Source organism: Melanotaenia boesemani, chromosome 3 (assembly GCF_017639745.1).
Source record: "Melanotaenia boesemani isolate fMelBoe1 chromosome 3, fMelBoe1.pri, whole genome shotgun sequence".
NCBI classification, from domain to species: Eukaryota; Metazoa; Chordata; class Actinopteri; order Atheriniformes; family Melanotaeniidae; genus Melanotaenia; species Melanotaenia boesemani.
This window is the reverse complement of record NC_055684.1, coordinates 9462257-9606435: the sequence shown is the minus strand read 5'-3', so window position 1 is coordinate 9606435 and position 144179 is coordinate 9462257. Positions and strand designations below refer to the sequence as shown.

At 40.0% G+C, this 144179-nt stretch overlaps 5 protein-coding genes and 1 long non-coding RNA gene across 6 annotated transcripts; 3 read left to right on the top strand and 3 right to left on the bottom strand.

Annotated features, from left to right (window-relative positions):
* Positions 1 to 14191: 14191 nt before the first annotated feature.
* On the top strand, positions 14192 to 34177 carry LOC121636483 (ubiquinol-cytochrome-c reductase complex assembly factor 1-like). The gene is made up of 9 exons (XM_041980020.1): positions 14192 to 14415; positions 15664 to 15768; positions 18536 to 18643; positions 22784 to 22856; positions 25834 to 25891; positions 26005 to 26113; positions 31168 to 31245; positions 31332 to 31445; positions 33632 to 34177. The coding sequence occupies exons 1-9, from the start codon at positions 14341 to 14343 to the stop codon at positions 33764 to 33766; spliced, it is 855 nt and encodes a 284-aa protein (XP_041835954.1). The 5' UTR covers positions 14192 to 14340; the 3' UTR covers positions 33767 to 34177.
* A 35444-nt stretch (positions 34178 to 69621) lies between these two features.
* LOC121636466 (nuclear factor 7, ovary-like) lies at positions 69622 to 71593 on the bottom strand. Its single transcript, XM_041979997.1, has 2 exons — positions 71577 to 71593; positions 69622 to 71474 (listed from the first exon to the last, which is right to left on the bottom strand). The coding sequence occupies exon 2, from the start codon at positions 71455 to 71457 to the stop codon at positions 70048 to 70050; it is 1410 nt and encodes a 469-aa protein (XP_041835931.1). The 5' UTR covers positions 71458 to 71474; positions 71577 to 71593; the 3' UTR covers positions 69622 to 70047.
* A 28285-nt stretch (positions 71594 to 99878) lies between these two features.
* LOC121636505 lies at positions 99879 to 101469 on the top strand. Its single transcript, XR_006009732.1, has 2 exons — positions 99879 to 99918; positions 100786 to 101469. It is a non-coding gene; the product is annotated as an uncharacterized LOC121636505 (long non-coding RNA).
* Positions 101470 to 106936: 5467 nt separating this feature from the next.
* Positions 106937 to 115150, bottom strand: LOC121636413. The gene is made up of 3 exons (XM_041979911.1): positions 115043 to 115150; positions 113709 to 114889; positions 106937 to 106969 (listed from the first exon to the last, which is right to left on the bottom strand). Exons 1-3 carry the CDS (start codon positions 115125 to 115127, stop codon positions 106937 to 106939), a joined length of 1299 nt encoding a protein of 432 aa, XP_041835845.1. The 5' UTR covers positions 115128 to 115150.
* A 2931-nt stretch (positions 115151 to 118081) lies between these two features.
* Positions 118082 to 121120, top strand: LOC121636412. The gene is made up of 6 exons (XM_041979910.1): positions 118082 to 118123; positions 118752 to 118880; positions 119228 to 119289; positions 119556 to 119644; positions 119745 to 119854; positions 120842 to 121120. The coding sequence occupies exons 1-6, from the start codon at positions 118082 to 118084 to the stop codon at positions 121118 to 121120; spliced, it is 711 nt and encodes a 236-aa protein (XP_041835844.1).
* A 5060-nt stretch (positions 121121 to 126180) lies between these two features.
* On the bottom strand, positions 126181 to 128979 carry LOC121636472 (E3 ubiquitin-protein ligase TRIM35-like). Its single transcript, XM_041980001.1, has one exon. It carries the CDS (start codon positions 128977 to 128979, stop codon positions 127600 to 127602), a length of 1380 nt encoding a protein of 459 aa, XP_041835935.1. The 3' UTR covers positions 126181 to 127599.
* Positions 128980 to 144179: the final 15200 nt, after the last annotated feature.

Genomic DNA, 144179 nt, shown 5'->3' with positions numbered 1-144179 from the left:
AGATCACAGCTTGTTTGATGACTATACTAACAATCCTAATGAAACAGACACACCCAGTGTTGAAATATAGATTTATTATTCCAAATTTATTTTAGAATTATTCCAAAATGTTCTTTATAAACTTTTCTATCAGTTAGTTTGAATATTGTGGAAAAATAGAGAGAACAAAACTTAAACTATGCAAGGCGAATGAATCACTCTCATGCCAGGGTCAAACTGTAAACAACTCTAAGGAATTTGTCCCACCTTTAGTCAAAAGCTGTTTTCTTTTAAGGAAATGTTTTGTTTTGTTTTAATGTCCCTCAGCATTTTTCCATCCTCTTACTGTTATGTAAATGTGTGTTTCACGGTCGATTGGGTCAATAAAGTTTTTGTTTTATAGCTGTTTTAAACACACTGCAGCCCTGAAATATAGAGATGTTCTGAAGGAGTGTCATATGAGAACAGAAATGTCAATTCTCTTTGGATTTCTTCCAAAAACTTTTCCAGCCAGCTGCCAAGAAAACACTCTGTTAGATTACAGTGTTACTCATGTGTGAATGTTGCAGTTAATCTTCTGGAGCTTTTACTGCAAGCATGTGTGCATGGTGAGAGTTGCTGCTTCAAACTCTGTGGAGGCTTTCAAAAACTCGTCATTAAGCTCAACACAAAAACAGTTATTAAAGGGCTTCACTGACCCTTCTCAAAACCTCTGAATAAAACATTATACAATATACATCAGTGTGTGTGGTGAACATGTTTTTGATCTCAGTAAAAAATTCCTCACCTTTGTGTTGTTTTTGGTTGTTGCAATTGCTCAAACAGTGAAACTGATCGAGTGTTCCTCATGAAGTCATAAAAAAGGTAGTGAGACAAGCATTTTATGAAAAGATGTAGAGAAAGTGATGCTTTCATTGGGATCAAAATGAGCTAAAGCAAATCATGTGAGAGTTTGCAGTGATCGTTTGGTTAAATGTTTGTAAATCACTTTACTTCAGTCAGTTAGGGTCATTCTTTTTTAGCTTCTGATATTAGCCCTAGTGGCTTTCTTGTCTTCCTTTTAGTTATTCTGCTATAGACCAAGACAGCTGAGAAACGTCCCATGATAAACCAGGTACCTCCCTGCGATTATTTTCTCTCTGCTCTCTTTGCTCTCCATGTATACATATGTGATATTGTTGTTGTCATTAGGGAGCACTGTCATTTGTTTGTCATTTGTGATTTTCTTTCTCAGCAGGTATGGCTTAAGCCTCATTTCTGCTCCCTTTACATACGTAATAGTGGTGTGCGTTATTTTAAAAATGTGGTATCGATCTACCAAGTAAATACATGGCCATTGTCGTCAACATCTGTAGCCTTAGTTTTTGATAATTAAGTTGGATACATCATCAGATTGCTAAATCTGAATGAATTTTCTGATATTTTGACTGGCAGATATCGAAGTATCAACTCCAGAGTATCGATATGCCCATCCCTACATGAACCTACATGCACGCGAGGCCGGACTGCTTGGTAAACACAGAGCTGGAGATCAACACAGGGAGACGGTGTGTGATGTCATGCTATACTCTAGATCAGGAATGTCCAAAGTCGGTCCTTGAGAGCCGCTGTCCTACAGGTTTTCAGTGCTTCCCTGCTTTAACACAGGATGTAAGAATGTCATAAGAAAATACAACGTCACATAAATCCAATTTTTTACGATATCTAGTGCTGCTGGTAAGCCCGCACATCAAACAATTTGTCCACATGTTTTCTGTGAAGGCTTTCTTCTATAAACATTTTATTTTGTAAAAACAGATAATGTGCCATGAACCCTTACAACTCTACTAGATCCATTAGTGCCCCCAAGCACTATCACTTAAACTGTCAACCAATTCTCAGGAACAACTCTGTGGGGTAAATTGTTATCGATAGCTTACCCTTTAGTTTATTTACAGAGGTTTTCCAGGCATTTAAATCCCGACCAGGTTTACAATCCATCTGTAAAGCTTAGTGTTTATTGTTAGACTCTTTGAGTGAATCCACAATGAGTGATCCTTAATACCACCATTATTTATCACATTTTCAGAATTAAAAAAAAGATCACTATCACTATCTATTGTGTTTCTAAAAGACCTCTGTTTAGACCAATTGGCAACCTCCCATGGTAAAATGTGAAGCCTATGCGGGAGAGCAAAAAATTGCAGTTCATCCCTCATTCGATAGGGGGTGGCTCCTAAACAGAGTCAAACATCATAGAGTCCCTTGTTAAAAAGACCAACTTCACAGCAGAAATAAACGTGTTTAAAGCCTGGTACAAAAATCCATTTTAGGATGAATAGATCAAGTTTACCCTTATGACAACTGTGAGGGGGGTGAATTTTTTTCTAACTCATCCATTTGGCTGTTATTTAATCTTGAAATTTGGCATAATTAGGGGTGTGTCCTTTAGATTGACAGGTATCCAATAGCCACGCAAGAAGGGAGAGTGCAGCACAACCTCGGTTTTTAGCCGGCCAACAGCGCGCCTTAGCCCACCTACTGTTAGCTAGGTTAGCTCTTGGCTACAGGCAGCTCAGAGGTTGATGGGTGTCAATCATCCACCCCCACCTTCACAATCCCCCTCTCAACTCAACCTCTTTGCCCACTTTTGGATTTTCCGGGAATTATGACACGTGTGACGCTGCCAAGATGGCAACTGTGGGAACCGCCTAATGACCTTCAAATTAGCTCTTCAGAAACCTACGGGTAACATCACGGAAGCTCCGTCCATTTTTATATACAGTCTGTGACACAGAAATTCTGTGATTTGTCAAACTTGTCAATTGTCAAACTTTTGGCAATGAAATAGCTTAAATATATGAGCAGAAAGTTACAGCTAAATTAGTGCTTGTTTTGTGAGGATAGTAGGTAAATAGTAGCATAAATAACTGTAAATAGAAAAAGCACCTCAAGAATAATTTGTATGTAAATGTGTAAATAGTTTTTGTTGTGTGTTTGTTTCAATGCCAATATTTTTTTTCTCCTGAAAGCCAAGACTTCAGAGAATAATATGCTAATGAGACAAGGCCTGGTAACTGTTGTTCTGTGTATTTCTACAGAGTACTGTTAGTAATAAATTCTGTTTTGTTGTTCTGGTTGGTCTTTATGGTGCTATATCTATTGATACATTCATTTTACATAATTTTAGCCTCATAATCTGACAGCCGAGGCTTTATATTGACTGTGCTTAAAAGGTTTAAGCTTCTACATGTGTTTTTACATAATATAAAACAAAAACAGATGGACCAACGATAGCGAAAAAATTGTGGTTTTGAGTTTTAAGAGTTAAATCACTGCAGAAGAGGCAGATGAAGCAAGATGACATCAATAAAACAGCTCTGGTCCTTAAAGTAGAAAAATTAAATGACTGAGCATTGTGAATTAATGTAATGAAAGTAACTGTTTCTAATGTTTTACTCCATTTTTGACTATTTTCAAGCTGTTGAAGTCACATTCATCAGCAATCATTCAATAAAAGAAAAAACATTCAACAAAACATCAACTTTTCCAGCTCAGTATAACAAACAGGTTTTTTCCCACTTCATCACATACTGCTGTTTGGTCCAGAGCGCTTAGTGCTACTTTTCATCACATATGAACTGTAATACATCTGCATAGTGCCAGTCATCCTTCAGCTGTGGTAAATAGCACATTAGCAGCACCAACAGGAAACACTAACAGGAAAACAACATTTTATAATGATCTAATATCAACAGAAAACACCAACAAGGAGGGAGGAGCTCCAGCTTATTCCCATGCTTGGCACATGTATTTATTGACATTTTTACTTCCTTTTGTTCTGTTTTCTATTTATCACCCGACTTTCTTTTACTAATGCACTACTTTCCTAAGGCAATATAGATTTATTTATATAGCACATTTCATACATGCATGAGGAAAAGAAGTCAGAGTGGAAAGACCATTTACCACATATAGTCCATGCGTACAACTGTACCAGAAATGAGGTTGCTCACCGCCATTTCCCAACTGACCTGCTTTTTGACCTGAAACCTGAACAGAAACCACAGACGAGATCAGAGTATGCACAAAAATGTGTTTCACGGAGGCAGAAGGCATATAAAATCACCTCAGAGAACAGTGCAAAGTGTTCTGCAAAAGGAATATTGTAACCAACATATCAGAGGTCTTGCACTATAACCAGATTAGTTGCTTGTAAGAAACCTGTCTGAGCGAGGTGGTCAGGGCAAACTTTGTGCTTATTGAGAGAAGAGCACCCTAAAACCAATCTCCTCTCCATGATTCACAGTGTCCTGGCAACACAGTGCTCCCTAGCCTATGTGTCGCTTGCTGCCGATCCAGATTTCCCCTAGGTATGTTGCCGATAACACATGCGTAGAATCCACAATGCACTTTGCTTTGGAGTCTGCTTCCTGTTTTTGGTGCACTTGAAATGGGCCGAGATTCGCCTTTGTAGGCTGACTGAGTCCAATTCTTTGATTTTGAGTGTCTTTCATGCATTCTCAATTTCCCAATCAAAGCGGATTTTAGCAGCAATTGGACTGGGGTTCCAGAGAGGCTGGTGTGAATGCAGCCTTGGTTCAACAAGTTTAGTTTCCAGTTAGCTATAACACCACCTGCTGACCACATCAAACACACTAGTTATCAATATATATCAGGTGAAGTAAATTAGAATGATTGGTTTATTTGTTTGTTTAAACCATCATTTCATAGGTTTCCTGAAATTTGTTTGACCGTTGGATGGAAATTAGCTTGTATCGTTGTTGTCTGTTAGCATAAACAGACGTTTGCTCTTTTCTGAATGTTGCAGAAGAAATTCCATGAAGGTAAAAAATCTGGTGGAAACTGTAAGAGTGTGTTTTCCTCCCAGTTTTTTTGTGTTTCAGTTGGTTGTCACATACGTCCCAAGATTTAGTTTTAATTCATGTTTGGTAAAAATCAGACTTCAAATACACCAGAGCACATTTAAAGTCTCCCGTTCAGTCCTGCATGTTGAACGCCACTGCCTCACTGAATAGCAGGAGGCATATTATGTTTCACAAACGTATGCACAAGCATGTGCACACACAGACACACATCATACAGAGTTGGACTGAAAACACACAGCTGGAGCAGCTGTGAAGGTTAGATCATCAGTTTGTACAGCAGGCTGGTACCCTGTCCTGCGTCAGGAGGTGTTAGCGGTAACATTAGCCAGGGGGGTGGAGGAGGGAAGAGCCAGGATGCAGAGAGAGCAAAAGAGTGAGGTGGAGTGTTAGCATAACCTAAAGCTTAAACGTGTCATTTGTGTTGTTGATTTAGCCCCACCACTTAAATGCTCAGGAAATCAGGCCATCTCAGCAGGAGAGCGATCACACACTCACTTTCCTCTCCTCACATCTTCTGCAGCATCTTACACACTTTTTAATATATGACCAACCAGCATGTTTCTAATGACCATAGTGCCTCCTCCCTTCTGTTCTATGGCTCATGCCAAGAAAATGAACTAGAAGTTATTTACAGATTTAAACCAGATGACAGTAAATCACACAGTTTGAGTAAAGGTCCTTCTACGTTTCTGATGAATAATCACAGGTCTGCACCTCCACACATCTCTTTGATCCATAGCTGTTTCCACAACGGATATGATGGGCATGCCTGGAACATTAATGTGCATTTGGTGCTTGCACATTATTGCAGTGAGACTTACAGAATTACATGTTTACATCATATTTTGGTCCAAAAGAAGTAAACCCACTCCCCTAGGAAATCCGCCAGCCCCCCTCTTTTCCTTCATAACTGCCTTAATGCTTGATGGCATAGATTATCCAAGATGTTTAAAACAATCCTCATGTAAATTTGTGTATTTTTAATATACATTTGTACAATATACATTTTTAATATACATTAAATAATTAATATACAGACCCCTCTAGTGACTGTATTTCAAATAAACGACACATCTAGAGACTTTTTCTGGCGTTATTGGAGACTTTTAGAGACTGACATGAAAGCACGTATAATAGTCTTACAAGAGAACACAGTCTTAGTGCTGCCGCAGCCCACTCCCTCACACAAGAGCTCCCAACCGTAGTCAAAGCAGGAGATGATCATCACTGCTCCATGACCAGACTGAAAGTTAAACGTGCAACGTTTCCACTGGCTGATTCCATCCTGGCTTACCATCATATATTAATGCCTATTAATGAAGAGTGAGGATGAAAACGCTTAAAAAGTTAAATTACTGTAATGTTGTAGACTCTTAATCAATGAACGGTTAAAGTACGTAAAATGGCACTTTAACTTCAGCTCTGTTCAATTTATGCCAGCTAAGATGAGCCCTCGAGCTCTCATGCCTCTAGTAAAGGATCAGATGGTTGTCTGTCAGTAGTTTCTGAAATAATCAGACCAGCCTGTCTGGCACCAGCAACCATGCTAACCATCTAAATTACTAAATGCATTTAGTTGCTGCCAATTGTTTGGCTGAGTAGATATTTGTGTTAACAAGCAGTTGAGCAGATGGATTTGATAAAGTGGATGGTGAGTGTATATCTACTTTAGTTTTGTCCACCAAAAGAAGTCTCCACAATGCAACTATGTAAAGAAATTTATTCTACCACAATAGGAGTAATACAAGAATGCATTATACACACACACACACATAGTGTAGTATTGTGGCAGGATGACGACAAGGAGCATTTATTTATGTCAGCTTTCTTTACTGTGGTTTCTCACAGGAGTGGGAGTCCAGCAAGAATCCAACACTTCCTCCAACTCAGCACCATTCATACCCCTTTATTATATAAACACAGACACACACACACACAGCCAGATGCTCCGATCCACTAATACATATCAGCCTCACACTCTAACCCTAACCCTAGCAGATGATAATTCATTTAGCATCATGTCCTTAAAAAGATCTTCAAAAACCAATCTTTAAAAAGCCTAAAATAAATGACACATTTCTGTGTATATGTTGGTACGTTTTTTTATGATTTAACCTCAACAATAAAGACGCATCTGCTTTTAATCATTTTTAGACCTAATTGTGCTGCTAATTTACATATAACTCCCATAATACATATTTACTGTCTTGTATATATAAGATCAAGGTCTCCCAGGTTCCTTACAGTGGTACTTGGGGCCAGGGCAATGTCATCTAGGACAACTATATTATTAGATGTGGTGTGAGGTGTCCAGGGTCAAACACAATTATTTAAGTTTTTTCTGTGTTTAATACTAGAAAGCTGCAGGTCATTCAGGTCGATTGGTTTTATCTGGTTTCATTAAAAAATAAACCTGTGTGTCATCAGCATAAAAGTGAAAGTTGATGGAGTGTTTCCTAATCACATTGTCTAACGTATATACAAGGCAAAAATAAGTGGCCCAAGCACAGAACCTTGTGGAACTCCGTGTCTAAATTTTCACGCAAAGGGGGTTCCTTATTAACATGTACAAATTGAAATCTGTCAGATAAATAGGATTTAAACCAACTTAATGTGCTTCCTTTAATGCCTATTAAGTGTTCAAATCTCTGGAACAGAATCTGATGGTCGACAGTGTCAAAGGCAGTGCTAAGGTCTAACAAGACTAGAACAGAGAGGAGACCTTTGTCTGACTCTATTAAGAGGTTAGTCAGCTAGTAGAGACTGATTTATCATATCAAGTAGAGAAGGGCTGATTAAGGATGAAACTTCTTTCAGCAGTTTGGTTGGTTTGGGATCCAAGAGACAAGTTGATTATTTAGATGATTAAATCATTGAAGTTAATTCAGGAAGGTTGATTGGAGAGAAAAGGAACCTAGGATTGTTTTTAATTTTCCTCACTTAATGTTGAAGAGTAGGTATCTCTGACTTTCTGTAATATTTAAGTCTGCCTTGCCAGACAAAGCAGGATTCTTCTACTGTAGTTTACTGGAACTCCATGTACCATTGAACTAACCTATTTTGTTTAATTCTCCTCTTTTTGAGGAGAACAAGAGAATCGAGAGTCATTCACAAAGAGCCTGTAGTGCTATCAACAAGGTTATCAATATGAGTGGGATTTAAGTTAGTATTGGGGTCCTCTGCTGTGTTATGATGTTGCATTCGAAATACATTTGCAAAATAAAAACATACAATCTGTAGCAGAATTTACATATCTTGAGTTTGGTATTTGGTAAACACATTTTAAAAAGCCTCAAAAAATACAAAGAAATCTAAATTGTTTTAAACTAATCAGGCACTATATTTCAGACCAAGCCGTCCTCCTATACATGCATGTGTGACCGATGTGTGATGTCTTCTCTGATTATGTGATTAACTCTCTTGGAGCTGGTCAGGTCTGGGTAACATCAGGTTTATTCTGCATCAGTAAAAGACAGAGAGGAATGTCACCTCGCGCAGACAACAGCACATGCTCACTCTCATGGGAATCCTCCGCTACTTTTAGGGTTACCCATTTTTCACAAACAAAACATTTACAGTACTTAACTGTACAATACACAGAGTGATTGTATAGTGGATCTGAGGTCATATAAATGAAATAAAATACAATTAAATTAATTACCCTGTTTCTTTCAGCTTACCAGAATTACTAGAATTATAAGCAAAAAATATTATAAAATCTCTATCAATTTTATCACTGAACTGTTACCCTTTTTCCCAACATTTTTCATTTTAAAACTTTTATCAACTTCAAAATACAAGACAAATAAATAACTACAGGAACATTTCATCTTAAAACAATCAAACTTCATACTGTAACATACCTGCATCAGTAACAGACAGACAGGAATGTCACCTCGTGCAGACAACAGCGCATGCTCACTCTGGAAACGTGGCACAAGTTAATGTTAGCTAGCCTAACCCAAATTTTTCACCTGCAATAAAACATACAAAACTCAAGTCATTACTTAACAAAACCATGACTGTTGTGATTCCGGCTCTGGTGTGAGGCAGTGGTGGGCGTGCCTGTTTCCTTGGCTACCAGATCTTCACCTGCATTGCATTCTGCAATCAAGCAGCTTGTATTTAAGGACTGCTCAGCCATCAACTCATCGCCAGATTGTTACCTAACCAGTGGTACAGGTCTCGGCCCTTTGTAAGTTATATCTCCTCATTTTGCCAGTCACCTAAGCTGATCTTCTCTGCTCTGTTTAGAGATCCTGCCATCCGCCTACCTGTCTGCCAGCCTGCCTGTGAGCCTGCCGGAACATCTCCTCCATCTATTGGTTTCCTGATGAATAAATCCTTCGTTCCATACTCTTCAGTGTCCGCGCTTGGATTCCCATTCTCCACCCAAGATCCATAACAATGGCGAAACCACTCAGAAACACACAATACAAAATCAAAAGGAAGCCAACTTCATTTCAGTGCACTTTTCAGTGAGTTTATATTAATATTGTCCACGGACATTCATCTGCACCTTACCACATGGGAATCCTTCCCTACTTTGATGATTACCCATAATTCCTTGCTGTCACTATTACGCTAAGGGATGCTGGTACATTTTACAACAGCAGGTGGCATTGTTTTCCCCATTTAGCAGGATTTAACCTGAACCTACTTAACTATGTTACACATGCTCTGATATTTTCACAAATATCATATTGCATGACAGCATGGGGCCAGGCCACTCCCTCAGCCACAAAGTACATTGGGTCATTGTACAATAAGACAATTAAATTCATGAATAAAAAAGTCAATTTGTTACCAGCACTGCAAAATTACTGAGAAGCATCAATGCTAAGCAAGTTTCAGTGACTTGTGCTTTCTCAAATTATTATTCAAATGTATCAATAATTTAGCACCAGAGCAACTTAGTGCAGAATAGCATTAGAGTCACCAGAGGTTGATCAACCAGAACTGTAAGCTTCCACACTGCAGAACTTTGTTTAGTCAGTCTGCCTTGTCTTGGCTGAAAACAAACCAAAACTGTACTCATTTTTAAATAGCACTGTGTGTGTGAATGAATGGATGATTTATATATTTTGTATTGTGTGTAGGGGTAAGTTTTATATAAGCTTTGTAACAGTGGAATGCACAAACATTTTGAGGGGCAGGTGCTCAGTATTTTTTTTTTAAAAAAAGGGCACTTTGCAGAGCGCGTGGAAACGCCACTTTTGTTTAATTATAGTGTGGAAGAAAAAAAAAACATTGCAAGCTTTTATTTTCTTATTGAATTATGTTACTGTACATGAACCTGGTACTGATCTGACTGCTCTCCCTATCTTCCTCATCTTCCATGCTTGTTCTAATTGTTCAAATTCTAATTGGGTATTTATGATGGTCAACATTTCATTATTAGCCTACAATGGTAAATACAAGATAACTGTAAATTCTGTAAGGCCTAACATAGAAATAACTTATATTTGTGGGGCTACAGAATAATGTGATGGGCTAATATAGCGAGTACCAGATGTGGCACTGCAAAACCACGTTGTGGACACTTTTACATGCTTCAATAAAATTTGTGGAAGAGTTCATTTTTAAAAACCTGAGGTCCCCCAATCATTGTAAAGCGCTTTGAATGTCTAGAAAAACACTATAGAAATGTAAGGAATTATTATTTATTAATATTTATTAAAATGACCTTTCTCCTTCATCATCTTCTTCCTCATCCTTGCCAGCAGAGAGCTGCTTCCCTGAGCTGCCTGGTGTAGCTCTGTTTAATTTCTGTGTTCTTAATCTTTCTTTTCTAGGCATACTGCAAGTGATAAAAGCTGAGGCCAACAGTGTTATAGACTGCTTAGAAAAATGCTGCTTGGAATAAAGAAAAAAAATAAGATTTGTCAAATTATTACAATTTGCGACAAAAGAGATGGTTAACTGGAGAAGGCTGTGTGATGTGGTTTATGAATACGTAGTAGAAACTTCATGGAAGAAAAAGCCAAACGTACCCACGTTTATAGTGACCACTTAGCCTAACATTTGGCAAGGTACCACTGATTATGGCTATGCCAAGCTCGTTAAGTGGGAATTTGGCTAATTTAGACTCAGTCGGTCATGCTGTAATGAGACAGACAACAACAGTTTGGTATCAGGCTTAGTTTAGGAGCAAAAGGTCCCCTTGAAATAGTTCAGCGTTACCTGAGTAGTGGCATGTGAAGCTGTGGGAGGTAACTTTGCGGACGGTCAAGCTGCTGCAATGCACATGCTTACAATGTGCCTCGTTGGCGCCCGCTTTGCATGATCACGTTGCCAAAGAAACGACGGGAACAAAACGGGCATGCGCGTCTGTGCACTTGTGTGTAAGGGGTGTGTGATGACATCAACATAGTGGGCCACATACAGTATATAAAAAATAATTCTGATAAAAAGGGTACTTTTTCAGCCCCGACGGCAAGGGCAGGTGCTTCAGCACCACCAAGGCTCTATCTGTGCACACCAGCGCTTTGTAATGTATTATTGTATATTAATGTAGGAAAGCCCAACCAGGGATAGAAGTTGAGAATTAGCTCTTATATGAATTATAAAACATTATAAATTTCTAACCATTGTTTCTGGCGTCACAGGCTACCTGTCCAGGGTGTACCCTGCCTCTCGTCTACTAATTGCTGGGATAGGCTCCAGCTCCCCAGCAACCCTGAACTGGACTAACCACTTTAGATAATGGATGGTTGGATGGATGTTTCTGGCACTAATGTCACACTACTGAACTTTGGCAGATTTTTACACTTTGGCAACCCATAATGACTTCTAATTTAGCACTGTCATCCTGTCTCTTCTCTGAGTTCTCTCCAGCCAGTAAAAGTTGGTCCAGTGTTGAGTCTTGTCTTATCTCATGCTATGTGACTCTCTTTTCTCTCTTTTTTCCTTACTTCATCCAATATTCTACTTGTGTTTGTTAGCCGAATCAGCCACAGTGCTTGTTCAAAGTGGTAAGTGTGTTGATACGCCATTGCGAGCATGTGATGCAGCACCATGAAGTGAAACAATGCTGTAACACGATGCTCCGGGCTGGGAAATAAAGTTGTGAAATCTGGTTTCTCAGCCTTGTGATGCTGTAGGGCAGCGACTTTTCCAGGAATGTATATGATGAATGTCAGTGTAGCATCAAAATGAATCAAAAGCGCAAGAGTTTCAAGGTCGGGAAAGTTACATGGTATTGCTTTAATTAGTTAGATAGAAGAGATATGACAGATTTCTGACTGAAATTAGAATATTAATGGTTAAAGATGGAATGTGGCAGGCTGTTTTGGTACATTATTGGCCTGTTGGTCAGATCAATAGCTGGTTTCATTAAGAATAAAACCTTCTCTAAGTCCTCTGTCATCTGAACTTTTCTTGTCTGGCAGGGGGTTTTGAATGTGTTGAGTGACTTTATTTATGAATTCCCTTGGTTTATTAATCTATTGGCACAGATTTGAACTTAGATGTGTTTTTCCACCACATGGCACCAACTAAATACTTAAACAAATGTAAGTGACTCTAGTTGGCAAATTTAATGTCTGAAACAGAGGCAGACTGCTGGCTTTTGTGCTTCCTGGGAGGGTTATTTATTACGATATCAAGGTCACTGATGAGAAATGGTGTGTGTGTATGTTGTGGGTGAGGTCACTGCAGGGAGTGCAGTGTTTGACTGACTGCAGAGGAAACAACAGCCCCACTCAGTCGCGTCTCATAACTCACCGCTGCAGTATTATTGTAAGAGTTCACTACAACATAGATCTGACGCCACTGATTTCATTTCCTCCGATCTAAATGTTCAGACTTTTGGTCTAGAAAACTCCTGTTGACCTTCCAGTTTTCCTTTTCTCATGCTCATTCTACTCTTCTCTGTTCTTTCTAAATAATCCAGTTTCCTTTAAACCTCAGTTTCTTCTCAGCCAGTGTTTATTCATAAGCATGTCATTCTGCCGACATGTTGACAGTGTAAAACTCTGGTGAGGGTTAAAGATACGACTGTCTTAACTTCAACATGCTTTGCACACACAGGCACAGTCACTTTCAAATGGAACAGATGGCAAGGCAAGTTTATTTGTATAGCACATTTCATTTACAAGACAATTCAAATTGCTTTACATAAAACATTAAAAGCATTAAAGATTATGCAAAGAAAGCATTAAAAATGAGCAAAAGGCAGCAACAAATAGCAGAAAATCCCAATAAAATCATAATAAAATGATCAACTATATTAAAATGATACAAACTAGATAGGTTAAAAGTTACTATACAGATTTCATGCATAGGTGCATTTAACCTGAATTTAAAAGTGTCAACATATGGTGACATTTTAATCTCCACTGGCTGTCTGTTCCACTTGTTTGCAGCATGCAAACAACTAAATGCTGCGTCTCCATGTTTAGTCTGGACTCTGGTCTGGACTAGTTGACCAGAGTCTTTGGATCTAAGAGCTCTGCTAGGTTTATGTTCTCTGAACATATCACAGATGTATTCTGGGCCTAAATCATTATTGGGATTTGCAAACGATCAGAAGGGTTTAAAATCTATTCTGTGACTGACTGGAAACCAGTGTAAAGATTTTAGTAGCAACATCCTGGACGAACTGCCATATTTAATTTTTTTTTAGAGAGTCCTGTTAAAAGACACACAATCCAGTAAGTATAGGTAGTGTACTGGAGATTAATGCAGATAAAGAACATTTTTCCCATTTCCTTAAGTGCATCTCTGAAAAACAGCAAAGATAACACAGTTTGACAGAGAGAAAATGGTAACTTGCAGCAATAAGGTGATTGCCAATGAGCTGTTAGGTGAAAATCTCAGCATGGTGTGCAGTGTGTCCTTAAAACATTTGAGGAAAATAGACAAGTGTAGGATAAAACAGCAACAAAAACCAGCAAAGACCAGACGCAGAGATCCCCAGAGCCTGGATATCAACATTATTGAAGCAGTGTGGGATCATCTTGACAGAGAATGGAACAAAAGGCAACCAAGATCCAAAAACAGAAAGCTTGTCTAAGAAGGTTCAGTCTGTGTTAAAGGATAAAGCTGCTGAGACCAAATATTCCTTTTCAAGATGCTTAGAATTGGACAAACTCTGTTTTTGCATCTTAAACTGTATGTTGGCAGATTTTTCCCTGACAATTTTTTTTTCCCTTCTTTTTTTTTATCAGGTCAATACAATTATCAGATTTAAAACAACAAAGTGTATCCATATTATTATTATTATTATTATTATTATTATTATTATTATTATTATTATTATTATTATTATTATTATTATTATTATTATTATTATAAAACCAGATGGAACCTTTCTTCGCTCCGCGGTTTTCTGGTCAGACAGATTTCGCTGTCGGACAGATTCCGTTGACATTGCTAAGGAGGAGGAGCAGCGGGCACAGGTGTTACCAAACCTGAAGCTTTTATAGCAGGGAGCTGCAAAGAAGTGGCAGCCCGCTCCTCCTCGTCTGTAACACCAGGACTTGGTGGAGTCATGTACCGGCGGACGCTGCAGGTCGCCGCCAGGAGCGTCGTTAATGCGGCCGCGTGCAGAGCCGCCTGCGGAAAGGTAACTGCTAACGGCTAGCTAACTTTTGGCATTGCTGGTTAACTTGAACTCAGCTAACTTCATGACTTTTGTAATAATGTAGAGAATTCTAACAGCGCGTGGTAAATACACAACACTCAGACGAGAGAAATCAGAAAGTGCGAGTCAATGGAGTAAACAAGGTTGTGTGTGTGTTGTGGTGAAACTGCAGTAACTCAAGTCACACAGCTAACGGGTTAACAGGATTAGTTACCTGTGAGACTATCAGCTCGTTTATGGAGGTGAACTTGAACAATCTTGTATTTATTAATCTTTTTCTGCTTTGCCTGAAGGTTTCATTCAACATTTATCATTATGAATTCAGTGAATTCAGCCACCAGATGAAGTCATCACAACAAACTGTTGACATTTACATAAACAGAGCCATAGGTCTGTCCAGTGTGACGACCCTGTAACGCATCAACATTTTTATTATTGTGTTGTCGAAACTCCTGCAGGTTACTCTTCAAGTCTTTCAGGGTTGATTGTTTAGTCGGATCTCTGCAGGCTTATTTAAGATCAACATGTCTTACTCAGAAGAGGCTCGCGGTTCTGTCCAGAGATGTTTGAGGATGCTGTTTCTACGTGTCTATGGGTGTTTGAGCCTTGGTTAAAGTGGCTATTTTTTAGTTGTTGGATGTCCACCTAGCCCTTTATTTGTAGTTTGTGCCACATTTTTAATCTAATATTCTTAATCAGAAGCATCTGCTTTTGTAGAAGTTGAAATCACAGTTTTGAAAGATTATTCGTTTTAACCTTTATTTTAACAGGCAAAACATTAAGAACAAATTCTTATTTACAGTGTTGGCCTGGCAAGTGCCAGAAAGCCAGAAAGGATATAGTATGTTTAGTAAAGATGGAAAACGTTCTGCTATTGGTTTAGTCTGATTATGTCTGATTGTGACTTGGATGGTAATCAGACTTGTTATTAGTGGAGAAATCCTGGTGATGATCTCTGTTTTGAATTATTTCGATTTAATGAATGTCATTTTTCTGTATTTTACTGAAGCTTCAGCTAAAGAAAGTTTCAGCTGCTCAGTCAGTTTTGGGTTTGTTCTAGTTAAGTAAAATACAGTCAGTGGTTGTTTATGTCTAAAGATGTTTGTTCATCTGACTTCAAATGTTCAGAAATTATAGATAATTCATAAAGATGTGTTTGTATACATGTTCTGCTTTTCTTCGAACGTTTTTAACTTCACATCTCATTTCTTTTTCTGCCTTTCCTTCCAGACATTGGAACCAGAGACGTGTTCTCGAGCTTTAGCTGCCTGTCAGCTGGCCAAAGTCAGTGCTCCATGTTCAACACCATGTCGGACGCTTCACATCACCACGCAGGTAACAACACACAGTCACCTGATTTTCACTAATATTTTCCATCCTTCAGTGAACAGCGACGTACCTGAGATGCTAACTTATTTGCGAGGCATCGCCACAGTTCTGTTTTCATGCATGTAAACATGAAGACAGCCGGCTTCATCTGTGGGGTTTTCATTTCTCAACCGTTCAGTTTCACATGTTTAGTGTAGTTAGTTTTTTTTTGCTTCTAATCAGTTCGGCTGCTCACGTTTAAGTTCTGGTATGATGAACTGTACTGTTGGCTGAAATATCTGTATGAGTCAGAGATCAGAAGGAGGTGGCTCAACATGAACAATGACGTCTGTTCAGAGTGTGTGTTTTAAGATGTAGTGACAATACCACCCATCAGTTTCAGTTCATTTTAATTCAACTTTATTCATACAGCATCAGTTCATGACAAAATTATCTAAAGGCACATTTGCAGACAAGGGATAGATAGATAGATAGATAGATAGATAGATAGATAGATAGATAGATAGATAGATAGATAGATAGATAGATATTTAAAAAAAAAACTTGAGTAGGGAATTTAAAAACACAAGAAAACATCCAGCTAGCTTTAGACTTCCAGCTGTCTTTTAGCAAAATAGCTGCTTTTTAAAACATAAATAATAGCGGAACAGTGAAAATAAAAAATACCAAATATCTCAAATTAAACAGTTTCTCCAACAGACACTGATGACTAAAAAAATTGTGTTGACCTCAAGCTGTGTCGATTATGTTTGAACATTAAAACGATCTATCAAAAAAGCCTTTTTTTTTTTTTTTTATCTTTCATCCGTATAATGCAATGTTCAGTGAATGTTGCCTAACTTGTCACGTTGAGCTGTAAGCCCAACCCAAGCTATATCAGGTAAACATTAACATCATTTCCTCAAACTACTGAGCATTTAAATTTACTTTAGCATACAAAACCAGTGGTTATCCTGCAGGAGGTGAAACATATTCAGTGTATTTCCTCCTTTCACGTCAACTTTTTAATAACATACTTTACAGCAGGGTTCAGCAACTCCGGTCCTTAAGGGCCAGTGTCCTGCAGGTACTGGATTTTTCCCTATTACAACGAGTTCTGCACAAGTTTGTTAATGACACATTCATTTGAATCAGGTGTGTTGCTGCAGGGAAACATCCAAAATCTGCAGGACACCAGCCCTCGAGGACCGGAGTTGCTGGTGAGCCGTCCTCCACCATGATGCCTTGGTCTTTTTTTTTTTCTTTTTTTTTTTAATACCCACAGAAATCCAACAAGGATGATTAAATCGATTTGAGGGAATAACTTTTTGCCTGAGAGCAGTGAAAATAAACTTTATATAGAAGCCAAATTCAAGTCTTTGTGCCCGTTGAACCTGATTACAGAGCAGTAGTTGTTTCTGTTGTCGTCCACATGGAAGGTTGCTTTTCAGCAGATCTGAGTACTTAAGAGTGCAAAGGATCACGTCGTCGTCTGCAGAAAGTCTGCAGCTCTTCTTGAGGATTTAGACTAAGATATCTTGAAGTTTACTTCCTGTAAGTTGAGAAACAGACTTGTGCTTGATGTTTTCTCCTTCAACATGAACATTAACAGTCAAAATGCACGTAAGACTTCATATTTAACACTAAAATTGCTGATAGCTGTTATGTCTTCCTTGGATTTGAGTCAGATCAGTAAAATGATGCAGGCTCAGAAGGGTCGTTATAACCCAGATCGTTTTACACACCTGCAGTCAGGCTGGTGTTTGAAAGAGATTTCTAGACTGATTTGATTAATAATCTAATCTATAACAGCCCGAACTGACTGCATTGAAGCAAAACAACTGCTGGTCCTGATGAAGAGTAAGACTAAAAAAACTGTAGAGTATGAAGACTACATGCATGGAGTAGGTCAGTGTATTCATTTACTGAGCAGCTGCTCGCACTCCATAAAGACCACGTTCGGCAGGTGTGTGTCATCACTAAAACTGTGTGTGCTGCTTTAATGAGGGATCTACCAGGAACATCCAACATGTGCACGGATCAGTTTCTGTTTTTATTTGTTCCACCAACTTTTCAGGATGTTAATGTCTCCGAAACGTCAAGAGAGAATGTCCTGGACTCCAGGATGAATTGATTAGATTTTTTTTATCATGATATTGTAATAAACAATGAAGTGTCGACATTATATATCCAGAAGGTTAAAGGAAATTCCACTGTAACTTCATCATGTTTGGGCCTTTATTCAGAACACACTGAGGAACATGTTTTTATCTCCTGCTGCTATTTAGAATGGGTAGGCCATTTTCCAAGAGAACTGATTTGTCAGGAGGTGGTGCTTTTATACTCGATCTCTTATCCAGAACAGCTAACCTGCTCTGGGGCAGGTTAGCTGTTCAGCGTAAGTTGCCATGGTGATTTAACCTGGTAAGAAGTGAACCAGCATTGTAGGACTGAAAACATGGGGTTAACCCTGAAGTTGCCTCAATAAGACTAAATCCTATTTGGTAGTACAGGCCTCTGGTGTGTCCATGAGCTCATTACTGAAATACCACACGGGAGTGTGAGCCACAGCAAACAGTGGTCCTGATTTCAAACTGGCTGAAATGTACACTACTAGTCAAATGTTTGGACACATTAACCATTAGATTTGATCAAACAGTGTGTCCAAAAATTGTGTCTGGTACTGTAAATGTCCGTTTTTAAGTTTTCATGTTAAATGAAGATATGTAAGAAATTCAAAATAAATATATAAACCAATAAGTTCCTTCATCTCATTGTGTTTCTTGTCCTTCAGCTCCGTAATGTGAAGGAGACGCCTCAGCACTCAGAGGAGGAGGTCGGGGCCTTCACCAAGCTCATCGAGGCCATGGGCTTCACAGCTCCACTCAAATACAACAAATGGGTGAGTGATGAAAAGACAAAGAGGCTGAAGAGGCTGGGCACTGAGTTACTTTCTGATGTCTATTTAAAAAAGACAACTTTGTACTTACTGGTTCAGTTCAGACCTGGAACAAATGAGAATCAAAACAGCAGGAAATGATACAGAAACAGATGCATCTTTAAGCCCTGTTCCCACCACAATGTTGAGACAGTAAAACGCCAACGTTTTGTTGTGTTTTGGCCCCTCGTTTACTGTCTGGGCCTTCATTAAATTATTAAATATTTCTTCAAAATTTACAAAATAGGCCTATTTGTGGAAAAATATGTAATAATAAAGCTTTTTATTTGTTTTCTTCCTAATTGTCCTTGAAATAGTGTTTAAGAACAGTGTTGGGTAAACAAGGCTTTAGTCTGCTGAGTGCAAACATGTCTGAGAAAAAAATCAAAGGGAGGGAGGACGAGGAAGAGCGACAACGGCCACCCCTGCTCTAGATGTCTGTAGGAGGTATTATACAGGATCAAGTCTTATGTCGTCTTATTCTGGCCTTAGAAGGCATTTTGTTGCTTTTCCTCAAACATTCCTCTCTCTCACCCTTATCACTTAACATTTTTATTTTTTGAAACAGTTGTATATCAAAGTTTAAGAGGTGTACTTCAATGTACAAAATGTATGGATGTACATTGAATGTACAAAAAAAATGGAGATTTCCATATTAATAAATGGTACCTTAAATGCGCTGTCTAAAATGATACCTCCAGATTTTTAATTTTTATGTGATGACAGAATAACCGTCACAGCTGTGTTTAGATGTACAGTGACTCAGCAGTTTAGCTTAAATGCTGACATCTCGTCCTCCACCTCATCTTTCCTCACCTTCATATGTTCAACATATCAGAGCTACTGAAGCTGACGGTGAGCAGCCCACTGCTCTCTACTGGGATGTGTGTTCCTGGTATTGGAACTGCTGAGTCTTAGCCACTTTTCACCGATGCTACAGCTGTGGACACACACACACACACACTTAACGATACCTTCAAGTGATTCGACCAGTTCGTGTAAATGTTGCAGGGATGTAGCAGCAGGAAGTTGAAGCCCTGCAGAAGAAATGCTACCTGTTTCCATCCATCCATCCATCCATCCCTTCTGCTTATCTGAGCTCCGGTACAGAGGCAACAGGACATGTCCAAAAACTTCCAAATGGAGGCAACCAGGAACCATCTTAGTCGGACATCCAAACCACCGCAGCTGACTCCTTTTGATACTGATGACCAGCAGCTCCACCTGAAGCTCTTTGTGGATGTGTGAGCTCCTCACCCAATCTGTCAGACTGAGCCTGGCCACTTTAAAAAAGGAAGCTCATTTCAGCTACTTGTATCTGTGATCTCATTCTTTCAGTCACGACTCAGATCTGGTGCCCATAGATGAGGGTTGGAACGTAAACAGACCAGTAAATTGAAAGCTTTGTCTTTCAGCCCCAATTACTGCTGATGAAGATCCAATCCATCCTTCTAATGGTGGACAATATGTTGAATATGCTCGATGTGCCTTGAGTTGTTGTACAAGCGATATATGAAATGACTAAATTGCAATCATCATGTGATTTTCTTCTTAGTCTGGCTTTTCTGATTTAAAGACCCACTCCAATGCTTATTTGGAACTATTTAAAATGTTCTTGGTGGTCTTTAAATTGTGATTATGAAATTTTTGGCAAAAATCACAAAACCTGCCCTTTTCCAGGACTCCTCTGCAGAGGACCAGTAGCCCATTAGCAGTTTGCCTCTGAGTTGTGGGTGGAATCACTCCCTAGTGCACCAACCAATCATTAGCAGTGCAAAAGAAAGGCATGTAACATAAGAGCTATGCTGACCCTTTTCTTCCTTCAAGTGATGACTGCAAACTGTATGGTTTGTTATATTGTGAGACTGAGAAGTTTTTTGCTAAATAATGAAAGCTAATGTGATTAGCAACCTGCTACTGCACATACCGCCTGGTGTGCAAATGCTGGTCTGTCTCTCCTTTTGATTGATTTAAATTTAAATGCAGAAATACTCAGAAAATCCATTTTAATACAATTTTTCACAAGATATGTCCTCTAGCGTCCGGTAAATGCCACATGGACATGTGAACAACATGAAAACATGATTTTCACCCGAGTTGGTCTTTAAGAAAATCTCCTGCATCCATGAGTTTTGGTAATTCTAGAGGTCAGACAATGACATCTTTTTTTTTTTTTTTTTAATTAATTCATTTTAATTATGACTGAAAAAAAACAGGGCCGCATGATTTCTAGAAAAAGTTATTCATTGCGGTCTATATTTCGATAAAGTAAATAGATGGTATCATGATTCACTGTCCTTGGTTATCAAGAAAAATGGACACAATACTGATTATTTTGAATTATTCAGATATAATTAATCCAATATTAATTCATGAAACTCAAATATAATTTTTTGTTTGTTTGTTTTTTATTAATTATTATTTTTTTAATACGTTTCCTTTTCCGGTGACAACAGTGACCTACTACTACCTACCTACTCTTGCATGACTCATATCAGCGATATACAGAAGTGAAAGGTTGCTTCTGTCCAAGATAATTTCCCCTTTTAGATTTTAGAAATAGCACGCGTAATAACTTTGTTTCTGGACACCTGACAATGAAAATTCAAAATGTAAAGCGGGAAAACTATCGGAAACTTTGTTAAGAAAAGGAGGCTAAATGGTTTTTGGTGGATTATGTTCACAGCTGTAACAAGGTATCTGTATGCCCAAAATCAGCTTCTCTCGACAAGATAATACCAAATTTGGATTTTTTTCATTCACCGTTGGATTACATTCCCTTCTTCCGATCGGACCTGGTTCCGGTAACGCTGGACTTACACCAAACGATTTTCCCAGTCGCAGACTAAAAACGGAAGTCTTCAGGAATAAAACAGAGGAATAAGAAAAAAAAAAAGAAAATAGACGAACAAGAAGCGGTGATGAAACGTTGTAGGTGGACCATCCAGAAAGCGGAGCAGGCGGTTATTGCGAAGTAAAACTCTGCTATGGATCATTTATGTGTTGCAGTATGATGATCTAACAAATGAGAGAAGAATAGAAAACTCATTCATGCCTCCAGATTCTGATGAGTCGGTGTAACACCTGGTTGAGATGCAAAGGCACACAGTCTTTGTCAAATCTCAGTCTGAGACTAGGCTAAGACCTAAAACTCTAAACATTTCTCTTTAGATGTGAGCAGGTGTGAGCTGGTAGTTTTCTAGAGTCTTTCGCAAATCTTTTCAGTCTTCAAGAGGGATGCAGGCCAAGAATGTATTTATAGATAAAGTAGTGCCAATGGGAAAGTCTGTGTGTGGAGGAAAGGCCACTGATCTCTGGCGTAAAGGGCACAGTGGTGAGTGAGAGCTTTGCAGCTTGTCACAAACCTTAAGGCCCTGTGGTGCACACTGTCCAGAGAATGCAAGGACTGCACAGAGGCATGCATACAGCAGGTCTCCATAGTCTATCAAGGGAAGGAAAGTAGCTTCGACCAGATTTCTTCTGGAAAGATAGGAGTGACAGCATTTATTCCTACAATAAAAATCCAACTTAAGCATAAGTTCCCTATCAAGGTTTTCATTATGTAATCTAAAAGTTAAATGTTGATCAATTAAAATACCTAAATACTTACACTGAGCCACAAACTCAATATGACCACTGTGCAATGTTTTAATGTTGGTAGGAAAGTCAACCGTCTTCCTAACTTTATACAACAACATAGCTTTAGATATCTTTAATAGTCCTCTGCCTGTGTTTCTGCAACCACAAGGTTTATTTGAATATTTTAGGAAGCAAAGTAAATAGAGCATTTGTTAGATTTAAGATGTTGGAATAGTATATATGTGTTAGTGGTAAAGAATAAAAGAAGATGTTACAAAGCACAAATGAAATAAGTTTCTGTCTCGCCAAAAAGAAAAAAAAACAAAACTTTCAGGATGAATTGGAATATCCCTTTTGAATAAATGCATGGCAGCTTCTTCCCTATAACCTGGGAGGTTTAGAGCTGCAGCTGCATCAAACATCATTTCTGCTCCTTTAACATGTAAATGATGCTTGAGTATCTGCTGTGTGTTTCTGTGAATCTGTAAAAATGTTCATGTCCTTTTTTTTCTTTTGCTGTCACAGAAAATCAAGATTGCTGCCTTGCGCATGTACACATGTTGTGTAGAGAGAATCAACTACGACGACTTCTTTGAGAGTAAGTCTGCTAGTTCCTCATAGCTACACTACATTTCCCACAATGCAACTTAGCTGCATGCTTCCCTTTGTTTAGATCCAGCAGCTACTTTTTTCCTGGGGTCCACATTTAACAAACATAACATATTTCATAGAGAATATAAAGAAAACATACAAACCACACTTAACATAATCATAATCCATGCCTATGAACTACACACTACTTACTTGCTGCACGTACTTATTGCAGCACATCACCATAATTCCGTAATAGTCATGAGTTAATATTAAATTGTGTTTTCAGTAATCTTTAAAAACTGGGAGCTTCAACTATAATAGCTGGTAAAATATTCCACCTTATGATAGCTTTAAATTACAGATCTACATACTGCTTGGGTTTTAGTGAGCAATAATCAAGAAGAGATAAAAGAAGTTCATGTGTCACCACCTCTGTAGTGGCAGGGGTAAGAATAAGGCAACATCTTTTTTTAAAGATATCCCATAACATCATAGTTGTCAAACTGTGGCATGCGGTATCTGATCATGGAAGCTGCTCTTCAATCTGGCCAATTTGCAAGAACTTTATTTAGTTTAAAGATCCTACAAACGGGACTGTGCTAGTTGCGTATGTGTAAAATGCACCACAGTTTTATGTGCATTAGTGAAAGCGTTGCTAACGACGCAATAAACGAGGGACCACTGTAATTATATATATGTACAAGTTCCAATAGAAAATATTCATAAACTGATTCTGCGTCAACACATATTTTTAGGCTAAAACCCGTCATTTGTAAACTCATGACCACAAAAGGTCCCTCTGGATGAGTGAGGTGGATCGGGGTAATTACGATCTGTGAATTACGTCAATATTGGAGCTTGATGCTGTTATTGGATCGGATCGGTCCCAACTCTATTTTTATTTATTTATTTATTATAATTGTTGTAATAGAATAGATCTTTATTGTCCACCAAAGTGGACAGTTGTCTTTGGGTAACAACAAGCACATCTAAGATACAATGGTGTTCTGGTGCAATAAAAGCACAAATGCAAATGCAGCAAAAATAAATCTAAAACACCAAAAAGGTAAACATTAAGAACTAAAAAGGAAAAGTGCAGCAGTTCAAATCAGCCTCTGTAGATTGGTCACTTTGTTGATTTAAGAATGTCGATGGCTTTTTGGATTAAAAGACGCTCTGAAGGGACCTTTAGCCAGAAAAACTCTAAATATAAATCTTGATTTCAGAAGCTCAGCCTGACAGGACAGAGGGTGATGGCTCTTTGCCAGGATTCCTTTAGCTTTTCTCTTTGTCGGTTCAGTAGAAATATTAACAAGAAGCAGTCGGGGTTTTCCCAAAACCTTTCCCGCGATCGTCACAATCCTGTTTTATTTGGTTTTACATTTGCAGCTTACCAAACCAAGCAGGTAGACGAAGGGTAAAAAACTCTGGACATGTCAAACATACACGTTCTAAAATTTCAGGACTTGACACCAAGACAGCTGAAACTCCTGAGAGGATCCCAGTCTCTGTGAAAAGTTCTTGAAAATGCTCTGCATGTTCAGCTGGTGGTCAAGAACCGTTCCAAGATATGTGAAATATTTGAGTTTAAATCCTTAAAAATGATTCCCTGAAATGTTTGATTCGTCTTTAGTCATTTTTATGCCTGCATAGTTTTGAGTGCTTTGTGGATGAAAGTGTAACATCATTCTGTGTTGGCTTCAGAGCAGATTTATTGTGGTATCATTTTTCTCCTCCTGGAAAGCCTGAGTACGTTTTCAACACCGTCACCACCTGCCTGATAAATTTCTATCACATTTTATTATCTGGCACAAACCATCCACGGCGCCACACCGGGGCTAGGGGGTGCTACAGCCCCGTGATAAATCTGTGTAGCCCCATTAAGCCCCCCCAAGAAATTAGATTATAAAAAATATAATTATGAACCAAGGCCCTTGATGTCCAGAAGATTATAGACTCGTTTGCACTTAACCATAACAATAGACGCATCGTCCTCCTGTAAAACAACTCTGGTGAGTTTTTTTCCTGACGTTGCGATCATAGACTGATTGTGACAGATTTGATGTGATGACGTGACATTGTTACATTGTAACGAATGCGCAGAACGTGGCATGTATTTTTGTTTGCAGTATTGTTCTATAATCATCCATACTGTGATGAGCCAGTTCATTTTACGCTCTTCTTCGTGTGTGCCTAATTAACAGGTACGGAGTGTTGCACTTCTCGCTGTGGCTTTGGTATTATTATCTCCATTTTTTACCATGTTGTGGTCCGAATCATTAGATACAAATTGTTTGCACTTCTCGTTGCGCCTGCACTGTGTAGTATGTTAAATTTATCTCGCAATCAGTTTAATTTCTTAAGTTATGTTGTGATCCGAGGCAATAAAAGCAATGCATAGTTGATTTCATTAATTATGCATGTAGAATAAATGCGTTTGTTGCATTCTGTATGTGTTGCTTGTTTATCACATGGTCGCTGTCTGGTGCTGAATCTTGCACCTTTCCACGTGAAAACATTTTTGCCGTTGCTTTGTGGCTCGTTGTAGGCCTGGTTATTTTGCTGAATGTTCTTTGGCTAATTCAGTTAAATTGCTGTGTATCTTAGCCACTTTTATTGAAAAAATCGATAACCTATGTATAAAGTTACCTAAGTCATGAAAATCTGTTATTTTCTTAGCACCCCCACGTATTGGTCAAGTCCCTCATTAGCACCAGGAGAAAAAAAATCCTGGCGCCGTGCCTGGCACAAACTCAGTAACTCGGAAATGCTGAACGGAGGCCAAGGCCACCTCCTGCATGCTTGGTTCTTTTTACACATCTGACTTTGGTAAACTGTCATCTCAGAGGCCTCTGTTCAGATTAAAGAACTTGCAAAGAGTCTGAGAAAATGCCAGAAAAGACCACCAGCAGGAATCTGGTTAGAAGCTAACGTTGATGAAACAATCGGACTTTCTGGTTAAAAATGTTTGTTTGTTTCAGAATGCTCCCTGCCTGACACTCTCAACTCCTGGTTCCTGATTGCACAGCTGCATGTATGGTGAGTTACGTAAATACCCATCACCTCGTTAGCACCACCTGTGAAGATACAGATTCATCACGATGATGATGCTCACGATTACATCTTCTCGCTGTTTGTTCTCGGCCTTCTAGGATGTGTTTGGTGCGGATGCGTCAGGAGGGCAGAGAGGGGAAGTACATGTGCCGTTACATCGTCCACTCCATGTGGGAGGACGTAGAGCAGAGGAGCAAAATCATGGGGGTTAGTTGGGTCTATATTTGTGTTTGTTTGCAGCTTCCTGGTCAGTGGGATTAAAAACAGGATCGTATAACTACATTTCCACCATCAAAGCATCCTGAACATGCATAACGCTGCACGTATATCCAGTGCACGCCATGCCTACAGTGACACATGTGGTTAGTACTTCCTAAATATAGCACCTTTAACCTGCTGCCTACAGACCGCTCATATCATGTGACAGTAATTCCACCTTACAGAGACACAGTTCACCATCGCTGCTGGAGGCATCACTCGGTGTCTGCAGGACAACAGATTGTCCAGGAATCTGTCTTCTTTTAGTTTACTGTCAATAATAATCAAATTCTCACAATTAAGATCTTTAAACTTTAAATATTGGATGCAGTTATTGAAAAAATGAAGATAACTACTGATATAAATCCAGTTTAAATCAATTTTATGATCAAATTGTGCTATTTGTTTTTCTTTAAGTTAATGTTTCAGGAATGTTATTTACACTGCAAGATCACTACATGGTCTCCTCAACCATAACACACAGCATCATGTTCACCTTTTCAAAAAGTCTCTCAGGAATCTGTAGATTTATGGGAACATCATCTAGAAACAGCACAATGAACTGTGTTATTATTACCACTAGGTGGCGGTATACAGCAAGCTGTTTGCAGGCTGCTGTGAAACAGCAGAACATGACGTCAGTATTTTCAGGCTCCGGTACGCCGAGTCGCTGTGAGCTTCGGTGTTAAAGGTGTAGAAATACATGAAGCCAATGATCACAGCCATCATAAAGTTTAGCCTCCTCCTACTTCTTTTCTCCTACTTATTCTACTTCTTCTAACTCTTCCACCACTAACTCCTACTTCCCCCTCCTCTACTTCTAGTTCTTCAACTACTTCTTCCGTCTCTTCTTTATTTTGCTTCTTCCCCTTATTCTACCCTTTCTTCTACTTCTTCATGTACTACCTCTACCTCTTCTGCTTCGACCTTTTCAATCTTTCCTTTTACTTCTTCTGCTACTACTACTACTCCTTCTTATACTTCTTTTTCTACTATTTGTTTTACTTCTATCTCTTCTGACTCTTATTCTTCATTCTTCTACTTCTTCCTTTTACTTCAACAACTTCTACCTCTTATTTATTCCACCCTTCCTTCTACTTCTTCTTCTCCTAATTCTTCCTTAATAAACTATCTCCAGTGTGAACTCTGCCGAGTGAAGCCAGATTCCATAAATCACGTCTTAGGAGTGATTCATGTCGTCCTTGCTGCGCAGCTGGAATTGTTTGGAAATACTGGAGTCAGCTAGGTCCCAGTCAAGTATTTTGACGTGTGTAGATTTTTCTTTCGTCCACATGCAAACGCAGGTTTTAGATACCAAAAAAAAAAAAAAAAACTTTAGGAAAACAACTTCAAGGATGAAGATTTTCAGGAAATTTGGCTTTGTCTGTGTGGAGAAGATGACCGATGTTTTTTTACTCATAGCATCAGATTAGGAAACTCATCTGTTTCCATGGCAACTGCTTATTTTAGGCACAATTGTGCTGTTAATCTCATTAACAGGACTTTTTACATGTGTAAATATAAATGTATTGGTAGTCACCAACTGTACTGAGGAACAAAGGCATCACAGCAAGGACATGGAAAACATGGAGGGGTGGGGGCTAGATCGCCACCCTCTGGTGTGGCTTCAGACAGCGTTTCTTTATTTATTTTTATTATTTATTTCTGAGTGTTTTTACGTATGTTCTTCTGGGGAAGTAAAACTCCTACGAAACAAGTGTTCATGTGAATGGAGGTTTATGTGCTGCTAATAGAAGATTTGGAAGAGATTTAACAACTCAAAACATTACTGTCAGCAAAAATGTCCCAAAAAATATAGATTTTGTGAGTCTGAACAGGCATGGCAAGCAGTCACAGAGAGAGGTGGCGCTGCTGAAGTTAGAGGAGATTTTTTAGGACTTAAATTAATGACTGGAGAAAAGACACATCTTCTCTTTAACGTGATGCTCCTGAATGCATCATCCTCCATGTTTCCTGGCGTCATGGAGTGTTTCAGATTCAGTCAGGTGACTTCATCCTGCAGACTCACCTGCAAATCCTCCACATCCACCTTGGTGGGCCCAGACGTCTCTTCCTGCAGCTTCATCAGTCTCATCCTCTCTGGTTCCGGTCCATTTAGGATGTTTCTGTGCTGAGCTCCTCGGGGACGCTCTGTCAGACGTAAAACAAAAATTACTTTTTAGGATTTCTTCTTTAAAAGGCCAATTGAAAAATAAATTAAAATAATAAAAAAAAATAGAAAAATAAATAAAAATGTGGGAAAAAAATTTATATTTCAATTCTTCAGACATTTTGTAATTTTTCTTTCAACCAAAAGTCAAAAAACCAAACAACTAGTCTCAGTTTCATGTGAAATGAATTTGCCTCCCTGATTGTGTTCCTGCTTTAAACTGAATTAATGTAATTATTTAGGCGTTGGAGTGAAGCATAAAAAGCTGTGACAGTGTTGCTACAGACTCACCGCCATGTTGGACAGCAGCTTGTTTTCCTCATCAGTGTCTCCATGACCTTAAAGCGCCACTAATGTTAGACGGCAACTTTCAGGCCAAATGTCGTCCCTTAAATAAATATTCAGTATTTTAGGAACAGTGTATTTAGTTTAAGGCATCAGTTTCTATGTGCGGTGTATGTTTTGTTTATATGAAGTTTACATCAGAATAATTTTGCCAACAAGCAGGAAGTGCAGCCAGATCCCCAGAGAGTTGGGCTGGCTGCCGTCGCCGTGGCTACAGAGTCGGTCCTCTATTCTCTGTCAGTGGAGCAGCTCCAGGAAGTGTTGCTCATTGACATCACACTCTGATGTTTGGCCTCCGCTCACGTCCAGCTTTCAAAAAGACTTTGTCCTCCTGCAGCACAGATTAGTTTGGATCCGACTCCCACGGCTCCCGCACCGGAAAACCCTCCTTCATTATGTTTGTTGTCTTTTTAAGTTTTACTTCATGAGATGTGACAGTTTTTGATGCTTTAGAGTCACTTTAAAAAAAGAGGAATGAAGTTGAAAACACGTCTCTGTGGTCAGGCGTTTCGCTCATGTTCTGGTTTGTGAGGTCATCCTGGTGTGTGCGCACGCTTGCATGCAGCATGTGACGGTTTTGCAGGTGTTTTCACAGCTGCATGTGTGAACTCCTGAATCATACATGATCTCACACGCGCTGCCACACGTGACAAGTTTCAAAATGTTGTCAAACTCTTTTAATCCAAGTTCAGGTTCTCAAACAGTTTCCCTTCAGCTCGTTCTCTGACCTCTGACCATGACATCATTCACTCTGAAGGTTACGACTGCCTTAAATTTCAGTCTGACGACTCGTCGACGAATCTGGATTTAGTCTGAGCCAATTTTAGCCATCAAATACTTTTGATTGTTGCCTTTTATACGCCCAGTTGAGCCTTCTCATGTTTGGTATCATTTTCTTCAGCACAAGCTCACGTCTATGCTAATTATTTCTTTCATTTTAGTCTTTTATTTTTACATATTGGGCCCTAAACCTAGAAAAAAAACATCCACAAATCTGAATTACAGAAATTCGTAGTCAAATATCAGCTGATTTGACAACTTTTTTCTGTTACCAAATGATGAATATGTCCATGAATAAATGCAGTGTCTTCCCATCCCACCTATATGCTCGCATACAGTAAATATTTTTGTACTATGTCATTTAAACCATCGTATCTCCAGTTTTTCATGGTTTATCAATGACAAAGAAAAACCCTGGAAAGAGTTTAAAATCTTTTCTTTGGACAGCTGGGCTCCAGGTTATCCAGTTTTTGTTGTGTCACTTTGAAAAGCAAAATAAGCAGATGTACAGTTTTCATTTTATCACCCTCAGACCACACAGAAACTGAAGCAAAGAGAAAATTAATTTGACCAATCTGCAGATAATTTGATGATCAACTAGAAGCACTCAGAGAGCGCAGACCTCCGCCAAGCCATTGTCTTTTTTTTTTTCCAATGATTACATTACTTTGAAGTTAGAAGCTCTAATGGCAAAAATATCTTTATTACATTATAGTAAAGAATGCTTTACAAAATTCCTAGATCCGGGCAGTGATCCGGATCACCACCAAAATCTAATCACTTGTTCCTTATTCCATTTCTGAGCTTTCCTGAAAATCAAAATTCACCATAACTTTTTGAGTTATGTTGCTAACAGACAGACAGACAAAGCAGTGCCGCTGAGTACATGACCTCCACCTTGGCTGAGGAAATATTACCTGCTGTTACTCAGCTAACAATAACAAACAAAATAAACTGTAAATCCAGCTTTGCACATCGCTGCTCTCATCTTCACATGTCAAGTAAAGAGAGAGAAAGTCAGAAGTTTGGACACACATTAAATGTAGTGGGAACGTGTGTCCCAACGTTTGGATGGTCCTGTAGATGATGTCGTTTACTTCAATACGGAGAAATCTAGTTCTCCAAAACCTGAAATGCATGATGCTGCGCTGGGAAGGGAGTTATGGGTAGAGTTGTACCGATTCGTCGGAGCGATGGATGTGGATGGTGTGGTGGGACCATCGGTGATCACCAGCTGGCTGATGTGCAGACTGGACAGCAGCATCCAGCATATTCAGACTTTTCTGATCCGTTTCAGAGGGAATAAAAACACCTGAAACAGATGTTTGTTCAGATTCACTCATTCATCAACTGGTTTAGTTCCTGTGAACACGAGCGTCAGGAACTGCAGCTCTTCATCTTCTCTCTGACTTCAGTCGTTCAGAAAATATTTCATGATTTTTGAATGAATTGTCCAAAACTCATTAAGACAGACACTTCAGCCACCATTAAAGGCTTAATATTTTCATTCTCCACCTGTTTGTTAGGTTGTTTTAACCTGACGTCAACAAACTTTTAAGGTGTTAAGGTCTGAAATCATCTGCATCCTGCCTTAGTTCAAGCTTCAAATACAGATTTTGTTTGTACATGTTCATTTACACAGGTTGTGTTTTTGTAAATAACTTGTTGATGTTTCATGAGTTTTACTGAACTTCTGGTTCTGATGCAGATCGATGCCATCCACCGAAAGGAGGCCATGAAAGCCATGACCGAAACCTTCTATGCAGCCATATTTGGATACGATGAGGTGACGCTTTAAAATCAGTTGACATGTTTGGCTTCTCAGAGCAGCGGGGGATAAAATGTCTTCATGGCTGAATGTCTGGTCTGCAGGGAATCCTGTCTGATGACTGCGTGCTGGCTGCAGCTCTTTGGAGGAACCTGTTCAACCGACAGTGTGAAGACCCCAAACAGCTGGAGCTCATGGTGGAATATGTTCGCAAACAGGTTGGTTGGTTTGTTGTTCTTCAGTGATTTACACAAACGAACGGCAGCTTATTCTATCCTACGGAACCCTGGGTTGACTTACCCAGATTGCAATCCTAATGAGCGATATGATGAAGCTGGTTATTAACTCGGTAATTGAAGCCAGGGTTTTCTCATCTCGATCATTGTGCGATTACATAAAAGGGGTGGAGTTTGTAGCGTCTGACCAATTGCAGAGAAACCCTTCAGAGCAGCCTGCTTCGCATGGAGGAACAGACAATTCCTCACAAGTATGAAGAATTTAAACGCATCATCCAGGCCAAAAGCAACACTGTTGCCACAGCAGAAAATTGTCGACTCTGTTAAGACATAAATTTTGAGATTATACAATATTAATTCAGACGAAAATGTAAATGGACAGCATTCTGATCACTCAGTTTCACTTTATTACGACACAGAGGTTTCGGTCAGAGAGCTTCCTCAGTTCCCTTCATGTCCTTTATATTTTCCATTCAGCTCTTTAGAGGTTCAGCTTCCCTTGTGAGCGCATTTTGGTTGGAATATTCATTCTTCACCATGGCGACATGAGTAGTCGTGGTTCCATAAATTCATGGTTCTGCAGTGCTGCCCTGCGTGACCATTATTATTAACCTCATTATTTCAGATGTAACCCTAGTGGAGCTAAAGGGAACAAGTGAAGAACAAGTAGAAAAACAAACTTCAAAGCAGTCAGTCATAAGGCTTTATTTCTTCATTAAAAGGATGCATCTATCCCTAAAAACTCTTTCTGTCCTAAGCGCGCCTCCACGATCCGCACACCAACATGGACAGCATGTTCTCAGAATGGGCAGGCACTTTTATTTGTATACGTACAAATCAGAAAGGATCTATAAAATGCCTAAACATTTAATCACAGATGTCTGGAATTGAAAAATATAGCAGATAAAACATCCCCCTGCTTCAGACATGTTTTATTTTTAAAGGTGTCATCACCTGGTCTTTTCATGTATGTACTGTCCTCTAAGTGTCTTTAAATATTTTTTTGTAAACTTATTAAACGGAAAAAAAAAAATCAAACATAGAGCTTGTTTTCACCCTTTGCTGATACCACAACTTTGTCTCGTGAGAGTTCATGCAAGCTTTTGACTAATGTTAATAAGGTGCGCGCTGATTGGCTGCAGGGAGGTCAGAGTCGGAACGGGGGCTGGCCCAGCACATGCACAGTGCGTCTGACTCCAAAACATCCACAGCTTTGTGATGGCGAGCGAACCTGATCGAACAGCAGCTTACAGAATTCAGCCATTTATGTTTGAATCTGACTCCGAGCCGGAGAGTGAAGATACCGAGATGGTGGAAGAAGCACGTTTACAATAAAATGTTTACAAAAATTTACGTAGCAGAGCACTTCGACCTACTTACAAAAAAAAAGAAAACACAGGGCTCATTTGTACGTTGCAGGGGGTTAAACTTTTAGGTTCGTCCCTTAGCATTAGCATTAGCTGCGTCACGAGTAAAGCAAGACTTTATTATTATATCATTCCACATCTAAAGCATGACTAGGCGTGGAAGAGGGGCTGGCTTATTCAAATAGCCTCCTTTGATTACAAATTCACAGGAGCAAATTAAAATCACGCGTTTGCAAGAATTTACCCTTGTTGTTGATTATGCTGTGAACAAAGGGCTCAGACAGAAAAACTCAACCATCTTCAAAAGAAAGGCTTTCAGGGAAGTTAACACTTTGGTCCAACACCAACACACATGTTTTAACTTCCGGGTGATGACTCCTTTAAACATAACAGATGCAACCTCGTGTGGATAAACTAGGAAGTACACTTACTCTCATTTAAAGATTGCATTTAATGTTTTCGAAGTCATTTTCACATTTACCAACATCATCCTTCTGGCCAGATTTGACTCACAGCGGACCAGTTTGGGCCCCTGGGCCATACCTTTGGCACCTCTGCTCTCAGGAGTTGTTGGTGCTGGTCACAGTTTGGAGTCTTTGAATACTCGACTAATGAGAGATCGGCTTCTGATTTGTCTTCGTCCTCATGATTTACGAGTCTGGATCCATGAGAAGATCTACAGAGTTTTCATTTACAGGAAAACACTGAGCTCTGTTTCTGATGGAAGCTGAATTCCTCCAGCTGTTTCTGAGCTTGTTGTTGTTGTTGTGAGCGTAAACATGACTGTCCTGTTGTGTGCAGATGCAGTTCATCGATGCTCTGGATGGGGAGGACCTGCTGCTCACAGGTGAGGTGAAGTGGCGCCCTCTGGTGGAGGAGAACGCTCAAAGCATCCTGAAGGTGGTCACACCCACGTACAACGACACGGGGCTGTGAGACGACGTCCACATCCTCTTCTTCTCTTCATGTCATGTTTTTCTTCTTCTTTGTAACATTTCGGCTCCTCATTGTATAAGATTTGAGGTCTGTTGCTGTAGCTTCTCTTTTCTGCTCCTGTTCTTCTTCTCCTTCTCCCCCACATGAGTGTGTGTGTGGAGGTTCACTATAAGCAGCTTAGGCAGTCAAAGATTATGAATCGGGCCTCCATCTTCATTCGCCATCGTCATCCTGTCAGGTTTGAGAGCCTCTGCAGAAACTCAGACTGTATTTATATTTATATTTTTGACACGAATGCCGCTCTGTATTTGTAAAAATGTTGAATACCTCCATGTTTACACTCTCCCCTGCAGACCAGAGACTTGTCACTGCTCTTTCACTGTGTTTAAATAAAGTTTCACCTGGATGGCTGCTGGACTCTTGGCATTTCCAGTTCCCTCGATGCTCTCAGACCTGAGCAGGACTCGGACAACATCACTGTTTTTAAAAAGCGAGATAATAAAGTTCTCTGTAAGAATCAAAATGAGGTATTTTCTTATTTTTTAGCATCTCATGGAGCCCAATTTATTATAGTCCAAATATTCTGATTTAAACAAACCCCTTATGTGATCCACATTAGTCCAATTTATAATAACTGTGTTCATATAAATCAACTTTTAGATGCAGCCCTTCTCCAACACACAAATCAAATGTCTTTCAGCTCTGCAGAGGCCTGGCAACGACACATTCGTTTGATTAGGTGTGTTGGAGAAGGATGCATCTACAAGTTGCAGGATAGTCTTGGTTTCTTACCATGGTATCCGACTTGTAGTAAACCACTGACTGGCAGGTTCACCATAAAGAAACTTTGTTTCTACCACCTGGAGCAAGTTGACAGACGTAGCTTTTCACACCTGTAATAGATATGCTATCACTTCCTGATCAATATCTCCTTAAACGGTATCGTTTTGCAGTCACTCAAACTTTCCCTCCGTACATATCCAACATCACACGGTTGATGACCATAGCTGATGTCAGAATGATGTCACATTTCTGTGTTGAGCTGCAGTATATTTTATTTATTTTAACTTTAGAATTGGGACCTTTCTTTATAACACTGGCAAAGCCAAACATGGAAAACAAGGATGTGTGAGTCATCAGGAAAGTCTTCATGTCTGAAATAATAACTGGTGATCTACTGTGAGGGCGGTTTCGCTCACTGGGTAGAGTGGTCGATTTGAAGCCTGAGGGTTGCAGTTCGATCCCCGGCCTGTCGAGTTCATGTCTAGGTGCCCCTGAGCAAGACACCGAACCCTAAATTGCTCCTGATTAGGTCTTGGTTGTGCGCCTTGCATGGCAGATTATGCCATCGGTGTGTGAATGTGTGTGTGAATGGGTGAATGTGACGTATGATGTAAAGCACTTTGGGTAAAAGAGCTATATAAATACACAACATTTACCATTTACTGTTAGTTTCTCTGTCGGCCTCTGGTTTCCAGAAGGTGGTGTCTCCTCACCATCCTCTTCCTCCTGTGATGAAGAAGATCATTCTGCTTCAGTATAATTTAACATCAATTTTTTATATTCAGGATGAGAAGTCCCCATGTGGTGTAACTTGTTTGGATTCATACTGTCAGATGCTAATTTCCTTAGACATAGGACACGCCGTGGTCTCTCTTCATTACCAACCATTACCATTACTTGACCAGTACCTGCTCAAGCTTAAGGCAAGACACGCCTTGACGTATTGTCTTGTCTTTTTTCCTTTTGGTAGTTCAAATCTCCTGTTGATCGTTATTGTTTGACTATGGGTATTTTCACTAATTTGTCCATGTTTAGCTAGCAGTACAAAATCTATTAAGATTTATTTAACCTTGCTGCGCTCCACTTGTCATAACTGGTTCACAAACCCCTGGTTTTAGAACAATCTGCCTTACCTTTGTGAGATATGTTAATGCTTCATTTTCAGTTTTCTCCGTGTGTGTTTTTTCTAGTGGTCCTGAACTTAACTAAAATTCTGATTTTATTCTGTTCCCCAGTGTGTTTATATGTTACAGTTTTAGTAAAGTTAAATATTCACACAGTGGACTAGTAGCTTCAAACTTCCACATGGACTCAGCAGTTTTCTCCTCTGATGCTTTTCTCTCCATAGCAGCAAATATATATCACTATATGAAAGGAAATATATCAAATAAAAATATCAAATTTACAGCCATTTACAGCTTCTTTGTTTTTATCATCATTAAACTGAGTTTATGGTTAATTAAATAAAATCCCCCTACAGATTACAATAAATTTATCTCACAATGAAATATAAATATATAAATACATGTTAAATATATGTTTGACTGTTTTGTAAAAATAAGAAAAAAAAAACATTTCAAGTTGTGATTCTGTCATTTCTGATGAGTTGAAGACTTCTGTTCACGTGTGGTCAGAAAATACATTCACAAAATAACCGATTCACGTTTTCCCTACTAATAAATGATAAAAGCTGCTCGTTCATTGTGTAGCCTGCAGAGGGCGCCACACTCCATGATTTAATCTGAAGCTTAAAACTGATCCTGAGCCAGTTTCTCTGTTGGAAGTGTTTCTAACGAGGTGATGTGTGCCACATATTCATTCTTCACCATTAACACATACACTGATATTTACAAATCTCACAAGCGTTCCCCTTATTATGAGTCTAAAAAATTCAAATTAACTTAACATATGTGTAGGTTTAAGTTTCACTGGAGAAGATTTAATGAAGATGAGAAAAGTTTCATGCTTGCATACAAAACAACATATTCTGTATAAATATTAATATCTTATGATACAGCTGTAGCTTTAAACCTCACATCATAGTACAACATGTGGCCATTATCTCTCCAAAGGCCAACTCTGATCAAGTGAAACGACAAAATTAAATAAGTTTTAGTACAGATAGTTCAGATAAAAAGATTAAAAGGTTAAGTCTTGTTTTTTCGACTCTTGGTATGTTCAGAGGTGTTCTAGTGGCTTCATCAAACAGGAGAAAAGATGCTTAGCTGATGACAGCAGGGGCAGAGCTACAGGGGTGTTCAGGGTGGCACTGACCACCTCTGATATCTGAACGGACACCCCAGGTGCCACCTCAGGTGATTGACAGATCCCTGCAGGAGAACAGACGTCTTTCCAGACATGCCTTGATCACCAGATTCCCTACACTAGTTTGAAGTAAACATAATGCAGGGCTTTGCTTTAATTGTAAGAGCAAAAAGCTTACAAAAATATCAAAGTCAATCTCCAGAGTGGTTTGAAATGTATTAAATGCCTAAAAAGATTTTATTTTATATTTTTTAAGAAAAGAGCAAAACGTTACGATTAAGTCTGCAGGGTCAGTGTCTGCTGTGGCTGATACACTTGTGTTAAATCTCATTAATGAAATAACCCGTACCCATGTGCTCGCTTCCAGTTGTGAAGCAATTCCAAGAACCTAAGAGTTGATGATGTCATTATAAGGTAGTTGGGGTTCCCACTGCACCAACTCGGGAAAAAAATAGATGCCTCCAAAATGGCCAGTTTCTCAGCATCTATTATTAGCATAAAACTAATAAATCCCAACTAATTCCGAAGACAACTGGAACGCATGATAAACATCAAGTCAGTGTGAGTGGTTAGTTGTGTTAGTCCTGCTGTAGACGATGGACCTGTCCTGGTGTACCCTGGCTCTCACCTGCTAAGTGCTGGGATAGGCTCCAGCTTCTCCATGACCCTGAACACACACACACACACACACACACACACACACACACACACATGTATATATATATATATATATATATATATATATATATATATATATATATATATATATACAGACGTGGACAAAATTGTTGGTACCATTCGATTAATGAAAGAAAAACTCAGTGGTCACAGAAATAACTGGCTGAAATTAAGCACCAAGGCCGAGTTTGGGGTAATACACTCTGAAAACAATTATGTTGGACCTCTGAAACCCAAATGAAGTTGCTGAAAAAATGTTTAATTTAGAACCTTTAAATGTACTTTGATTTTATTTTAAATGGTAAATGGTTTGTATTTATAGCGCTTTACTGTACCCGGAATAATTCCTTTGTATTTTACATCATATTCACTCATTCACACACTGATGGAGGAAGCTGCCATGCAAGGCACTCAACCACCACCCATCGGGAGCAATTAGGAGTTTGGTGTCTTGCCCAAGGACACCTCAACATGAACTCGACTTGGCCGAGAATTAAACCAGCAACCCAAGACGACACTCTACCTTGCTGAGCCACACTGCCCCATTTTAACTTAAAATCAGTTTCTAGCATTATTTGTTTCAGGACAATGAACATAAAAAAGATATTCTAAAAAAATCATTTCTAAGTCTCACACCTGTGGTTAGAAATCTCAGATCAGCAGGTTGTGATTTCAGCACACTGATCTGGGATCAGCAGGACAAACTGCATCTGACAGATCTGCATTTTATCCCAGAGCAAACAGATGCTGCTTCATGATCCAGAGATTCCTTCACAAAGCTGTTATTATTATTTCTATTATTGAAATTCTCCAAATTCTGTCAGGATGTTGCCTAGCAACAGTGGGACCTGCAGTCGTTGTTATAGTGATTAGATCTTTTCTGAAATCTAGAAAATGAAAGAAAATTATAATTTCCCAGTCTCAGTGTCACAGATTGTTAACATTTATAGGAATATTTTGATTGTTGTAAAGACAAAAAAAAAAAAAAAATACAGTATTGGTTTGATGAGACCTAAAAATAGAAATTTCATTCAAAATGAATGTTTTAAAGAAATTATCATTTAAAATTTGGTATAGAGGTTCATTAAAACATTTAAAGTCAAAAGAGTTCATAAAACATTTAAAAAAGTGTGATTAGGATGAAGATTTTCAATTTACCATCAAAGCACAAGACTTGTGACATCAGTCTGCAGAGATCAAAGGAACTGATTACATCATCCCACATGACCTCACACCACAGTATAGGTCCGCCCAGTTCCGTTCCCTTCAGTTCTGTTGAGTTTTCACAAGAGAGCACAACCGGATCGGTAAGCAGTGTCAAGATTAGTTTCAATCTTTCAACACGTCTTACCAGCAAACCGTTTGCAAACAGCGACTAGATTTATTCTACGTCTACACATCGTGATTTGAGAAAGTCGTCTGACTCCAACAAGCAGCAGCAATGGAGGAGAACAGAGACCAGAGTCCATCTGAAAGTTCAGAAAAACTCAGCTGGGGTGATTTGATGGAGGAGGAAATTGACTCCGAAAATGAGGTGGGAGGGATTGTTTTATATCCTTACACCGGTGGTGAGGAAGGAGAAGGCGATGAACCGATCACCCAGCCTGAGGCACCAAGTTGTGGCCCTAAAAATGGTGCTTTTAAAGACCAGCAGTCCGAGGACTTGCCTGAAACTCCTTTCTTTAAGGACAACCAGGTTAAGAAAAGCTTCTCAGAGGCATCGGCTGCTCAAAGGCCTCAAAGAGTTCAGCGTAGCCAGAATCGCTCCCTGCATGGTACGAAACGAGAGCAGACACAGGACTATTCTGAACGAGAAACATCTCGTTTTAGAAATGTCCAAAAGCTTGGTACGAAACCAGAGCAGACACAGGACTATTCTGAACGAGAAACACCTCGTTCTAGAAATGTCCAAAAGCTTGGTACGAAACCAGAGCAGACACAGGACTATTCTGAACGAGAAACACCTCGTTCTAGAAATGTCCAAAAGCTTGGTACGAAACCAGAGCAGACACAGGACTATTCTGAACGAGAAACATCTCGTTTTAGAAATGTCCAAAAGCTTGCTACGAAACCAGAGCAGACACAGGACTATTCTGAACGAGAAACATCTCGTTCTAGAAATGTCCAAAAGCTTGGTACGAAACCAGAGCAGACACAGGACTATTCTGAACGAGAAACACCTCGTTCTAGAAATGTCCAAAAGCTTGGTAAGAAACCAGAGCAGACACAGGACTTTTCTGAACGAGAAACATCTCGTTCTAGAAATGTCCAAAAGCTTGGTACGAAACCAGAGCAGACACAGGACTATTCTGAACGAGAAACACCTCGTTCTAGAAATGTCCAAAAGCTTGGTACGAAACCAGAGCAGACACAGGACTTTTCTGAACGAGAAACATCTCGTTTTAGAAATGTCCGAAAGGAGTGGCCTCACAAACAGGCTCCTGAAGCCCAAACGTATTCCCGTCCACACCCCACGAGGAGGGACCAAAGATACGTTAAGACACCTGCTTCCTCCCACAACCAACAGAGAGAAGCAAGGTACCAAAGCTCGGGCACCAGCGTTCAGGAAGAACCTCCATCACAATTTGACCAGCAGCTGAACTGCCTAAAAAATCAGGTGGATGATCTAAAGACCAGGCTGCAGAAGAAAAACCAGTTTCTCAGTCTGGAGAAGGAGAAAAGGGCAGCAGCAGAAAATAATTACAACAGCTGCTGGGATTTGGTCACGCAGCTCAAACAGAAGCTGGAGGATGAACGCCGCCTCAGAAAGCACGCTGAACAGGAGCTGAAAGAATCCAAGAACATCATCCAGGAACTGCGTCAGGCCGCCAAAGAAATCAAAGACGCAAACCAAAGTGACCATGGAGCGGTAAAACCCTCGGTGGAGAACATGGAGGAGGTGGAAAGCCTAAAGAAACAGCTGCAACAGAAGACTGCAGCTAACTACAACCTGGACTGGAAGGTGGCTGAACTGACTGTACAGCTCAAAAAAGCTACTTCAAGGAAAATTCCTGAGAGCTCTGATCCAACACCAGAACCAGGTCCTCCATGTGTTGAAACCAAGACCAAGCCAGAGCAGGTCTTAGAACATCCAGAAAACTCTAGATTTCAGGTCCCAGAATCACCAACGGAATCAGAATCTTTAAAGAAGAAACAAGTCTCTGAACCTAAAACCAGTTTGGAATCTCGTGTCCAGGAACCTCAAGGGGATTCAGATTCTAATTCTCAGACAGAGGACCCCACATTGGCTGAAGATCTAAGACCTCAGTTCCCCAAAGAGACTTGGTTTCAAAAGAAGGCACATCAGAAACAGAAGAGGTTCATAAATCAGATTTGGGTCAAGAAAAACCTTCGTTGTGGAGACACCTCAGAAAACCTGTGGCACCAGAACATCTACGCCACCGTGCGAGGAAAAGGAACGTCCCTGAAAACTCCTAAAGTCTTTCAGCAGACGTCAAAATTATCTTGAGAGAGGCGTCCCCAGAGTTACAGATCCAAAGACCCAAGAAGATCAGACCAGAGACCTCTTTAAAGCAGACATGACTATAGCATGTCTTATTTATTTATTTATTTATTTATTTATATAATTTATTTTTTAATATAATTTATTTTTTAATATAATTTATTTTTTACAATAATTTATCTTTTTTTACAGAATTTATTTATATATATATATATATATATTTAATATTGACTCTCAGAGGCATTGGCTGCTCAAAGGCATCAAAGCGTTCAGCGTAGCCAGAATCGCTCCCTGCGTGGTACGAAACCAGAGCAGACACAGGACTATTCTGAACGAGAAACATCTCGTTTTAGAAATGTCCGAAAGCTTGGTACGAAACCAGAGCAGACACAGGACTATTCTGAACGAGAAACACCTCGTTCTAGAAATGTCCAAAAGCTTGGTACGAAACCAGAGCAGACACAGGACTTTTCTGAACGAGAAACATCTCGTTTTAGAAATGTCCGAAAGGAGTGGCCTCACAAACAGGCTCCTGAAGCCCAAACGTATTCCCGTCCACACCCCACGAGGAGGGACCAAAGATACGTTAAGACACCTGCTTCCTCCCACAACCAACAGAGAGAAGCAAGGTACCAAAGCTCGGGCACCAGCGTTCAGGAAGAACCTCCATCACAATTTGACCAGCAGCTGAACTGCCTAAAAAATCAGGTGGATGATCTAAAGACCAGGCTGCAGAAGAAAAACCAGTTTCTCAGTCTGGAGAAGGAGAAAAGGGCAGCAGCAGAAAATAATTACAACAGCTGCTGGGATTTGGTCACGCAGCTCAAACAGAAGCTGGAGGACGAACGCCGCCTCAGAAAGCACGCTGAACAGGAGCTGAAAGAATCCAAGAACATCATCCAGGAACTGCGTCAGGCCGCCAAAGAAATCAAAGACGCAAACCAAAGTGACCATGGAGCGGTAAAACCCTCGGTGGAGAACATGGAGGAGGTGGAAAGCCTAAAGAAACAGCTGCAACAGAAGACTGCAGCTAACTACAACCTGGACTGGAAGGTGGCTGAACTGACTGTACAGCTCCAAAAAGCTACTTCAAGGAAAATTCCTGAGAGCTCTGATCCAACACCAGAACCAGGTCCTCCATGTGTTGAAACCAAGACCAAGCCAGAGCAGGTCTTAGAACATCCAGAAAACTCTAGATTTCAGGTCCCAGAATCACCAACGGAATCAGAGTCTTTAAAGAAGAAACAAGTCTCTGAACCTAAAACCAGTTTGGAATCTCGTGTCCAGGAACCTCAAGGGGATTCAGATTCTAATTCTCAGACAGAGGACCCCACATTGGCTGAAGATCTAAGACCTCAGTTCCCCAAAGAGACTTGGTTTCAAAAGAAGGCACATCAGAAACAGAAGAGGTTCATAAATCAGATTTGGGTCAAGAAAAACCTTCGTTGTGGAGACACCTCAGAAAACCTGTGGCACCAGAACATCTACGCCACCGTGCGAGGAAAAGGAACGTCCCTGAAAACTCCCAAAGTCTTTCAGCAGACGTCAAAATTATCTTGAGAGAGGCGTCCCCAGAGTTACAGATCCAAAGGCCCAAGAAGATCAGACCAGAGACCTCTTTAAAGCAGATATGACTATAGCATGTCTTATTTATTTATTTATTTATATAATTTATTTTTTAATATAATCTATTTTTTAATATAATTAATTTTTTACAATAATTTATCTTTTTTACAGAATTTATTTATATATATATATATTTAATCTTGACAAATAACAAATAAAATCTTATAAATTCATATTTCTGTACAGTTGTATTTCTGAAGAATGAAATGTTTTTCATGCTGCAGCTCTGCAGTAACTTAATTTTTAAAAGGTTTGTCTGTCATTTACTCAGTCAAAGTGTCTCTACAGTCATAAACTGTTTAGAGGATTAAAGTGTAATTCAAATATATTCAGAAATTTAAATGAACAAATGAAACAAAACAAACAAAAAAATTTACTTTTTAACTGTAGATTTATCAAATTGTAGCATTAATGACAAAAACAATCATCTTAAGCATTTAACTTTATCAATACTTCATCACTGAGGAGTAAAGTCAAGGTTTTGAGCTCATTTTTTAAAAAAAGTGTATGGAATCATTTTTATTGAAGTGTTTTTGGGGATTTAAGCTTCAGAAATCCACAATTATGTTCTCAACATCCAAATAGAAAGATCAGGAAATGTGCTGAAGTGTTCCTACAAAGAAAGATAGTTTTAACCAATGAAAATAACAGCTCAATATTTACTTAACTTTATTGTAATTATAATACCAAACATAAAGGTGAAAGAGACAGATACACACACACACACACACACACACACACATATATAAATGTAGATATATATATATGTATATATATATATATATATATATATATATATATATACACACACACACACACACATATAAATGTATATATATATATATATATATATATATATATATTTAATATTGACAAATAACAAATAAAATCTTATAAATTCATATTTCTGTACAGTTGTATTTCTGAAGAATGAAATGTTTTTCATGCTGCAGCTCTGCAGTAACTTAATTTTTAAAAGGTTTGTCTGTCATTTACTAAGTGAAAGTGTCTACAGTCATAGACTGTTTAGAGGATTAAAGTGTAATTCAAATATATTCAGAAATTTAAATGAACAAATGAAACAAAACAAACAAAAAAATTTACTTTTTAACTGTAGATTTATCAAATTGTAGCATTAATGACAAAAACAATCATCTTAAGCATTTAACTTTATCAATACTTCATCACTGAGGAGTAAAGTCAAGGTTTTGAGCTCATTTTTTAAAAAAAAGTGTATGGAATCATTTTTATTGAAGTGTTTTTGGGGATTTAAGCTTCAGAAATCCACAATTATGTTCTCAACATCCAAATAGAAAGATCAGGAAATGTGCTGAAGTGTTCCTACAAAGAAAGATAGTTTTAACCAATGAAAATAACAGCTCAATATTTACTTAACTTTATTGTAATTATAATAACAAACATAAAGGTGAAAGAGACAGATATACACACACACACACACACACACACACACACACACATATATAAATGTGTATATATATATATATATATATATACACACACACACACACATATAAATGTGTATATATATATATATATATATACACACACACACAACCAAAACTGAAGGATTTGAGTTTGTTTCTCCGTCCTAACGTGTGTGACGTGTGTGAAGTGTGAATTGACGTATTGTTATAAAAGCTTTAATCCTCATTTTGAAATTCAACCATGTTTGTTTCAAGGAGAGATTTTGTGAACAATAGTTTCCTGTTAGCAGTCAGTCTGAGTTCAGAGTTTCCTGAAAGCAGCTGCTTGTTCGCTCTGTTTCAACAAGAGCTGCTTCATTATGTAACGCTGGTTTAACCATGACATGGTCAGGTGTGCACAGATCAGACACACCGCTACCACAACAGCACTTCAATTCAACTCATTTTTTCAACTCAGTGTCCTCATTAACAGCAGTGGAGTTACAGACTGCAGGACGCTGTGAGTGTGTGTTTGAGCGTGTGCGTTACTCATACACTGAGAAAACAAATCTGTTTATACAACAAACATTGTTGTGTTTATTGTAATTGGAAGGTTTGGGTTTTGGTCAGTGTCAGTGTCAGACCATTGGTCATGTGACCTAACAGTGAGGAGAGGCTTTAGGTTATTGGTTATTTTGTCTTTGCATTTATCCCAAATTAATAGCAGCCACATCCCTTCGTTGCCAGCCAGGTGACTTGACACCAGTGTTGTGCATGAACAAGTTTAAATGAGCACGTTCATTGAAAACACTAATTTTTATTAATTAACTATTAATTAACTAATTTACGGTACTGTACCATACACCAGCAACTGGATATAAACACACTGACCATTTTGGATGTGCACCATGGCTGATTTAACAAAGAAACACAAGAGGACATTTTTGAAGGAAGCTTGGAAAGTGTGAAAGTGGCAAAACGAGAGAAAAGACAAGAGTCAACATCAGACTGGCTCCTACTGATGGAGAGAGCTCAGAGAAGAGACAGGATGCAGACAGAATTAGCTGAATAAACCTTCGTTAGGGGGGCGCCAGAGTGAGAAAATCCTCCAAAGTTCTGTAGTGTTGTTTTAATTTCTCCTTGTTTTTTTTTTTCTCCTGGCAAGATCCTCTTCACAAATAGCCTTTAGCTGCTCCATTAGTCAGATTTTTTCTTTTATTTTTTGTTAAGTACTCTGAGGATCCCTTCTTTGCAGCATATTTTGCTGTATGTAAACGTAGTCAGATGTTAAATCATTCATACCGTTTCCCACATAGGTCCTGTATCCTTATGGCAGCGCTGTATCCATAAATCCTCATTCTGCTAACATTCCAACAGATGCTTCTTGGCCTTTCTTCTGTTGACCTTCGTACATGGTTGGAGGTACGTGGGTGATGGTGTTGTGAAACTGTTTGCTAGATGTAATAGCACAAGTATGTGATGTGTTGGCTAGAGGCTGCCATTTCTCCTCATGTATAGCAAGAAACTATGTGATGTCTAGTGTCCAATATGAAGTGTAATAAACTGCTGTGAAATGTCTAAACAATGCACACAATATTTCCAAGTGCTTATTGTGCATTCCAGTTGTCCTCTAAACTCATTTTCTGAAGGACATTTTGCCAGAAAATGACAAAATGCTCTAGTTTATTCGAATGGTAAACACCTAAGTAGCAGACATTATAACTGACTTGATATTTATAAATTTTGTTTCCCAAATGGCTCAAAATTAAATACAAAAACAAAGAAACTCAGCTAAATGACAGAAAACATTTTCTCACAACAAATATAAAAAATAACCGGAACTGAATTATCCAACAAAGGTGAATTTTTACTATCAGAGATAAAAAGTTCCTACAGATATACTCTTAATACAAACTTTTTTTTAAAATAAGAACTATAATATTGAGACAATTAAACTCTTTACCAAAGGCAAATTTATTTGTATAGCACATTTCATGTACAAGACAATTCAAAGTGCTTTACATAAAACATTACAGCAGGGTGCAGAAAGCAATACAAGTGCATTAAAAAACAAAAAACTACTAGACTGTTTTACTCTGCAGGTGTGAAGTAACATCTCCTGCTTTACACACTTGTTTCCACCCAAAAGTAAAAACAATTCATCACTTTCAGATTTCACACCACAGAGAAAACGTTATTCATATTTAAAAAACATTAAAATCCCACAAACTGATGAAAATCTAAGTTTTTCAGGTTTCTCTTTCATGGTAATACTTGTGGAATGAACACAAAATCTTGAACAATTCAAAGTCAGGAAGTTTTTGTTTTTGTAGAAGTTGTAGGAAATTTTCTGGTGTGTTCATGTACAGGTGTAACAGTTTGTTGTCTGGTGATGGTGTGGATTGAAGGGTCGTTTCCTTTTGTCTGGGATGTTTCTGTCTCCTTTCTTCTTTCCCTTTTGCATCTTTTTGCTATTTTCCATCTTTTTCTGTCCCCTCCGGTCACGTCCAGCAAGATTACATAGATTCTGTGATTCAAAGTAAATAAATAAATAAATGAATCAGATTATCAAGAGGAGTCTTACCCATAGGCCTCCCCTTGGCAGAGCAAATTTGTTCAGCACGATGCAGCAAACAGATTATCATTTTGCTTGCTATGATGCTGGACAGGACAAGTTAAAAAAATAAATAAATAAAAAAATGAATAAAAAAATAAAAAGCCTAATTAATGGCAACAGGTGATTAAGGTACATGTGCATGTATGTATATGGAATTTGACTCTGGTCTCTCATTTTGTTTTACAAAAACAACTGAACAATAACGATTATATATATATATATATATATATATATATATATATATATATATATATATATTTGTGTGTACTCTGCACTGTAACCATCAGTAACATCAGAAAACTTGGTCTACAAGCCAAAACAGACTTGTAAGGATGAATTTTCATGCAGTATAAAGCAATAAAAGACACTAACACCGGACATGATAAACGTCTTAGGCTGAGTACTTTTAAATTCACATAAACATGGACCAATTAAATGATTTCAGTGAGCAAATAAAAACAGGTAATATTACAGGAAGTAAAATCCAACATTTACAGCAGAACTCTGTGGGTTAAAAAGGTTTACAAGCTTCTTAAATGCACTTAGAAAATTAACTTCAGGACAACAGGTCTTGTAGGACTGTGTGAGATTCCCATGTGTCACATTTACAGTTTGTCTCTTACATGTGTGTTTAACTGCAGAACGCTTGGTGTCTCTGTGTGTTTGACAGTGGGAGCGGCTGTCCACGCTGCAGGGAAATCCAGGTAATTCATAAAATTCTCACATTTAAATGAATCATTTTATTGTCATAATGTGGCCAATAATGAGAGAATCTGACATTTTTCTAAAATAAAACACGTTCCTGAGATGAACAGGAATGTTTTAGTTGACAGTTTACTGTCCAAGCCTGCTGCACAGCTTGGAATATAAAGGTTTGACATGTAAAAGGACAGAATGAGTGGAGTGATGTGGTCACAGTGCAGCATTTGTACATTTTGCTCTGTGTGAATGTAAAAGTTAAATCAGGAGGTTCCTCTGCTCTGAACTTCTTTTCTGTGGAAGTGACCTTGTCCAGGTGGTTGATGTGGTTTTTAAAGAAGTGAGTCCTTAAATGCATCAGCTGTGTTGTATCTCCGTCTGCGGAGTCAGTCTTGGTGTCATAAATGTGCAGTGAGAGTCTGAGAGGCTTTACTTTTCTGCTCTGTGATTTCTGGGAGATGTTTCATCTCTGCTTCCTCCTTCCTCTCCTCCTGTTCTCCTTTCTGATAATCTTATCCCTCCCCTCCCTCCTACTGCTCCTTTTTTCTCCGCATCTCCTCCTCCTCCCACATATCCTCTTCCTTCTCCCCCTCATTCTCCTTTTCTGCCTTCTTCTCCTCCACCCCTTTTCTCTTTTAACCCTCTTCTTCCTCCTCCTACTCTTCTCTTTATTACCACTCCTCTTCCTCCTCTTTATCCTCCTCCCCCTTCCCTTCCTTTTCCTCTTCTCTGTTGCCCTCTCCTCTTCACCCTCTTCCCCCTTCTTGCCCCTCTGTCTCTTCTTCTCTCTTGTGCCTCTCCTCTTCCTCCTCCTCCATCTTCTCCCCCCTCTTCTCCTCCTCTCATCTGTCTTCCTTCTCCCCTTCCACCTCCCCCCTCTTCCCCTCCTTCTCCTCTTTCCTCTTTTATCTCTCTCCTTCCTTATCTTCCTCCTCCTCCTCCTGGTCTCCCTGCAGTTTTGGGTCCAGCTTACCCTGCTCCCATCATCCTGCATCCAGCTCACCTGACCAGCCAGGTAGGTTTTAACAGGAACAGGTGAGAGTGGAGGGAACGGACAGATGTTCATTCTGCTTCATTCATAAAGATGCTGATCAGTGATGAAGATTTCAGAGCAATTCAGGATGAATTCATAGAAATAAATCATCAAACACAATTTGATTAGGTGTAATTGATCAAAGTCAACAGGTGAACATGTCTCCGTTCCCCAACTCTTTACTATGATGGAAGAATGTGTTTTTGTATGTGTGAGCTGGTGGGCAGATGTCACCACAGCAGCTTGTTGTTTCACATCTGTTCTGTGTGTGTTTGTGTCTGCAGATCAGCTCTCAGCCGGTTCTTCTGCTCCTGGATGGTCAGCTCCTGGTCCCTTTTGAATTCCAGTAAGTAAGAGATGAATCCTGGTCAATGTTTAGCATCAGCAGCTGAGCTGCTGTTTGTATGTCCACACTGTCTTCCTGCTGTAAAATGTGTGTGTGTGTGTGTGTCTGCAGGATACCGGTGCACGACGCCCGCCCCGCTGCAGCCACCCCCGAGTCCAAGCTGCTCACAGTAAGTTTACTCTGGATGTTTTACTCCAAATCTTCTCTTAACTCCTGATCTGTATCAGTGGATCAGGTTCCTGCCTTTTTGTCACAATATTTCTTTTTTCTTTTTTTCTTTAAAATAAGTCGTCATGGAAACACCTGAGCTCTGCTCTGACTGTTTTTTCTTCTGTTTTGTGGCTGCAGGAAGAGGAATGTCAAGAGGCCACCCAACGCCATCATGCTCTTCTTGAAGGAGCAGAGGGCGGCTGTGATAGCTGAGTTTGGCGTCACCAGGAGCGTGGCTGTGGACGCCATCTTCGGGGAGAGAGTAAGTAGATGTGATCCACTAAGAATCCCGTCTTGATAGTGATTTCTGTTCTGAGAGACTGACCGTGTTTTGTGGTGTGTCCACAGTGGATGTCCTTGTCTCCTGAGCAGCAGGTGAGGTATTTCCTGGAGGCTGATGCAGCGAGGCGCCAGCACGAGGAGCACCGCCCCCAGTGGTCCAGCAGGGACAACTATACGTACGCTGTGCTCAGACATGATAACCTCACTGCACTGATGCAGATGAAACAGTGACAGCAAAAATTTCCTACAATCTAGTATTAGAGGAAAAATCTAATGTGTCTTTTTCTGTGTTTTTAGGGCCAGAAGAGGAAGAGGAGGCACCAGAGGAGCACAGCTCCCAGCTGCTCTGGAGGTAACACAAGACTTGTGTGGACCACAGTGTATGATCATGTGATGAAAACAAGGTGACATGTGACCACACTGAGTCATATTTGACTGGATTAGATCCCAGATTGTTAGAACATTGTTTCTGAACCACAGAGACAGGCTGGACTACTGCAACCTCCATCTTAACTGGATCCCCAAACATCTCCCTTAAAATCCTTCAGGTGGTCCAAAATGTTGCTGCCAGATTAATGACAAGAAAGCACATTTCTCCTGAGTTAGCCTCTGTACACTGGCTCGCTGAAACATTTATCTGAAACATGTGATTGTTTATTATTTCCCATCATTCCCAAAACATCGGCAGACTTGTGGTACCAAGAATTTCTGAAACTAGAACGGGTGGCAGGACTTTTAGTTTTCACTTCGCTCTCTGTCTGTCTGGGGATGAAAGGCTGACACACTTTATGTTTTTAAGACAAAACTAAAGTTTGACCTCTTTGAAAAAAGCTAATGAGTTGTTTATTTATTATCATGATGTCATTCATGTTTCTTCTCTCTTGTAGGCGTATTAGTGGCCGTCGTCCAGAGGGTTAACCAGATGTTCTGAGACACCGACTGAGAAAACATCTAAGTTTTACATTTCAATGAAATGTTTAACTTTTGTATAAAGTTCATTTTCGTTGTTTGATGTTGTGTTGTTTTCTTTTTATATGTAAATAGTTCTGAAGTTTAAAATTTGAATTTTTTTTCTGTATATATCGTCCGTCTGCAGTGTCCACTATCCACCTGCAGAGCAGCCACCTCCTGTCTCCACCTGCAGCCACCACCATTGGCTTTACACCAGTCTTCAGTCTCCACCTGCAGCAACCACTATTGGCTTACAACATCATCAAACTCCCGTCTCCACCTGCAGGCACCACCATCAGCAAACAAAACATCTGGAAGAAGATCACCTGGAGGAACCACCACCTTCTTCTTCCAACACAATACTGTACAAAAGTCTTGAGCCACTCCTTTTTCTTTCCTTTCCATCTCCAACGTTGACCTTGTCTTGAGCAGGAGTTTCTGTTGCTTAAGACAAGTTCAACTTTTCCTGAAACATTTAAAGCTGTCACTTTTCTACTTTCCTCTATCATCAGGTGTCCAGGCTTTCTGAAGGTCTGGAGCTTTTCTTTAGACGTTGGCTGCTTTTTAACTTATTTTCAGTCCAGTTCTTGGGCCTGGCTGATTTCAGAGGAATGTGTGTTTGTTTTATTTATGTGGTTGTTCATATTTATGTGTGTTTGCCTCTTAACACTGACCTCTGAATCATTCAGGTGTATAAAGGCTCCTAACTCAAAGGATGAACCAGTGTCGTGTTGACACAACCAGAAAACTTAAAACTCATTTTAAATTGGATCTTAGGCTCTTTGTTAACCGTCTGCCACAAACATATTATTATTATTCGTTTAGATTTCTTTTTTATTTATGTTTGACAGACATGAAAAGTAGTATTTTGACCCAACAATTTGATTCCCAAAGAGTTATCAGCTGAAAACCTGGCATATCTCAGTATGGTATCCACCAAGTCACTGGGTCAGATGGTGTGAACGTCTCCTCTTCTTTCATTCTCAGTTTGTCCAGTTTAGTTGAGGACACACTGTCCACCATGCTGAGACGTGGTTTTCTCGCTGTAGATTCTCGGCTGTTTGGCTGTTTTGTCCTTCGGGTGAAGCAGTCTCTGTCTGAGAGTGATGATGAGGGTCTGAAATGAACCAGGATGTGGTGTTCGCAGGAGATCCTGAGTTTCTCAGACACTCCTGACACATATGGCATGACAGCTTTCTTCCTCCTGTTCTGTCTTCTCTGTTCATGATGATTTTCCAGAATTTTTGGCCGATTCCATTTAAGTCTAGTTTGGATAAACAGGTTTGACGTGCTTCCTTAATGTGGTTTTGTTCCTGAAGTTTTCCTCCGTCCTCGTACGAACATTTCCAGCCTGGTGGAGTGAGGTTTGTGATGAGTCAAAACCTGAGTCCTGGTCTGTCTGGGTTGCTGGTAAACATCAGTGTTTTGGACTGTGCGGTCACATTGAGGAGGATGGAAACCACAACACTGAAGTTTACAAGACACCCCCACACACCAGGATCTAGTTTTTAACTCACACCACCTACTGGAACACAAACTGTCTGTTGAGGATGGAGGGAAAACCTGACAAAACCACATCAAGGAAGCCATTTAAACCTGTTTTGTTTTGAAAGAACAGGAGGAAGAATATTGTTTCATATCTGACACGAGGGACCAAACATCACTTTTAGCAGAGGCTGCTTCACCCCAAGGACAAACCATCCAAACACAAGCTGAGTGGTGTCATGTTGCAGCGCAGCGAGGAGTGACCACCATGTCCCAGCAGGGTGGACAGTGTGTCCTCTACTAAACTGGATAAACTGGACAAGTTGAGAATAAAGTGGAGAAGTTAACACATCTGAACCTGTGGTCAGTTCAAAAACTATAGACAGCATCTGAAATCCAGCAAACAGCTGATAGTGGAGCTGAAACGGTGGTAAAAGGCTGAGGTGTGCCAGATGACGGCAGAACTGGACTGAAAATCAGTGCTAACAAGTCTGATGGAGGCATGAATCCTCCACACAGTCTGGATGTAATCATTGTCAAAGAAATGTAGAATCATGTTAACAGAGAAGAGAACAAAAAGCAGCCAACATGTTTCAGTAAATCTCTGCTTTTTTTCTGACCGTTTTCTACCTTTTTTTTTTTTTTGGAGTGACTCCAGACTTTTGCACAGTACCGTCCCCCAAGCTAAGAATCCATCTTCCATCCTTGTGATGGACACACACCATCAGATGTTCTTCATGATATCTTTTGTATATTTAACAACTCTTTGCCACATGAATTAACTGTGTAATATTCTTTTCCGGGTACCGGGGGTTCCCTGGTGCCTGAGACGTCCTGACTGAGGAGGGCATTGTGTCAAAGACTCAAGATAAACAGAGGAAGTGTCCCTCATGTTTAGAGACGACAGAAGGTGTTTATTTTGTAAAATTTAATAGTTTGGTTGTTTTTTTTTTCTCTTCAGTGAATCCTTCAGGTTTCCAGCTCGGACCGTTACAGTCTTCATCTTTGACCTCTGCAATGCATCTCCAGAAACACAACTTCAGCCTCCACCTTCTGCCACCGCCCTCCAGGTAAATTTCACCTTCAGTCTCCACCTGCAACCTCCGCCATCCACCTTCAGAACATTTGACTGATCCATTGTCTATAGCTGCTTATTCCACAGCAGGGTCATGGTGGGGGGGCTGGAGCCTGTCCCAGCAGTTACCAGACAAGAGGCAGGTTCCACCTTGGACAGGTCGCCAGTCCATCGCAGGACAAACACAGAGACAAACAACCACCCACGCTCAGTCAGAAGCCAGAGTAGCTGTAGAGAAGCCCCACATGCACGGGGAGAACATGCAGACTCCACACAGAAAGGCTCCAGCTAAGCTTCAAACCAGGAACCTTCTTGCTGGGAGGCCACAGTGCTAACCCCCACACCTCCATGAAGCCCATCTTCCAACTTACACTGTTAGAAACAAATCTACACATTAAACCTCCACCTGAATCGTCTCCATGGTAACATCCTCTCTTCAGCTCCATCTCATCTTCCATGTAGCTCCATTAACTTGAGTTATTTTTATGTTCCTCTGTACCTGCAGCCTGGCTGATGGAGTCCTCCACCTTCTGCTTTGACACTCAGGATATTTATTGTCTTTCAGACTAAAATGACACAGCTCCACCTGCAAAGCATCCACCTCCAGGAAGAAAAATCCACCTTCCATCTCTACCTGTAACCTCTGGCATTAAGAAAGAAACTAAATCCACCTTCAGCCTCCACCTTCCAGCACTACCCTCCAGGTAAAATTCACCTTCATCCTTCACCTGCAGTCTCTGACATCCACCCTCAGAAAAACCACCTCCGTCTCTTCATGGACTTTCCAGCTTACGTTGTTGAAAATAAATCTTCTACAGATTGAACCTCCACCTGAATCGTCTCCATGGTAACGTCCTCTCTTCAGCTCCAGCCTCCATCATCTTCCATCTATCTTTCTACATGAAGCTTGCAAAGCATCCACCTCCAGGAAGAGAAATCCACCTTCAACCTCCACCTGCTGCTTTTACCATCCACCTCCAGAAAAATCCAGCTTCACCTCCTCCCGCAGTCTCCTCCTCCATCTTCCAGCTGAGGGAGGTGTTGATGAAAGGAAGCTTCATGGTAAAGGAAACGTTCCTGTTAAATGAGCCTTTCTTTGAACTGATTATTTCTCTCCCTTTGATTTGTTCAACCACCGACACACTGCCGTCCTTCTTTGATTGATTCCATCTTTGTTTCATTTCAGGCCGACTTCAGGAAGTTCATCAGTGATCAGACAGACGATGGTCAAGCACATGCAGAGTCAACCGAAGAGCACTTCCTCAGAGACCATCATGAAGAAGGTGCTGAGTCAGACGTGTTTTTAAAAAGGTAAAGAAAACTGATTGATCCAGTATTCTCAACCCAAACAAACCTTTGGTGTCTGAATGCATGTCGTTCTTCACTGTGATTTTCCTCCAGACCCAGCTGGACTTCACAGACATCCAGATCAGGCAGCAGATGAACCAAGAGCCATTCCTCCACAGTCATGCATTATTCCTTCTTCTATTCCTCTACCTCTACGCTCAGCACAGACACCACCTCATCCTTCCTCCGACTGGGAGTGCTCCTTCTTTTTTCTTTTCTCCACATGGGCTTTTTCACTGGACTTGAAGCTCAAACAAAATGTTCTGATGAAATGAAACTTCCTGAATTTCAATTCTTAAAGATTTTGTGTTCCTTCCACAAGTGTTATCATGAAAGAGAAACCTGAATAACTGAGATTTTCATCAGTTTGTGGGATTTTAATGCATTTAAATCTGTCTTATTAAAATTTCTGCTGTGGTTGTAAAATCTGAAAGTGATTATTTTTTTTTTTTGCCATTTGGGTAGAAACAAGTGTGTAAAGCAGGAGATGTTCACACCTGCAGATGATACAATCTATTATAGAGTTTAATTTTATCTCAATATTATAGTTTTTCTGTAGGAGCTATTTATCTCTTGATAGTAATCATTCAAATTTGTTGGATAATTCAGTTTAGGTTGTTTTTGATATTTGTTTTGAGAAAATGTTTTCTGGTATTTAGCTATGTTTCTTTGGTTTTTTTTAATTTAGTTATGAGCCATATGGGGGGACTAAATTTATAAATATTGTGTCAGGTATGATGTCTGCAAATAATGTGTTTACCAATTGAATAAAAATATCATTTTTGTAATTTCATTTTGTAAAATTACTTCAAAAAAGTAATTTTAGGGATGACTGGAACGCACGATAAGGACTTGGAAATATTGTGTGTATATTTTACAGACATTTCAAAGCAGTTTCTTACACTTTATATTGGACACTAGACATTATGTAGTAGAAAGGCCAAAAAGCATCTGTTGGAATGTTAGCAGAATTAGGATTTATGGATACAGTGCTGCCATAAGGATACAGGACCAATGCGGGAAATGGTGTGAATGATTTACCATCTGACTACGTTTATATAAAACAAAACATGCTGCAAAGAAGGGATCCTCAAAGTACTTAACAAACAAAGAAAACATCTGGCTAATGGACCAAGTAAGGGCAAGTTGTGATGAGGATCTGGCCAGGACCAAAGCCAATGAGACTTTAAAGCAACACTGCAGAAGTTTGGCAGATTTTCTTTCTTTGTCACCCCTGACGAAGGCGTATTCGGCTAATTCTGTCTGCATCCTGTCTCTTCTCTAAGCTCTCTCCATCAGTAGGAGCCAGGCCGACGTTGACTCTATGCTTCCTTCAATAATGTCCTCTTGTGTGTCTTTGTGAAATCAGCAATGGTGCACATCCAGAATGGTCTGTGTGTTTATATCCAGTTGCTGGTGTATGGTACAGCACCGCAAAGAAAACAGCTGTCACTTGATGACCTGGAGTGGAACACAAAGTTATGAAGTGGGGTTTCTCACCCCCAGGAATGTGCATAATGAATGTCATTGCCATTGACACAAGTCAGAAGCACAGAGTTGTAATGTTGGAAACTAGTGTTGCTTTAAACTGACGGAGACAATGGCTACATGGAAATGCTGCAACTAGATACAGAAACCTGGTGTGGCAGGAAACAAAATTAACTGGGATAAACAGGGGAAGACAGTTTCATTAAAGTCAGTAAAAAAAAAGACTCACCTGAAATACTCAGATTTAAACTAGCACCATCTTTTAATCAAGCCTTTAGTTGTTCAACAAACGCAGTTCACCTTCGTTTAAATCCAGACTGATTCAAGACAGACGTGCATGGTCTCACTTAATGCAAACACCCAGGATATCCAACAAACCCAAATAAATGGATGAACAACAACTTGATGAAATGAGTGACACAAATGACAAAATCAGAGCTTCGTTCTTCTCATCAGCAGATCAAAGACTGCTGACAGAGCTGCATGAAGAATACAACATTTTCACTAAAAACAGGCAAAACTGCAGCTGTTACCAGAAGCAAAGAGGTGGTGTGGCAGAAAATGCTGAAAGGCCAAACACACTGGATGGGTAAATGATCCACGTTCAGTTATTTCACCCTGTGGGATTCATGAGGAGGAGCGGTGGCCTAGAGGTGAGAGAGATGGATTAATGTCTAGTATCAAGCAGTGCTGTGTACGTTCATGCTTCTCATGAACTAGTTTGTAGTTCAGTTAAGGTGAGAATGAAAGACTGAACTTGAGAAACTTGTAACTAACCAACTAACCTGTTGCTGGGAAGTCATACCCCTGAATAGTAAATGGTACCATTTACCCAGGGTCCACTGCAGGGCGGGGGCCCTTAAAAAATATCCTGGATTTAAGTTTGCTTTTTTTTTATTTGTTTTTTTTTTTTTTTTTTTTTTTTAATGCTCCATAGAAAATCTCTAATTAATTAATTAATATGATGATCAAAGTCATTTTGCCCACATAAAAGTGCAGAAAGAATTAATTTTGCATTAATAATAATGATGGATGTTCCTTTAGGGCCACATCACCCGTCTTTAAATGGTTTAGTCTATACCCGCACTGGTTTGTTTAAGCGAGTTGCATAGAGAGCACAGCGAGACAGCCTCAGGATAAAGTCATGTATTTCCCAAAGAAAGTGATGTCTGCGTATCATAAAAGGGAAATAAAACAGAACAAAATCATAAAACCCTTTTTAAGGACACAATAAGGGGCAGCTGCTTCTTAATTATTGTTAGAGAATGGATGTTAGGATTTGTTTGGGGACGGCACAGATTTATTACTATCAGAAATACTATCAGAAGTTGTTATTGCAAATAATTTGATGTTACTGACCTCACGACGAAAACAGGTCCACTTCCTATGGATATTCTAGGCCTTTCCCAGTGATCAGTCATGACATATCTGGTATAAATTGATTGCTTGTAATTTCAGGATTGTGAGGATGCTACTGACATTGTGTTTTCTGAAAAACTGAATGTACCAGAAGTCTGTAATGTTGATAATAAATGATCTACCATATTATTTTAAATTAATAAAATAAAACAATGACTGATGAAAATGTCAGTCTGATTATAACCTCTGCTGTTGGTGCTTTTGAGTCAATACCTTATAAAAATATCTAACCTGGAAAAAGGGGAAAAGGACTGTCTTATAATTATTACTGAATTATTTTATTCAGTAATGGATTAATCAGAAAGCTGCCCAGCCTGCATGTTTTAGGTTACAGAGTAGAAGAAGTTCATGTGTGTGTTGGTGTAACCTAGGAAACGGTTTATTGCATAACAATCATATATACTGAACCTATAAGTACTACAGTAACATTGCAATTACACATATTAACAATAACTTAACATCATGAACCACATGGTCCTCAGTCTCAGACAGCAGCAGGTCCATCATCATGTCCAGATGATCACTGAGCTCATGGAGGTAGTTACGTTATTCAGTTTACAATCAGTCATCTGCAGCTGGTTCAGTTACACTAACATTAAGTTTTATTCTAGTGTGTGTTACGCTATAAGCTGGTTAAGATAATCTTGTATCTATCTAGCTTGTATGGGGTCTGTCCTCCTTGTAGCACAGACTGAAATACAGAAGATGTAAGTGGAGAAATGGGGAGTGAACGTTGCTCTGAAGGTAGTGAGGAGGTTGAGGAGAGGAAAGAAGAGAAACAGGAAGACAGTGAAAGACTGAACAATGCAGAAGAGTTTCTGCCAGGTGAACCAGGAAAATGGCAGAGAAACCATTTTACCATTTAGAGGTTAAACTATGATCATATTTAATATCTTAGTCTTAAAGTAAACTATCAATCAAGTCCACTTAGGGGCCCACCAAGATGGTTTGTTCATAGAGCCCAGAATTGTGTGGGTCTTGCCCTTTCCTAATGACTTTATTTACAGCAAGGACTTGCAGATATCCTCTCAAACTTTTGTCTGCCTGCTTTTAAAGAGTTCAGTTCATTCAACAAGTGAAAAATCCCTAACTTTTTGCGAGTAGTGTATGCCTCACTACTTATTCCAATGGGATCCAAGCTTCAATCCACTTAACCTTAAAATACAGGCACCGAGTTCAATCAGATCAGGGTAAGACAGGTGTACCACTGAGCCCTCTCACAGCCAAAGGAATATATTGAATCACATGATCAATTTAAACAGTGGGGGTCAAAAAAGAACCATTAAATTAGGTTAGAAAAAAGTCAAATAATCAAATGTGGGGTCCTTTGCTACAAACAAAAACTGTATTCATAGGTTTGTCTGTCTAATGTAAAATGAGTTTTGTATGGGATTAAGTTGAGGGGCATTTTTGTACTGGGAATCTATTCTGATATGATTTATAGCACGTGGGAGCTGGCTGCCCAGTTGGTTGCCCTGTGGGAGCTGAGTGTTGGCTTCCATATCAACAAAACAGGTGTGTGTCAGTGGTGATTACTACTCACTCATGTGATCACCTGTGTAGGAATTTGGATGAGATGGGTTAAGTGTGACGACGTCTGAGACCTCAGAGAATCAAGTTAAGTCAAATCTTATTTTACCAAGCATGAGTAGCTAAGGATTTTCATGGGGAAAGGTAGAATTTCTTAATATTAACATCTGTTTCTTTTATGTATTTTTTTGTAGATGAATTATCATCTTTGAACAAAAGATGATGTGTGCCGCTGGCTTGAAAAAGAGGGTTTTGGTGACTTTGCAAATGTCTTTTTGGGTGAGACAACATGAATTTGCAGTGTCCCCGTTGTCCTTAAAACCACAACGCAAAGAAGATATCTAAAAAACATTGAACTATACCATCAAAGTGAACCAATTTTGTTGTTGGATGTAGCAAAAATGGATGCCCAAGTAAATATACCAAATATCATCATTTTGAAAACATGTAAGACAGAAACACAGCAGCACAGTCCAACAGGAAAACACTGGAGTGGACCAGCATGAACCTACCATATGTCATGTAATGTTTTGTTTGTGTTACAAACCTGGAAAGTGTTTACTGAAAAGACATCCAAATCTACTAACATTAATTAATGTTAAAACTTTGTGAGGTTCTCTCACTTCCATCTGATTTTATACAAATGGAGGCTGGTGTTGCAGGAGTTAGAAGACAAGCTCCTTCAGTCTGTTCCACTATTACTTTGTGCCTATTCTCAGATTATTCTCCCTGGATCATCCATTACTGTTGGTAGACAGCTAGGTAATGCATCTGGTGTAGTAATTATGTCTTGCATGGATGCTACTGACTGTTTTGTCTTTCCTATCTATGTCACCATTGCTGTAGATTATATTCATCTGCCTGATGAGGACATCTTGGGGTGCCTGGCTTGTCTGTCTGTAACATTGGTTAATCCACTGGCCTATGCTCAACTTTATTCCCCACAGGACCAACATAACCTCTCCTCAGGGAGTATGCTCTCTTTATCACTGTGTAAAGATTTTTGAATAAAAAAAATTTGAATGCAGTTTGTTGTAGAAAAATTTACCAAGAGTCTGGAATCAGTAAAAAGTATATAAGGTTTATTACAGGAGACGTATTGAATCATATAGCATAACTTGCAACTTGAGAGCAGTCTTATGACAGATGAAGAGTCGTAAGAGGACTCTCTCGATTCATCAGGGAAAAACAGTTTTATTCAGCTGGTCGCCAGCTGAAGGTCAGTCTTAAAACTGATAAAAGTCAGAGAAAAGAAACTGAATGGCACCACTCTCTTCCACGTACCCAAGGACCAATAACAGGCTGTTATTCTAAACAGCTATTGCTATCTAGCAGGTGCGTCAACCAGTCGTAACTTTCCCATATCCAAGGTCTGGAAGAGAGTGATCAGTCTGCCCTCACACAAGCATGCACAATAAACCTGCAGAAAAACAGTAACTTCAATATTCTGTAAAATGAGAACACACAATATGAAAACGTAATAGGAACAATAATAAATGAATAAAGAAAACTGAATATACGTGTGAATATTATATGAGTATAAATTTCTTCCACAAGTTGAATATGTTACAGCCTGTCCTGCCAAAGAACCTTATATGGTTATAGACAGCATTTTTTTTCTAAGAGTGTACCACTGGCAATTACTAAGACAATAATCAACCCATTATCTATTTCAATTATATAATCAAAGACAAAATATAGGCTAAATTTATTTATAACGTAACTTAAGTTGCTGTCCTTGTTGTGGACAGAGCCAGGACCATGTCCCCAAAGCAAGTCTGCTTCAGATAGTGAAGGGAATTGTTTAAGGAGCAAAAGCGGGACACTTAAATTTATTGTTTTTTGCACATCAGTGTTTGATTGTTCACTATAAAATATCCACTAGCTATGTGTTGAGTGGTTTATTGAAAATGTGCAATCAGAGGTGTCATAACGTTGTTTAAGTAGTTACGGGTACCATAGTTTGAAAATCAGAGAAATTAAACAACTCATACATCATTTACATAATAATGCTGCTACTACATTGTAGAAAACAAGTTGGGTTCATTACATCAGGCACGAACACTGATGACATCATAATTCACAGACATAAAAAAGTGGCAACAACCTTGGGGTAGAGGGGCCCATGGCAATATTTTGTCTGTGGACCCAGAAGTCCTAGAAACTGCCCTGGATACCATATCCAAAACAGACAAACAATGGCTATTTAAACTTGTCACAAATGTTTCATCATCATCAAGTACAAGAGCTAGGGGTCAAAAGAGTCAGACAAAACCACTAAATACTGTACAACTAAGATTGTGTTTTTGTGTCACAACAGCAGTGGTCACTGATTTGAAAATATTCAAGGCATAGTTGATTAATGTTTAGTGCACAAGAGGAAAACAAATCTAGCGTGTGACTTTTATGAGTGGGGCCAGAAACGTGCTGAACAAAACTGAAAGTGTCCATGATAGCCACCAGTTCTGCTGCGACTGAACAAGAGGGATAATCAATGTGAAGATTAAAATCACCCAAGATCAAAACGCTTTCTCATTTAATAATACGTGTCAAAAACTAACAAATCACCAAGAAATGAGCGTGCAGGACCTGGAAAAAAGACACAATATTGGGAGTGTGTTTTCCCAACCACACACATTTGTAGCTCAAAGGAGTTGAACGAGGTTGTGTCCATCAGACTGCAGCAGAAAGAGTCCCGGAAGACCAGCGCAAGTCCACCTCTGCGGTGTGCGAGCCGGTGTCGCAAACACCGAACAGTCTGGGAAACACAGATAAAAATACTCGTTCTCCCGCTGTCAAGTCTCCATAAGGCACATAAAATCCAACTTCTTTAAAATGGCAGTCAGGGTAAAATCCTTATTCGCAACAGCTCGTGCGTTATTCAGGACTGTCCTGGTGAAGCACGTGCATAATGTGTACTGGCTTGGCACCTGCCACAGAGACTGGATGAGATGATCCGCCCGGTATGTAACCAGACACAGAACGCTGGAATACGAGCATTCCGGGTTGGAAAGATCCGGTACAAGATACTCCCCACAGGTGAACACGAGACTCATCCCCATCAGACTCCCAGACAGGAACTGGCTACAAGCGCCGCTCACTCCCGGGAGCTCTGAACCCGTTCGGCCAGGATGAAAAGCCTCGGATGGCCACTTCCACAGCTTGGTCTGGTCACCAGCCCTTCATCCCCGCCTCCGTCTCCTTCAACGGCGTCTGACTATCAACAAGTACTCCAGCGATGATGGGAAGCACTCCAGTTTTGGAGGGAAAAACTCAGTGTACCTGTCCCAGGTAAGACAAACATCCTGCATGCGTGCCTTTATACTGTATAATTGCTGAGACACTATTAGTTAATAGGGTTGGAACAACAAAGTGTTAGAGTAAGCGAAGTTGACAGTTTAAAGTTAACAGTTTAAACTTTCTCCCTTAAGGATGGGTAATGATTTGCGGTCTCACCCATCCTACAGAGGACAGGATGTGGTGGTCACAGCTCTGTGTGATAAGGGTCATAAAGTGTTGTATGCTAATGTGTTTCCCTGTTTGAAGTTTGCGAGAACTTTGCTTGCTCTACTGAAGTGTGATAGCTGCTCAATAAAAAGGGTGTACTGGGGTTGAGACTTCGGAGTTGACACCAGACACTCTCTGAGTGCTGAACCACAGTCTCTCCCCATTGCGATGAAGCTGACTTCACTCTGAGTTCTTTGTGTCTTATTTTATGATAGAAAATACCCATCATTTTTGGTGCCGTGACCCGGATCCCAACATACCCATTCGTTGACAGGAGGAGGCCTGAAAACCGAAACCCGCGCGGGCAGCCATCATCAGGACGGCTGAGAGGAAAGACCTGACGACTGAATTGTCCAACAGGCCGGTGATTTACTTCATGCTCATCCTGCCAGCGGTGGATTGACGGGATCCGTGACTGAGGAGGACACCGAACCCGGAGTGAGTATAAGCAAGAGAGTGACGCTAGGGAAAGAAATAATAGACGCCAGGTTAAACCTTGGAGCAGTCTTTGTTATAACACGCCAGATTAAATCTGGGGCAGTGTTGGTAAAACACGCCAAGTGGTTCCTGGGAGCAGTGCTATAGACGCCAAGTTTTTTCTTGGGAGCAGTCACTTAGTGCGCCAGACTAAGTCTGGGAGCAGCACTATAGAACACGCCAGAAATTTTCTGGGAGCAGTGTAAAAACGCACGCCAGAGAACCCTTGGGAGCAGTGTTAAATGTAAAGCGTCTGAAAGAAGTCACAGGGACAGAGCCTAGGCAGAAGTGTGTGTGAGTGAGTGACTGTGAGAGTGAGTGCTCGAAGTAGATTTGACTGAAGCATCGCACTGGTGGAAACCTGACGGTGATAACACAAGCCAGTGGTCTGGTGAAGTAGGTCAATTTACCTCTCGAGATTAAGGTCATAATTTCATAACACAACGCAGACCCAATATGGGAAACAGTAAATCTTCAGTCGCCTTAGAGGGCGATGTGAAGTACATGAATCAGAGGAATCCGGATAACGTCAAGTTTCTGGAAAAATGGGTCCCCAAATATGGGGTGACAGGGAAGTTGAAGGTAGATGAGTGACAGACAGTAGTAGATAAGCTGGAAGCAAGTGTAAGTGGTAAGACTGGTAAGAAGGCAGATAAGAAAAAGAAGGAGCTGGAGTGTGCGCACAGGTGGTTAGAGGAGTCTAAGATTCGCAGGGATAATATTAGAAAGTCTAAAGAAAGAAAGAAGGGCGAAGAGGCTGCTATGGCAGCTTTTGTAAGACCTGGTGATAACGAGACCGGTGCCGTCTACCCAAGGAGACGGGACCAACCTGTTCAGCCCGCACCAGGCCCCTCGGGTGGCGCTGCTTCGGCCACCCAGGGTACTCCCAGAAGAGGCAGACTGCCACCTACTCTGACCCCGACCTCGTCCCCGCTCGCATCTCTTACTGCTCCACCAGTAACAGATTCACTTAAACCAGGCCCGACAGCCCCGTTATGTCCGGTGCTGCCACCTGCATATGACTTAAGACCGTCAGATAGTGTGCGCCCACCAGCCAGATACACAGAGACTTTCCCCATGATTCAGGTTGCTAATCCTAATCCTGAGGCAGCTGACAGACACATGTATGTGTTCAGACCATGGACTCTTGAAGAAGCTGCCAAAGCAGTAGCATGTGTGACTCCTCCTCGTGAGAATCCTGATGACTGGGTCCAGGACATAACTGACATTATACATTCCTACAGACTGAATGCTCACGAGGCAGGAGAAGCTATGATGTCCTCTTTGGGGAAAGACTGGGGCAGAGTGAGAGGAGATTATACAGGCAGAGATGCGGTAGGAGCAGTTAGCCCCTACCCAGCAGATGGTGACATAACTGGAGCCTATAAAACTCAGCTAGATGCACTTTTTGACCGTGTGCGTGTTGCCTTTAAGAAAATGGCTAATTACAGCCACCTTGCAGCTGTAAAACAGAAGCCAAATGAAGAAGTGGATGATTTCCGCATACCGTTTGAGAAAGAATTTAAAATACACAGAGGCATTCTCTATCAAATCAAATCAAATCAAACTTTATTTATATAGCACCTTTCATACATAAAAATAGCAACTCAAGGTGCTTTACAGATAGTAAAATCCCCCAGAACTCCAACCCAATAGCAGCAAGCCCCATCCCCCCCCCCCCCCCCCCCCCCCCCCCCCCCCCCCCCCCCTTCCCATCAAACACACACACATCACAGAGGGTAAAAGCAAGTTAAAAGGACCAAGGAAACGCTGTCGTAAATTCTGGGGTCTAGTGGTGTGGGGAGACACTGAGATAAAACACTGTAAAACCAAATCTAAAACAATCTGAAAAACCAACCTGGGTATAAAAGTAATAGTAATATTGCTAAGACCCATAAAATAAGAGAACCCGTGAAATAAGAGAATTAATAATATAAATAGAAGCTGAATACAGCCTGTGTGTTAAGAATAAAGAAATGAATAAATACAATAGTAATAATAGAAGTAATGATTAAAATGCTAAACTAAAAAGGTGGGTCTTGAGTCTGTTTTTAAAAATATCCACACTAGGTGCTCCCCTCACGTCCTCAGGCAGACTGTTCCACATACTAGGGCCGTAGAAATAAAAGGAGGACTCGCCGTGGGTTTTTTGTTTTTTGATATGATACTGACGAAAAAGGCCCGTATCAGCAGCAGCTTAAAACAGCCCTGTTGGACAAGATGACGTATCAACAGGAAACAGGTTTGCAGATGCAACTGCGAAGCAAGCAGCAGCAGGGCAATTTGGGGTCAATGATCTCTACTCTGCTAAGCAGCAGCAGGGGGTCTTTATTGACCACACGGTGCTGGGTGACATGCAGGAAGTAGCGTCAAAGACAGAGAAACAACTCTGGCTTACTAAAGGAGCAGCTACAAGTCAGATAACAGGACTTTATGAACTGAATGGTAAACCTGTTCTCCCAAAATCTTTATTTAAAGCAGCTGCATTGGTGACACATGGTGTATGTCATGTGTCAACAGGGGGGATGAGTGACATTATAGAGAAGCAGTTCACAGCCTTTGGATTAAAATCTTACTTAAAAAACTTTTGTAAATCCTGCGTGATCTGTATTAAACATAACCCACAAGGCAACATGAGACCACAGAGGGGCAGGTTCCCTGAACCAAAATATCCTTTTCAGACACTCCACATGGACTTTATTGAACTAAACCAGAGCGGACCACATAAATACTGTCTGGTAATGATTGATGCTTATTCTAAATGGGTTGAAATAGTCCCAGCTAAACATGCTGATGCACTGACTGTGGCAAAAGCAATTTGTAAACACATTATACCTAACCATGGTATTCCAGAAATAATCTATAGTGACAATGGACCACACTTTGTGAACAAACTAATCTCAGACATGGCAGAACACCTCAAAATGACTTTGAAAAACCACTGTGCATACCATCCTCATAGTGCCGGATTAATAGAACGGACAAACGGGACAGTTAAATCCAGACTGAAAAAGTGTATGGAAGAAACTAAAAGGCCTTGGCCAGAATGTTTGGATTTAGTAAAGCTATACATGAGAATAACCCCTTCTGACAAAGGATTAACTCCTTTTGAGATCATTCATGGCAGACCTTACAGACTACCAGTGTTTTCTAAAGACTTACAGCATGCTAATGATGAAAACACTTTAGCAGACTACATGAGGAAAGTTCTGCAGCAAAAAGATGTAATCAATGCAAGTTTATTGCCCTCCAATTATATTTCCCTACAGGACCTTCCTGAGCTGGTGAAACCAGGAGACTGGGTCTTCATTAAAGTCATCAAGCGCAAAACCTGGTCCAGCCCACGGTGGGAGGGGCCTTACCAAGTGCTGCTGACAATGCCTACGGCAGTCAAGATAGCGGAAAGACCCAGCTGGATACATCTCAGTCACTGCAAACTTCTGAGTGCAAAGTAAGGCTGCTGTGAGTGGGGGAAGGAGGGCTGTGATTAAAACCCACAGCCTCTGGCTACAAATAGGGATTATCTTTTAGTGATAATTCGTATCAACGCCAGTGAAGAAACCAACGGATCCCATTTCACCTTAAGCGGCACCTTAACTCAGAAACCAGCACAAATGGAGGATCTGGAGCAGAGACGTAGACCAAGGCGTCACTGCTGCTGGACCTACGCGTGCGCTGTGACTGTAGCATGTCTCACCACCTTGTCCTTTGCATTACTAGTGGACCATGGTCCAAAAAAAAAAAAAAAAAACTAGTGGACCATGGTGGACTGTGATATTAAGGGTGTGTGCTCCATTCCTATCAGTATTGATTCTGTTTTGCATTCTGATTTCTTGTGTGATTCCATGTCTTAAATCCTTGATTTCTTGAGCAATTTCACATGCTTATGCGCAACAACTTATGTTGTCACGGGAGTATGCTCCACTCCCAGTTGATGCTACAGACATAGGTCTGTAATGTTCACTGTTATGATGCCTGTATTGAAAATGTGAAGACAAGTGATACAGTCTGATGCTTTGAAAAGTGGACTTCGTTTTATATTTGCATTTCTTCACATATTTTTGATTTATGTTTTGATTTATGTTTGGTTTATGCTTGGAATTGATAACTTTAAATGTCAAACAGGAGGGAAATGTTAGAGTAAGCGAAGTTGACAGTTTAAAGTTAACAGTTTAAACTTTCTCCCTTAAGGATGGGTAATGATTTGCGGTCTCACCCATCCTGCAGAGGACAGGATGTGGTGGTCACAGCTCTGTGTGATAAGGGTCATAAAGTGTTGTATGCTAATGTGTTTCCCTGTTTGAAGTTTGCGAGAACTTTGCTTGCTCTACTGAAGTGTGATAGCTGCTCAATAAAAAGGGTGTACTGGGGTTGAGACTTCGGAGTTGACACCAGACACTCTCTGAGTGCTGAACCACAGTCTCTCCCCATCGCGATGAAGCTGACTTCACTCTGAGTTCTTTGTGTCTTATTTTATGATAGAAAATACCCATCACAAAGTGTGACACAAGAAAACCACAAAGGGAGGTAGCAGAAGCACAGCTGAACACAGGCGTTAACTTGTCTTCCTCCCCGGATTGTAGAAGAGTCTGTGTCAGCATCATTCACTGAATATAAACCAGACTTACAGGATTACATGTCATCTAAATGTGCTGTCAGCATCCTGCACTTACTGGTGAGGCTTCCGCTCCTTCCCTTATTTGGAGGAGAGGCGGCGTCCTCAATCTAGGCTGCACAGCTGAGGCTCATTCCTATTCATCAGAAGACCGCATAAAGACTCTTGAATCACATCTAGCCTTCGCTGGATCGTACTACTCATGTGGTAACTTGCTCGGCACAGATCTAAGTCTGAAACCCTTTATCTGTGTTCTAATCGGTATCTTGTTCTGTCCAAAGCTCATCACCCTGGATCCTCTACCGGACTTGTGCTGCCTGCCTGCTTCGCGCCTCACCTGACACAGGATTCACCAGCCTGCACATTTCACTATTGTAAATAAACACTCATCACTACCCTACCGTGTGTTCCTCTCCTTGGGTCCTCCAGCTGATCATGACAGGTGCAGCTAAACTGTTTACTACTAAGGCTGTTGTGTCTTTTTCTAAAGCCTGAATAAAACCCCTGAAATCATTAAAGGATTGAAACTAATGCAGATGCAAAAACAATAGAAAAAAATCCTTCATTATTTGTTGTTGCAGGTGGATGGATGCTACGATATCAACTTACTCTCTTTGTAACAAGACCACTGTGCTCCATCATGGCCGCCTTTTGTTTAGCTTTTTCTCTGATTTAAAGTCACTGAGGAGCACAGCTGCAAAGGCGACCAGTTATCTGTGTATGACAGTAATGATAAGGATTATTAATTCATCACAATTCCTGCTGAAGCTACATGTTCACCTCCTATAATGATTTAACAGTATTTAAGAATGAATTAAAAACTAATGTGTGTCAGCACTAACTGCACAGTGTTACAGATTGTTATCATGCTGTTGGATGTGTTTTATCTACAAGCTGCAGGAGGCTTGAATAAATCCTGTTTTCCTTAAAGATCATATGAAGCACCTGATGTAACAAATGAGAAAAACAGCGTTTTGTGTGTAATACCGTCTGTTGACACAAGGTGGCAGCAGCGTTTCATTAGAATGAGATAGAAGATTGAATCAAAGAGTTTTCCATGTTTTTCCAGAGTAGGGACAGAGTCAGTCATTGTGTCAGCAAACAAAGGGAAATATGAGGATTTTATTGAAATAATAATTAGTCTACTTCATTTATTTGTTTATTTATTTATTTTTATATAGAGCAGCCAGATTGTTGCCGACACTTTAAACATCCTGAAAGTCCCAGTAATGATCTTTATTTAAAGAATTCCACATGCGGCAGCAAAGAAAGCAGTTTTATATCAGAATATCTCAGAGCTTATTGGTCTTTAGATTAATATTTATTTTGCTGGGAAACTTTTCTTGACAATTATGGACGTCACTTGGATCAGTTAGTTACCATAAAAGGAAGAGGTAAGAATAGTGCTGAGGGGAAGTCTCATCAGATACTATGGAAGACTGAGTTTGGACAGGGACAGGGACTTTGATATGTCTGTTAACTGCTAGTAACTGAATAAAAAGGAAGAGTCTATCTGCTGTCAGAAAGAGCTTCCGCAAGTCTTTAATTCCAGTATTTCCAATAGGAACTGAAGGATGACTCAATTAAATAAAATATGAATATGAAAAAAAACAAAAAAAAACTCAACGAGATGCAGATGGTGACTGAATGACTGGACAGCAGCACAACTGTACAAACCACAATCTGACAAAGTTTGACATGATAACAGAATAAAGAGTCATTTTAAAATTAATCTGATTTTTATTTCTCAAATATAATGAAACAAAAATATTTCTTGTTTTGTCTCATCACCTTAATTTAATTTCATATTCATCCATTTTTACATTTCAGGCTGCAACACATTTCAGGAAAACTGACAGGGGAACCGACAATTTAGAGTTAATAATGAAGGAAACTGATGTTAATTCAAACAGCTGACTGTATTGATGATAAAAAGTCAGCGTCCATGAAAGTCTTTGAGGATTAAAGATGGACAGAAGTTTTCTAATTAGTCTCCAAATGGAAGAAAATCATTCAACAGTTTAAAAACAATGTTCCTCAAACAGCTCCAATAACATAAATAATAAAACCTCAAATTTTGCTGAAACCACTTATTAAAAATAATTCCCTCCCATCATCTTCCAATGAGACTCAGACACACCGACTCTCAGCTGTGATGTGGGTCTGCAGCTCTGAAACTACGATCCATTAATATTCTACAGCCTGGCCTTCAAGTCCTTCATCTGATGCTGTGGAACAGGCTGGTTCCAGCATCTGTTGCTATGGTGATAAAAACTGGTAAGAAATTAACCAACTTCATGATTCTGAACATCTTGATATAAACCTGAAGTTTCCTCTAAAAGACTCTGATCCTGTTTTGTAAACCAGAACCTGGAAAGTTCTAAGTTGTTTTCATTTTTAGGGTTGACTGTTTAACTGCTTTGCCAGCTGTCGCTGTTACACAAGATATTTGCACATCAGATACTTTATTAATATTTGTCAGTTCAGTACTGATGAAGGTTTGATCTGTGTGTTTGGTTCCCATTAAATTTTCTGCATATTTAAAATATCTATGATAATGTGTGTGTGGATGATGGATGGATGTGTGTGAACAGTGTGGTTGTGTTTTTCTGCATCTTCTTGTTAGAGTTTCACATAAAAAAAAATTAAATTAGATACACTACACATCCATTCAATAAAGACTTTATCCAAAACAAACAAAAAACATCTTAACCCAATATGAACCTGATAAAACTGAAGTGAACAGAGTTTATTAATAACTAAACAAACCTCTAGCCCTCCCCATAACAGAAGTCTGTCCCATATTTACGCTGATCCACTGACTTCTTTCAACCTTTGAGATCAGTGATTTCCTCCTGTTCTGATTTCAGGGTCAAACTTCCTGTTTGACCCTGAAATCAGTGAATTTCAACCAGATCAATAAGGTTTAATGTGAAGTTTGTGTTCTTCACAATGAACACATCAGAGCTGCTGTTTCATCACTGAGACCTTCACAGGTAAAATCTTCACTTCATCAGCAGTAATGAGGGGAAACATCCTGTCAGTGAAAGTGTGTGTGAAGGTGTGTATGTGTGTGTTAGTATCAAGATCAGAGAAAGACAGTTTTCCTCTGTTCCAGTCGAGATTCACTCTGATCCTCTGCAGCTTCTTCTGAACTGGAAGATAAATCTTAGAACCTGGAGACAATGCTGAGTATTTACCTTTATATTCCTTACAATTTTCAAATGCAATTCGTTTATAGAACCTTATTCCCCATAAATCGGACGAGATGTTTCCTTTCCTGTTCACAGACTTTGCTAACACACCCACTGACCAGAATCTACTACTTCCAACATCGACATCCCAGCTGTGAGTTCCTGAGTTAAAACCCTCAGAACTCAGAACATAATGAGCAGCAATCCTCTCTGGATTATCTGGAAGCTTCTGTTCCTCTCCTCGTCTCACACTGGTCAGATCTTCAGACAGGAAGAGTCTTGGATGAGCAGTGTTTGGGTCCAGAATGAGAGGAGTGTAGCAGACCAGGTCCTTCATGTTGTTCCAGATGTTGAAGGCCAGGTTGCCCAGGTGTTTGGCCTGGTCTATCAGAGCTCCTGAGTGCAGCTGTGGATCATCCAGCAGGGGGCAGCGCTGGACTCTTTCCACTGCAGCCTTGTAGTTGTTCAGGAATGAGACGTCTGCAGCTCTCAGCTCCTCCTCTGTGGTTCTGACTGTGTCTGAAAGAGCTGCTATCTCTCTGCTCAGAGCCTCCATCTTCTCCTTCATCATCCCACTCTTCTGATTCTCTTCCTCCCTCAGAGCAGCCAGCCTGGCCTCCTCTTCCTCTGCTAGAAACTGATGAAGCTTCTTAAACTGCTCCTTAATCTGCCTCTCTGTGTGTCGGGCCTGGACGTTAATGTGTTCTGCTGTTTGATCAAACGTCTTCTGAACGTTCTTCTGGAGCTCCAGTTTCTTCTTTAATGGTTCCAGAGTTTCCTGAAGTTCCTTCCTGTGCTGTTGTGCAGCTTCATCGACGGGTCTGATTCTGTGGTTGGTGTGTTTTTCTGAATCTCTGCAGATGTGACAAACTGGCTGCTGATGGTCCAGACAGAAGAGTTTGAGTTTCTCAGAGTGCAGATGGCAGAGACCTTCTGAAGCTTTCTGATCTCTCTCCTGTAAGAAGGACTCACACAGATTCTTCAACACCAGATTTAAAGGTGGTTCCTTTCTTGAAGATCTTCTCTTACAAACGGGACACTGGTGTGTTGGTTTCTGTGTCCACCAGCTCTTCAGACAGTCTCTACAGAAGCTGTGGCTACATGACAGAAGAACAGGATCTCTGAAGACGTCCTTACAGACCGGACAGCAGAGATTCTCCTCTGATCTGGAAGCCATGTGGTCTGAGAGTGAAGCTGAAAACACAGCAGACAGAAAGTCCAGTCAGTCATGGCTGCCCTCCCTCCTCTGCTAACTCCATCAAACTGACTGTGAGTGGTGTTTTTGGTCAGACTCACCTTCAGTGTGTGGACTGGGAGCAGCTTGAAGTTCCCACTTTTCTTTCCTGCAGCTGGACTCACTCAGAGGAAGCTGAAGGTGAATCTGATCGTCTGTGTGTCTCTCTGTAGAGACCAAGAATCACCGACTGTTTCCTGCTTCGTCTCAGGTGAGTCAGGTGAGGGGTGAAACTTTATCAGACCTCTTCTGATAAATGCTGCTGCTTCAACTGAAATCCAGGTGTGTTTGATTCCAGAGTTCAAAGCTGCAAAAGTTAATAATAAACAGGTTTTACTTTCTTACCTGCAGATTTAAACCAACAACCTGAATACAGACTGTAAAGTGTTCACACCTCCTTACTGTGTTTATCGGTGTGTGTCGCTCTGTTCTGGTCATCAGGACATGAAAAGTTCTGTATAAAAACAGTCTGTTTACCATCCAAACACTGTTAAAACACACATAAACTGCTGAATTAAATAAGCTTCAATCTTCCTCTGATGTCTTCTCTTCTTCCTCCACCTGTCCTCTGTTCTAGAAAAATCTGGATTCTGATCCCAAAAGTCTCCATCTGATCCAAAATGTTGTAGCAAAGATTCTGATGAGAATTATCAGCAGAGATCATATTTCTCCATCTATCTTCTCTTCATTGGCTGCTGGTTGAATCCAGAATAGAATCTGAATAAGATCTGAAAGAAGATTGTCATCATTCCTGGTTCTGATGTAGATTTTCCTTCCTGTTAAAAGGACGTTTTTCCTCTCCATCATCTCCTCCTGCACCTCATGATGGAAGGTTTCAAATATGCAGGATGTGTTTAAACACAGCCGGCAGAAATTTGCCTCACAAACTGCAGAACAAAACAAATAAAAATTAAGTTAAAGAATCTGTAAGGGCTCATTATTTAAAAGATAAATATGAAGGTCCAAGACCAATAAGGCATCTATGAACTACCAAAAGATCCTTAATATCAACCCTGAAACACACGGGGAGCCACTGCAGTGATTTTCAAAGTGGTGTAATGTGTTCCCACCATCTGGTCTTCGTCTGATTCTGGAGTAGCTGTACGTTAGAAATACTCTTTTTGGGAAATAGAAAGAGAAGAACAAGGAAACATTTCACCCATCTGCTAGAATCAATGCAACCTGCATCAAAGCACATCAATAAAAAGTTGAGTAAAAGGGAAAAGTGTGGAAGAAAACGGTGGAACAACCAGCAGGGATGACCGCAGCCTGGAGAGGAAGGTGGTATTCCCCTTGTCAAGCTGCTCCTGAACAAAACAACATAATAAGCGTCTTACCTGGACTAAAGAAAAAAATGAACCAGTCTGTTGAGTAGTGGTCCAAAGTTGTTGCATCTCATTTGGAAATCAAGGCCCCAGAGTCTGGAGGAAGAATGATAAAGCAACCACCCAAGACACTGAAAGTGCAGCGTGAAATTTCCACAGTCTGTGTTGATGTGGGGAGCCATGTCATCTTTCGGTGTTGGTCCACTGAGCTTCATTAAGTCCAGAGTCAATGCAGCTGCCTACCAGGAGATTTTAGAGCACTTCATGCTTCCTTTTTGGAGATGCTTAATCATTTTCCAGCAGGACTTGGTACCAGCCCACACTGCCAAAAGAACCAAAACCTGGTTCAATGACCAAGAGATTACTGTGCTCAAACCAAGAACTGAGTTCACATACATGACTATACTCTTCAGATGTTCAACATTACTGTTTTCAAAATTTATTTATTTATTTTATTTAATGTGATCAAATTTTCTGAGATTATCATATTTGGGTTTTCATAAGCTGTAAGCCACAATCATCAAAATTATAACAAATAAATGCCTGAAATATCCCACTTTGCATGTTATGAGTCTATATTATATATTAGTTTACCTTTTTAAGCTGAATTACTGAAATAAATAAATGTTTTTACAATATTGTATTTTTTGAGTTTCACTTGTAGTTTTCAACTGCTTTTTAAAAGAGTCCACAGAGTCGACCACAGGGAGGGACAGGGGCAAGTCATTCCAGAGTCTGGGGGCTACAGCCTGAAAAGCCAGATCTCCCTGGGTTTTAAAATGGGTCTTTGGGACCTTCAGGAGGCATCCACATACTTAAAACAGTAAGTATGTGGATGCCTTTCTGACTGGGTTTTTATCTGGGGCAACAGTGTGTAGTTATGGGGGCCTAGCTGAAGTTTAAAGCACTCTTGGCCACAGTTAAGCTAGCACAACCCTCTCTTACCTTATACCGAGCTAGTGGTGTCTCTACTTCAGGGCAGCTTGCAGATAAAAATATAAAACGACTGAGGTAAAACGGCTGGAAATTTATTTGGGGGTCCAATAATATGAAAAATAAAAAAATAAATGCAGTATATGATCAAAACAAATGGAAAACAAGTTAAGCAGCTTTATGAGAACACAAACAAACTCAGACAATATTCTCCCTCAGCATTAAACCATGTGTTCGTTAACAGCAAATAACTGAGAGGAAGACACTTTTAGCCTGCTGGCTGATTTGCAGTCAAAATGACACGTCAAATGCCCAGCAAGTTTTCACCAACATTCAATAAACAGTAAGAAAATATTTCACTCAACCCATGCAAAGGGGAAAAAACCAACAGAAAGTCCACTATAAAACCCGAGTTAGCCCGAGTAGCTTGTTTTACATACAGTCTTATTGAGGATGCAGCTCTGAATCTAAAGAAATTCTTCTCACAGGGTGTGTCCCAATCCGCGCGCTTCTATACTTTGAACACTACATTTAAGTGCTTAGTGCGCTTACACAGAAATTTCAGTAAAAACGCAGTGCACTGAAAGTACCCGGATGCTGCCCTAAACTCGTCCAAAAATCTAGTGCAAACGATGGACACTACACGCACTAAATGGAAGCCATCTTGCTGACGTAGTGGAAGGGGAGGGACTTTCAACCAGTTTTCCAGAGCTGAATAATGGCGGCCACCGACTCTTTTTTTTTTTTTTTTTTATTATTATTATTATTATTATAACATTGAACACCTGTACATAACAAAGTGGCCTGTTTGAATACAGAAACAACAAGTCATACATTACAAGGCACATTCATAGGAGGATACAAAAAACAAAGTAAGAGAGAGAAAAAATAAATAAATAAAATAAAAATAAATAAAATAAAATAAAATAATAATAAAAAAATAAAATAAATAAATAAATAATAAATAAATAATTTAATAAATGTAGGGCATCAGCAGTCAAAAAAAATCTTTAGGTCTTCATAGGCATGAAGGAGTTGTTCGCTCTCTTTGTTTTTTTTACCAGTTTTAAGGCACTTAAGTGGTTGTCCACAAGTATCTTTTAAAGAGTGCGAAAGTGGGATTTCTATTTCCCCATTTACATGTGTGGATGAAGAATTTGGCAAGAATCAGCAAGTTATTAAGTACAAGATCACTCCTTTTATCTTTAAGAGTAGCACCGAAAAAGATGTTATCTCTTGTCAGGGGTTGTGGAAGTAAGAGTCTTGTTGATAACCAGTCTTGCAGGCTTTTCCAGAATGTTTCAGATTGTACACAGTAAAAGAACAAGTGGTCTATTGTTTCAATATCATTGTTACAAAACGTACATGTATTATTTTCCAGGTTAAATCTCTTCCTTAAAAGTTCTCTGGATGGAAAAATATTATTGAGGACCTTAAAGTGAACTTCTTTAGCCTTAGGGCTTAACGGATAGGTGAGATAAGTTGTTCTCCATTTTTCAACCTCAGAGTCAGAAAATATTTGAATAATGGAATTTTTATTAGGTCGGGTGGGGAAAAGTTGATCCGTTATGTACCAGCGAGCTAGTTTGTTGGAGTTACATTTATCTAAGAAATCATCTCCATGTAATTGAAATACAGGTAGTCGAAGTTCTGGGATTTGAATGTTCATATTTTGAACAAGCATCTTGACTGAAGAAGAAATGGCTTTTATAACTTTGTCAAATTGAGCACGTGTGCAGTTGATGTTGTACTTCATGCAAAAGTTTTCATATGAGAGCCAATCACCATGGTCATTCAGTAAATGTCTTCCAGACCATACATTTTTTTCCATCCAGTGGACCAAAAACAGAGATCTATTTCTGTGCAGAACATATCTACTGTTCCATATAGGGGATCGATGAGGAGAAAAGTTGTGCGTGTACATAAGTTTCCAGCATAGCAGTGCCTGCTTGTGAAATGAGGATAGTTTCACAGGAAGCTTATCCACACAAAAATCACATTTGAGGACAAAGTCAATACCACCCATCTTTTGGAACAAACCTTTGGGGAGACAATACCAAATCCTGTTTTGATTTAACAAAAATTATTTCCACCAGTTTATTTTTAGGACTGCATTTAAGCATTCAAAGTCAATTGCTTGTAGCCCCCCATCCTTAAAGTCCTTTACCATTTCTGATTTCTTTATATAATGGGCTCGGTTTTTCCAGAAAAAAGTTGAAGTTTATCTGATTTATAGCTTTAATATATTTGTTTTGGTATGGCCATTGAGTAAGCAGGGTAAATACATCTTGCCAGTGACTCCATTTTGGTTAAGTAGGTTCTGGGGAAGAGTGTCACTTCTCTCTGAAGCCATTTATTTAACTGAGATTTGCAGGTTTTGATTTTATTTTCTATATTAAGATTTTCTCCTGTCTTGATATCTTTAGTCATATGGTTTCCAAGATATTTGACTGAGGATTTAACTGGTATTCCGTAAGCTTCTGTAATTTCTTTATAATGTATTGCCATTAGTTCACATTTTTGAAGGTTTAGTGTCAATCCTGATGCTTTGGAAAATGTGTCAATTAATTTAGGAAAGCAGGCGATTTGTTCCAAGGTTTTTAGAAAAGTAGTTGTGTCATCAGCAAGTTGACTAATTATAATTTGTTTGTCAAATACCTTTAATTTTTGTAATTCTGAGTTTTTAATTAAGATTGCCATAACCTCAACCGCTAGAATGAATAGAAATGGAGAAATGTTACAACCTTGTTTTACACCTCTGTTAATAGTAAATCGTGGAGAGGTACCATGTGGAAGCGCTACTGAACTTGTTGTATTGTTATAGAGACTCTCTACTACTTTACAGAAGTTTTGTCCAAATCCATAAGTATGCAAGATTTTGAAGAGAAATGGATGCTCCAGCATGTCAAAGGCTTTGTAGAAGTCAAGGAACATAATAAAGCCTTTGTCTTCAATCCAATCACTGTATTCCAGTAAATTTAGCACCAGTCTGATGTTATTATGAATGGATCTCTTACTCATAAAGCCAGTTTGTGTCTCAGAGATGACATCCTTAAGACCCGTTTTTAGTCTGTTAGAGTAAATGTACGTCAGTAATTTATAATCACAATTTAAAAGGGATATTGGATGGTAGTTTTCTAAAATCTTGTTATCTTTTTCTGACTTTGGTATAAGAGTAATGATACCTTGTTTCATACTTTCTGGAAGAGAGTAGTTACTAATTATCTCTTCAAATACCTTAAATAAGAACTCTCTAAGATATTTCCAGAAATGCCTGTAAAAGTTGGCAGTTAAGTCATCCGGGCCTGGAGATTTATCAACTTTTAGACACATTATCGAGCTCCTCTATAGTAATCTCTTTATCACATTCTTCTCTGAAATCTTCAGAGATTTGTGGGACATAATCCTTGATTTGGTCTATGAGGAGATCACAGTCTTCGGCTGAGAAGGTAGAGCTGTAGAGGTTTTGATAAAAACGGCTGATTTCTTTAGCAATTAATTTTTGGTCTGTACATTCTGTGCCATCAATGATCAGGGAATTTATGTAGTTTTTTTGCTGTCTCCTTTTTTCCAGACCGCAGAAATATGCAGAGTTTCTTTCTCCCTCCTCAATCCATTTGGCTCTTGATCTGATAAAAGCACCGTGAGCTCTTCTTTCATACATCCCATCTAATTTAGATTGTAGGGTCACTAGGTTATCTTTATCATCATCATCCATAGGCGTTTGTTTAGTATAAACTGAATTCAATTCTCTAACTATTTTTTCTTCTTCCATGGTAATGAGTTTTTTTAAGGTTTTTGCTGAAGGATATAGAGTGAGCCCTTATTTTGTATTTCAAGTATTCCCATTTTTTAGTAGAGGATAAGAGATTATCATCTTGCAAAATCTTCTTAACTAGCTCTTTTATTTCTTGACAAAATAAGTCATGCTTATGAGGTTTGCATTAAATTTCCAATATCCCCTATTCCCCATATTTTCCAGTGGAGGTGTAATGGACAGGGTGATGCTACAGTGGTCGGTAAGAGGGGTTGGAGAAATATTACAAATTGATGTATTTTGGAGAAGTTCTTCTGTTCCTAATCAAAAATCTATTCTAGATCTGCTAGAAGCATCAGGTTTATGCCAAGAGAATTGTTTTCTGTTAGGGTGTTTTTCTCTCCATAGGTCAATAAGCCCAAGATTGTTACAGAATTCAGATAAAGAATTATTTGGATGGGAGTCTATATACTTATTTGGGGTGTCTATCAAAACTTTCATTCATAACCATGTTGCAATCTCCCCCCATTAGGATGTGGTCTGTGGGGAATCTTTGTTTTAGTAGTTGGAGTTCTTGTTCTAAATTTGTGAGAAGAGCTTTATTTTTGGATATACTACAGTATCCATAGACGTTACCTAGGATCATTATTGAATCTTTGATAAGTAATACAAAAAGAATCCAGTGACCGTAATCGCTTTGTCTAGTTGATACAGTTTTTCCTGGAAGATTATTTAAAAAGATTGCCACTCCTGCTGATTTAGAAGTACCATGTGAGTAAATTATTCTGTCTCCCAATTGGTTTGACCAGAATTTTTCATCCTCAATAATGGAATGAGTTTCCTGAAGAAAAATACAATGTGGACTTTGGTTTTTACAGTACCGAAACATTGCCTTTCTTTTAATATTATCTCTTAGGCCCCTTACATTAAGTGTCAAAAATTTAAGATTTGTTTTAAAGAACATAAAAAAGGGAGGGTAAAGAAGGAAGTGTTAAACACTAAGCTTATTTACTAGGATGAACTTAAGGCAAGCCCCTGGAAATTTTATTTATTTTTGATTACCCTTAACATAACAACATGGAAATTTGAGAACCCTACAACATTCTTAATTAAACCAATTCTCTATTTTAATTATCCTTGTATGTGAGTAAAGAAGTACGGTAACATCTAGGAGAACATTAAAGCTATTTCAAAGTATGAGCAGAATATGTGGGTTCTGAGGTGGAGAACCTAAATCCTACCCAAGAACGACATCACTGTATCAGAAGGGGGGTGAGCTTTTGATCACATGACCATCTATAACTGCGACATGACCTCTGTAGAAGGCCACCTTCCCCTGGGCTCTGGCGCTTTTTATTTTTGGCCACAATTCCTCTTGTGCTTGTCTGTCTTCTTTGATGAAATCTTGGATAAAACGGAGGCCTTGTTCTATGCACACCAACGAGTTCTTCATCATTTTCCAGAACGTGTCACTATGGTGTCTGCGCGTGAAGTGCAAGATGGCTTGACGACTCCTTCCATCCTCCTTCCTTCCCACACGGTGGACTGGATCGACCACGTCCTCGATATGGTCTGCCCAGGGAGGTACGATCTTTGAAAGAAGATTTTCCACATTTTCTCTGAGCTGTTCGGCATCTTGTTCCCTGAGACCTGATAGTCTTAGGTTCCATCTGCATTTATATCTCTCTGCTTCCAGGAGTCTTTCTTTCAGGTCGTTGTTTTCTTTTTTCACAGTAATGATCTCTTGCTCGAGGCCTTCCGTTTTAGATTTGCATTCAGCAATACCGAGTGAGTTTTGTTCGACTCGCTGCGTGACACGGGCAAACATTTCTGAGCTTTCTTTCAACTGTCTGCCAAAATCATCCACTTTGCTATCCAGATTTTGGATTGCAGTTAAAACAGCAGCTAGGGACACCTCAGTCTCGGTCGCCTGTTTTTTTAGCAGGTGGAAGTTTCAATGGGGTTGTATTCAGTTGTCTTCTGGCATTTTTCGAGATGTCCATTGGGGTTACAGTGCTGCCGGTAGCCTTAACTAATGCGGCATAGTTGTGCATCTCTAGCTTGGAGGCTATATTAGCATTAGCACTCTTTAAGGACTGAAAGTCACTTTCTGTCGCTGTTGACATTCTTCACAACTTCTTTTTATCACTTACTATGTGTCGGCGTTGTTGTACGGGTCTTCCTTAAGGGCACAGTAGTTTGTTAAGGGTTGTTTTAGAGTCTAATTTGGGGCATCGTAAACGGAGCTCAAGACCTCACGTGTGCCCGCTTCACCATATTGCCGGAAGTCCCGGGGCCACTGACTCAGCGGTACTGGTGTAGGTGGAAGCTATTTTGTACTGTTGTAAATATAAAGTTATTCAGTGATAATTCTAATATAAACTGCAGCATGCTTCCTGTCTCTTCTATCCCTGCCAACAGTTATGCATCTGATCATTTGCTGGAGGCTGCAGTAGAGTTAGCACGCATAAATGTTAGCAGTTTTTTAGTCGGTTTCATAGACGTAGATGGGCTATAAGTGTTAGAAATGATTAATGCTATAGATTCCGTATGTTTATTCATGATTGTTGAACCTCCAGATTAAGCACTGCAGGGTCTCTGGCGTAAACGAAATGGTCCTTGATCTGAAAACTGATTAGGAAACACCGCTGGTTTGAGAATTGGCCCGTTTCCATGGTACCGCTGACTAAGCCGTAGCTGACTGTACATCACTTTGGATAAGAGTCTGCAAAGCTTTCATGTTTGCTTTCATAGAAACTGCCAATGTGTGTTCACCGTAGATCACTGTGGCATTAAACTATCGAGCCAGCAGTGGCACTGAGGCATTTACCACCTGGAGCTAACACGCTGCTGTGGAGAAGAGGAGGCGGCAAGAGAGAAATGTTTTAATAAAAAGTTTCAATAAAAAGTTTGCTGCATCCCTGTTTTAGCCTCTTCATTACTGCATTTCATATTTTAAATGATGATTTCTAGTTTAATCGGTTTCCTGTTGCCAGATGTGAACTGAATCAGTGTAAACACCAATGAAAACAGATGTGTAATGTAACATACTTTTATTAAGTGAAGATATCATTGCATATTTAAAAGCTATCAGGTGTGGAGGAGACATGCAAAGACACATGAACTTGGGGAACTACAGGGCGAACAGATCCACAGAAGACGCCGTGGCCACTGCCCTGCATGCTGCTCTGTCCCATCTGGAGCAGAAAGGGAGCTATGTCCGGATGCTCTTCATGGATTATAGTTCGGCGTTTAACACCATCCTCCCCTGCAGACTGGTGGACAAACTTCAGGATTTGGGGCTTCCGGACTCCACCTGTATGTGGATAAACAGCTTTCTCCAAGGTCGCAGCCAGAGGGTCAGACTGGGTCAACATACATCTATGGCCCTCAGTCTCTGTACCGGCTCCCCACAGGGCTGTGTGCTGAGCCCCCTGCTCTACAATCTCTATACCTTTGACTGCATCCCCTCTCACCACAATAACACCGTAGTGAAATTTGCCGATGACACCACAGTGGTGGGGCTCATCTCTGGAGGGGATGAGTCGATGTATAGGGACGAAGTGGAGCAGCTGTTAGTGTGGTCTAAGGAGAATAACCTGCTCTTAAACACCACAAAGACTAAGGAACTGGTTATCGACTTCAGGAGGCACAAAACGGACATCTTACCACTTCACATCTGGGGGGACTGTGTGGAGAGGGTGGAGGACTTCCGGTTCCTGGGGGTCCACATTAAGGAGGACCTCACCTGGAGCACAAACACTTTTGAGCTGCGGAAGAAGGCTCAGCAGACTCTACTTCCTCAGGGTACTGAGGAAGAACAATGTCAACCAGAGACTGCTGTTGTCATTCTACCGGTGCACCACAGAAAGTATTTTAACATACTGCATAGGTGTTTGGTTCCCCAGCTGCACTGTGGCTCAAAGGACAGCTCTCCAGAGGGCCATAAACATGGCCCAGAAGATAATTGGATGCCCTCTCCCCACATTGGAAGAACTACACAGTTCCTGTTGCCTCAGGAAAGTACAACTCATTTTAAAGGACACATCACATCCTGGACACTGCCTGTTTGAGCTGTTACCATCAGGACAAAGGTACAGATCAATCAGAGCCAGAACAAACAGATTAAAAAACAGCTTTTATCCTGTGGCTGTAACCACCATAAACAACCTCAAATAAATTCTTTGCAGGCTGTTACACAGTCCAATAAATATCACTGCTGTTTACATGCAAAATGTACAAGATAAGTATAAGGTCGACTGCGTGGAAGATTAGTTAGTTTTTTTTAACTTGGTTGTTTCCTTTTAAATTCTTTTATCCTTTTAAATGTTTTTATGGTTGAATGTTAAATGTATGTTGCTGTACTGCACTTTGACTCTTGGGCACTCTTAATTTCGTTGTATATGTTACATGTTACAATGACAATAAACGTCTATTCTATTCTATTCTATTCTATTCTATTCTAATAATAATGATAGCATAAAAGTATGATATACAAACATGTACGTGAACGTGGTTTTGGATTTGGATTTTGGAAGAACTTGAATGAATTGTCCTAAAAAAAATATATTAACGGAGCAGTGCTGCCATCAGGCAGCATGTAGGAGGGTGTTGCAAATATTTTATAAGCATTTTGATTCATTTACTCATTTATTATTCATTTACTCATTTAAGCATTCTTATTCATTTATTCATTTACATTTTATCCTTAGATTTTAGTAACATGCATTAGGCTTTGCTTTTAATAGAACTACAGCTTAATTGTTATCATTGCTTTGCAGGTTACAGATAGTGTATTCACATAAACTCATATAAAGTTACTGAGTTCAATACTGAGAAAACAGCTGAGAATTAGCGGCCTTGACAATGTTCTGGATGGCCACTAGGGAGTAAATCGTAAATATTTTTGTATCTCTTTGCTTATCTATTCACTCCTAGCAGAACGGAATTTCCCAGTAACTCAGAAATCATTAAAAAGTACAGCCTTTTGTGTAAAACGGTGGGAACAGGTAGAAGGAGGTCAGCACAGAGAGGCAGACAGATAACAGGGCAGAGCATAGTATCTTTTTCCTTTCAGCTCTGACGCACCTCAGACGTACCCCAAAAGGAGGACCTGGAGGAATCAAATTCCCGGAAGAAGGAAGGACCACCTTGCAAAATACACATTCACATGAATGCTCACCACATGCACGCACATAGCCACAATGCTTTGTATCACTATAAATGAGGAGGATAATTTAGTTAGGCGGGTCTTTTTGGCTGAACCGAAGGGTCCCGACACTTTGTGTATTAGTGATCAGAAGCTAAGCTAACAGGCCTCCTTCTCGAGAAGATATGTATTGTTTTCTTATTACTGGCTTAACAAAGAATTGTCAATTCTACTCAAACTCTGGTGTTTTTGCCTTCTTTTAAAAATGTGGATTTTTGAACACTCTTCCTTCTGATGATTGATTTACAGGTGGTGAACAAATCTTTTAAAGCCAACAAAGAAATATTTTAAAACTTCAATTGGTGACCAACGACGTGATCCACTAAGAACGGCAACGGAGAGCATCAAGAGCAGGATTCGGGCTGTCTGAGTCTGGGCGCCCACCACACTAAAGGTAAGCAGTAACCTGTTGTACTTAATGTACTGAATACTGCAGATTGATTTTAACCAAATTTATCAGACATCCTGAACCCTCACTCTGGTGAGTGAAAAGCCAGTCTGTAGGAAAGCAATTCATTATAGTGAGATATTGGGGTTGGAGTCCCCTTTGATAGTGAGGTGCCAGTCCTCACCGCAGGAGGTTGGAGTCCTCTTGTGAGATATTGGGGTTGGAGTCCCCTTTGATAGTGAGGTGCCAGTCCTCACCGCAGGAGGTTGGAGTCCTCTTGTGAGATATTGGGGTTCGAGTCCCCTTTGGTAGTGAGGTGTCAGTCCTCACCGCAGGAGGTTGGAGTCCTCCTGTGAGTAAAAAAGGGTTCGAGTCCCTTTCTAGTTTTGGGGTACCCCGTTGTATGTTTTATGTTTGTCTAATGTCTTATGAATAATAATTTATAAATATAAATATAAATATTAAGATAAATATATAATTACAACAATAATAGTGGGGAAGAAAATATATATATATATATATATATATATATATATATATATATATATATATATATATATATAAATAAATTGTATGTAGAGCAAACTGTGGTGGCTTTGATACACAGAACATAGAGCAACTGAAGATAATAACTTAAAAGTGTGGGATTGCGCTGTCCTATTCTAGAACCGGACAGCAGCAGCTCAGAAGGAGGTGATTTTGCTTAAAGCATTGTGATATTTTTGCATTGTGAGTGTTTTCAGAAGTGTTTTGAGAAGCTGTGGTGATTTTGCTTAAAGCATTGTGATATTTCTGCATTGTGAGTGTAAATCAGAGCTTCAGTTATTTTGCTATGGTATTTTGCATGCTGTTTTGGGCTATTTCTGCATTGTGAGTGTATTCAGAGCTTTAGTGATTTTGCTATGGTATTTTGCATACTGTATTGTGACATCTTTGCATTGTGAGTGTTATTAGAGCTTTAGAGATTTTTCTGTGGTGATTTTTGCATGCAGCGTTGTGGCATTTTTGCATTGTGAGTGTATTCAAAGCTTTAGTGATTTTGCTATGGTAATTTTGCATGTGACATTGTGACATTTTTTCATTGAGAACTTCATTGATTTTGCTATGCTGATTTTGCATGTGTCATTGTGATATTTCTGCATTGTGGGAGAATTGTATTGTGGGGAGGCTTTTAAACACAGAGCTTTAAGTGTTTTGGAAAAAAAAAAAAAAAAACTCTCTGCTGTCTTCATTTAATTCCGGACAGTAGAGGATTGAGACAGCAGACCTTTTACTGGATAAATGTTTCTGCTCTGTGAGGGAAAACTGCATTGATTGTTGACTTCTGTTGTGTGGAGAATTAAAACCGGGTTTTGCGAATATCACACCGGACGCTGAGTGAACATTTTGACTGAAGCATCGCACTGGTGGAAACCTAGCGGTGTTAACATAAGCCAGTGGTCTGGTGAAGTAGGTTGATCTGTGATCTCGCAGGTGCTGTGAAGGTAGCAAACCCGGGGACAAGATCCATTCACATACATCAGAGTCCATATTTTATAACATGTCTATTTCAGCAGAGCAAGTCCCTCCTGCGGAGGGCAAAAAAGACAACTTTTTAACTCGTGTAAAAAATCAAGCCCAGTCAAGCATTGCAGGCAAAGAAAAAGAGTTTGATTTTTTTTGGTCAGATTGTGTGACTAAAATGCAGACAAGCCAGGTGAATGTGAAAAACCCTGACCCTCGGAAAGTTTTGACATGGTTAAAATGTGCAGGATCTGAGGCAGAAGGAGCTAAGGAGGTTGTTAAGAAAGACATGGAAAATGCGAGTAGGATTAATAAGGGTAAGAAGAAGAAAAAATTTGAAGAAGCAGAGAATTGGAGAGCTTTTATTCATCATATCTATATTACTACAACAGCATTGTATGCACTTCAGCGACACCAGCGTAGCAGACACGGGGAGTCGAGCTTTTCTCCCTCCCGTCCTGGTCTACCTCCTTATCAGACCTCTCCAAGCCCTGCTCTTCAGGCACCAATCCTTAATGTAAAAGGAGGATTTTTGGATTGTGAGGAGGCTCGGGCAGACTCTTTGACTTCTCATACTACCTTGTATCCATCACTGAGTCCTGCAGGACTTCTCCATTCTACATCAATGGAGCAGGATAAGAGGGACAGTTCTAGCAGAAGGAATGTTACTAGTCAGCTTATAGACCACCCTCAGGAGACTGAGCACACATCTTGCTCCCAAACTGAACCTCTTTCTGGTTCAGACGGAACATTTTCTATGACAGTGGCAGGAGTTTTGAGTGCCACTCCAGTAAAAGCCAGCACGAAGCCCTTTCTGCAGCAGATGGAGGACATTTCTAGACAGAACCATCAACAGCTCACTCATGACTCCACTTCTTTGTGGCATTCTTCTCGGGACCCCGCTCCCTCTGCCAGCATGGCCACTTCTGACTTGATTACTTTTAAAAGTACAGAAAACATTTCTTCAGTGGAACCGCAGAGCTCTCTTTCCACCGAGCCACAATTGGGCCCACCATACTTTCAGAACATGCCACAGCGACTTGGAGGAAATTTTCCTCTGATGCAACACCAAGCTGGAGGCTCAGTTTACAAGCCTTATTCTTTGACAGATATGCATTCTCTTACTTCTAAGTTGCCTGCTCTCACTTCTGGGGGACTGATGTGGTGGAACAAAATGATTTCTCTTACTGCAGGGACTCAATTGGCTCTGGGAGATGTGCGAGGGATGGTTGCCTCTTGTACATCCACTCTGACTCTCAGAGAACTTGATTACTTGGCAGGAACTTTTACTCATCCTAATGACACCCCTTTGGGACCTTATGCTACTGCATGGTCAGCTGCACTTGACAGAACATTTCCCCCTCCTGCGGGTGATGTAGCTAAAATGACTTTCCAGAGAGATGACAAAGAGACACCAGAGGACTATGTACTGAGATGCATTACTACATACACTGACAGGGTGGGTCATCACCCCAGCCGTAGTGAGGTCCACTGTTCATTGTTTAAGCAGGCGTTTGAGTCTGGCCTCCCTATTGAGGTTAAGGACAAATTAGGGGACCAGCCTGACCTTTTCCCTTCAGAAGCTTTTGAGCGTTATTGCATGTTTGCTAAGCATCATCTTAATCAGTATGACAAAAAGCAGAAGGAACAGCAGAATCACAAAGAGGAGATGGAGGTCTCAGTGTTGAAACTTCAGTTAGCAGAACTCAGAGATGATGTAAACAGAGAGAAAAAAGGCAAGCAACAGATGGTAGCCACGCCCCCTACTCCACTTCAGGCCCCGGTGACTACAGCTCCACAGGCCTCTCCCCCAGCTACGCAGCAGTCCTATTATCCTCCATACTCCGGCCCTCCTAGGGGGCGGGGAAATTTCAGGGGACGCGGTGGAAGGGGTGGCCCTAGGCGTGGTGGACGAGGAAGGGGTGGGCCAGGACAGCAGGGTTGTTACAGTTGTGGACAGACTGAACACTGGCAGAGGGAGTGTCCCTTCCTTCAGCCACTCCCACATCAGGCACCCTATGCCTCTGCAGCTCCGCCCCCACCACCTCCTCCTGGAACTGGAGGGTGGATACCTCAGCAATAGGGATGCCCAGGAGGAGCCTATCCAGTCATGGGTGAGGAGGCAGAGCCCATGATGACCGTCAGAGTGGGTGGAAAGTTTGTGACTTGCTTGGTAGATTCAGGGGCAAAATGGTCCACTTTAACCTCTGTTTCACCCGAACTTTTATCCACTGACACTTTGGCACTCACTGGCTTCTCTGGGACTCTTCAATATCTGCCACTAACTTTTTCTCTTCCCACTGAGGCAGCTGGATATCATTTTGAACATCGCTATGTTTCCTCTCCACACTGCCCAGTCCCACTGATGGGCAGAGACATCCTCACTAAGCTGAGAGCAGAAATTCTTTGTTCTCCAGATGGAGTGACTGTCAAATTCCCTAATGGAAATATAGTGGACTGCAACTCTGGTCTCATTCATTCTGCCTCACATGGACAATGGCTTCTTTCCACCCCTCCTGCTTCTGCACCCAGCATGCAAACTGAACATGCACGTATATATTGGCTTCTTTTGGATGACCTCACACCTTCACCACAGTCACTGCTCACCCTGTATCCTCAATGGTCCCCCTGGATCCATCACCATGCTCCCTACGGCCCCCCTCCTGACCCTCCTCACTGTACTATGTTATATGATCGCTGGGACACCAGCACTGATTATTATCACAGATGGACAGATGAGGCTGTGGGGACCTGGGACCTGTCTGGCTCTGGCATTGTTTTGGGCCCCCAAGGTGTGGCTGCTCTAATTGATTTAACCCCTGAACAGTTATCCTTTTATGAAATGTCTCCTTCTGCAGCACCTCATGTCACTCTGGCAGTCAGTCCTGCTCATTCTGCTAAAGATTTAGGCCCTATGTGTAAGCAGGCCTCAGATGCTTCTGACTGGGTAAACACTCAGCTGCCCCAGGTTTTGTTTTCTCCTTCCACCTCACTGTACAAAATCTGTTCCCTCACTCAGGACAAAGCTACACCTGAAACTCTTCTTTTGGACAGACAGCATGGCCGTGAAAAAACTGACCATCCACATAAAGATTTTCTTTGCTCCACTCTGCCCTCTTCCCTGTGGGCTGAGGGGCCTGGTGATGTGGGAACACCTATGAAGGTTTCCCCTGTCACTTTTGACTATGAGTCCCCCAAACCTGTCTTTCGAGCTCAATATCCCATTTCTGAAAAAGCTATGGCTGGATTGAGACCTGTCGTTGCTGATTTCAAAGCTAAACAGGTTATTTATCCTACCTCTTCTTCCTGGAACACTCCTATTCTTCCTGTCCCCAAACCAGGAACTGACATTTTCAGAATGGCACATGACCTCAGACTCATTAACCAGATAACCAAAACCAAACCACCAGCAGTCCCTAATCCTTATACAGTAGTAGCGGTTTAAAAGTTCCCATCCAAGCTGAAAGCCAGCCGAATACCTGCTGGCTTCCAGCCCAGTTCCATTCCAGTTCCAGCCAGCTGCCTTCCGACTTCCAGCCGCCGGAGAGGCCCCCCTCCTTCTCCTGGGAGTGTCGATGTTTTAATCAAACTCCACCCATTCCTTGTAATATAGGGTAGACCCAGAAGATGGCGCTTCTCTCACAGACTTCTCATCGCCCGTAGTCTGTCAGATTTTATCTGAATTTACACTGACCGGCAGAGGCGCCACTCAAAGCACCTTCTGATGGCCAGTCACAATTCATAAAAATGCATAAAACTTAATACATAATCATCGTTTGACGTGGAATGTGAAATTGTAACATGCTTGTGCGCTGGCAATTGTTTTATTCAGAAATGAATGCTAGTAGGTTAATAAAACCTTTCAAATACTGGATCACAATTTATTCATTGTAAATCTCCATTTAAAAATGTACAATTTCAGGTAATGAAAAATACTGCTGGAGTGTAATAAACCTTTTTCATAAACTACGACGCCACTGTCAGCTGCAAAATGGTAAATGGTCCGTATTTATATAGCGCTTCTCTGTACCTGGGATGATACCCAAAGCGCTTTACATTATACAGTACATCACATTCACCCATTCACACACACATTCACGGCGGAAGCTGCCATGCAAGGCGCTCGACCACGACCCATCAGGAGCAATTAGGGGTTCGGTGTCTTGCCCAAGGACACCTCGACATGAACCCGACTTGACCGAGGATCGAACCGGCAACCCTCGGGTTACGAGACGACCGCTCTACCTTGCTGAGCCATGCCGCCCCAAGGAGATCCAAATCAGACAGACAGCAGTGCGGCTCATCTCAGCGGCACTTTATTGTTTAGAAACAGACGTTTCCTTTCTGCGGATGTTGTAAAACAGCTCATGCTGCTCAGAAACAACGTTTACATGTCGGTTTTAGTCGCTTTGCTGGTTTAAAACAACAACTGCCCCTAAGCATTGCATTTAATGCGTAAAGAAACCGAGTAAAGAAAATTTCTGCTGTAGCCTATGATGAACGAATAGGTCAATCAGGGTATCACAGATGGTCAAATATGTAGGCAACACATAATTTCCATAATTTCAATTGGAGAAGTAAAATAAATTTATTAAGTCACGTAAATGACGTAAATCAAACCATCCTGGTATTTACACAAAATGTTCTGATGACACGAACAACACTTCTACACATAAATTATCAATGAGCAAATATTTAATACTGCATCATAGTTAATTCAGTAAAATTCTGATTAATGTATTTACAATGTAACCCAGCATATTCTCCCTTTTTTGTTTCGGGAAAAGAACAGTCTCGCCGATTACATAACTGTCTGGCTAACCTATTACGCTCTGATTACCATTCCAAAAGGTACTCAGCCCCCAACTTGAACATGCGCCTTCTTCAACATTCGCACTTGCTCCAGAAAATTACCATCTCCTAGGCTCCTCCACCACCACTTTGACTGTGGATTGATACGTAAATGAGCCGCAATAAGGCAGCTGAAGCAGTGACCCAGTTTTGTGATTGTTGCACATTGGGTAAGAGTGGTCAAACGAGTCCAGTTTGTGTTGTCATGCTACCAGAAATTCAGTATGGCTAGTTGGTCCTAATGCAGTGAATTTCCATGTTAATGTTGCCAAATTCAATAGCATAGCAAGAGATGAAAAAAGAAACAATGATATTTCTTCAACATGTTAACCAAAATATTTACCTCTTAAAGCATAAACCAAGTATTTACAACAAGCAGTGTGCTTTTTAACGTTAACGTGTGCCATAGCCTACTGCACCGCGGTTCCTCCTTTCGAGTCTTCTTTTTTATTATATTGTTGTTTTATCATCTGAATATACTACAACAACACAGAGAAATATGAAAGTTTATTTTACGCTGGTATTTGCGCAGCAGAGTTTTCTGCCGCCGGATTTGTAGTCCAGGAACGGAGAACACAGCTGATGCACACTCCTCCCCCCAAGGAGTATGCTTGAACAGCTAACGGCAGGTAATGGCTGTGTTTACAAATGTAAAGGTGCTAATTGTTGGCCATTGAATTGTTAATTTCAAACCGGGCAGCCTTTTGGTTGTACTCTGGGCATGGTAGAGGGGTAAGAAATCTCTGGGTTTTCTAGTGTTAAACACTGGAAGCGCCGCCAGCGGTCTTTTGATGACCGCCAGTCACGCTATCATGCATAGTGTATTAAAAACTAAACGGCTGAGGTATTTTAGGACTTTTATTAGATAGTTGTTGTCTATAGTTTTACCTGCTTACTTGTTTGGAAAAGTAAACACATCAATATTTACGAGCAGTTTAGCACGTCTAAACTTCCACAGAGCCGCTCAGGGAGACTCTTTCTCAGCCAAACTGTCGTATATCACGGCTATGGAGTTGAAATAAATGCCCGCCCTACTCTGCTTCTGATTGGCTGTAAGATCACAAACCCTGTGTGCTGATAGGCTGCTGGTTCCTGTCATTCCTACCAGCCTTTGCGCATGTGCCTGCTTCAGACAGCAGGCAGGCGGCTGTCCCACCGCTGAGACACAGCTGTATGACGTTTTATCACGTTTTATCACTAGATCGCTATGAATAAAATCCAGGGACACTTCATTTGACAGTATAACCCATTTATTTACTTATCTATGGAAGATTTATGAAAAAAAAAAAAAACTACTTAGGATAATAGCACTTTGAGGCCTAATTCAGAATATAGGTTGGGCTGGGTCCGGACTTTTGTGATCCCTGCTTTACACATTATGAGTATTATGTTATTTTTACCTGCCGATATTACGTTATGATTTTGTCAATATTCAGTTATGCAGCAGCTGTATCAACCCCCACTGTGAAAAACTTACGTTGCAGTCAAATGACCGCTGGCAGCGCTCCTCGGGATGTTTAGAAAGCTCGCTGCTAGTGACATTCACCACTTAGCCGACTTGAGGAGGTTGTGTTTTGCCTCATAACACCATTAGCTACACATGTCGGCATTTTTGATACATTTATTTGATGCCATTTTCAAATCAAATCATTTTTTAAATGTTGGCAAAAATGCAACAAATGAGCGACACAGCTCATTATAAACTGTTTAGAGAGCAGCAATATCAAATCACTGCTCCTCCCCGTGGACAAAAGAGGGATTGCAGCTGTTTTTTTACTTGGGCTGCTTAGGGGCAGAGCCTCGCTGACGACGTCATTGCGGGGGATTACATTACCCCCACAGACCTGTGAAGGATCGGCCAAGGATCAGTCAAGCACCAGTCAAGGACCAGTCAAGAACCAGTCAAGGACCCATCATGGAAACAGGGGAACTTTTAAACCGCTACTACTGTACCTGCCTGAACTCCATCACCTCCCAGTTCCAGTTTTTCTCTGTCATTGATCTGAAGAATGCTTTCTTTCACATTCCTCTACACCCATCAGTTCAACCTCTCTTTGCTTTCACCTTCGAAGGACAGCAATACACTTATCGTGTTCTTCCTCAGGGCTGGGTCCTGAGCCCTGGGATCTTTAACCAATGTCTCAGAACTTTTCTGGAGGACTTGGATATTCCTCCAGGTACCACTCTCTTAACAGTACGTAGATGACCTCCTAGTGGCTGGAACGGATATGACAAGCTGTCTTAACCTCACCATGTCCCTGCTACAGAAACTGGCAGATGGTGGCTTCAAAGTTTCAAAAGATAAAATGCAGTTTTGCAGACCTGAAGTTCTGTTTTTGGGACGTCTTATTTCTGGCCAGAATCTGACTGTCTCTCCTGATCACAGAAATGCCATTCTTCATGCTAACAAACCTCTTACTGTTCAGGACATGCTTTCTTTTCTTGGCTTAGTGGGATATAGCAAAAATCATATCCCCTCATACACGGAGCGCACCAGTCCTCTCAGAGCCATGATCACAGAGGCTGGTCACCGTAATCTTAAAGCCACACTCTCATGGACTACTACAGCTGAGGAAGCCTTCATTTCCCTTAAACAGGATCTGGCCTCTGCGGCTGTATTGGCCAGACCTGACTACTCCTTACCTTTTCACTTGGACACCTCATTGTCAGGAAAACATGCTCATTCTGTCTTATATCAACTTAAGGAGGGATCACGCAATATCCTTCGTTATGACAGTGTCACACTTGACCCCATGGAGGTCCGACAGCCAACTTGTGTCACCGCAACTGCAGCTGTCGCTGCTCTACTGGTGAAGTCTGCCCCTGTGGTTCAGTGTCATCCTCTCACTGTACACACTCCTCATAGAGTTAGAGCTTTGTTGGACTCTTCTGCTTTCACTCTCTCTCCTCTTAGATGCACAAAAATTTCCCGCATTGTGTGTCACCCCCATATCACCTTTGAGTGCACCCGTGCTAATGCTGCTGAGGCCTTCCCTGAAGGAGAACCACATGACTGTGTGCCCAGAGTTATCTCTCTTTCATCTTTTCGCCCTGGCCTGTATGCCACACCTCTTTCTGATCCTGATCTCTCACTCTTTACAGATGGTTGTTGTTTCAGGGGCGAACAGGGGGAGTTAAGGGCTGGATTTGCAGTGGTCCAAGATGTAAATACAAAGGGAAAAGATGGACAGTTTGAAACTGTCCTAGCTGAAATCATTAAAGATGAACACAAGTCAGCACAAAAAGCTGAACTAAAAGCTATCATTCCAGCCTTAAAATATGCAAAACATAGAAGAGTGAATATTTTTTCAGATTCTGCTTACATTGTAAATGCTGTACATATGGAACTTCCACAGTGGGAAAAAGGTGGATATCTGACATCCACTCACAAACCAATTAAACATGCCAAACTCATGAAGGACTTGGCACAGGCTCTCTTAGAACCCACAGAAGTGGCAGTTGTTAAAGTCAGAGCGCACACGAAAAGCCAGGACAGGCAAGCCAGAGGAAACGCAGCGGCAGATAAAGCAGCAAAAAACGTCACTGGCTATCGACCACAGCTATTTCAGATGCTACTCTCAGACCAGGAGGGACTGAAGGAAATAGAGGAACAGGAATTGAGAGCATCACCAGAGATTATACAAACTACTGTTTACTATTCATTTGATGTTTAAATTTTTTCCTTTCTTAGACCTTTTTGGGAGCTAATGAAATTTTACATTTTTATACTCTAAAATTGTATTGTATTTTTATTATAAAGCACCACTGTTTAAGCTTATAGGGCAAGTTTCTTATTTTATCCATTTTAGTTGTCTTTAGAAAAATAAATAAATAAATAATTATAAAGTACCCCCCTTTCCGAGAATGTGCGCTGAACTACACAAAGCTATAAATGACTCAGAGGACAGGTCTTATTTCCATACATTCCTTAAAAGACAGATAATGAACCTGGACACTGTTGTATTTACAGCAAAGGCATTAATTTAAAACTCTGAACAGATGAGAAGTCATCTTCTCACTGAAAACAATTCAGCAGATTTTAAAATCATATCAGACATAAGTTTTATTTTAAGACAAAATTTGGAACTGAACCATATTTGTTTTTTCTTTTTTCTTTTTCCAAAGCCGACTTTTCAGCATGAAATTGATCTGTGGCTGTTGTTGTATTCAACTAATCTGTTCTCTCTGTGAGCGTTCTATTCAGGCTGCGGTTGACAAAAAGTATTCTCCTCCACTGCCTTATTCAGCTCAGTATCCCCTTCTGGAGGTCCAGTCCCTGCTGGACTCTGATGACCCCGTGGACGGAGAACTGTCAGGGGAGGACACAGAGGTTTGAGACCCCTTAACCATATTTTCTGCAGCTGAATTCCTGCTTAAAGGTACAGACAGTACTGTGTTGGTTGATGAGGGTTTGAAGCTCTGGGAGACAACGGATCTCTCGTACAGTTGCTATTTAAGGGTTAACCACACAGGAGGATGGTTTAGTGGACTGAAGGGATCCTCCAGTCCAACAGGGGGAGTTGTTGCAAATTTTTTATAAGCATTCTCATTCATTTACTCATTTATTATTCATTTACTCATTTAAGCATTCTTATTCATTTATTCATTTACATTTTATCCTTAGATTTTAGTAACATGCATTAGGCTCTGATTTTAATTAATAGAGCTACATTATATAGTGGTGCTGAGGTGAAAACAGCTTAATTATTATTATTTCTTCACAGCATACAGATAATGCATTCACAAACAGGACACAAACTCATACAGGGTTACTGAGTTCAATACTGAGAAAATAACAGGGACCTTGACAATGTTCTGGATGTCCAGTAGGGAGTAGTCGTAAATATTGTTGCATCTCTTTGCTTATCTATTCACTCCTAGCAGAACGGAATTTCCCAGTAACTCAGAAATCATTAAAAAGTACAGCCTTTGTGTAAAACTGTGGGAACAGGTAGAAGAAAGTCAGCAAAAAAGGCAGACAGATAACAGGGCAGAGCGAAGCATCTTCTTTCCTTTCAGCTCTGACATACCCCAAAAGGAGGACCTGGAGGAATCAAATTCCCGGAAGAAGGAAGGACCACCTTGCAAAATACACATTCACATGAATGCGCACCACATGCACGCACATAGCCACAATGCTTTGTATCACTATAAATGAGGAGGATAATTTAGTTAGGTGGGTCTTTTGGCTGAACCGAAGGGTCCCGACACTTCGTGTATTAGTTGACCAGAAGCTAAGCTAACAGGCCTCCTTCTCGAGAAGATATTTATTGTTTTCTTATTACTGGCTTAACAAAGAATTGTCAATTCTACTCAAACTCTGGTGTTTTTGCCTTCTTTTAAAAATGTGGATTTTTGAACACTCTTCCTTCTGATTTACAGGTGGTGAACAAATCTTTTAAAGCCAACAAATAATATTTTAAAACTTCTATATATATATATATATATATATATATATATAACCCTCAGAAAACTGGAGAACTGTTGATCAGACCACCTTCGAAGACAGGAATATAAAGTCAATGAAATTTACAGCGTCTATCTTTGGATGGAATCTCTTCTTCAGTATCATTACTAAACAGTTAAAACCATCATTAATCAAAACCTGTCAACTTATTTAACCAATAGATGACCATTTTTCTTACTTTTATATAATCTTCCTTCTGTTCTCACCTGAATAACTCGAGTGTTGCCTCCTGTTCCCGTTTGGTTTGCCTGCAGCTGCTTGTACGGTCTGAGAAAATATGTGCTGATGCACCAAAATCTAGTTTGGCTTTGACACAAAGTGACATGAGCACAAAGAAACGTCCCTGAAAACTCAGATCCATTTATTTATTTATTTAATAGAATTTATTTTTTTAATATAATTTATCTTTTTCACAGAATTTTTTTCATATATTTTTATATTGACAAAAAAAAAAAAAAAAAAAAAATCTTATAAATCCATATACTTTCTGTACAGTTGTATTTCAAATACAGATTTTATGTGTTCATCTTCATTTACACAGGTTGTGTTGATGTTCATGAGTTTGTGTTTGTACCAAAATTGACTGAACTTCTGGTTCTGATGCAGATTGATGCCATCCACAGAAAAGAGGCCATGAAAGCTATGACTGAATCCTTCTATGCAGCCATATTTGGATACGATGAGGTGACGCTTTAAAATCAGTTGACATGTTTAGCTTCTCAGAGCAGTGGGGATAAAATGTCTTCATGGCTTAATGTCTGGTCTGCTGGGAATCCTGTTTGATGACTGCGTGCTGGCTGCAGCTCTTTGGAGGAACCCTGGTGGAGCCATCATTTTCCACTTTTCATAAAAAAAAGGAAAAAAAAGGAGACTGCATGGTAATATTAACCCTTTATAGGGCCCTCATTGAAATACTTTGAAATTAAAATTTTTAACCCTAAAGTGTAACTCTGATATATAACAAGACCTACAATCTGTTAATACATTTAAAAAGAAATTCGTTACATGCTGATAATTAAATTTAAATACCATTTAAATACCTAGAAAATACTTCAAATATAAGATATTATAAAACATTAATAGAAACATATTTAATTCATTTTCTAAATCATCTTCCCCCTTTTTATCATCATCACTGATGGTCGGATGGGCTGGAACAGCAGCAAACTTCTTCATCTTTCCATAGAATAATTTCATTTAGATCTGCAAAATAAAGGTAAATAAATATATTAATATTAATATGTTTAATATGTTATATTACTATAACCATAATCATAAACAATAATAAACTGTATACTTGAAAAGCACTGATAATAATGATATCATGAATAAAACACAATAAACTAATGTAAAATAATGCAAATTTGATATAGCTAAGTTTTAAATAAACTTTACACTAAAACTAAATTCACATTCACATTATTATTCACTGTTTCCAGCTTAATAACTTGAGTTGAGTTATATTTCTTAGTAAATATCCCTTAAGCATTTGGCAAGATTGTGATATATTATCTGAAGTTATAATGTTTCATCATCATCATCAAACTTTATTACAGACTCGTAGTCCAAAACAACACACAACACAAAACAAAAATACAAAAAAGTTACTTAGGGCAGGCCTTGATAAATGTACACCACACACCCTACAGAAGACATCTATACCAGTGTCTCCATAACTGAGACTGGTAGCGTGTAACACTGAGTCTTATATTAGTCAGGCACATTATGATAGAATTACAACAGTCATTGACACGACAAATAAATGTATACATCAAATTCCTTAAAACTGCCTGAAAGGTTTTAAGCCCTGATGACACAAACAACTGACTTGCACTCTCCCATCTCGGTTTCTTCAGTAAAAGTCTGAGACAATCATTATATGCCACATTCAATTTGCGCATGCTTGCTCTTTTATAATTTGACCACAGATGTGAAGTGTATAAAGGTGTACAGTAAGCTTTAACAATGTCTTTTTCACCTCACCTGTACATGGACCAAACCTCCGGATGAGCATGTTAGCCTGTGCATACATCAGGCGACACTGTCTATAGATGTCTGCATCATCAGTCAGATCATCAGTAATAACATGACCTAGATATTTACATTTGTTACAAACAGACAGAGTATTCCCACATAATGTAAACTGGGGAAATGTCAACCCTTTATCATCTTTTGTTCTACTGATCATAATGACACTCTTACTGGCATTATAAATGATATCATGTTCCATGCCATACTCAGAGCAGATGTTGAGAAGGTCTTGGAGACCAGCACTACCAGGACTGAATACAACAAGATCATCTGCATACATTAAATGATTTACAAGAGTCAGGCCAATACTACAGCCAGTTTTACATGCATTTAGTCTCTGTGACAGTTCATCCATAAACAGGTTGAAGAGACCAGGAGATAAAATCCCTCCCTGCTTCACTCCATTACTAACCCCAAATGGAGCTGACCGGTTACTCCCCCAACTCACCTGCATAACCTGGTGAGTGTACCAATAAGCCAGTATTCTCAGTATGTACTGAGGGACACCTCGCTGACTCATTTTAATAAACAGCTTCTTATGATTGACACGATCAAATGCTTTGGACGCATCAATAAAACACATAAGCACAGTAGAGTTCTGACTCCTATATTTTCTCACAATTTCTTTCAAAGCAAAGATACATAAGTCAGTACCATGTTTAGTTTTAAATCCAAATTGGTTATCTGAGGTATTAATTAGCCCTTGGATCCTACTTAACAGAATCTTTTCCAACACTTTGGACAAAATACTAGCCAGGGCAATAGGCCTGTAGTTGTCTGAACTACCCACTTGACCAGATTTGTCCTTAATAACAGGGACCAGAGTGATAGACAGCAGTGAGTCAGGCAACACACCATGTACCATGCAGCTGGTAAAGCAGAGGGCCAGGAGAGGAGAGAGTCTAACACTGGCATGTTTCAGGTGCTCAGCAAACACACCATCCTCACCACATGCTTTGTTGTCCGGCAGCTGTTTTATGGCCTGATACACATCATGTGCTTTAATAATTAAATGTTCATTTTGATCAATATTACTGCTTATAATCTACTCACTTTGAATACAGTTAAACAGAGCACTGTAGTGCTGACGCCAGCGATCCAGTATCTGATCAGGTCCAGTAATGCCATCTATAGTACAGGGCAGGGACGCCTTGTTACTTTTGAGAACTCTTATTTCTTTCCAGAAGTCTATGACATTTTTAGTTAACAGTTTTCCAGCCAATGACTCAGACCTCATACTCTGTTCATTTCGCCTGATAAACCGGACTGCATATTTGTACCTAGCATTAGTTAACTTTTTATTTTCATAGACAGGGCCTTGCCTCGGTCTGCTAGCCAAAGCCCACTCTGTAGTAGCTTCCCGGGCCTGCTCATAAAACACTGCAACATACGTGTTCCACCCAGGCATCACATTATTTTTCTTAGTTCTACTTTTGTAAAGGGGTTTTCCACATTCAACCAAAGCTTTTACAATATCATTATACAGTGAGCAGACATCCCCTTTATGGGTCATACTGGTACAATTAACATCAGTACATCTAATTGCCTCATATGGCAAAATGATGTTGTTTAATAGTTTGTCTGTGTTAATATAGTACGATGTAAGGTCTTCCTCAGACATAGCTGACCATTCAAGCTTCCCTTTGTTCACGGAGTCTTCATTTTTAGACAATACAGTTAATTGTTCAACATTTATAATAAATTCGACTGGTATATGGTCACCTGTAACCACACTATACAAAACATCCATAAACTTAATAGAGGCATGAGCATCTGATGTACAAATACAGTGGTCCAGCCACGATGTAGTGTGCCATGCCTCACTGATATAAGTAAAACTGTCAGTTGGCAACAGCAATTTACTTGACAAGATATAATTGTGATCCTCACAAAACTGGACCATATGTTTAGCAAACAAGGAATTCATATCTGTAATGTCAGCATTCATGTCACCCACTATATAAACACAAGGGGAAGCACTACTTTCAACATATGAATTTAAACAGGCAAGCTTATTCAAATACTCATCTTCATTCTGATGGCATTCATATGGAGTGTATACATTTAGCAAAATAAATTCATTATTGGCACATGTAAAGTGTACTCCAATACACCAATCAACACCCATTCTAACAACTGTAATGCATTTATCAAGCATCTTTCTCCAAAGTATTGCCACACATCCAGATATTCTCCCCCTGACAATACCCCGGTTAAAGTCAGTTGTGGATTCTCCTGCCCCATGGAATGAGTCATTAAAAGAGTTCAGTTTTTCCAAGTCTTGTTGTGCTAAAAATGTCTCTTGCAAACAGAGTATATCACAGTTTGTTAAAAGGTTGTCAACAACCAAACAACGAGCTTTATCCCCAGCGGTGGTACCAAGCCGAAGGCCACGACAGTTATAGGACAAGACTCGTATTTCCATAACCCAAACTAGTGAGTGGCCGCGGACGCGATGCCATTACGCGCACTCACATTCTCGGCGCTAGGTACAGTGTAACCTTGGTTACAAAACCCTGTTAATATAAAAGCCTGTTAATAAAACAGTCGTTAAAGAAATGCATTTTAAGCCATAAATAGATAAAAGAAAAAAAAATAAATAAATAACTAAAACGGTGAGCAATGCTTTATTTCATGATGTAATGTTTAAAATGAGTTTAAAACCCTGAAGAAAGTGGTTAAAAGCGAATTCATGTTATTACTTCTTTTTCTTATTATTTAAAATAGCTAAAAAAAAAAAAAAGGGTGTTGAGACTCTTATTTTGAAGGGCCGAATGGCAGCGTGACTCATGTGCGCCACTGCCAACCAGATTTGTTTTAGTTGACTTCCTGTTTTTTTTTTTCTTTTCTGAACGAGGAAGATGGGCAGACGGTCGTTACAGAGCTGCAAAAAAAAAGAAAAAACCACGGAGAAGAACAGAAAAAATCGTCTACTTAAAGGTCCCATATTATGCAAAATTCACTTTTTAATGGTTTTGGAACAGTCATACTGGTCCCCCCGCATGTGTAGGAGACCCGTAAGTGTGAAACTCTTTCAGGCGCTCTCTCTCCCCCCTGCTCCACCTCTAGGGAAGTAAGCGCTGAAATGAGCTTGTTTGAAAGCGTGTACGTTATGACGTCATAAGGGACAATAACCACTCCCCACAGAGCGATGGACCCGTCTACCGGCTCTCAAAGCCCGCCCTCTAAAAATCACCTAGCGCCCAGTGTTTTTCCCTCTTCGGCAACCCTCGTTAGCGGACATGGCTAAGCGACAGAAGCACTGTTCTGTTTGTGGCTGCATAAATGAACACGAAAACGTTTTTTTACTTCCATCCACTGAACCCACGAGGACTGAGTGGATTAATTTTATTTTTGGAGGAAATGTACCCGGAAAACTTCCAAAGGTTTTGCATGTCTGTGGCCAGCATTTCAAAGAGGACTGTTTCCACAACATGGGGGCATGGAAAGCAGGCTTCGCCAACCGTTTGAAGCTGAAGCCAGGTTCAATACCAACTGTCCGTGACACAGCTGGAGAGGTAAGAGCTGGCAGTTATTTTATCGTTCCTTATTAGTCTGATAGCTTGAAAATATATTAACCTGTCAATCACCTCATGACGGGTGATGCCAACAGCTGAGCTGCTCCACCAGGGTTCCGCCCACCATAAACGGCACATTTCTGAAGCTGCTAAAAAGAGGGAGGTGAAGAGAAGCCGCTGCACTCAAACTGAGGGTCGATTTGTCCATACCATGGCGGAAATATTTCATTTAGATATTAACGAATGGTCTCAGATTGGGAATAAAGTGTATAATATGGGACCTTTAAAGTTGTTTCCGCACTCTGAGAGGAGTCAGTTGTTTTTTTTTTCATCCTGTCCGTGACTTGGTGACGTTTTACACTGTGTATGTTGCCGGACGGGACTCGGCTATTAAGGTTTGACCTGGAAATTCTGAGCGAGTACCGGAGTGGGATTCCATGTTCGAGATACAAGATGGCCAGCCACCCAAAGACTCCGTGAACCGTGCATCATACAGAAGCCAAGCGCCTCTCCTGGACATTGCGTGGTTTTCATCAGGAACTGGTAGGATTTATCCAAATCTTTATGCAGAGCTGCAGTGGATTCACAGACATTGGATTAACCGTTCAGGATAATCAAAGGATTGACAGTTAATGGGACAAAGATTATTACTTGTGATAAACAAGGTTATTCAGTCTTTTACTGAATCCTTTTGAGTTTTGTAAATTTTATTTACTGTTGTTTTGTTAATCATATCTGTTAATGCTGTAATGGTGTTATCTGAGTTGTGATTATAAGCAGTTTTTTTGTTGGGTACCACAAAAGAAAAAATTGAGAATGGTTGAAATTTAAAGAAAGAGTTTAACTAGAACTTGAAACTAAAACTAAAACTTTATCCAGAATAAAGCTGAGTAACTTAGAGAAAAGACAGAACGTGAACTTAGTGCAAACAAGAAAAAAACCTAGGTTGGAAAAAAAATTATCCTTTAAACCAGAGAAAAAATAGGTTTAAATTAAACAGGATTAATAAACTAAATCACTTGGAAAGAAAGGGAAAAGTTCGCTTGAAAGAGAAGTGGATTGAAATTGTGTGTCAGCTGTATGTCAGAGTGTTGTTATACATTTTCTGTGTTCAATTAATATAATAAGCCGGCAGTTCAAATTTATTCCCTGGTCTGTGGTTATTAATGCACTACATACTTATTATTGCTCCAGTAGTCGAACCTTACACTGAGCCCCGTAAGCCGTAGACGATCTATAGGTGTTACAAAGTGGCGAGCCAGCCAGGAGCAGTAATTGAACCCCCAACGTTTATTTTCAACCCAGACCTGATAAATAGGCCAAGCCAAGAAAAAATGGACGTAGTTGACAGAGAAAATGTTAAGATTCCGAACTCAGTTATCATCAGTGGGATTACTGACACAGCTGCTGAGGAAGATTTAACTGACTTCCTGAACAGGTATGGGCGAACTGCGAGAACCATTAAAATAGATGACCCCCAGTCTCCCTACCACAAAAATGCCATTGTGGAATATGAGAGTGGAGCTGCTTTGGCAGCACTTGAACCCTTATTGCCCTATACACTCGAGAGTTCGAATGATGTCACTTATGAAATCAGAGCCCTGTCAACTGAGTATGCCTCTGCGGCTACTAACAGCGCCACCCACAGTTTTTTCAGTGAACTGCGGAAAATCGCCAGATTAAATGGCAAATCTTTTGAAGCTGTTCTGCATGAGCACCTTTCTGAATGTGCCCAGTCAGTCGCAAGCAGCCCAGAACAATCTGGAATTTCGGGTTCAACCCAAGAGACGCAGAGTGAACCCACAACTCCAGTCGCTAGCCCAGCCCAGACAACTCAACAACTTTCCCAAAATGAAACTGTAGAACCAATTGCAACTGATGTAAGCATCAGTGTTTCAAAATCAGTCAGCCAACCACAATCTGCTCTACCATCAAACGTACCAATGAGCTTTGTAACTCCTCCTGAGGTGCAAAGGGTCGTAGTGGAGCATATAGTCCGAAGTGAAGCTCCGGTGTCTCAAGTCAATGCCCCTTTCTGTCTAAGACAGTTCTCAGGCAAATTACCTTGTCCTAGTCATGAGGTGGATTTCGATTCCTGGCGCCACAGTGTTGAGCTTATACTTCAAGACCCTGATATGTCGGACCTGCAACACTCACGGAAGATCTTGGACAGCCTGGTGCCACCTGCTGCAAACATGGTGAGACCTTTAGGTCCTCAAGCCTTGCCATCTGCTTATATCGAATTGCTCAATTCAGCTTTTGGCACAGTGGAAGATGGCGATGAGCTTTTTGCTAAGTTCCTTAACACCCTCCAAGACGCAGGTGAGAAGCCCTCACATTATCTCCACCGCTTGCAAGTAGCTCTCTCCAAAGCTTTGAAAAGGGGTGGTGTTGTAGCTGGTGAAGTAGACCGACACCTCCTGCGTCAGTTCTGTCGGGGTTGTTGGGATAATGCTCTTTTAGCAGATCTCCAGCTCGAAAGGAAGAAGGACAATCCACCCTCATTCACTGAGCTACTGCTGCAGTTGACAGTAGAAGAGGACAAACATACTGCAAAGGAAAGCAGAATGAAAAAACACTTCGCTGCTACCAGACCAAAAGTAGCCTCACATGTTATTGCTGTAGACACTGGAAACTCCGAACCCAAAATGCAAGACGATTTCACTCAGATGCGAACACAGATAACTGAGCTACAAGGTCAGCTGACGCGAATGAAGTCCCAAAGGGTAGACCCACCTGCAGCTTCTCCAAATGATTTGGTCACAGAATTAAAAACACAGGTCGCTGAGCTTCAGAGCCATCTGGCTAGACTAAAGCCACCAAACCCTAAAAAGAAAACTAAACTACTAAAAGCTAACGCTAATACCCACCCTAGGGTACCTGAGCAAGTTCCCTTGACAAACCAAGCTGCAAAGAGTAGGCCAAAGCCTTGGTACTGCTTCCAATGCGGCGAAGACGGCCATATCATTTCTGCTTGTTCCAATGACCCAAACCCATCTTTGGTCGCTGATAAAAGAAAACAGTTGAAAGAGAGGCAGTTACTGTGGGACAAGCAAAACAATCAAACACAGTCTTTAAACTGAAGCAAGCCCTCATTGTGGGACAAATGAGTGCTACTAATGAAGCTAGTCCCAGTGAACCTTCACATAAATCCAAAAAACGGGCTTTGCCCAACAAATCGGCTAATGTGAAAATACCCAAAGGCTTAGTTGGAGCTAAGTACACTGCTCAAGTACAAATTAATGGACAAGATTGCAATTGCCTTCTTGATACCGGATCACAAGTGAGCACCGTGTCCCAGTCATTTTATGAAAACAATCTCTCACACCTGGAAATTCATCCAATACAGGACCTGCTGGAAGTTGAGGCCGCAAACGGTCAAAATGTTCCATATTCAGGCTATATTGGTGTTGACATTACCTTTCCTAAGAACTGTTTTGGAACTGAACTTACTGTGTCCTCCCTTGCATTAGTTGTTCCAGACACGCGTTCTGGTGTTCAGTCCTCTCCCTTAATCGGCACTAACACTCTTGACATCCTCTTTGGCAGTCTCTCCTTGAACGATGCCGAGCTCAGTTCTTTACCATATGGTTACAGAGTGGTGCTGAGTGTATTGCGACAGAGAGACAAGCAGAAGGAGGATGGCCGAATTGGTCTTGTCAGACTGATAGGGAAAGAGCCTGAAACCATTCCCGCAGGCCAAAGTCGAGTATTGGAAGGGTCAATTCATGTGAACACCAAACCCTCAGACAAGTGGGTAGTAGTTGAGTCCCCCTCCACATCCTCCTTGCCAGGCGGTATCTTAGTCACCAGCTGTTTAGTTACCCTTCCAGAGGAACTCTCGCAAAAGCTTCCAGTGGTCCTGCGTAATGAAAGCAACCATGACATAATTGTCCCTGCCAAGAGTGTCATTGCTGAAATACAGGCCATACAGGAATTATTGCCCAAATGCCAGAACCCACAGCAGTCTGAGCGTGTTCTCAGTTCAGAGACTGCTAAGCTCAACCTCAACTTTGCTGATTCTCCGGCTCCTGCTGAGTGGAAAGAGCGGATCATGCAAAGATTGAGTGCGATGCCAGAGGTTTTTGCACTGCATGAGACAGACTTTGGTTGTACTGATAAAGTAAAACACCAAATCAAACTGAGTGATGAAACCCCTTTTAAACACCGACCTCGCCCCATCCGACCCGAGGATCTCGATGCTGTACGCAGGCATTTACAGGAACTCAGTGAGGCAGGAGTAATCCGCGAGTCTGAGTCACCGTTCTCTTCTCCCATAGTGGTGGTAAGGAAGAAGAATGGGGACATAAGGCTCTGCGTTGATTTCCGTAAGTTGAACCTGCACACAATCAAAGATGCGTACGCACTTCCTAATCTGGAAGAGGCGTTCTCGGCTCTCACAGGATCGAAATGGTTTTCGGTCCTTGACCTCAAAAGTGGGTACTATCAGATTGAGGTTGACGAGGCCGACAGGCACAAGACAGCCTTTGTATGTCCGATGGGGTTCTTCGAGTTTAACAGGATGCCTCAGGGTATAACAAACGCCCCCGGTACATTTCAAAGGTTGATGGAGAAGTGTATGTGCGACATCAACCTTAAGGAAGTCCTGGTCTTCCTGGACGACCTTATAGTTTTCTCCGACACTCTTGAACAACACGAGACCCGACTTCTCCATGTGATTAGTCGTCTCAAAGAGTACGGTCTGAAGCTATCGCTTGACAAATGCAAGTTTTTGCAGACATCCGTACGGTATTTAGGACACATTGTATCAGAGCACGGGGTTGAAACAGACCCAGAAAAAATAGCTGCCTTAAAAACATGGCCAAGCCCCAAAAACCTGAAAGAGCTCCGATCCTTCTTAGGGTTTGCGGGTTACTATAGAAGGTTTATCAAGGACTTTTCCAAAATAGTCAAACCCCTTACCAGCCTGACTGCGGGATACCCCCCGCTTAGAAGGAACCGTAGCCCTAAGTCAACCAATGTTCAGTACTTTCAGCCAAAAGCTCCTTTCGGGGAGAGGTGGACAGAAAGTTGCCAGCAAGCTTTCAAGGCTATAATAGACAAGCTGACTACTGCCCCCGTGTTGGGTTTTGCCAATCACAAGTTACCTTATGTGCTACATACAGATGCTAGTACGACAGGATTAGGGGCCGCCCTTTATCAAGAGCAAGAGGGAGAGATGAGGGTAATCGCGTACGCAAGTAGGGGACTATCAAAAAGCGAAAGCCGTTACCCTGCTCACAAGCTCGAGTTCCTTGCTCTTAAGTGGGCTGTAACGGAAAAGTTTTGCGATTACTTATATGGCAGTCCTTTCACAGTGATGACTGACAGTAACCCTTTAACTTACCTTTTGACCACCGCTAAGTTAGATGCGACGAGTTATCGCTGGTTGTCGGCCCTGTCCTCGTTTGAGTTCCAGCTCCGATACCGAGCGGGTAGACAAAATGTGGACGCAGATGGCTTATCCCGCCGTCCTCATCCCGAGCCAGTAAATGATCGGGTCTCTCTGAAGGAACAAGAGCGGATCTGCCAGTTTGTACAACATCACTTACCTGGCACAGATCCTTTCACCCATGTTTCTCCTCAGGCTGTCAGTGCAATCTGTGAAAAGCACCTAGTCCTCCAGTCTCTTGATGCAGACCATAATACACTTACCTGTCCACTCATAACGTCTCTGTCCATGTCTGCAAGTGCTCTTCCCGACAGTTTTGAAGAGTGCAACGCTTCTTCTGTCGTTCCGAGCATGTCAGAAGAGGAGTTGAGACAGAGTCAAAGGAATGATCCTGTTATGAGTAAAATCATACGCCAGCTTGAAACAGGAGAAATCATATCCCAGACAGTACGGTGAGAAATTCCGCATCTTTCCATATTTTTGCGTGAATTGAACAAACTTGAGCTTCAGAATGGGATTTTGTACCGAAAGAGGCTGGTAGGTGAAGGAACCCAGTATCAACTCGTTCTCCCTGAAAGCCTAAGACCTTTGGTGTTGAAAAGCCTTCACGATGACATGGGTCATCTCGGTTTTGATAGGACTCTTGACTTAGTCAGAGCCAGATTTTTCTGGCCAAAAATGGCTTCAGACATTGAGCAAAAGATCAAAAGTTGTAACAGGTGCGTTTGTAGAAAAACTCTGCCAGAGAAGGCAGCGCCCCTAGTAAATATACAAGTCACCAGACCACTCGAGTTAGTTTGTATTGACTTTTTGACTATCGAACCAGACTGCAGTAATACCAAAGATGTTCTTGTCATCACAGACTACTTTACAAAGTACGCTGTGGCAACTCCTACTCCAAACCAAAAGGCTCGAACTGTAGCCAAGGCCTTGTGGGAAAATTTCATCATCCACTATGGTTTTCCAGAGAAGTTGCACAGCGATCAAGGAGCGGACTTTGAATCAAAAACCATCAAAGAGCTGTGTGAGGTAGCTGGAATACAGAAGGTCAGAACTTCACCTTACCACCCCAGGGGAAACCCTGTAGAGAGGTTTAACAGGACCTTACTAAACATGCTAGGCACACTCACTGATGACAACAAGAGACATTGGCGGGACTTTGTTAAGCCACTTGTACACGCCTATAACTGCACCAAACATGAAAGTACTGGGTTTACGCCTTATGAGTTAATGTTTGGAAGGCAGCCTAGACTACCAATAGACCTAGCCTTCAATATCCCTCTAAACCAGGGGTGCCCACGTTCGGTCCTCGAGATCTACCATCCTGCAACTTTTACATGCCACCCTTCTCCAACACACTTGAATCAGATGTCATCTGCATGTCATTCAGCTCTGCAGAGGCCTGGTAACGAGCCAGTCATTTGAATCAGGTGTGTTGAAGAAGGGTTGAATCTAAAAGCTGCAGGATAGTAGATCTCGAGGACCGGACTTGGGCACCCCTGCTCTAAACCACTGTCAGCAGCAGTTCCACTCGCAGTACGTTAAAGCCCTCAAATCTCACCTCCAAATGAGTTACCAACTGGCTACCAAAAATGCTGCTAGAGTTGCTGAACGGAACAAAATCAGATATGACAAGCATGTGACTGAATCTGTCCTGGAGGTAGGCGATCGTGTGCTTGTGAAGAACATCAGGATTAGGGGAAAGCACAAGTTGGCCGATAAGTGGGAATCCACTGTTTATGTGGTTGTCAGTCACAGGGACCACCTACCAGTGTATACAGTCAGACCTGAGCACCACAGTGGTCCCACTAGAACTCTTCACCTAGATCTCTTGCTGCCATGCGGGTTGTTGCCAACTGTCCCTGAAACTTCCCCCACGGTTCCAGAAAGACCACGCCGGCCAAGCACACGTCAACAACCCCTAACTGATCTCAACGAAGTGGAACATGAGTGTAGTTCTGAGGAGGAGGATAATTACCCTCTGTATTATCTTTCAAGTCCTTCCAGAGAGATCTCCAGGTCCTTTGAAGAATATACAGTATTAATTCCTCCCAAAACTCATTCAGATCCTGCTATTGAGCAACCCAAATCAGACAATGCTCAAGCCTCGGAACCTGCTAGACTACCTGAACTGTACACTGGACGAAAACACCTAAGATCCGGAGAGATCCAAGAGGATACAAGTCTCCGTATCCGCGGCACTTCCGGACTGTTTCCGGGTATATACGGGAAGATTGGTGTGTAACAGATCCTATTATAGGATACCCTCCGTATACACATCTATAATAAATCCTAGTATGGGATATGCCGCGGAAACACATCTGTGATAGATCCTAGCATTGGATACCCTCCATATACACAACTTTAAGAAATCCTAGTGTATGGCATTCTCCGTATACACGTCTCTCGCAGATCCTACGTCATATTCTCCGCATTCGTTTCTGTGACAGATCCTATGAGATATCCTCCATACATACGTCTGGAACAAATCCCATAACCCACCTCATATACAACTTAATTTTGCCCTCTCTGATGACCCTCGTTCATTTTTACCCCTTTAAATGACAGTTTGTTTGAATTATTTATTTATTATTCACTATAACCGTGGCAACAGAAACTCAGACGCCGGGCTGCAGACGCGCCAGATCATGTCTGTGAGGCATTGCTATGAAAGCAGGTGCAGGGCAGCAATCATCTCCCTTCTCTTCACTGATCAGGTCTAATACAAAAGCTGCGGCCGACCGGGCTGCAGGTTCTGTGTTAGAGCCGAGACACGCCAGATCACGTCTTTGACGGGGCGTCGCTATGAAAGCAGCCTGCAGGCTTATGTAACGATGTAGGAAACTATCTTTGGACTTTGACTGTTTGAAACAAGTTGTCGCATCATCCTCTGGACACACACAAGCTGTAAGAGCTGCACCTGCCCTCTGAAATGTTATGTTTGTGTCACGCAACTGCGGCCGACCAAGCTGCAGGTTCCGTGTCAGAGCCGGTTGTCTTGGCAACGCGTCACAACGAGCGATATTAAATAGTCCACTCATCTGCTTCTTGTGAAAAACTTAGGATTTTAACTGTAAAAAAAACAACAATAACACATAAATAATTTATTTAATATTATTATTTAATTTATTTTGTATGTGACCATGGTATAAGTAGGATAATTCCCTTCAAGGTGTCCAATATCAACGCGAACGCCTCCGCCTGGATACGTCGTCGGGCATTAGATATACATTTTAAAATACATAACAAATCTCATAACCCAACTCATACACAACTGAATTTTGCCCTCTCTGGTGACCTTCGTCCATTTTTACCCCTTTAAATTACATTTTGTTTGAACGACTCATTTACTAAGTAAGGAAGCGTGGAGCTGTCACCCAAATAAAAAAAAAATCGGACCTTATCACGTTATAACGTGATACGTTTATTGTAAAAACGTGAAACCTATCACGTTATAACGTGATACGTTTATTGTAAAAACGTGAAACCTATCACGTTATAACGTGATAAGTTTATTATAAGAACACAGCCTGTACTGTATGCAGATGTTGTTACGACCTATATTGGAGCAAAATACATTTCATGGAAAATATTCTCATCAAGCAGAAACTTTTCAGTTCTTTTTGACAATGATTAATTGTTCTACTCTGGTTTATTGTTGTACAGAAATGTGGGACAGTTATGAGAAACACGTAGGTCACCTGCCCGCGCACAGTGAGACGGTGTGTGTGTGTGTGTGTCTGAATTGCCACAGAGCAGGCATCCCCAACTTGGGACCTCTTGAGCCAGTGTCCTGCAGGTTTTCAGTGTGGTTTATTATTTCCAGAGAAAGTCCTAATTTACTACATGGGATTAAGTTTGACTTCATTGGAGAGATTTGATGAAGCTTGGAGGACACTTGTTGACGTTGCACTCTTTAAGTAGACAGGACCACGTCTTTGTGTCGGCAACTTATTTCTCCCAGTCCCAGCGGTGCATATAGCCTTTATAATTTTCATTTTTATTGTCAGTAGACAACATATTATTAACTGAAAGCAGCGCACACACTCTATTGCCACTTAGACACATGCACGCACCGTCTCACTGCATGCAGGCAGGTGACGCACCGTGTTGCTTATAACGGTCTTGTGTGCAAGAATAAACCAGGTCTGCACCAGCCTCTTAACGACCCATTATTTGAGTCAGGTGTGCTGCAGTACGGACATACTGAAAACCTGCAGGACACTGGCTCAAGAGGTCCCAGGTTGGGGATGCCTGCTCTGTGACAATTCAGACACAGGCACGCCCCGTCTCACTGTGCGCAGGCAGGTGACCGACGTGTTTCTCATCCTGGTATTTTCCACAGCGATGTTATGGCATCATGGACCCACCAGGGGGTGCTAATACTGATTTCTTTGCTTGTGTTATTGTATTATTTCTGAATATCAACATGTTGATTTAGATGTCAATTACGAACTTGTTTCACACCGAAAAATAAAATAAAATAAAAAAAAAAAAAAAATCTTGGTGTTCCCATGTGGTCCCAAAGCTCCATAATATAACTCTCCATGAGAAGGTCACGAGAAGAAGCATGTATTACTACATAAAAACAGAGGTGTAAAGTAACAAAGTAACATATTTACTCAAATTACTGCATCTAGAACGTATGGATCTTCTGAACTCTTTTCCAAAAATAAAAACAAACTGTCTCTGAAACTCAACACCGGCCTTCCAGCCACAGCTTCCGGCCTTTGTTGTTCAGAGTGAAGAGAGCGCAGATTGGTGCTACAAACTTTGAAAATCCTCCCCTGCTCAAGCTGAGCAAGCGCTTTACAGTCTAATGTTGTAGTATTCACTTGGCAAAATATTCTGTGGGGCGTGGCACTTTATTTATTTTCTTATATCGCCAGTCACTGTTTGTTAATTTAGACAACTGACTATTTATGTTTGTGATATAAAGAAAAAAGAGCACAGTTTTGTTATTAAGGAATTGCTCAACATTTTCAGCATCATGGATACTTTGATTTGGTTTTATTTTCTCTCTTTTACTGTAGTGTTTTAAAAGTTTATTAAAAACAGTGTTGGATTGGATTTATGACTCTTCTTTTGTTTACATCAAGTAATTTAAAGTAACTAAGTAACTTTTACTCGATTAAATTTAGTACTTTTTACTTTTACTTGAGTCGATCTTTGGCGTGTACTATAACTTTTACTTGAGTAGAATTTAAGAAAAGTAAAGATACTTTAGCTTAATTACAATTTTTCAGTACTTTTTCCACTCCTGCATAGAAAATGCTAATGACATAAATTCACTTTTTTTCTTTTTTGCTAATCTTTTGCACATGCATCTTACCGTCTACCTCACAACAGTTTATGTAGCACACTGCACATTTATGTACATATGATAAAAAAAACTAAGTAAATTTTCTATCTTTATGTTTATCTTCTATCTAGTATGGCATTCAGTGCAGATGGCAAAGCCAGAATTTCATTGTTCGGGGAAACTTGTTTCCTTACTGGGCAAATGACAATAAACACTTTGAATCTTGAGGACATCTAAGAAGTGGACCAGTGGAGCTGTGGACTGTTGTGATTTGTTCAGGTTTGCCAACAACACTGGGTTTACTACTGCTTTTAAAGACAATGTGCTGGAACCAACATTCCACAACAGTCCCAGCAAACCAGCCACTCACCCTCCCCCAGCAGTACAGGAGATGTGGCCTCTTTGAAGCTGCTTACCTCTAAAGGTCCTCCCACCCCCACCAACACCTCTTTGTCCTGGAGCGAGGGAAACAAAATGTCTTCAAGAGCCTGGTGGTGGGGTGGGGGGGCGGCTGCAAATACTGTTTGTGGTCTGTTTTTTTTTTTATTTTATTTTTTTATGTGTGTGTGTGTGTTCTTTTTTCACTTTCATTGTTTTTGCTAACCCCAAGACAAATTCATTGTATGTGCAAACTTACTTGGCAATAAAGACCTATTCTGATTTTGAATCTCAGAGTTGCTGGGTAAAAATAAGAAAATTACTTGAAGTAGCCAGTTAACTTCAGCCACCAATTTTGTTTATTAGAATATTAAAAATACAATAATACAAATGCTACAATAGTGGACTGTTAAGAAAAAAAATGAACATTGAAAATAAGGTTTGTCACATATTTTGGGAGCAACAACAAATCTTATTCCAAAATCATTAAAAAAAAGGGGGTAAAAAAACCCAAAACAAAACACAAACAAAACAAAAGTCAATCTTTAAGCAATCAATACTAAACATATCCTTGGCCTTAAATGCATCTCAGTGATGACAGTGGAACAACAATGCTTACAGTTTCCTCCCTAATTCTTGAAAACCTAACCTTAGTCTTGGTATAGGCACAACGGCCAATGATTCTTTTCAGTGGGAGGTATGTTGCACATGAAAATGGTTCAAAACCTACTTCCCAAACAGAACATGACTGACTTTGACTGTAATAATATCTGTCACTGTGTTGTTTGAACCATTTAACCTCAGCCACAGTATGCTCAGCTTTAACTGTCCCACCATCTTTTTTCACAAAGACCATGACCTTCAGCATTCTGGAAATCAACGCTGGTCGAGCTTCAGCTTTCATATCAATCACAGGTTCTCCAGTCTTCTCATCATTTTTAAGCCACCTTGCAAATACACATGACTTTGCATCAGCTCTGTAGTCTCCTGTTGATAGTAATTCCCCCCCTAGTGTGCATCTGTCAAACCTGATGGCGTTAAACGATACTCTGTGTACACAGTCATTTTTGTACAAAGTCTTAAACATTGAAAGGAGTGCTTCACTCTCTTCATATGAAATATGCCTTCGGTGTAAAGGTGGCAGCAGGGTCTCTAATGTATCATCAAATGTGAAGTCATGCTGAATATCATCACTATCTGACAGAATTTTAAGCTTATGTAACTGCTCCATGCTTAGTATGTAGCTGCACTTTGATGATTTCCTTTTGGAGAATTCAAAATGTTGTCCAGACTTCTTTGGTAGACACAAATTTTTCTGAAATACCTGCCAATCTAGCAACCATTTACGCATCATAATTATTTCTGCATGTCTGTTATTGGTATGGTAATCACCTAAAATCCCATTGGCTCTTTCAAAGGAAAAGCACCAAAATGAATGAACAGGGCCATAGTCTATGACACAGGATTTTAGGTGCAAATGAAGGTGCAAGTTCATGGTACACCACTCTCTTCCATATTTGTCCTCAAAAGCATTACAGAACATTTTGAGACATCTGTGTGCATCATCCAGCTGACCTGTTGATACTATCCGAGAACAAAGAGTCCTTGCAGCAGAGACAAAACACTTCCAGATATTATAATCTGCTTCCGGCAAAAGACCTTTAAGGGCATACAAAGAATAAGTGCATACCCAAATCTTCCACTGGGCTGCTGTAAAACCATCAAATGCTGACTCAATTTTTCCAGGAATTCCTGGATCAAGGTCACTTGGGACTTTTAAGGAATCTACTCTTGACTGTAAAATATGGAAGGAGTGGCTATTTAGTATACCTTTGTCTTTCCACACTTGCATTACTCTTTTGGCTGTACCCTCCAAGATATTATGCATGGGATCAATAACATGCATTCGAACAGGGTCAAAATAAGGCAAGTCATGAAGTATACTATACCTGGCCCCATAAATTCCTTCTAACTTTGCTTGATCTGCCTTTGATTTAGCTTTTTTTGCTTTCCTGGCAAAAAGAATATGATTTTCTTTTGACCTGGGAAGCCACTGATCACACTGAAAACCTGAGTAGTCAACCTTGTTATCAATGGTTCTTGGAAATTCTTTTAGACATTTAGAGCATCCCATTTTTGCCATGTGGCCTAGAAATCCTCCGGTCTTGCGAGATGCTGGAATATCGCTTGACAAACACAGTAGAGCAGCTCTGTATTGTTGCTTTCCTAAAGCAGAAGAGTCTAACAAGTAAACCCCCTTCCACAGATCATAAAGGTCACTGACAAGAGGTCCCAAGTAAGGATTAATATGCTCTTTGGGCTCACGTGGGCCAGGAATGATTCCTGCAATGATAATATTCTCCTGTTTAAATCTCTCCTCACGAGGCAGATTCATTACAACTAGGTACATAACACCTATGGAATCTTTAACTCTGTCATAGGGCTGAAACCAGTCCACATTAAGCATGAGACCTAGATTACGTGCTTCAGAGAGGAATGGCTTGCCATTATAAGACTGAAAGTCTTTCCAAACCTTTCCATCATACACATCAGCATATATATTGTCTGACATATCCCGTTGTCTCCACTTCTCACAGGATTCATTAAAACCTGGTCTATGTACTAAGTCCTGCAAACTCTTTGTAACATTTCTGTAGCAAAAGCTGCGTTTAGGGTGTAAATATGTTAACCCTTTTTTTCCAGTGACTGTTTTCAAAAGCAAGGTTCCACATTCCTTCCGATGACGCTTTTGAGCATGCTTTCGGAAAGTAACATGACTACATCTTGCTGATTTTTTTCTTATGCCTCGTCCATCTTTTACAATTATTGTTGCCTCCTCAAGTGTGTATACTTCGTTACAAACTGGGCATGCCACATAGTGAGTGAAGTCATCTTTTTTGAGTGAAAGTATTTTTCTGACCATATACATGGTTGAAGGAACTCTTTCAGCCAAATTTTTCAATATATCAAGTCTGAAAATGCTTCCAACTGTAAAAAGAAATGACCTAAGCAGATCTAACAGTGCAATGTATGCGTTATCTGAAATTGTAAAATGTGACTTCCACATAGTAAGCTGAAGGATGAAATACGTAAACCAAGAGTACTGAGCATCGTCTACATTGCTTTTGTCACTGCCCTCTCCATGTGCCATCTCTTCCTCTGTCCCTTCAAAGTGAATGTCTTCTTCACTCCATTCCATGTTCTCTTCCTCACTGCTGCTTCCAGTGTTGTCTTCACTTCCTACAGAGTCCTCAATGCTGCTGTCACTTTCCTCGTCACTGAATCCCGTGTTCTTGTTGCTGCATCCGCTGCTTCTGGCACCTGCATTCAAAGTTAACAGCAATTCAGTTACATAAAAAAATAAATAAATAAATAAAAAACTTTGATCTGATACAGAACGTAGAGATGCAACATGAAACACAAAATGTGCAACAAAACTAAAAATTTGACAAGAATAGCTGACATTGGATGTACCTGAATCGGGTTGCTGTTCTCCATCATCCCTGTAGACCGACTCATCACAATGCTGTAAGAGACACAAATATAGGACATTAAACATTAATCCAAGAATTAACCTTAACTGAAAAACATCAGGGTCAGATCAGTGTGTTATACACATTCATTCATAAAAAGTAAAACCACAAATATAACATGACAAAATGGATCCTAAAGTTATATCTGACAATGATAATCACACGTGACATGATGTGACATCAGATATAATCTGATCGTATTTTGTGTTGTATTTTCATCATATAACTTCATGAGTTCCAATCATTTTTTGCTTTTTTTTAAAAAGTTTATTTAGATGAACCTGGCATACAGAAGGTTTACTGTTGTTTTTAATCCTATGAGATGGGATAATGTTTCGTGTGAACACTGTACCAGGTTACAGTGTATTGTGTAAAAATCCCCAGTCTGTGTCATTGCAAATCTTGAGTGTTTGAATAGAAGGTAATTAACTACTTGATTCTGGAGATGGTTCGGCTGTCTTGTGAATGAGCTATTCAGCTGTTAAACGCACAGGTGGTAAGTTCTAGACTTAGAAGCTGATGTTTGAACATTCATATTTAAGGTCCGTTGAAGTCCCAGTCGTCTCACCAACACACCAACCATTCTCTTAGTCATCTGGAGCATTGTCATGTCTGAGCTGTTTACCCCCCTCAACTGGACAAGTATGGAGCTGAAACTGCCCTACTTGAGTAGAGGTATTGTAATGAAAATTCCAGTGATTATCAAGCTTTTTTCCATGAAGACACCTTTATGCAAATACCCAGAAGCCGTGCATCCCAACAGCCACCCTTTCATGAAACCTTGAGTACATGCTATCACATTTTTGCTGGGTTCACTCGCCTTTTACATTCATACTTTTTCTTTTTAAGTCAGAATGAATCATCTGCAATGTATTGTGTCTAAGACATGTTCCATCAATAAAATGGTGCAGTAAAAAGTATGGTTACCAGAATACATTATTTAAATAAATAAAAAAAAATCAGTTGGATTTCTATTTCTATCTTGGAAAAGTGGCAGCTAACTGATGCTAGTGGTGTCTTCAGTCCACACCAAACATTCATACACAAGCAATGTGGATGCTGGAGACATGGAGGCTGAGATGTTACCAAGTTACCACAGAATGACTTGGGGGCAGACATCTGACTGCGGGCCTTTCAGTCACCGGATGACCTGCTTTACCACAATAGCCACTGCTGGCTCTCTGCTACTGTAGCTCCACCAGTTCATTTACCTCACCAAATAACACAGTACATGGACTCCAACTGTTTGTATGCACATATGGCCGACTATTTTTTTTAATAGCAGATTCTCAGATTTGACCTGATTTAAAACAACTGATATTTTCAGGCTCTTATAGGTTCCATGCCAACAAAATCGAAACTATAAAAACCTTAGGCAGATGAAACTCAAACAGTCTCCTAGACATTGGCCTAATTTTAATAACAACACCTGAGTACAACAACTCTGATGTTAATGTCCAAAGCAACAGCCTTTAAGCCTGGAAATACCTGCCACATGAATGAAGAAAGAAATAGCCTATTCGTCTGAGAACAGAAACAATCAGGGATTTAATCTCATTTTGCATACCGTATAGCTTACCTCTTTTTCATCACTGTGAAGATCAGCTGTGGTTTCCTTGTTTCCACTTCCATTTCGTTGTTTCATTTCACAGTTTTCTTTGGGGCACCCCTATGAGTTGAATATTAAAAAACCATAGTCAGTGCATTTTACGAGTAAATGACACTTGCAAATGTAGGAAAAGTTATTGACACGGTTGACAGTTTAGTTCAGAATGACCACAAATCAACATACTGTACACCAGAGAAAGCACACAGCAAAACATGCACACTAGGAAGTTTACTGCAGACCATGCACTTGTAGTGAACTAGATACTATCCTAGCAATATGTTTTAAGACTAAATATAATAACAGATGTATTCTGGTCCTAACCCATTCTGGGATTTGTAAACAATCAGAAGGTTTTTCAAATCTATTCTGTGACTGACTGGAAGCCAGTGTAAAGATTTGAAAACTGGTGTGATGTGTTCAGATCTCTTAGTCCTGGTTAAAACTCTAGCAGCAGCGTTTTGTATCAGCTGCAGATGTTCTCATTTTTAGGAAGTCCTTTTAAGGACCAAGGCAGACCATTTATAAGCTTTTTTTAAGTTGACACATTCCATTGCCAGTGTACTAAGTAGTCCATATTACATATTCTGACTCTGAACTATCTAAGAACTAGTTATAATTTTTACTATTTGGTCCAAAGAGTGATAACCTTAGTCTACACTGCAAGTACACGGTCTTTAGTATACTTGCTATTGTTATACTGCCAATACTTATACACTAGCATACTTTTAACTTTTTAACTTTTTACTTTTTGCTAATGAAAAGACAGTAATCATGTAATTTCTTGATGTAGGTACAGTTGTTTATCAGACGTCCAATACAAAAAAAATAAATAAATAAAATAGTCCATGTACCATACATACCTCTTTTGTATCCAGTTGTCCGGAGCATTCGTTCTGTCCATATTTATGTAAGTGGTCATAGTATGCAGTTTTAGAAACGATCTCTCTACAGTGTTCACAGTAGAGGTACCTAGTTTTTCTCTTAACTCCATGTTTAACTGGCGTAGTCATGATATCCTTCTGCTGAAGAAGTAAACAGCACAATAAGATAATGTATTACTATTTAAAACGTAACATATTGTAGTTATTAATGTGATTCAGCCTTGTCTCGTAAATTCTCGCGATGCTGGATGCTGTTTGAGGCGCTTGATTTCATTGGCTATTTCCGCTAGCCAATCATATCGAATCTATGGGTATCTATTGCAGCTACGCTGCTGTCCCGAGTTATGTGTTTTCTGGTAGAGTTCTGGTCGGTTATTGTAACGTACAAGATGTCTAGCTCAAGAAAATGACTCCTCGCCATATCTTCAGACTCTGAGGACTCCGACGACAGAAGTGCTCTTGTCAGCGGACGTTTAACCGAAACTCCACTATGCGGGTCTTCTCAGGCCGACACAGTAAGGCGGCGAGCTATGTGAGCGGAATCTTAATACCGATAAAGCACCATTTTTGTTTGTAGAAGAGAGTAAGTTTGCACTGCAAATACAAAAGTGCATGTGTCGGTAAGTTAAGAACCGATAACCTGGAAAAATGGGGAATGTGAGGTCATACCGCAAGCTTTGTAGGACTGGCAGAGACGCCAGCAAGCGAAGTATAAAGTACAGTGTAGTCACAGCTGGTTTCAGTTCGTGTATTATATAGTACTTGTAAAATATGTATTTATTTAGATTATTGTGGGTGTTGGCACGCCATGTCCTTGTCTTTTTTGACACTAGTTAAATTAAGATTCATTGAAAGAAGTCTGTCTGAAGTGATTTAAACATTAAGGAACTAAAGATAAAAAGCTTTACTGAAGTCATCCATAATGACGTTATAAATGTATATTAATATGCAACGTCCCATTTACAAAAGAAAAAAAAAAAACTCAGTAGAAACAATCATTGTTTCCAACCCATGTTCCCTTCATTGTTCCCTTCAATGACTTACAAAAATGGGATTCATGCTTTGATTTCTGTAACCATATTCCACTGTTCACAATAAAAAACTGATATGTTGCTAAACACAACTGTAAATGTTTCAGGGCACTGTGCGGTGCACACCAGAAAATTGACAAAGTGATGGAGAAACTGGTGGCCGTGACTGAAATCGTGGAGAACAGATTGCCTGCCGGAGCAGTAACACCAGCAACTCCGGAACCACGCACCCCGCAGCAGATTCCCACAACCCTCTCTGTAAGTTAGTCAAGTCTTTTTTGTTGTTTTCATAGATTTGAGTAAAACAGATCTAACATGCATCTTCATACACTGTTACTACTGTTACAACCTGGGATCCCAGGACCCCCCCCCCCACCGGGAGGCTTTGAACATTAGGAGCCACTGTGATAAATACCCACACATTGTCCTTATTTTAGGAAAAGGCTATATGTTAAACTTTATGAAACCACTGCCTTAGATAAAATATGTCTGCAAACACAGGCACAAACAAAAAACAGCTGTACAAGCCGCTGTAATGAGGTGTTTCAAAATTTTGTCAATTTTTTTTTTCTCACATGATCTGTTTGTGATATTGGCTGTTTTAGCGTGAGGTAAAAAGGATCCACAAGAGTCTGGAGGATGGACAAAAGTACAGAGGAAATGAGAGGTAAGACATCTATAAGCATTTTAATAGTCTGTACATTGATTACAAGACATGTATTTTTTATGCAGCATCACCTTGAGTGGTTACTTATTCGTCAGATCATAGACTAATGATGCTTTAGTCCATCTTAAATGGACTTAGATACAACAATAATTGCACTTTTTACATAGGCTTTAATTTTACATAGTCACCAACAAATTTTCAGAGCAGATTTTGTATATGTCATGTTTCATGTTGCTTTGTTGTGTTTTCTGTGATGTAATCTGCAGGTTCGCGTCTGAGCACAACTCTAGTGTCACAAATATATTGTTGCGGACAATAACAGATGAAGAAGAATATGACCCCTCTTTGATCAGAAGTAAGTTATGACTCTAAAATTGGTTTTAAGTTACTTATAAAAATAATGCTTCTCTCCAGAGAAAGTATCACAATTAATGTGTCACTTTTTGTGTTCATAGGAGCATGCAACAGGTACTTTGAGAATATAAGGAGGGAATTAAAGTTGTCAGAAGACAACAAAGTGGAGGAGGATCGGAGGGCCAAAGCGCTCAACAACCGAAGGCATAGAGTGAGTTGAATCACTTTTTTATTTATTTATTTTTTAGGTTCCTTTATAATGCTGGGCTTCCATCAGAAGACTTTGAAGAGATTTGGAAAATATTCTAGAGAAGTTCCCAGCTTACACTTAAAGACAAATGTTTAAAAGTATTATCCTAGTCTCAGACTGAGATTTGACAAGGACTGTGAATCACTATTTACAACTAGATTCTTTTAGCATTTGCTGTGATATGTTGTACAGTCGATGTAGAACAGGGCTGATCTGCCCACAGCAAAGCAAAGACTCCTAAAATTTCCTAAAAACTTCTGTTTTTATTCTGCAACTGTTAAAATTGTTTGGTGTAAGCCCAGCATTATGCTAATAAGTAAATGTCTGCTGTGGATCATGTATGTGTTAGAGTATAATGATTTAACAAAGGAGAGCATAATTAGAAAACTCATTCATGATGCTGATGAGTCGGTGTAACACCTGGTAGAGATACAAAAGCACATATAATGATGTTAAATTCTCTGTTGATCCTGGATCCTGTTCGATATCAACTGTCCAATATCACAAAAAATGCTGAAAGAATCTAGTTGTAGACTTGTTAATAGTGATTTCAGTCTTTGTCAAATCTCAGTCTGAAACTAGGCTAATACTTAAAACTCTAAATATTTGTCTTTAGATGTGAGCTGGTCTGAGCTGGTAGATTTCTAGAGTCTTTTGCCAATCTTTTCAAAGTCTTCTGGTGTAAGCCCAGCATGAGGATGCATCAGATTTCTGATTTGCTTGTGTATCACATTACAGTGTTGTAGTCAGCAGTGTTCTCTGGATACAACAACTGAAATGGGTTGTATGAACTGTGCATAAAGATGAAGTTTCTGGTAGTGCAGAGGCAGTAAAAATGTTTGTACTATGTTAATTTTTTAATGTATATATTTAAGTGTTCTCATTGGCCTATTAATGTCATTCACCACTGAGTAATATCTAATGTTTTCTGTATGTTTTCTGTTTAAGCTTTTAAATTCACGCCGTTCTGCTGCTCGCTCCATCCTTACTGATGAGGAGTATAAATACCTGGAAGGGGCGCCTGCATGCACGATGAGCGACGAGGAAACAGACAGTGAAAACAAAGACATATGGAAAGTGTATCCACCTGAATGGAGGGCAACAAGACTGACTGAGATATTAGAAAGGTGTCAGTGCCACCTCACTGACTTGCACCGGAGAGTGCCCAGTGGCACATACAGCCAGAGGCAGCGTCCGAGAGGGATCAAACCCATTTATCTGAAGTGAAACCAAACTGTGTGCTTTAATTAATAATAATAATAAAAAATTGTTCTGGTCTTCCTGTCTGACATATTTTCATTGAGCTATGCAGTTATGTAGATGCACCTGATTTATTAGACTGCTTCATTCTGTTCTGTTCACACTGTTCAGTTAATAATGCTGCTATTTTTATACAGTTTATACATCTTGACAGTAGGTCATTTCATAAATGCTTATTGAAACAGTAATGTGGGATTTGGTCCAGATAGCGATGTGTACAACACAATGATGGTACACAGACCAACATTTGAAGACTGTCACACAACGTGCCTGATAAGGTCTTAAAAGATAAGAACTAGGTTAGTACTTTTACATGAAAGGTTACATGCCAAACCATATAATTAATGAAGAGAACCATTAAATCAGACATATTGCATAAAAAAAAATTCCGCGAGTACCCATCACGGATGTTCTATGTATTACCCGTGATCTGTAAACATGAACCGCCTAAGATGCGGGCTGTATCCAGAGACAGCTAAAGTCGGATCTATGGGGGATCACATAAACACATCTTCTGGATACCTCGCGGACGGAAATCCGGATTTTTTGACTTTTCCGGATTTATTAGAGGTAAATATCCGAGGAGATCTAAAACTGGATCCACATGGGATCACATAAACACGCATCTTGTAGATACCTCGCGGATGAAAATCCGGGTTTTCGGATTTTTAGTGGTCCGGATCCGGAGAGAGCAAAAAATAGGATCTGTGAGGGATGCGACGGGGATTTCCCCATATCTTGTCCGTATTTGAAACAGTTACGGGCAGATAGCGGCATCGGATCGCTCCGTATCTTGGTACTTTTCGTCCAGTTTCCAATCATCTGAGGTTTGTCTGTGCTGTCAGTAAATGTGTAATTAAAAGACCTGATGGCCTCGTTTAGCATAGCTAAAGTGAAATATTTCTTGCCGATCAGATCAGTTAGACAAAGACTTAACTCAATGGGAACAATGCCCTCCAAGATATCATGCATGATGTCAGGAGGGTACCCACTAACCACATGAAAGTGCTTGAGACTCTCAGTTAAAGGACATGATTCTTTGACACCGTAAGTTCGACTTAATCCCGGGTTTTCTTTCACTCCTAGTACCTGCTTATCATGGGACTCTTTCTCTCGGGACTGAAAAAAGTCAGAACTTACCTCTTGCTGTTGAACTTCACTACTGCTTGCCAAACAGAATCTGCAGAATTTGTCAACAACAAAGCTTTCCAGGAATCCTGCAAGAGAATGGGCACCCAGGTTATCAGTTGCAACATACAGGACTGTACCTTTAACACTTGTCCGTAGTTGCTCCAGGTAAACACCACTTTGCTCCAATAACTTCAGATCATAGATAAGAGGCTGCAAAATTTTTGCGTAGCCACATTTTTTCACAGTGGAGGTATTGCAAAGTAGAGCAAGCTGGATTGAGTTAAGGGTTGACCGATATATTGCAGGAATGTTGACAATAATCCAGTATACTGCACACATTTTGTGTTTCAGTTTTGAAGTTCCCAAAGGATTGGCTATTTCAAAGTCATCAATATAAAGGCCAAGGGCAATTGTGAAATCAGACCTTACAAGAAGTGAATTTGCTTTAAAGTACTGCCCATCTGCACATGACTTGTATTCCTGAGGAACATGGACTTTTTCTGCCATAGCTCTGTTTAAAACATCCGTTTTGTTAAGCAACTTCTGCAACATGGTAACAGGAACATATGCAATTGATTTTTCCTCTGTTTCCACAACATATTCTATGGGGTTCACCAGTGGGAACTCTTTGTGGACATAAGCAGCTCTCTTTTTAGCAGTCCCTAAAGGCCCATCTTTGGCACAATATGTCATCATGTTACTTTTAGACACAGCACTAGTTACCTCTTTTACAAAACTTTCATTTATGACAAAACTGTATTTCCTTAGTACGGTCAAAATTCTGGTTTGAAGAAGTGGCTGTGACAACTCATTGATCTGTCACAGTTGCTGGATAACTTCCTGTACAGCACTTTCTGGTATGTTCAGAATACTGTGCATCTTTAACAGAAGAGATGCCAAGTTGTGTTCAATCTGCTTTTCTAGATCATGAAAATCACCGTCATTGGTTACTTCACACACCTCCTCTATATCTTCCATATCATCAGCATCTGATACTTGTTCCTGGGCAGCATCACTGACATTATTTATATCACCAGTGATTTCAGACTTAAACCTCTTCCAGTTATGTGTCTTGTGTTCTTTACTCTTGTGTGCCTTGAAAGTGCTGTAAACACTGCTTTCAAATTTGCAGTCTTTGTAAGGACATCCAACCTTGTGGTTTACTTTAAGATGTGCAGAATGCAGGTGAGAGAAGAACTCAGACTCAGTACAAAGCTCCGAAAATCCACATGACAGACAGTTAAACTTAACTGGTGCAGTTGTATTTGTTTGCTGATCTGGAGCTCTGGTGTGAATGCGGGATAAGTGCACCTTTAATGCATTTAGTGATTTAAATGTACACGGGCATGCCTCATGCAAACAAGGAAATGGTTCTGTTCTTGCAAAACTCCCGTGTTTTATCCTGTAGTGTTTAACAGCTGTGCTCTCTTTTCACAGTGTACAGCACAGTATTTACACTTCCAACACATTTTTATGATTCACTTGACATTCGTCAAGTTAGATTCAAAGGATTCCGTTATTTAACAATGGAACTAAAACCTTCTTTTGTGCTAATTCTCTTATTAATCTTAACTGAGCTAACACAACACTCACCAGATTAAGCTGGTCGCAGAACAGTCAGACGGTCCGTTTTCTCTGTACCGTGTTACCCGCCACAAGCAAGCTTGTTTTACAGGTGGACAATCCAAAGTAAAACCAAGTACAACAAGGACAGAAAAAAGGAGCTGATTGTCAATCAATCAAGTCAATCAATTAAAAGTAGTCAAAATAACACACTAAATCCATGCAGCAATGCTGAAGAATTATGGCGAGTGAACGCCTAGCTAGCTAAACAGAATAAATTCGATAAAAGACACTTTCCCTGCTGTCAACGTCTAAACATTCATATTCATCAACAATCACTCGCCTTTCTAACTTTAACATCATGACAACTACATCTGTGAAGCTTAACGTCTTTGTGCAAGAGCAGAAAAAACACTTCAAACTGTTAAGAACGTCTACATTTTTACACTTTCTACTACTACTCCTACTGCTACTGGTGTAATACTTCTCTAACCATAAATAACACAATAAATGTGTGAACGGGAATGAAACTTACTGTTTTATCAATCCAGCAAATGTTTCTTTCGGCTGATAAGAAAATGGCGTTTGTTCTCTCTTTTAACCACATGGAAAGGCGTGGTCATGACCAAAACTTAAATATTTATGTCCATCTAACTTAAAATTATTCACACACATATCTTTTTGTGCAAACTAGGAGAACATACTCAGTATTTTATAGTAATGACAATAAACTTATATGAATTAAGTGAATTGTAATTTAATAATTTAATTAAAGTCAAAATCCGGGCTAAGAGTGAATCTGGCGATGTGTTGATGGCTGAGCAGTACTTTAATACGAGCTGCTTGGTTGCAGAATGCAATGCAGGTGAAGATCCGGTAGCCAAGGAAACAGTCATGCCCACCGCTGCCCAACATCAGAGCTGGAATCACAACACAGGGTTTAAATCTAAAATAAAGTCACACGTCTGCCTTCAAATTTGAGGGTGCTGCTTTTGAGTGATGTTGTTCTGCCTTGTCCCTCTATGATTGTTCTCAAAGCCCAAACTCACACAAGATCTTGCCGAGCATAGGTAAATTCCACGAGTAGGGTCACGTGACCAGAAAAGGAAACATAATTTTAAAAAATCGATCTCTGAGTTTATGATTTTGTTTGAATTTAATTCTAATGAATTTTTTTGACCCAGCCCTACTGATAAAGTGTTTCCCATTTTAGTTACTATTCCCAATAAGTGTTTGTCCCACGATCTTGTATTTGCTGTAATGCCTCTCAAGAGTTTAGCTTGTTGTAACTGCTTTATTAACATTGTATTTATACTAAGATCAAGCGTTGGTCTTTAACATAAAGAATAGTTTGTTCTTATTACAATACTGGTTGTTTTAGACACAAAAAAATTTGTTTATTACTATCAATTCAATCTACAACTAACTTCAATTCCCCATCAACATTTGTATACAAATCACTAATTGTTGCTTTAGCTAAATATATTTAGAATAATCCACATACAATGAAATATGTGACTTTTTTTAACACTAAAGGAAGATCATTAGTGATAATTGAGTACACAAGTGGCCCAAGACAACTTCCTTGAGGCACCCCACGTATTACATATTTAACATCTGAATAACTTCCATTGAAGTACACCATTTGTCTTCTATCACTCAAATAACTTCGACTCTATATTAATGCATACTGAGGAATAATCACAACATCTTAATTTTTCTCAACATTAACTCAAGTCGCAGAGAAACCAAGCAAAACTCCTATGATTTTTCTCTTTATTTCCTCAAACCTCTTCAGCCATTTGTCTTCAACCATTTGAGTCAAAGCAGTGGCTGTATATTTTTCTCTATATGCATGCTGAAAATTGATCATTTAATTATTACTTGATATTTGAATTATAATTTGAAAAATATTATTGAATCTGTTCATACACAATTCTCTCTATTATTTTAGTTATTATATGTAATAAACTTATTGGTCATTATTGGCATTTTTTTTATTTTTTGGTATTGGCACTGCTTTGGATATTTTCCATGCTTGTGGACATATGTTTTCATTGAAACACTGTTTAATATAATGTGTGACCATTGGAGCAGTTACTGAAGCTATAGGTTTGATCAGCTTGCCATCAAGATTGTCAACCCCAGGAGGTTTATTTTTACCAGTCATTAACATTAATTCAACTTTCACAACACTTACTTTCTTGAAATCAAAGCTACACTTATTGCCTTTCATAATATTGTCACGTATGGCGGGCGGCGGAGGTGGGGAGGACCCTATGGTAGGTAGACAGCACAGGAGGCAGATTTTGTGCAGGTAAAAGAAGGTTTATTTCCAGGAGCCAAAACAGGAAAAACAGATGAGTCAAATCAGAGGCAACAGGCATACGTGAATGGTAGGATCCAACGAGGAATAACAGAATACCAGGGATACTTATACACAAAGGGAGTAACAAGACACAGGTGAAGTAGATGACTAATCAGACCAGGTGTTCTAACGAGGCAGAAACAGCAACCACAGCACACAAGGGAAAAAAACTAACTAAACATAACCAGAAATCCAAAACAAGAACTTAAAGCCCATAACCATGACAAATATGATTTATTTATATATGTGATAAATCTGTATTCTTTGGCTGTACAGTGCTTTTTAACTTCTCTATATTGTCTATAAAATAGAAATGTATTATCAGTGATGTATCCTCAAATGTAGAACCTAAATGACTCTCTAATACTACCAAAATGTGTAAATTATTTAACAATAGTTCATCTGCTACTTCAGTGAATTTCATTTCTGATACTGCATGTTATGGGCTATTTTAGGACCTTTCTTTGGCAATTTGTGCGACGTTTACAAAAGAAAAACATTCTTCTTTTTGTTTTGTTTTAATAAATTAAATTTTGGAGCAACACCAATTACAGTTAACAACTTTTAAACATATACACACGCATTCACTGATATACACAAAATCACAGGTTATTTTTCGTATTGCCACTAACTGTCTAACTGACAAAATTGCAGTCCTAAATAAACAGAACTCCTTTATAGTTTATTATTGTTATTATTATTATTTGTGAACGGTGTTGGTGTTCTTTCTGCATCTTCTTGTTAGGGTTTCAAGTGGCATCACATTGAAAAAAAAAAAAAACAATATATATACACTATACATTCATTCATTAAAGAAGTTATAAAAAAAAAACGCTTAACCCAATATGAACCGTTTCAAAATGAATTAAGAGTTTTAATTAGAATTAACAGCAGACAGTAGCTCCTCTGACTGATCACATGTTTATTGAACAGTGATGCTTCTCAACATTTATATTGTCCCAGATTTTTCTTATTTAAGTCAGAGGAGAAGTTGTTTGTGATGGTTTTGTATGTGAACAGTGATAAGTGTTGCCTGCAAAGATCGGTGCTCAAATTCATGATCTTCAGTGTCTGATCTGCATCATATCTGTTCCAGATTGACATACATAGACCAACACACCTTCAACTTATAGTTTTTTAAGTATCAAGACTTTTGTGGATACTAAATAACTATAACTAATAACTAAACAAGCCCCTAGCCCTCCCTAAAAAGAAATCTGGTCCGTATTTATGCTGATCCACTGACTTCTTCCAACCTTTGAGATCAGTGATTTTCTCCTGTTCTGATTTCAGCTTCAAATTTCCTATTTGACACTAAAAACATTGAATTTCAACCAGATCAATAAGGTTTAATGGGAACTCTGTGTTCTTCATACTGAACACATCAGAGCTGCTGTTTCATCACTGAGACCTTCACAGGTAAAATCTTCACTTTATCATCAGTGTATATGACTAGAAACATCCTGTCATTGACAGTGAGTTTGAAGGTGTGTATGTGTGTGTTAGTACGAAGATCAGAGAAAGACAGTTTTCCTCTGTTCCAGTCCAGAGTCACTCTGATCCTCTGCAGCTTCTCCTGAACTTGGAGTTCAATATGAGAACCTGGAGACGCTGCTGAGTATTTACCTTTATTAAACCTTATTCTCCATAATCCAGACAGAATGTCTCCCTTCCTGATTACAGACTCTGCTAACACACCCAGTCTCCAGTCTTTACTGTCTCCAACATCAACATCCCAGCTGTGAGTTCCTGAGTTAAAACCCTCAGAACTTAAAACATTATAATGAGTCCTCTCTGGATTATCTGGAAGCTTCTGTTTCTCTCCTCGTCTCACACTGGTCAGATCTTCAGACAGGAAGAGTCTTGGACTAGCAGTGTTTGGGTCCAGAATAAAAGGAGTGTAGCAGACCAGGTCCTTCATGTTGTTCCAGATGTTGAAGGCCAGGTTGCCCAGGTGTTTGGCCTGGTCTATCAGAGCTCCTGAGTGCAGCTGTGGATCATCCAGCAGGGGGCAGCGCTGGACTCTTTCCACTGCAGCCTTGTAGTTGTTCAGGAATGAGACGTCTGCAGCTCTCAGCTCCTCCTCTGTGGTTCTGACTGTGTCTGAAAGAGCTGCTATCTCTCTGCTCAGAGCCTCCATCTTCTCCTCCATCATCCCACTCTTCTGCTCCTCTTCCTCCTTCAGAGCAGCCAGCCTGGCCTCCTCTTCCTCTGCTAGAAACTGATGAAGCTTCTTAAACTGCTCCTTAATCTGCCTCTCTGTGTGTCGGTCCTGGACCTTAATGTGTTCTGCTGTTTGATCAAACTTCTTCTGAACTTCCTTCTGGAGCTCCAGTTTCTTCTTTAATGGTTCCAGAGTTTCCTGAAGTTCCTTCCTGTGCTGTTGTGCAGCTTCATCGACGGGTTTGATTCTGTGGTTGGTGTGTTTTTCTGAATCTCTGCAGATGAGACACACTGGCTGCTGATGGTCCAGACAGAAGAGTTTGAGTTTCTCAGAGTGCAGATGGCAGAGACCTTCTGAAGAAGCTTTCTGATCTCTCTCCTGTAAGAAGGACTCACACAGATTCTTCAAAACCAGATTTAAAGGTGGTTCAAACTTTGAAGATCTTCTCTTACAAACGGGACACTGGTGTGTTGGATTCTTTGTCCACCATCTCTTCAGACAGTCTCTACAGACGCTGTGGCTACATGACAGAAGAACAGGATCTCTGAAGACGTCCTGACAGACCGGACAGCAGAGATCCTCCTCTGATCTGGAAGCCATGTGGTCTGAGAGTGAAGCTGAAAACACAGCAGACAGAAAGTCCAGTCAGTCATGGCTGCCCTCCCTCCTCTGCTAACTCCATCAAACTGACTGTGAGTGGTGTTTTTGGTCAGACTCACCTTCAGTGTGTGGACTGGGAGCAGCTTGAAGTTTCCCACTTTTCTTTCCTGCAGCTGGACTCACTCAGAGGAAGCTGAAGGTGAATCTGATCGTCTGTGTGTCTCTCTGTAGAGACCAAGAATCACCGACTGTTTCCTGCTTCGTCTCAGGTGAGTCAGGTATGGGGTGGAGGTTAAACCTGTTACACCTGTCCTCATACCTGTGACTAAGATGTGTTTCATTTCAGAGTTTAAAAGTCAGTTTGTCAGCAGCTGTGAGACTTAATAATAAACAGGTTTTACATTCTTACCTGCAGATTTAAACCAACAACCTGAATGCAGACTGTAAAGTATTTACACCTCCTTACTGTGTTCATCGGTGTGTGTCGCTCTGTTCTGGTCATCAGGACATGAAATGTTCTGTATAAAAACAGTCTGTTTACCATCCAAACACTGTTAAAAACACACATAAACAGCTGAAGTCAAAAAGTTTCAATCTTCCTCTGGTGTCTTCTCTTCTTCCTCCACCTGTTCTCTGTTTTAGAAAAATCTGGATTCTGATCCAAAAAGTCTCCATCTGATCCAAAATGTTGTAGAAAAGATTCTGATGAGAATTATCAGCAGAGATCATATTTCTCCATCTATCTTCTCTTCATTGGCTGCTGGTTGAATCCAGAATAGAATCAGAATAGGATCTGAAAGATGTCAGAGTCCCAGATTTTCCCAGCAGAGCTCTTCAGTCTCAGACTGCAGGTTTACTTGTGGTTCCTAGAGGTTCTAAAAGTAGAATGGGAGGCAGAACCTTCAGTTATCAGATCCTCTCTGTGGAACCAGCTCCTAGTTTGGTTTCAGGAAGCAGACACCCTCTCTACCTTTAAGATCAAACTTCAAACTTTCCTTTTAGATAAATCTTATAATTAGGTCTGGCTAGTGACCCTCATCCATCCCTTTAGTGCTGCTATAGGCCGAGGCTGCTGGGAAACATCCCATGATGCACTGGGCTCCTCTCTGTTCTCTTTACTCTCCATGTTTAAATATAGAAATTGTCGTCATTAATTTTGTTTTCTCTTCTTCCTCAGCAGGTATCTTAGAGTTAAGCTGATTGTTGATCCCTCTTTCCTTCCTCTCCACCCACAACTGGTCCAGGAAGCTGGTCATCATTCCTGGTTATGATGGAGATTTTCCTTCCTGTTAAAAGGACGTTTTTCCTCTCCATCGTCTCCTCCTGCAGCTCAGGATGGAAGATTTCAAATATACTGGGTGTGTTTGGACACAGCCGGTGGAAATTTGCTTCACAAGCTGTTGAAGGTAGAGAATTTAGAGAGATGTACATTTATTATAAGGTGTACCACGTCCCTCTTTATCCTCTTCACCACTGATGAGTTTCTTTCTGTCTCTGCCTGCTGAGACAAAAACAAACCAAGACTTTGATGAGCGCTGAAATTTACTCTGACAAACAAACACAGGCTGCCATTTTCTAAGATTAAAACACGATCATGTAGACAGGAGCCTCTCTGTTTGGATATAATATAGATAATCTACCATCAGAAGTTTGTTTCCGTGTAATGCAGCTTGTTGCTGATGCTAAGTCATACATGATGAAAATGATGAATGTAATAAAGTCGTCCTCCTCGGGGCTTCACACATGCAGCCAATCATTTCTGATAATTGCAACAGAGGCATGTTTGTTTGGAGGGGGTGTGATGTGCGTCACAGCTCAATCATTCAGATTACTGCTGCTGTTTTCCCTTTTTCATTAGTTTGCTTTGTTACAAAATGCAGATAACTCTCAGATTAATATGCAAAACAAAAAGAGGTTTAATGGAAATCTTTTAAATTAGTCAGAAATGGAGCTGGACTTACTGACATCTCCTGTAAGGATGAGTGATAGAGGCTGTAAACAGGAACGTGAAGTCCTTTAAGTTCTTTATTTCACTTATAAACCAGGCTTCACATCAGTGTCAGAAAGTTTCAGTGTGAGTCGTTTCTCTGCTATTTTACGTTTCTGTTCCTGGATGAATTTCATCAGCCTGCAGGCTGAAAAAAAACTCAGTCACATATGCAAAGCGTGCAGGTGCTGAATCCCACAAACAATGAATATGGATCAAAATAAATGAAACATGAGCAGGTGTTTTATGGATGAAACATTGTGCATGTTTAGGCACTCTGCCTCCAAGAGGAAACATCATTTTGCCGTCCTGGGCACAATTGGAGAGTCAGCTTTATATTTTCCTTCCAAGGGAGCAGAATTTGAGTTGTTCTTTTGGAGATTTCACTGCTTTTTCCACTGTGTGTGAAAACAGCTTAAGGTTTTAACAGTAAACTAAAAGCAGAAACTTAAACCTATTGTTGCTCCATTGTTTAATCACAGTGAATGAGCCTTTTCATTCCTGGCCAATCATCTGAGCTGATGATGTCACAGGCAGCATCCTAACTCATTTATGGAGATCTTTGGGGATTTCATCAATATTTCCCTCTCTGCTGCATTACCAACATCCCAAGAGTTTTCTGGAAAATAAGATGTTGGATTTATTTTATGCAAGTGTAGAAAATGTGTACTCCTCTGCCCTGCCTCCAAGGCAACGCAACTTTATTTGTATAGACCATTTCATGTACAAGACAATTCAAAGTGTTTTACATTAAACATTGAAAGCATTTCAGATGGTGCAAAGAAAGCATTAAAAAGTTGTAAAAAGCAGCAACAGATAAATTAAAATAATTCAAAGTTAAAAGTTACTCTGTACCCTGGTTCCCAGGGTGTGAGGCTAGAACAATGGGGTGGCTGTGGCCCACGCCAGGTGGTCGTCTCGGAGGGCTGGTCCTCCTGGGGCATGGTGCAGGCTCTCAGCTTTGGATGGGGAGGGGCCCTGGGCCCTTCACTCTGCCCACCCTGGATGGCCGGTGCCTGGTGGTTTCGGTGGCTGCCGATCTTGGCCTGCGTCCTCTGACTGCAGGGGATTCTGGCTGGGGCCTTCCTTTGCCGCCCTCTGGTTGGGTCCAAGGTGGTCTTCGTGGTGGGGTGGCTTGGGCTCATGCTCCGGGATTGCTGCTGATCCCCCGGGTCTCTGGGCTGTGTCTATCTAGCTCTCATTCTTTCATACAGAGCATCTCTTTTTTTAATTAAATCAGAATTGTTAAATGAGAGAGGATTACTATCTGCACCATTTGCATTCCAGTCTCCAGCAACAGAATGCCACTGTGCACCCAAACAACATCTCAGCACTCTTTCCACCTCCAAACTTCAGTCTGAAACTCAGCTGCAAACCAGTCACATCTCTCACACATCCTTCAACATCATCCCAAGGCTTGGGAATTCCTTCAGTTGCCTTCATTATGTCAGCATTTGTCTATGCTCTGTACACATACATTTCTGGCTGATGATTTACACCTTCACCTGATTTGGTTTGGTACTGCAATTGAAGGCATGAAATCATGTTTCATGCCTGTTTCATTTGTTTCTGGCCATGAGTGTGATGTTTTATATATATATATATATATATATATATATATATATATATATATATATATGTGTGTGTGTGTGTGTGTGTGTATGTATATGAAGGTGAGTTCAAGTATGAAACCAAAAAAAAAGTGATAAAATCTGAGATGCAGTTACTTTGGCTGCCACTAGATGGTGCTGCAGCTCTTTCCACCACCTTCCATTCACATTCCAGCACGTTTTTGTCAGACAGCTGCTGTCTGAGCATCATGAAAATGTTCAAGGCACGGACACCCTTCCTTTTCTGATCACTATAAACAGAAAACAGCAGAATAAGCAGAGAAGCACTTGCAGTGTTCTGACCCCTGCTTTAGCTCAGACAGTCTGATGATGCAAGCTGCCGTGGACCAGAATCCAATTTCAGGGACTGTGATGGGCTGTCAGAGCGATGCTAATTGCACTCTCCACAGATAGGCAGAACAAAGACCCGGCAATCAAAGTCAACCTCTGTCACACTCATTAGCTAAGTTACTGCCCGTTTATTTCAGATGAGTTTTCACTGCTTCAAGTGTCGCAGCTGAGTATTAACAGAATGATGTGATGCTGCAGTAAACCTCAGAGTCTGGCTAAAACTTCCCCCAACATGTTTCCTCAGCCACACCTGAGAGGATGCATTCAGCAGCCAACTGCATTTAGAACCAGGATTAAGCTGCTGAGTGATGATGATGATGATGATGTTTGACAAAATGAATGTTTAACACTATTTGCTCCAACTAAAATCTGAAGTAAAAGCACGAATGATGTAAGTCTGGAAGCCTCTCGAGGACAGAAGCACATCAGGAGGAAATGATGACGCTGAACTTTCTACAGCTTCAGTCTCACCTGCGTTCACAGATGCAGCCATTATTTTCACATTATCCACAGATCTGCACATCATGTGAGTCCACGCTGCTCAGAGGAGGGTCGGTGAGGCTCAGCAAGACCTGAAAGATTCGATCATGGTCTGAGGTTCTGTGTCAGTTTTAATTTTCATGTCACGTTTGTGGTTTAACAACCAAGCATGAGAGGAAGAGAACCGAAGTGGACCTTCTTCAGTCCCGATTCACCAGTAAGGATAGCATCTCTGCAACATGGGATTACTGGTTTAATCAAAGTTTGGATCAAGTTCAGACATTCAGTTTAATTAAACGCTTATTACAGTTATATTATATATTTTATATTATATTATATTATATTATATTATATTATATTATATTATATTATATTATATTATATTATATTATATTATATTATATTATATTATATTATATTATATTATATTATATTATATTATATTATATTATATTATATTATATTATATTATATTATATTATATTATATTATATTATATTATATTATATTATATTATATTATATTATATTATTTTATATTATATTATATTATATTATATTATTTATATTATATTATATTATATTATATTATATTATATTATTTTATATTATATTATATTATTATATTATATTATATTATATTATATTATATTATATTATATTATATTATATTATATTATATTATTTTATATTATATTATATTATATTATATTATATTATATTATATTATATTATATTATATTATTTTATATTATATTATTTTATATTATATTATTTCATATTATATTATATTATATTATATTATATTATATTATATTATTTATATTATATTATTTATATTATATTATATTATATTATATTATATTATATTATATTATATTATATTATATTATATTATATTATATTATTTTATATTATTTTATATTATTACAGTAATTATGAAATCTGAATGGAAAACAGGAACTGGCAGAACCAACACCTCCCTCTGCCTGCTAACAAGGAAGAGTAGATAATACATTTATATTTAAATAAACAACATTGTTGTATCTGTGGAGATAAAATTAAATTTTTCTTTCTGCATCATGTTTTGTAACCTGGTTAGCTTTCAATAGATTTGGACAATCCTTTCTTGTTTGTGTCAGCAGTAAATATCTTTCTATTCATTTGTTGGTTTGAAGTTTTCACCTCACACAATCAAAACAGAAAAACAAGCTCGTATAGACTCAATTTGTTTTAAGCAGTTAGTTGTTGACAAGGACATTAAAATCAGAGACATGAACAGAATTGGGTGTCAGTGTTGTGAAATAGAGTTTTCATAGAAAGTAACTAAATACACACAAACCGGTGAAGTTGACCTGAGTTCTGATTGGTTGATGTTAAAATGATGGAAAAGGAAGTGGACTCCTCTGACTTTGGTAGAGATGTTGGGAGATCTGACTGACATGAGAGCAGAAATACAAACTGATCATATTCAGAACTCAGTCAGGGTTATTTACAGTCTCAATAGATCAAGTTAAAATCTACGTCCATGTAAACTTTGACACCATCTTGTTGCAGAATCTGCCAGAACTGTGCAAACATGACGAATGAACCTTATCCAGAGAAAGTTTGACCTTAAAGATCAGCAGCTGTGATAACTGTAGCTGTGTTTCCATTACACCTAGAACTGCACAAAACCTAAACATCACAATAAAAAACTGGTAATGGAAACACCAAAATTTAGAAAAATCCAATATCATTAAAAAGTTTTTCCGCTCTCATGAGGTGGGTTTTCAGATGTGTCAATATAGAAGTGTATCGGGAATGTTATGGAAACACTTTTTCCACATTCATACGTCCCCGGACGTGACGTAGGGGGTCACATGACCAGTTCATTTGAAATAAAGATGGTGCAGTATGTACAGGGGTGATGGAAATGTTTTTTGAAAAACAGAACCATTCTTGACAGCAAACAGCAGTGAAATATAGAGTTTTACAAGGAATTAGAAATCTCCATCGTCCTTGTGGTGGAGTCTCGCAGGACGAGATTTTACGAGAATTATGGGTAACGCGCTAAACACCATTCAATAGAAACACCTGCAAATTTTAGAAGTATCACTTTCATTTAGCAAAACACTGTCATGGAAACACAGATACAAACAAAATGGCTGCAACATAAAGGAGAGATTTTATTTTAGGGGAACAAATTCAAAGATAATGACGATGAGCTGCAGCAGAAAAGATGTGATCTCCCTGAAAGCCTCCTCCACAGAATTTATATCCACAGCAGGTGAAGTTCAAACCATTAAAACCTTCACAACCACCCAAGAAGTCCTGCTTCTAAGCAAATCACCAGTTTAATCCAGATTAAATATTAATCCACGTACAAAGAGCTGCTCCTAGAATTATTTATAATGTTAAGTTTTTCACCTAAATCAAAAACATCAGCGAGAAAATGAGAACTTCTTATTTCTGTGTGACATCACTAAAGAGAATTAGTGAGGACAAAAGGAGGAACATTTTTTTTTTTATCTTTTTCTACAATAAGATAATAAATTATTCCATTTATTTAAATTTACCTTGTCACTGAACATCCTGGAGTGTTTTTACTCTAAGCTCAGTTTTCAGAAGGAAGGAATTTGTAGTCTGAATGTGCAGCTGAAGTTGATAAAGTATAAATATGCTCAGTTTGTGTAAACTATAAAAAGCTCTGACAAGAACCACTGAATCAGAACCAACAACAGCTCACGGATGTGTTCACGTCCTTCATTGGGATTCATGAGCATCGTGTGGTGTGTTTGGAGACTGTGGAGATGTGGGATTTTACAGATCTGATGTGCAGACTCCTGAGATCTGACTTCTGTACAAACAGAGTTATTGTGGCTCTTCCAGCCTTTTCACATCTTTGATGTACAAAACATTGTCGTTTCCAGGGAAATGATTATGCAGTTGGAAACATGTCGATGGAGATGTTCTGACTGATGGCAGCAGCAGGAATCCACACCAACGGCCTCCAAAGCAGCTCACAGAGAAACACTTTACTTTTTCTTTCTTTTCTTTTTTATACAAAATATACTTTGAAAATATATAAACATAAATATTAAATGTTAAAGAAAATTTCTGAAAATAATAGTATAGTAAAAAGTTCTTACCACTCTCTTCTTGTTTCTTCTGAAAGGGATTTTTATGGTGAAGTGACGTCTTGTGGTGTGAAGATCTGTGTCTGATCCAGCTGATCTGGTGCTGATTGTTCTTTCATCTGTGACTAAATAAATCCCTGATGAATGAATCTAAAACCAAACAAATGTCATAATTCTGATTAACAACAGATGTGGATGTGCTGTTTGTTATTGATGTTAGATGAAGCTGTGAAGCTGTTGTTGCTGCTTTAGCATTCACCTGAATCAGAATTAGTGTGTAGACGGCAGCAATGAAGCAAGATGAGCAGCTGTAGATACATACATGCTAACAAAGCTGATACCAACAGAGCTAACTGCTCTACAAAAACGTATCAATCTTAGCTGAAAGTATTGAAATGCTTCCTAAAGAAGCTGCAGGAAGGAAATGTAGAAGGTAACATCTTTAGTCTGCGTCATCACATTGACATAGATCACTGATCTGCAGGACCAAAGGCCTCCAGGAGAAAATGGAGAGGATTCCTCTCAAATATGAGCAGTATTCACTCACCCAGCTTTTAAATCCTTCTTTTAAAATTGTCCACTTACCACAAAGGGAAGCTTCTTTAACGAGGGAGCTGGGGAGGGTGCTGGGTGTTGGATAGAGCACATCGAACACTGCGGGCCAAACCAAAGGAAAGCGACCCACCACATCCAATGGTTCTCCGTGTTAACCAATTTCAACTTAGAAACACCATCTTCTGTTGCACTGGGGAATCTTCTCCCCTGCTTTACAACAGCAAAAGGGTGTTCATTTTCCTGGAGTTCACCTCAGTGGTTGCTTTTATCTATGTGAAAAAGGAGCTACACTTGTGTGCTAGCGTCAGATTTGGCCTCCGCTACCTGGCTACCCTGCGCATCACCTTGCCAAACGGCCAGAGGCACAGATTTGAGGATCCAAATGAGGCCTTAGAGTTTGTAAACAAGAGGATTAAGAAGAACTCTGAGCCAGAGGGGAAGTGACTTCCTTGAAACTTCCCACCTTGCTAAACTTTAGCTGGAGTTTGAGCGACCAGCAGTATATTTGTAACATACATGCACATTGGATCACTTTACCTGAACTGTGAGCTTTCTCCATCCAGTAAAAGACAGTCTTGTCTTGACTCTTGTCTTATCTCTGTATCTGTCCATTTCTCTCCTTCTTTTCCTCTCTTCCTCCAATAACATGCTCTTGCTTTTCTTTGCTGAATCAGCCACCATGTGTGTTCAAAACAGCTGGTGTGTTTATATCCACTTACTAGCATGTGATGCGGTACGTAAAGGGAAGCTTGGCTGGAACATCATGCAGCGTTATAGTATCAGCTTTGGGATGCTGCTGGACAGCGATGGCTCCAGAAATGTGCATAACAGATTTCACTGTGCCATCAAACGAGTCCAGAACACAAACTTTTACAGTAAGAAAGTTACGTAATGCATCTTTAAACTTTTAAATATAGTAAACTGTGAAATCAGATAAAGATTCTCACTGTTTCATCACAGACGATGTTAAAGATAACATTCTGGATGCAGATTAATTTCATCTGCAGCATCTTTATACATCTGGTGTACAGAGTGAATTAAAAGCAACAAAACTTTTCTTTTTACTGGATAAAATGAAATATAACCGCTTCAACAAAAAAACCACCTGCTGCCAGAAAACATCAACAGACGTGGAAATAATCTAACCACCCTGAGAAGGAATATGTTTTAGGCTGCTACGTCTGTCTTTGCTGACAGAAACATGCCAAAGTTGTAAATTTATAAAAATACAAATACTAATTAAAAATGTTGCACATCTAACCTCAATGTTTCTACTTCTATTTCCATCCAGCTTCTGTCTGCACAGTGATGGAATTGAAACAGATAAGATGTCCCTCAGAGAATAAACAAACACGTTTGGCCTGGTGATTCCAGACCAGTGTGCTGCACTAATGAAGTCAGGAGATATAAACTTATCAAGATGTTTAAATAAGAAGAAATGAGCTGTGGTCTCAGTTACTGTGATTCATAGAAATGAGAAGATGCTGGTTCTGTGGTGGAGGCACAAACTGCTTTTGCACCTCTAGAGTTTTAACATTCCAGTCCAGCTGAAATTCACCCTGACATCCTGAACACAGTTTATTAATGTTTTACTATCATCACACTGAGATTAAGTCAACTCTCTTTACTCTAAAATCAAAACTCCATCTACAGTTGGTCCAAATGTCTGCAGCAGGACCGTTCGCTAAGACCCGTATCACTCTCACATCAAAGTCAAAGTGTGTTTATTGTCCCATAAAGGGAAATGAGTTTCCAGTCAGGACTGACAGAGCAGATATGAGACGCACATCACACAGACTGTTTGGATAAACTGACTGGATGAGCATTTAAAGTGGCAGAGAAAAGATATACAGCCAAAAGTACTGGGACGTCTGCCTTTACACATTAACTTCATTTACATCCCATTCCTAATCCATAGGGTTTCATTGGAATTTTTGATCATTTTTCCAGAAATACATTTAAGAGTTCAGGCCTTGATGTTGGACATGAATGCCTGTCTCACATTTTCTGCTCTGATCCATCAAAAAGTTGTCCTGTTGGGTTGAAGTCAAGGCTCTGCGTAGGCCAGTCAAGTTCTTTCACACCAAACTGGATCATCCATGTCCTTATCGACCTTTCTTACTGCACTGGTGTGTAGTCATGTTGGAACAGGAAGGGGCCATCCCCAAACTGTACAAACGTGGGAGCATCAAATTGTCCAAAATGTCTTGGTATGCTGAAGGATTAATAGTTTGTTTCATTAGAACTAAGAGGTAGACCAAATAAAAACAACCTCACACCATAATCATGGCGCCATTCTACTGGCAACTATCGAAGTTTGCTTCATCACCCCAGAGAGCAGCTTGTATGCCATGCTTCACATTTAACTTGATGAAGAAAGACTTGGATTGAGCAGCTTGGCCATGGAAGCCCGTCCATCAAGCTCTTTATGTACTGTTCTCAAGCTAATCTGAAGGTCACATGATGTTTGGAGGTCTTCAACTTTTGACTCTGCAGAAACTTCTGCAGACTGTTTGCTTCAGCATGAGGTGACCCTGCTCTGTGGTTTTACTCGGTCTACCTCTTTGTGAGTTGTTGTGGTCAGTTGCTTCTGCTATCTTATAATACTGCTAAAATTCTGAATGGACATATGACACAGATAGCATCTTATAACGGTACCACGACTGAATTCGCTGAGTTCCTGAGAACAGACCAGTTTTTACAAGCCGAAGTGTTCTTGTCCATAAATCCTTAAACAATATGGATCCAAACTATGTTAGTTTACTTTTAACTTCTTAGACTCCAGACAGACCTCTACACTCCTCTGACCAAGCTCTGTTAACTGTTCATTCTTGGCTGAGAATTTGAGAGGCCTCTTTCTAGTTTTGTGTCCAAAACTGTAGATCAGTCTTCTGGAGGTCAGATCATCAGCTGATGGTGTTATACATCACAAATGGAGATTTTTGTTAAACATGTTTATGACTTAGGGAGCTTTAATCACCAAACTCCATTGGATCTTAAAGATGTCGTAGTTCCAGATTTTTCCCAACAGAGCACTTTACTCTCAGACTGCAGGTTTACTTGTGGTTTCTAGAGGTTCTGATGGGAGGCAGAACCTTCAGTCTTCATACTCTATGTGGGACCAGCTTCAGACACTCTCTCTACCTTTAAGATCAGGCTTCAGCCTTTCCTTTTAGATAAAACTTCTAAGTCTGGCTTAGTCCCTTTAGTTCTGCTGCTACAGTCCGGGTCTGCTGGGGAGCTTCCCATGATGCACTGGTCTCCTCTCTGTCTCTTTACTGTCTTTGTATAAATATTATAGAAGAATATTTAAAGATATTTGGTTATAAATATCTCTATAAATATCTATATTTAATGACATTGTAATTAATTTAGTTTCTTCTTCTTTCTCAGCAGGTATTCCTGGCTTAGAGTTATGGTGCTTGTTGACCGCTCTGTCTTGTCCTCTACACCCAACTGTTCTTCCTTCCTGGTTCTGGTTCTGATGGAGGTTTTCCTCTCCACTGTCTCCTCTTGCAGCTCAGGATGGAGGATTGAATCAAAAAGAAGATTTGATTCAATGTGTTGATTTCTGTTATTTTTTTATGAATTTGTTTTTTAACCTGGATTTAAAAAGTTAAAACCAATTCTGTCATCTAATTCCAGTCACTGGTTGTCTACAAAGTTCTGGTCTTTACCTGAAGGATGAACCAGTTTCCATCATTTTCAGTTCCACCTTCTGAGGAGTTCAGAGCTTCCTGCTGATGGCTGAATGAAGAGGAGAAACCAGCTCGGTCTTTGGTTTGTTTACAGCATCACAGTGAGGAAAAGAGACGGCAGCGACTGGGTCACAGACTGTCCTCAGCGTTAACTGCACTGACCGAACATGACGAAGCTCGATTTACCATCCAGGTGATATTTGAAGGATTTTCTCATGCTTCATGAATTCAGCTGCAGAGAAACGGCCCTCCTCTTGTCTCAGCCTGATCCAGATTTAAGACCTTTTTCTTTTTTTCATTTTTTTTTCTTCCTCTGCTGCCCTGATGGGTTTTGTCTGAAAGAATCGGCTCTTCTGATAAAAGCAAGACTCAAAAGAAAACTTGATTTGCTTATAGATTAGCAAACACAGTGTTTGAGGTTTATCTCATGGATCAAATTCAAGTCCCAAGTCTGTAATTTATCTGCTCTCACGGTTTTCTGGCTTCCTCTGCTTCCTGTGAGGGATGGGAATTTCATACACATTTACAACTGAGTCTTATTTGTTTTTGTCCTTTTTGTGTTGCTTTCACCATTTCTATTCATTTTGTTTTTGCTGTGTCTTTAACATTCTCTCCATCACATTGATTAATTCAAGTTATTTTAAACAAACTTTAATGAATAAACTTTTTTTTTTTTTATAAATCATGATCGCTGCATACTTTGACCTGAGGAAGATCCAGCCTAAAATCAGATGACACTTCAAAGCACGGTACTAGTTAGTTGGTCCTGATAAAGTGGACTGTGGGGTTTTTCTGCATTTTCACATTCTGCTCATATTACAGCAGAAAAAAATGCTAATCTAACCTGGAAGAAACTAAAAACATTTGAAAATACAAAACCATCAAGGCTCCAAACTGTTGAGGAGCTGAAACACTGAAAACTTTTCCCAGAACTGCAGCTGCCGGACTCTTCAGCTCCTAAACTCAGAGTAAATATAAAATGCTGATGCAACTCAGAAATAAACAAGCCTCCATCCAAAAGTTTTACTACCATTAAAATCTAAATCAGCCAATATTCTGTCATGTGATATGTTGTGGTTTGACTGATTTGTAGAGCAATGATCCTGCCATGTATGCAGCTGCTTTCAGTTCCAGACTTTTCCTCAGACGGTCGGGGGTCTTTGACGTGTCGTTTAATCCTTCTGTGCTTCCTTCACTGATGAAAACATCTTCAGAAGTAACAGGGACGAACCAACAATGCAGCATGTTCTGAGCACAACAAAATCTTAATTAATCTTCTATCAATAAAGTACACATGGCTGCAAGGAGCATGAAGTGAAGAGAATTAGTGTGTGTGTGTGTGTGTGTGTGTGTGTGTGTGTGTGTGTGTGTGTGTGTGTGTGTGTGTGTGTGTTACAGCAGCACACTTCAAACTGCAGAGAACTTTCAGCTCTGACAGTTCTGCTGCACGATGTGACCGAGGAAGATGAAGAGGACCAAAAACCCCAGATCCACCACGTCTCTAACATTGTTATGGATAAATAATTATATTTATCCATTTTGTGTTAAATAGCCAAAATATGGAGCAGTAATCTCCTGGTCTGACATGGTTTTGGTCGGTAGAACAGATTAAGTTAAGTTACATACGACTCTGTTGTCAGCGCTAAGATCTTTTCAACACTCGCCACCTGAGAGTTTTCTGTTCATCTTACTTTATAATATATCTTTTTAATAAAATGTGCCCATTGTTTATATGAAAGGCATAGGACAGCAGATTCTCAGTACAATCGGGGTAAACATAGTATGTTACATGCATGGCAGAAATGCTTAGCTTTGCTAAAAAAATGTTTGGGTTATAGATACATACGGGTAGGTCTGGCAGTTTGTTTGTGTCCATTGTTTTGTTATTCCTGCTCTACTTCCTTCTATACGCTGTAGCTAAACAGAAGATGCCTCAACTGACCCCCAGTTTGTCAAAGCTGTGTGTGTGCGTGTGATAAGAAGGAGGTCTTCCCCGAAAGATCAACCTACATTCTATAAAGACCTTAGAAAATAAATGAACTGGTGTTCAGACTTCTTGACCTGACCCATGTTCTGGTTGGTTATGTACTCTGAACCCAGAGACTCTGTAATTGAATTACTTTTGATCTGTTAATAAACTGTTAACTTGATCCTCATTTCTCCTCCTCATTTCTGATTCAACAAACAGTGCTGAATAGGTAAAGTTTTATTGGAGTCAGATATTTTATGTAAATGTTTAACCTATTCTAAATTCAAGTGTCATCAGATTGCTTCTTGAGTCTTGTTCTGAAAGTTTGTCTTCATGAAAATGTAAACTCAGGTTCAACTAATTCTTTCAAACTTCAAAACGTCTTTAGGTGTCATCTTTGAGGTGAACTTCACTCGTTCTCGTCTGACATGAATAGCAGATTCACGGTAAAACATTTTAGGTGCCTTAAAAAGCACAAAATAAATATAATCCATTTTTTTTATCATTAGTAAAGTCACTTCAACTGCCTATAGCCATGTTTACATGGACACAAGTATTAGGATTAAAGTTCAGTTGGAATAAAAATGTTTCATGTAAACTAATCGTATGATTAAAGTAATTTTGATTCCGATCGAGGCGGGTGGGTCATGTCAGCTGTTATTGTGCATGAAAACACTGAGTAGAAATGATCCTTCATACACGTCAGCCGAACACCAGCGTAACATAATTCTGCACTTCAGGTTGTGGCTTATTCATTTAACTGAATATATTTCATTAAAAACAAAACAAAGAAAGGTTACGTGACTCTACATGAAATAAAAATACTTTCTTCAAATTTTAAAGAAGCACTACTGAACTTTGGCAGATTTTCTGAGGGAGGCTTCCCCTAACAGCAACTAATTCAGCATCCATCTTGCATCCTGCCTTTACTCCGAGCTCTGCAGTCAGTACAATGTTGACTCTTGTTGCATCTCTTGTTTTGTCACTTTCTCCCTTTCTTCTCTGCTCTTCCTCTAGTATCCAGTGTCCAGTGCAGAGCTACTCAATTCTCTCCCATGAGGGCCACAGTCCTGTGGGTTTTCAATGTTTCCCTTCTCCATGATTACATGATGCATGTAAATGCACGTCACGACTGAAAAAACTTGTTTTAGGGTCCATGTAATAGGACAAGTCTGATTGGATTTGTAACCCAGCTGAAGAAATTTTGTGCATGTAAACATGGCTTTTGACTGCTGATTAAATGGATGGACCTTTTGTTTGATTCTTTGCTCTCAAATGATTCCACATAGTTGAGGTAGACTTATGACATGCTGACTTTACCTGGCAGAGGTTGAACTGGAATTCATTTTTACTCATTGTCTTGAAGGGATTCAAGAACTTCCAGTGTTTTTCTCTGCAAGTTTTCTTTGTTCTTTATTAGCATGAAATCTAA

Excerpts from the sequence above, each read along its gene's own strand:
- LOC121636472 (XM_041980001.1), bottom strand. The coding sequence starts at position 128,979 with ATGGCTTCCAGATCAGAGGAGGATCTCTGCTGTCCGGTCTGTCAGGAC.
- LOC121636466 (XM_041979997.1), bottom strand. The coding sequence starts at position 71,457 with ATGGCTTCCAGATCAGAGGAGAATCTCTGCTGTCCGGTCTGTAAGGAC.
- LOC121636483 (XM_041980020.1), top strand. The coding sequence starts at position 14,341 with ATGTACCGGCGGACGCTGCAGGTCGCCGCCAGGAGCGTCGTTAATGCG. Across the intron at positions 15,769-18,535 it reads CGCTTCACATCACCACGCAG|CTCCGTAATGTGAAGGAGAC; the intron begins GTAACAACACAC and ends CTTGTCCTTCAG. Across the intron at positions 26,114-31,167 it reads AGAGGAGCAAAATCATGGGG|ATCGATGCCATCCACCGAAA; the intron begins GTTAGTTGGGTC and ends GTTCTGATGCAG.
- LOC121636412 (XM_041979910.1), top strand. The coding sequence starts at position 118,082 with ATGCGGGTCTTCTCAGGCCGACACAGTAAGGCGGCGAGCTAT. Across the intron at positions 118,124-118,751 it reads ACAGTAAGGCGGCGAGCTAT|AAAATTGACAAAGTGATGGA; the intron begins GTGAGCGGAATC and ends GGTGCACACCAG. Across the intron at positions 118,881-119,227 it reads AGATTCCCACAACCCTCTCT|CGTGAGGTAAAAAGGATCCA; the intron begins GTAAGTTAGTCA and ends TGGCTGTTTTAG.
- LOC121636413 (XM_041979911.1), bottom strand. The coding sequence starts at position 115,127 with ATGTTTAATGTCCTATATTTGTGTCTCTTACAGCATTGTGATGAGTCG. Across the intron at positions 114,890-115,042 it reads AGAACAGCAACCCGATTCAG|GTGCCAGAAGCAGCGGATGC; the intron begins GTACATCCAATG and ends CTTTGAATGCAG. Across the intron at positions 106,970-113,708 it reads GAGGATTTCTAGGCCACATG|GGTTTCCCCTGGGGTGGTAA; the intron begins GCAAAAATGGGA and ends ACCTCTCTACAG.